Genomic DNA, 144,179 nt, shown 5'->3' with positions numbered 1-144,179 from the left:
AAATGTTTCACGTTTGTGCTTTTGGAATAAGCCAGACAACCAATCGTGCTGGAAACTGCTTACACACACTCAACACAATGTTTGTTTTAACATTCATTCAACATCCCGACAACTAACAGGATTAATTCAGGAAAAGGGCCAGCCACATTTCTTAACAGTCCTCTCAGACAGAATGACTGTCATTGAGCTACTGAGCCAGGCCCTCATCACAATCCGGTTTGAGCTCTAAAACACAGAGAAAAAAGGTAGAGGAACATCTGAAATCAAACCCAAAACACAGCCCAGAGGATAGAGAAACGAGCTTAAGGCACGGAAAGGTAACTAATGATAGCCATTAACCTCACACTGTTGTTTTTGTCTATGCTATTTTAATGGAAGTGACATCATGCTGCTGCAGTGCTCCAGATTCTTTTAAGTGAGCACTTCAAAGTAACCACTGACCTCAGCATAACCTCACCTATGCAGATGCTGGCTCCGTGGCCTGGACGTACATACCTGATGGAGTCCGCTTGCACTCTCCCACTGCAGTGGGCAGGAAGACAATGGAATGATAATGAGTCCAAACATTCCTCTCGAGAACAAAGCCGGCTTAATGGCATTCTTCTTTTACGGTGTTTGCATGTTTCATGTAACAGGAAGCTTCAAGTGAATTGATGACCTGGAACTGCTGGCCTTGCTGATGGCATTAGCTGTGGTGGTCTGTATAGTCTGCTCAAACACAAAGCTTGGATTGTGGCCTAAAAAATTGTGCACCAGACGTCCCGAGTGGCATAACAGTCCAACTGTTGGCTTTATTGCCAGGAGGTTGTGCATTTGATCCTTGCAATCCCATAATTATCCATAGAGGGAGTTCAAGAAAGGATGGTGTCTGTTAGCTGACATAACAGAATTGGCAGTTAGTGTTCTGCACTTGACATGCTGAGCTGTCCAATGACATTACATCAGAGAAAGAATGTGCTATCCTAAGGTTACAGTCACATGATTTTTCTGTTGTGGCCTCCATATTTGGGACCAAATTTCTGGCTTTGCTGCTCCGCACAAACATAACTAGAGGTGGCTAAAGTTACTCTATTTACTTCGAAAAACAACAAAACTTCAACAAAGTCGATAAAACAGGCTGTGATCCTTATAGAGTTTCCCCTGAACTCCTGGTCCCACTTAAACTAGTGGAAAGCTACCATATTTCTGTTTTTAATTTATATTGATTTCATACTCAGCCCCTCTCCTTACTCTGGCGAGTGTCTTACAGCATTTAACAGCACAGAAGCCCACCGGCTCTTCACGTCAGGGTGGGTAAAGGATCCCATGGTGCTGCACAAAGAGGAGAAAAACCTCTCTGTGATCATCGGAGGGAAACGACATCAGCTAATAAACACAGATGTGAACAAACTTGCCTTTAGAGAACTTTAGCTGATGTTAACAGCCGAGAGATAAACAGTCGTCCCCCTAACGGAGCTGCAAACAGCCGGTATGGCTTTACTCTCTGTTTCTGGAGATTTAAATGACGTCTGAATGGAGAATCATAAACAGTAAATATCAGACTGAATGTCGCAGGACGGAAAACAACGTTGTGATTCGACAGACGTGATTCTGTAAGTTTGCCGGTGCAGTTAGTTCAGAGTTCAGCTCCAGTCCTGAAACCCCTGCCCTGCTCAACTGTGGTTTCCTAGTTAAAATACCTGATACTATCAGCTGATTAATCCCTCATTGAGCTGAACGAGGTGTGAACAGCAGAGAAACACTAAACTACACAGTGCAGAGGCTCCAAACCTGGAGTGAAAACACAGAATTGTCTAATAATCTCGTCATTTTTGGCTTCTTTCACATCTTGTAGGTAAACCACGTCATGCAGCGCAGTCACTCCCTGATTCAGTCCTCAAAATGGCTGTGACTGTACAGTGTGACGTCATGTGAAGCACAAGAATAGTGCGATACCTAGTGGAAACCTAGCTAGCAGATTATAACAGGCCATGCCTAAACTTGAAAAACTTGAAAGGATTAACAGAACTACATATTTGCCAATAACCAGCATAGACGAAAACCTCGTATCTCCAAAACGGTGACTTTACAGGGAAAGGAAAAAACCTACTTTACTTTTAATGTACGTCAATGGAACCAGACTTTTTTGCAAGTCATTTTGGCTCGTTTATTTCAGTCCGTTCATCCTGAAATTTACGCACAGTGTAAAGGGCGACAGGAATTTTCAAATTCTGCCAAAAATTTAAAAACATCAAAAATGGAGATACAGGGTTTTTTTCCAACAGCAGCGATATGCTGTGTTTTGGATGCTGGTATACCGGTCAACCAGCATGGCCATGTTGGGTGACCAGAAAAAAATCCAAAGAAATCCAAGGAATTCCTGCTTATCCAAGCTGTTTTTTTCAGCAAGAAAGGCAATTTACTCAGTTTTCCTCTCTCTAATTTAGTCATGCCCAATTCCTTCATTCCCCAGTTGGGAGGGTGAAGGCCAGCATGAGCTCCTTCGAAATATATTGCATCACATCTTTTTAAGCTGCTGCTAATGCGACATCATTGGACAGCTCAACACGCTTGGAGGAGAGCGCTAACAAGTAATTCTGTTATGTTACCTTACAGACACCCATGTTGGCTAGTTTTGCCAAGTGTTGGAAGCCAATCTTACCCTCCCAGGCAGAGCAAGACCAATTTTGCTCTCTTAGACACCCTGGCCATGGGTGGTTGTGGCATCACCAGGAGTCAAGCTTGCAATGTCCTGAAGATGAGGCCAACACTCAGACAGCTGCACCTCTCTAGAGCCAGAATGCACTGTTAATTTAAAATAATGCAATAACAAATACAACATTTGCCTTACTGCAGTCGCTTGCCCAACAGTGTAAGAGATTTAAGAGTAATATAACTTGAAGTGCCTTTGCTATCAATAATAAAGTGGCCTATGGCGCCACACTTGCTGTCAGAGCTGTGATGAAGAAAAGAGCTGGAGCTGGGTAACACTGCAACCGTTTCCACTGCCACCCTTGGCTGGCGCTGTCTGAAGATTGCGGGCACTAAATCCAGCGAGCTTTCACTGGAAGATGAGAGCATCATTTGTTACCTTTTACTTTTTTCGCGAAACACGCAAGCTGACAAGAGCGTGCTCTTTGTCAAAACAGCTCCGGAGCCACTGTAAACATTCCTCTTTTTCATCCATCAGGTCAGCAGCCCTCGATGTGCGGTTGGCAGCATCTACTGCGTGCTTCGCTACCCGGGCTGACGAATTTACTGCAGCTCTCTGAAACAGCTGTGAAGCCGCAGCTATGAGCGAATGATTTAGCAGGACGCTGACAGGGCTGGAGAACTCGAGAAGGGTGGAGAGGACTTGGTGTATCCCATTAGCGACGCGTTTGCTCGCTTAGGCTGCTGCTTCCCATGGCATCGCAGGCCGAGCCCAACTGGAAGTCTTTTGAGGAGCTGCGAGTGCAGCCGTTCATCTTCGCTGACAATCCTTGAACGGCTGCCCTTCAGATGACACGACGGCCGCAGGAATTAGGGATTTTTCTCTCCTCTGGAGAGGATTAAATAGGTGAGCAGAAGTTCACTTAATGTGAAGAACGAGTCTCTGTTCGTACAGCTTTCAAGAACATGTCTGCCTGTTTGGAAAACGAATGGAAATGGAATACGCAGACGAGGCTAAAGCTCATTAACCCCCTACTAAGCTGGTGGCCTGCTGAGAGTACTGCCTGTGCTTGGCTCCTCCACTACTTTCTCTCCGTAGCTTTAGTATTTCTTTAGAACGGCAGCCGTTTCTGGGTACAGCATATGCAAAGTCAATACTGAACAGCATCCCGACTGCCCAACGCTGCGGAATTTCCAAACACTTCCAAAAGCGCCCCAGACGTTTGCCACATTTCTGGTAACAGGTGGAAAATGGTGAAAAGCCTGAAAAGGGGATAAAAAAATCAACAAAACCGTGATTCATTTAAACAACCCACACCATCTGAAGATGTCAGGCAGGACCACATGAAAGGCTGCTGCCGGCACACTACAATACACAAAAACTGATCCTCCTTTCACACATGGCAAATAACATTAACAGACAGCAGACTGGAATATCCCGTCTTCGTGTACTAACCAGCCGAGTCCGCACGGAGCATTTATCGTGTTATTGTAGGGTTTGCTCATTATCATGCATGGTCAATTAGTAATCCTAAGCCTGGAAAAAGAACTGGCTTCTGCACACCAGTTGACTCACTACCACAAGGTGTGCAGCGGCTTTAATCTGAAGACAGGCGAGAAAAAAACGTTTGACGCCATGGTTACCATTATGGTAGCAGACAAAAGAAGACTGAGTGCCTCAGAAGAGGGCAGGTTGTTGCATGGGAGGTCTGAGGATACCTTGAAACAAGACATTACAAGACAAATACACAGTGATGATGAATAAAAGAGGCTTGCGTAATAAAACTTGGATTGCACTGTGAAACACAATCGAGGTAGTTAGATGAAAAAGACTAATTTCTGTAGTGGGACTTCTGCAAAAATGAGGTAAACATCTCATTTTTCAAACTTTGAGGGAAACGGTATCAGACCTGTCCGCCCAAAACACTGAACCAACATTCCACGCGGTCCCATGGTGCACCTTTTGTTTATGAGTTTGAAATTGGGGAGCCTCTCTTATCTTCGCCCACGTTTTTCTCTAAATCTTCCACGCAGCAAAAAAGGGAATGAAAATGTCCCTGGGTTTCTATAAATCCATTTGGGGGTTTAACAAAGCCTGTCGTCTGTTGTTTTCCAAACCGCCCATGGTGAGGGGAGGCGACTGCTTATCATATTACCACAGCTCTTTACATCTATCTCTATTCTACTGGAAAGGCTTAGCCACAAGTCAATCCCATCTTTCCTCAACTGGCTTTAGTCACTCTTAATTGGGTATTACATAACCCCAGCCAGCACCCTAACAGAAGGACGGACGTCGAGTGACCACAGTTAAATTGCTTTCAGAAGGACAGAACTGCTGCCCGGAGTATGTGAAAATGACACCACCATCTTCATGTTATCAGCAAGTTTGGGAATGCATGATTGCAAACTTTGGGTTACGAGGTACCGATTCACACCTGAGGTTGAAAAAAATGCAATACAATCCTGGCATTTACACTTAATTTGAAGGAAATGTCCATGAACATGAACATATTTCCGAACTCTCCAGTCAGAGGATTGCTTAGGACACTTTATTTCCCAATGGAATCTGCTTTTAATTTCTCAAGAAACACCAGGCAGCATTCCCTGAAATGCTGCCTGGTGTGGGACCTGACCATGGTAGGACCAAACCATGAACATAACCTCCAAAAGTTTTCAGAAGTGAGCACACAGCAGCTAAACAACACAATCGGATTATATCGTTGCTTTCCTTTTTCTGACACAATTCTAGCTTATTTTCACCACTCTTCAATAAGATGCCCTACATTCTACCTGCTTCTCTGTCTCTTTTCCATTACAATACATGTTTCCCTCATATCTATGGACACTGATCTTCCTTTCCATTGGGTCATGCCGTTTGAAGTCCTTCATAAAGAGTGGAAAACACATCAGGGCTGCTGGGAATTAACAGTTGGTTCCCAAATGGAAGGCTAGATCATACGCCTGCGTTTATGTGGGACACTTGAGTTGGAGTTTCACTCTGACAGAACTGTTAGATCGTCCTTACAAGAATATGTTCCAACTCCTTGTTCCCACATCCATTCCTTGCACTCATCAGGTGGCAGTGCCAGGATTACAGAAGTCAGCCAGCTCGATGTCACAACAATAACAGTAACACCACGTTGAGAACGTCATCACTCAAATGTGTTCATTCAGTCTAAATATGGTCCTTACGTTCGGCAGCCTGGATCAAACTGCTTCACAAGCGTCGAGAGGCATTTTGTGTACCTTTTAGTCAAAAGTCTCTTCCTCCGGTTTAGATTTATGGCTACTCTATGGGCGGTAAATGGCTCTCCTCTTCAGGATGCTGTCTGTCTCAGTTACTTTGCATGCAGGAATCCATGAGCATTGGCATCAACCCACTGAGGCTTCTTGACAGCGCTATCCTGGAAACGCAAACTCAAGCACTCGGCTGCTGTGGTCACAGAGCAACAGATGTCTCCGTGGACCCTTTTGAAAACTGGACGCACCACACGTCACCAGGGTAGCATCTCTATTGAAAACAGTTCGGGTCTGTTCAAGGAATATTTCATCCAGTGCACTACTGCGCTCAACAATGGATGAAAGGGCAACATGGGCAACAGTTATCATGATCTCATACACTCCTACTAACTTCTATCCATTATGAACATCATTTGTTTTTCTTCCAGTGAAGTATTCCGTCAAGGAGACGAAATATGTGTGTTTGGACTGGGCGTTTCACATGAGTTAAAGCACATATGCTGTAAACAGTACTGCGCTTTAATTTATAGGCTTAAAATGGCACATAAGAGGACTATCTCACCTCAAGGAGAGCAGAGTAATACACAAGGGTGTCTGTGCTTTGCTTTTTTCCAGACATCACTGTCTACACAAGACCACCACGTGATGTCTGTTTGGAAAAGCATGGTACACTGAGACTTAACTTGCTTTACTATTTCATCCTAATGTATAGTAGGTGTTTAATTTGGTTGTAGTGCTGGCACTTGCAAGCAGAGGCACTTCATGCCACATGACTGATACGTCTTATAGTTATTGAGTGGTGCACTCCTGAGTTGTTATACATGACTGTTAGAGCCAGGCCTTCAAATTAGGCCATACATGTTAAAAGTATCACAAAAAACTGAAGGAAAAAACACAATAATGCTTTGCCCCTATGGGATTTCCAACACTATGTTAGCATTAAGCCAACAGTGGTCTGAGTACATTTTTTTTGGTCCTTTCAGATTAAACATGGGCAACTAAAGCATTTAAAAGAGATTCCATATGTTTTTGAAGCTTATAAGAGACATTAATATACAGGGTGATTCAAATTTCGTATTTGTTACAACCGTGAGGCGCCGAGGAACCAATCACAATCCAGGTGTAAGAGGGGAGTTTCTGACTGTCACTGGAAGACGGTTCTCTTCAGTAAGAGCGAATCCGTCAGAACTGTGCAGCGGGATTTTCATCAGCAGTGAAGCTCCAGCAGCTCAGAGCGTTCGTCGCTGGTTCCACAGCACTGGATGATCTCTGGAATCCCACTGAAAGAGCCGTGAGTGAAACAAATCATTTTGAAATTTGGTTGAACCTTTTTGAACCACACTGTATATTTTACTTTGTGCATTGCAGTTTTCAGTGACGAGTCCTGGCATAGAGCTGCCGCCGCGGTTCTACAGTGACAACTAAAATATGGTAACGCTGCTCATGCAGTCCATGATGTTTCTAGGCCTAGTGTGGCTGTAACTTCACAAAATTGTAAAGTAGCTGATTGGTTCATTTTACAGCTACTGAGAGCTGATTGGTTAGTGTTACTGCTACTGAGAGCTGATTGGTTAGTATTACTGCTACTGAGAGCTGATTGGTTAGAGTTACTGCTACTGAGAGCTGATTGGTTAGCGGTACTGCTACTGAGAGCTGATTGGTTAGTGTTACTGCTACTGAGAGCTGATTGGTTAGAGTTACTGCTACTGAGAGCTGATTGGTTACTGTTACTGCTACTGAGAGCTGATTGGTTAGTGTTACTGCTACTGAGAGCTGATTGGTTAGTGTTACTGCTACTGAGAGCTGATTGGTTAGTGTTACTGCTACTGAGAGCTGATTGGTTAGAGTTACTGCTACTGAGAGCTGATTGGTGAGAGTTACTGCTACTGAGAGCTGATTGGTTAGAGTTACTGCTACTGAGAGCTGATTGGTTAGTGTTACTGCTACTGAGAGCTGATTGGTTAGCGTTACTGCTACTGAGAGCTGATTGGTTACTGTTACTGCTACTGAGAGCTGATTGGTTAGTGTTACTGCTACTGAGAGCTGATTGGTGAGAGTTACTGCTACTGAGAGCTGATTGGTTAGAGTTACTGCTACTGAGAGCTGATTGGTTAGTGTTACTGCTACTGAGAGCTGATTGGTTAGCGTTACTGCTACTGAGAGCTGATTGGTTAGCGTTACTGCTACTGAGAGCTGATTGGTTAGAGTTACTGCTACTGAGAGCTGATTGGTTAGTGTTACTGCTACTGAGAGCTGATTGGTTAGCGTTACTGCTACTGAGAGCTGATTGGTTAGCGTTACTGCTACTGAGAGCTGATTGGTTAGCGTTCCTGATACTGAGAGCTGATTGGTTAGCGTTACTGCTACTGAGAGCTGATTGGTTAGCGTTACTGCTACTGAGAGCTGATTGGTTAGCGTTACTGCTACTGAGAGCTGATTGGTTAGCGTTACTGCTACTGAGAGCTGATTGGTTAGCGTTACTGCTACTGAGAGCTGATTGGTTAGTTACTGCTACTGAGAGCTGATTGGTTAGTGTTACTGCTACTGAGAGCTAATTGGTTAGAGTTACTGCTACTGAGAGCTGATTGGTTAGTGTTACTGCTACTGAGAGCTGATTGGTTAGCGTTACTGCTACTGAGAGCTGATTGGTTAGCGTTACTGCTACTGAGAGCTGATTGGTTAGCGTTACTGCTACTGAGAGCTGATTGGTTAGCGTTACTGCTACTGAGAGCTGATTGGTTAGTGTCACTGCTACTGAGAGCTGATTGGTTAGAGTTACTGCTACTGAGAGCTGATTGGTTAGCGTTACTGCTACTGAGAGCTGATTGGTTAGCGTTACTGCTACTGAGAGCTGATTGGTTAGAGTTACTGCTACTGAGAGCTGATTGGTTAGTGTTACTGCTACTGAGAGCTGATTGGTTACTGTTACTGCTACTGAGAGCTGATTGGTTAGAGTTACTGCTACTGAGAGCTGATTGGTTAGAGTTACTGGTACTGAGAGCTGATTGGTTATTGTTACTGCTCATTGGCTATTCGTGCTCACAGACGTCATGCATATACATGAGGCGCCGTTTTAAACCTATAACTCGAGTTTAAAAGCTCAAATATGTAACAACAGTGTTTTATTCTGTTCTCTGTTTATAAAATGATTGTATTGCTTTATGTTAAAATGTTTAGGCGTTTCTAAACTACGATTTTGCTCAAATTTATTTTGGACTCGCTCGGGAGCGCCCTCTAGTGTCTGAGAAAACCCTAAGCCACAACTTTTCTGCAACAGTATTTCCCATTTCTATTTTATAAAAACACACAGTGAGTTTGTATAGAATTTCTTTTTGTACTTACGTTACGTATGTTTCTGGTCTTAATCCAATGTGTAGTACATTTCCTAAAGTCCTAACCAATGGAAGAGCTGGCTCGGCTGTGTCTACCTAGATTCCATGGGGAAAAAATCTGATTGGACAATTATGTGTTAGGTGTATAAAGACTTTAGCCCTTTTAAATCCAACCTAAAACTCAACAATTAAGTAAGAGTTCTTCTACGGCCCTTTAAGGCCCTGAGGGTTCCACAGCACATATTGTTGGTTCAATACAAGTGGATGACAATCCAATCACAATGGTGTACAATCTTCATCACCATTACACTGCGTTTTGGATCAGGAACACTCAGTAAGTGTGCACAAAGCTCTGCACAGAAACTGCAGGGTTTTCTTAAAACTGGACGATGCTTCAATGCTGAGACAAGGCCTGTTTGTTGAGCACTAAACACAAACACGCACACAAATGACAGTTTTCCATTACACTGCATTAAAAGCAAATGGAGAAAACACGTCTGCCTTATTTCAAAACCATCTCCAAAACTGCACAGGCAGCCTCAAAGTCTAGTGCTTTGGTCATTAAATCAGAGTCTGTCTTATCAAGATTTGTTTCTGTTATTGAAGCAGAATTACAAAAAAAAAAAAGAAATGTTTTTTTCTTCTGAACAGGCCACTCAATTCAGCGCTCCTTCAAAATCAAACAACAGGTGCCTTTGTCAAACTTGAGGGCCGAGAGAGGGGCTCTGGAGGGGGTGTCGGGGGGCTTAGATTTCACTCTTTGAAAGTGATATGGGGTGGACTGCGTTTCTCAGGCCTCCCCCCCTCCAAATGTGGTGCTGAAGGATAGACCACCCAACTCTCAGCACTTTGAGAGAAAGCTCTTCCCCACTACCTCCATCACTCTACTCTGAGGAAGTCATTCATTTAAGAGCTACATGCTTCCCTCTGAAGCTAGGGATGAAAACCAAAACACATGTGGAAAATGGAAAAAAAAAAGAAAATATGACGAGTACCACGAGGGAGAATTGTGAGTTTATTTTAATGCTTGTTTCTTAAGTGAAAAAAGGTTGTTGCTTATACATACAGTAGCATATATGGGCAATGGTTAAAGCGCACTACCCGCAGACACTGATGAATGTGAAGCCCAGGATGGATTGAACTCACAGGAGAGAGGATCTAGCATGAGCAGGAAAGGCTTGGACCGAGCTGAAGGGCGTTGAGTCTATTGTCTCAGCCTGAGGCCGCTGCCGGCCAAGATGCTCTCAGTCGACCGGCCTGTAAAGCGGACCTTCGCTCGTGACAAATGGCTATGGCATTTTCAGCTCTGGCACAGGAGGCTCCTAAGGGAACCTTTTACGGTATGAACCGTGAACCATGCTTAGGGCAGAAACTCATTATAAAACCCCACCAAATGCACTTGAAGGCAAAAGCTTCCATTTATGTCCCACTTTTTCCCCCGTCTAATCACAAGACAGTGTGTGTGGGTGTTGCATGTTCATCTTCCTTGTAAGCCAGGATCAGAACGGGAATAAGTCATGATTCAAAGAAGCTTTCACTGTGTTTATGTAACAGTGGTGGACGAAGTACACAAACCATGTAGTTGAGTTAAAGTAGAGACCCCCAAGGTAAAATATTCCTCCAGTAACAGTAGAAGTTCCTCCCTTTAGACCTCCACTTGAGTAAAAGTACTAAAGTATTTACCTTCAAATGTACTTAAGTATAAAGTAAAAGTACTAAAAGAGTCATTCTGGCTCTGATGTCCTGTTATCATTTTTATAATGATATAATGAGGCCCTGATTGGTGCTCTGGCTTTGCGCTTCTTTCGTTTTGACATGTTACGTTTTTATACACACAGAAACCAAAAGGAACGACAGATTTCTCAAAATGTAGGAGGAAAAATTCGGAGATTAGACTCTGAAATGTAGTGGAGTGAAAGGAAAAAGATGCCCAATATTGGAAAAACTTCAGTACAGATACACCAAAAACTACTTTAGTACATTGACTTCATTACTGTGCACCACTGTTATGTAATAAGCTTCATCAGCTTCAGCTTCAGTGCTGACCAGTGCGAGCTGTGACCTAGTGCTTTGGTAACCCAGTGTTCTACAGGGTGGTTCGAAAGCTGATCAGTGTGTGTACGACTGCTCTTATTTAGTCTCAAAGACTAAAGGCTTTTTCTATGCATCAGCCAACGTTCACAGATGATCTAAGATGTGCTCTATTACTTATACATTACTCTTGCCTGTCTAGCCACGTTGCACGACAGCTCATGATGGATGATGTCTTCACTGAACGCTGCAAGCAAGGCATACAGTGTGTAGTTGCATGCTGAGATCAAGCACATTTACTTGGAGGGAGAATACGGGAAAGTTCTCATAGGACACGTCAAAAAGCAAAAACCCCTGTACGTGAAAGGTGATGCCAATAAGGAGATCCCGGCTTTGCCAGAAAGACCTGCCTACAGTGTATGTTGGCATGGCTTTGCGGGAGATACTCTACTGACTTTTTTTAGATTTGGACCGAGAGCCGTTCATTTATCAGGCATGAAAATCTCATCCTGTTGGAGAACCTGCCGTAACACAGTGCAGTCAGGAGAGTCTCCTTCGCCTGGTGAAAGGAGTACAATTCCAAAATGCTAAACATATGTCCCATGATCAGTGAGATCAGGAAAACTGATAAACACTTACATATTGTTTTCCAAAGGAATTTAAAGCCAGAACCCTTTGGAATTATGGTCAGAGGTGCTTAGGAACTCCACATAATTCAGTGGTTGAGATGTAAAGAAAGTCATTGTGATTGGTTGGGTTCTTTACCGTGGTGATAGGAATGTATAAAATACAAACATAGCCATTATCAAAAATGACCAGTGAACCTACACATTGCACCTGAGTTGTTATATGTTATGCAGATAATAGTAAAATATGTTTTATTTGGGTATTTTTTGCCTCACAACACCTACATGTACCGGTCTACCATGAATGTAGTTCAAAGATCATACTTTAGGCCAAATCTGTATCTCTTGTGTCATACAACATATTCGTTTATGTTACTGAGGCAGTTTTACAAGCTTTAATCGGTGTGAAAATCTGGTTCCGATCACAACAATGACAACGATTCTTGACTCTTATTGTTCTCTAGAACTGAGCATTTCACATCAAACCACTCTGAATGATTTTCTTTTTAATCCTAAGGATCTAATAATGCAGAAATTTTGAAATATCAATGTAAATGCTCTTTAGGTAACTTTTTAAATAAATTGTACTTGTACAAGTTGTTTTAATATAAGATACTCTGCACTGTTACTTCTATTTTTTAGGTTGAAAAAATACTTTTACTCAAAATCATAATGAGGTCACATTTCATATGACCAGTCAAATGGATCCATTCACGTACAGTGAACTTGCATAATGAAAATAAACTTGATACACAACAGGTCCAGTGCTGGCTCTACATAATAAGCGACATAAGCAGCTACAAAGGGGCCCCCAGCCATCTAGCCACATATAACCACAGCACCCCCAACATATTTCGGGTTATTACGTTGTTATTATGTTGTCTAAGATGTTTGAGTGAGGGGGATAAAGAACTGGTTAATCAACTGGTCTCATAATAAATGTTCACATCTGGGAAAAACAACTTGGTTTCACATGTTTCACATTTTGTTTCAACAGTGAAGATATGCTGAAGATTAAGCCTTTTACCTATTATATAAATTAATAAATACAACTCAGTAGTAAATAAATGCCAGGCTGCTGCCTGCTCACAACCATGTGGGCATGTAAGATTGTAAAGTCGGCGTTCGGAAGTCAGTGCGGTTCAGCCTTACGTGTTTGAACAAGAGCCTCCCAGCAGGAAACAGACTCCTTTGATCTTCTCAACCGGTTTCTAAATGGTGAGTAAGTAGGAAATGCGGTATAAGCTGTCTACTTCTCATTTTAGAGATCTAATTAAATTTGCAGCAAGGTTCATGTTGGAGGACATATCACGTCTGATATTTAAACACTCAGCACTAACTTTATATCTGTAACCTATGGCTAGTTAACTGCTGGGCCTTGCTTCTGAAGGTTTAATTAAAGGGGTCTTTAATTAAAATTCAATAAGGTCCAGTTAGAGAAAACTTCCTCAAGCAAAGATTCGGAATATCATAATGTCTAGCTTGCATCGTGATTCAGTGCCATATACTGTTTACTGAAGTAGCTGAGTAGGAATATCAGCATCTTATACAGTCGACAGCTGAACATCATCAAATAAAGTCCAGTTCGGTCAGATTTCACCAACATTTACTGAACATCAGATCAAATAAAGTCCAGTTCGGTCAGATTTCAACAACATTTATTGAACATCAGATCAAATAAAGTCCAGTTCGGTCAGATTTCAACAACATTTACTGAACATCAGATCAAATAAAGTCCAGTTCGGTCAGATTTCACCAACATTTACTGAACATCAGATCAAATAAAGTCCAGTTCGGTCAGATTTCACCAACATTTACTGAACATCAGATCAAATAAAGTCCAGTTCGGTCAGATTTCAACAACATTTATTGAACATCAGATCAAATAAAGTCCAGTTAGGTCAGATTTCAACAACATTTACTGAACATCAGATCAAATAAAGTCCAGTTCGGTCAGATTTCACCAACATTTACTGAACATCAGATCAAATAAAGTCCAGTTCGGTCAGATTTCAACAACATTTATTGAACATCAGATCAAATAAAGTCCAGTTAGGTCAGATTTCAACAACATTTACTGAACATCAGATCAAATAAAGTCCAGTTCGGTCAGATTTCAACAACATTTATTGAACATCAGATCAAATAAAGTCCAGTTTGGTCAGATTTCAACAACATTTACTGAACATCAGATCAAATAAAGTCCAGTTCGGTCAGATTTCACCAACATTTACTGAACATCAGATCAAATAAAGTCCAGTTCGGTCAGATTTCACCAACATTTACTGAACATCAGATCAAATAAAGTCCAGTTCGGACAGATTTCACCAACATTTACTGAACATCAGATCAAATAAAGTCCAGTTTGGTCAGATTTCAACAACATTTACTGAACATCAGATCAAATAAAGTCCAGTTTGGTCAGATTTCAACAACATTTACTGAACATCGGATCAAATAAAGTCCAGTTCGGTCAGATTTCAACAACATTTACTGAACATCGGATCAAATAAAGTCCAGTTCGGTCAGATTTCACCCACATTTACTGAACATCAGATCAAATAAAGTCCAGTTCGGTCAGATTTCACCCACATTTACTGAACATCAGATCAAATAAAGTCCAGTTCGGTCAGATTTCAACAACATTTACTGAACATCAGATCAAATAAAGTCCAGTTCGGTCAGATTTCAACAACATTTACTGAACATCAGATCAAATAAAGTCCAGTTTGGTCAGATTTCAACAACATTTACTGAACATCAGATCAAATAAAGTCCAGTTTGGTCAGATTTCAACAACATTTACTGAACATCAGATCAAATAAAGTCCAGTTCGGTCAGATTTCAACAACATTTACTGAACATCGGATCAAATAAAGTCCAGTTCGGTCAGATTTCACCCACATTTACTGAACATCAGATCAAATAAAGTCCAGTTCGGTCAGATTTCAACAACATTTACTGAACATCAGATCAAATAAAGTCCAGTTCGGTCAGATTTCACCAACATTTACTGTCAGTTTCCTCTTTTTAGGATCACAGCCTGTTTTATCGACTTTGTCAAGGTAACGTTCTTTCTCTTACAAAGGTGAGTAATATTAGCTATATTCCACATCTAGTTAAGATTGTGTGTAGCAGCAAAGCCAGAAATACAGTTGCAGAGATCATACAAGATCCTATGGCTCTACATGGTTTGTTGGTGTAGTGGGTAACACCTCTGCCTTCTACGCTGGAGACTGGGGTTCACGCACCCTACACTATACCAATAATATACCAGTCCTTGGACAAGACTTCTAACACCACCTTCGCCTACCTATGTGAAAAAAATGATCCAATTGTAAGTCGCTCTGGATAAGAGCATCTGCCAAATGCCCTACATGTGACTGAAACTGTAGCATGTTATACATAAGATTATGGCTCATTTTGAACGGTAACTTTTTAAACCCAAAAGAGCATCAAATCATCCACAATACACAAATAAGCCAGTTAGAAATAGACTTTGTTATCAGTCAGCACATAAATGTACAGTAGACCATGCAGCAAGACGGGGCCCCCAAAGGTCCTGAGCCGGCCCTGAACAGGACGACCACAGCGGGTGAAATGGCAGGCGATTCTGCAGAGGGAGAACACATTTGGCCTCATATTCAAGATGATTTTCCTTACAAGCTGCCAAAACCATCAGCAACATCAGTGCTTGAATCACAGAGACTTGAGCTCCCTTGAAATTTTATTCAAGGTTTGGGGGCTCAGCAAATATTCATGAGCCATAATCTTATTTATAACATTGTGCTACAGTTTCAGTCACATGATTTTTCTATTGTGACTGCCATATTTGCAACTGTATTTCTGCCTTTGCTGCTACACACGATAATAAATAGAGATAAAATATAACTAATATTACTCAGCTTTGTAAGTTTAAGTGACACTTTTCAATCCCACAAACGGGGAAAAATGTAACCAATCCGTGCAGTGAAACACCACATACACACTAGTGAGCACACACACACACACACAATTGCCCAGAGCGGTGGGCAGCCCTATCTGCAGCGCCCAGGGAGCAATTGGGGGTTAGGTGTCTTGCTCAAGGACACCTCAGTCATGGACTGTCGCCACTGTGAATCAAACGGGCAACCTTCCGCTTCACAGGGCCAGTTCCCTGACGTCCAGCCCACGACTGCCCCGTCGAGAGAGAAGAGAAAGAACGTTACCTTGACAAAGTCGATAAAACAGGCTGTGATCCTTATACAGTTTCCCCTGAGCTCCTGGACCCACTTCAACTGGTGGAAAGCTACCATATTAATGTTTTTCATCTATATTTATTCCATACTCAGCCCCTCTCCTTACTCTGGAGAGTGTCTTACAGCATTTAACAGCACAGAAGCCCACCGGCTCTTCACGTCAGGGTGGGTAAAGGATCCCATGGTGCTGCACAAAGAGGAGAAAAACCTCTCTGTGATCATCGGAGGGAAACAACATCAGCTAATAAACACAGATGTGAACAAACTTGCCTTTAGAGAACTTTAGCTGATGTTAAAAGCCGAGAGATAAACAGTCGTCCCCCTAACGGAGCTGCAAACAGCCGGTATGGCTTTACTCTCTGTTTCTGGAGATTTAAATGACGTCTGAATGGAGAATCATAAACAGTAAATATCAGACTGAATGTCGCGGGACGGAAAACAACGTTGTGATTCGACAGACGTGATTCTGTAAGTTTGCCGGTGCAGTTAGTTCAGAGTTCAGCTCCAGTCCTGAAACCCCTGCACTGCTCAACTGTGGTTTCCTAGTTAAAATACCTGCTACTATCAGCTGATTAGTCCCTCATTGAGCTGAACGAGGTGTGAACAGCAGAGAAACACTAAACTACACAGTGCAGAGGCTCCAAACCTGGAGTCTAAAAATATTGAATTAAAGGTGTGTGTGTCTTTCGTCTCTCGGCTCCTGTCAAGTCTTGGAGGTAAATCATTGACAAAGCACAGCAAATTGAAGACGCAGCGCCGCGCAGTCGCTCCCTGATTCGGTCCTCAAAATAGAGTAGACTATACAGTGTGATGTCACAAGATAAAAAAGGTTAACGTCTTAATTAAGTACGCCTCCTAGGCTCTGCGCTCATTGTCCACTTTATCAGCTCCACTTACTGTATAGCTGCACTCTGTAGTTCTACAGTTACAGACTGTAGTCCATCTGTTTCTCTGATACTCTGTTACCCTATTCTTCAGTGGTCAGGACCCCCATGGACCCTCACAGAGCAGGTACTATTTGGGTGGTTGGTCATTCTCAGCACTGCAGTAACACTGACGTGGTGGTGGTGTGTTAGTGTGTGTTGTGCTGGTCTGAGTGGATCAGACACAGCAGTGCTGCTGGAGTTTTTAAACACCTCAGTGTCGCTGCTGGACTGAGAATCGTCCACCAACCAAAAACATCCAGCCAGTAGCGTCCTGTGGGCAGCGTCCTGTGACCACTGATGAAGGACTAGAGGATGACCAACACAAACTGTGCAGCAGCAGATGAGCTGTCGTCTCTGACTTTACATCTACAAGGTGGACCGACAAGGTAGGAGTGTCTAATAGAGTGGACAGTGAGTGGACGCAGTGTTTAAAATTGTAGAACTTCAAAGTGCACCTATATCCGAAATCCCACTGAAAGAGCCGTGAGAGCAGCGACGCCCGACACGCTCAGTCCAGTCTGGGATGAGTCTGACTGTGGTGTTGATGTCGTCCGTCCAGCTGGAGGAGGTTCAGACTGAGACCTTGTAGAACTACATAATAAACTTTATGCTCATTTACACCGTTTACAGCTCACTGCACTGATCTGTGATGATTTACAGGAGAAATCAATCATTTAGAAATCAGAGGAAACTTTTTGAATCACCCTGTATTATTAGTTATCGCTCAGTGGTCAGATTTGGTGGTGGGCTTTGTGCATGAGCTGGACTGTGTGTATGTGTCTGTCCTGTGAAGTAACTCACTTCTTGAGTACTCTGGATACTCAACCCACTAGATACTTTCATGCTCGTACCCAAGTAATTATTAATTTTACTTCCACTCGAGTAATTATTATTTTAAAGTATCAATTCTTGTTCTAGAGAACAGTTTTAGCTTTTCTACCGCACCAATTTTTTTTCGTCCTCCTGCCAAACTTGCGTTGAAACTGTGTTAGACATTGATGTTAAAGCTGTGTTTATGCAGTGGGTTCCTCTCGATTTGTGTGCATGAACGTTTTCTAAGCGCAGCTGAGCATACGTCCTGATATGGAAACGAGACCTGACTCTGAATAAATATGAGCTGCTTAATTCAAGCCACAAATTAGTAGACATTAAGGAATTTCATTAATAGAGTACCATCTCAGCTGTACAGAATAGACGTCACGTAAATCAACTGAGACATAAATCATTTGGCATATAAAACAATGGCTTTGGTCATGGAAAGTCATGTCCACGATTAATTTCTCTCTGAGAATTTCTTCGTCAAAACGCTTACTTCACCCTACACTTTGTTCATTACAGCAAAAACATCTGGCGGACAGGTTTTTCTGTCTTTTAAAAGAAAAAAAAGACAGAAAAAAAAACATGTGGAGTAGTTTCATTCCCCTCAACAGGGAGAGGAAGGCTTGGGATTTGCCAGAACAGGCTGCAATCTACAATTACATCATGATTTTGAGCCCTAGTTAGTTACACGAAGGGCCAGGAAAGCAAGAGAGACACTAATCCAGCCCTGGTCATCAGTGACTTCTCAATACTCCAATTATGATATTTCAAAAAGTGGAATTTTCCAAAAACAACCCATTTTTCCTCTGCGTTGTCTTTTATCTTTAGAAATTGAACCATTTACACTCAAAGACTTTAGCCATAGATTTTTTTTCTGTTTGACAAAAAGCTCAGTTTTGTTTCAGAACACTTCTTGGTGCAGCCTGCCCAACCGATATCTGAAAAATTGAATCATCCTTATATTTAATATTTCTAATATTATTTACATTTGGAATTTTGGAAAAACAAGGGAAAATGAAAAAAGTTACAAAAATTTCTCTCATAGATTTTACATATGTCATCGCTGTCCAAAGAAAACCATCTTCATTTTTGTCGATTTTTATTTTTCTACATACTTTCAATGCGCCAGCTGTCCTTTCATGATGCATCGACCAAAAGAAACGCTCTAAAATCAAAATAAAACTAGGAATACAATCTCTTTACACTCACTTACATTGAAAGGTAGGAGTGTTTTTCCTTCTCCTGTAAAGTTACTATTTCTGAGGCACTTGTTTTACTTTGGACAGAAACTAAATCCACTAGTCACCCATGTATTATTGTAGTTTTGTAGTTTGACCTAATTAGGCCAATATCTCAGGAAATCACCATCAAATATCTAATTATGACCTCTCACACACACACAAAACACCCAGAGAGTGTGTGCTGTCTCTGAGAGTCCAGTACTTTTAAATGGGAAGCCACACATCTTCAAACACACACACACACACATACACACACATGCTACATACATGCCTGTATGCATGACCACACACACACACACACACACACACACACACACATGCTAATGACTGTATGCATGACCACACACACACACACACACACACACACACACACACATGCCTGCATGCATGACCACACACTAACAAGCCACACAATATCAAATTGTGATACACAGAACTTTTTTTTAACCAAAGGCTGAAAAATTACGATAAGGAAATTGGACGCTGTATCCAAACCACTTGATCAATGTACAGGGTGAGTCAAAAGTCACAGGACAGGTTTTATTTTATCTTATTTTTTATTTTATTATCGGCTTTTATCTCTGGGGTCATCTCAAACAAATTGTGTATGCTGAGAAAATCTGCAAAAACACCACCTTCAGCATCGCATCGTGGAGGCTTGTGACAGCATAAAAATAAAATAAAATAAAACTGTGACTTTTGATTCATTCTGTAGATTCTGTTTTCAGATCTGTGCTTAGTGAAACTCTAAGAACTTCTGTAGTGAATTTTAAGAAAATACAGTATGGATTTACATGGAAAATACTTGGCCTGCTGTTAGTGTGTGTGTGTGTGTGTGTGTGAGGGTGGACAACATGGACAGGCTGCTGACTGGCTACAGCTGCTAAAGTAGAACTCTACGCTGGACACTTGTGATATTTCAAACATCTGGTATTTTTACATAAATTGTTGTGGCTGTATTGATTAAATAAACAATAATGTGGTGGGTCTCCAGACCACTGAGTAACAAACACACCAACACCACACATCTTAATCTGGAAATGGAATCTAAATTGGTTGGTGTGGCTACAGTCTCTAATTATCTCATTGCATTTTTTTAGTCTATGGTGTGTGTGTTGTGTGTATAGGTGTGTGTGTGTGTGTGTGGTCATGCATAACGTCCATGCTGATAACAGCTAAGACTGTATGACCTTACAAAAGGCATTAGCATCACTTAGACGAGATAAAAAATGAACCTGATTGTCCCAATTCAAGAAAAATGAATCCCAACTGCAAATACTGGCGTAACATTTTAATCTGTGGTCTGTGAGGTTCTCCTGAGGACATCCTGAGGGTGGTTTTAGGATGGTTTAGTACTACCATAACACAGATCAGCATAAAACCACTAATACAGACATTAATGCTGTTGTTTTAATCCGCCCACTGAAGAGTAAGCCACACACAGAGCACACCTCAGGCCTAAGAAGTCCATGCATCCTCTGTGGATCCCGGGCTCATGCAAAATGAACTAACAGTTCCCACCTTCAGGTAAAAGTGAAGCAGAAGTGCACTAGCTTGGTTTTTCCATCATGTTTTTAATGTGGGTTTGTGAAATTCTGCCAGCACCGTGATTGTGACGTTCCTTAAAGCTCAGCGAAACAGCTCTTTAACAGAACCTTCCTCCATCTGTTTAGTGGAGCGATCGCTGTGTGCGGAACAACATGTTCTGCTCACGGCTTTTTTTCTCCCCTCGTTGGCCGACGTGCAACAGGACACCTGCCACAAGTGTTTGTGTCTCTGGTATAAGGAGCGCCCAAGTTTCCCCCAACTCGACAGGTTGTTATGGGTAATCATAAAAAGCACAAGTGATATATCAGCCCGTCTCCTCGACGGATCTCCATCTGCAGAACGTGGCACCAATCGTGCGAAGACTAGAACCAGAGACCTGTTAGCTGATTACAGCACCTTTAACACCTGAAGCATTGCAGAATACATTATGCCAAACTACAGGAGCCGCACTGTGGAAGAATCACTCACTTTGTAGTTCTACAGTTACAGACTGTAGTCCATCTGTTTCTCTGATACTCTGTTACCCTGTTCTTCAGTGGTCAGGACCCCCATGGACCCTCACAGAGCAGGTACTGTTTGGGTGGTGGGTCATTCTCAGCAATGCAGCAACACTGACGTGGTGGTGGTGTGTTAGTGTGTGTTGCACTGGTCTGAGTGGATCAGACACAGCAGTGCTGCTGGAGATTTTAAACACCTCAGTGTCGCTGCTGGACTGAGAATCGTCCACCAACCAAAAATACCCACCCAACAGCGTCCTGTGGGCAGCGCCCTGTGACCACTGATGAAGGACTAGAGGATGACCAACACAAACTGTGCAGCAGCAGATGAGCTGTCGTCTCTGACTTTACATCTACAAGGTGGACCGACAAGGTAGGAGAGTCTAATTTACATTTACATTTATGGCATTTAGCAGACGCTCTTATCCAGAGCGACTTACAAAAGTGCTTGTCATTACTTCAGAATATCTCATGTTAATAAAGGTCGACATAATTTTAAAGAGCTTTGCTCTAAATTGCTACCTGAAGTTATTTATGCATTGAGACCTAAACAAATACAACAAGTAGAAAAATACCTACAACTCAACACGAGTCTACACAACACTAAACCTGCTGAAAAAAAGTTTGTAATAAAATACAGTGAAGAATAAAAGAGGTGAAGATCTTTAGTAGACAGTGTTAGTGATTAGATAAGTGTAGTGTAAAGAGACGGGTCTTCAGACGTCGTTTAAAGACAGCAAGTGATTCTGCTGTTCGGACACTTAGGGGAAGTTCATTCCACCACCTTGGTGCCAGGACAGAGAACAGTCTGGAGGCATGTTTTCCTTGTGATCTGCAAGATGGTGGGTCAAGTCGAGCCGTACTTGAAGCACGAAGGTCTCTGGGTACGGATCTAGCTTTCACTAATAGAGTGGACAGTGAGTGGACACAGTGCTTAAAAACTCCAGCAGCACTGCTGTGTCTGATCCACTCAGACCAGCACAACACACACTACTGCAGTGCTGAGAATGACCCACCACCCAAACAGTACCTGCTCTGTGAGGGTCCATGGGGGTCCTGACCACTGAAGAACAGGGTAACAGAGTATCAGAGAAACAGATGGACTACAGTCTGTAACTGTAGAATTACTACATATGATTAACAATCATGGTAATTAAAACATAATGCCATGTTTGTATGTCAGCATGTAAAACAATACACCAAACTCTCTGAAACCGCTGTAAAACAGCGTCTCAGGCATCAAGGAAAACTTTCTGTGAGGTCACTTTTAGTGATATAAAACCCTTCGGCTCTCTGATTCCCATCACCGGTGTAGAGAAGTCTGACCCATGTGTGCTTCTCACATCAGTCCACTCTGGATTACTCTGCTTATATTTTATAGGGTCATTTAGGCCAAAATGAGCAATTCGGCCGTCGCTACATCTGTTGTAAACATGTTTACTCACTGCAGTTCTCACTGTCTAGAGTGGGATTTTCCGGTTTAAAGACTAGGAAAACCCCCTTCTGATGACACATGTTGAAAGCAGGAGGAACTTTTGAAGAACTTTTGGCGACAGATTGTTTTAATCTTTTTTGTTTTGTTTTTATTTTTGCTATTTTGCTGGTTAACACAGAAGGAAGACAGAGAGCTAATGTCGCTGCTAGGAAGCTGAATATCTTATTGCAATTACGCCGTTTTCAAATCTTCTTTGCAGTGGAGAGAATGAACTACTCAAACAACCCATCAGATGAGGAGGACGCGCTAAAAGCTACCTGCCTAACTAGGCTCCTTACCTCAGCTTGGCTTCTTTTCTTCGGCTGAATGATAAAAGGGTGTCTCTGACATCTGCTCTATCAGAATAATTGATTATTGATTTTGTACAATGACTGAGGTAAGAGATATACTTATATTAGCCTAAAGCTCAGAAGCTCAGCAGCTCGGCCAGGTCACGGCTGGTTGACCTCACAGGGAATTCAAAAAGCTGCATGATGTATTTGCATAATAATGCTGGATATTGTACTGACAGAACATTATTGACGAACAAAAACATCTAAATGATATAAAATCAAACGATCAATGAGCGACATGAAACCCTGAGGCTGAAGGATTTAATTCTGCACATCATGGCATTTAATATATTTATTAAGTTAGTTAAGTTTATTATATGAAGTTTTAGGCCTGATTGCTGATTTAACAGCTGAACTGAGCAGAAAATGTTGGGAAAATAATGTTTAGACCTTTTAAACACCACTGACCGGTGTGTTAAACACCACTGACGAGTCCAAAAGGATGAGTAACGTTGGATCAAAGAGAAAGAGAAAGGCTGTTTTGACATTGCTGCACTTCAGTACGCCTGGACAGATACAGTGCAGCTCTAAATGCTCAGATTCCTGAAACGGTGCCGTAATTCTTGCCTGAAAGTTTAAGAAAAGAATCTATATAGTCCATCTGTCATGGCCCAACACACACATTTTGGATGTTAATAAGTCCAACAGAGCGAAAGCCGTGATGTGCCATCCTGCAAGTTCAACAAACACATCCAAACACACCGCCACCACATTTGAGGTAAGCAGAAACCGAAAAAGCATTCCAGCCAATTTTTCATGTTTACTAAATAAACTTCGACTCTAATTATTCGTTTTTTCTGTGCTCGCGAGAGATGAGACCTATAAATCAGGAGGGTGCGTTGACGTCAGATAATGAGCCAGCCCTCAGGTGAGGCATTTGTATGTGTCAACAATGGGAGGAAAAAAGCCTTAGTCAGGCCGTGAAGCGAAAGATGATTAAAGATGCTGAGAGAAAAGTCATCCGAGCAGAGCCGGGAGGCTGCGTACTGGCCATGGTTCAGAGTCAGCACTGTGGTCCTGTGGAATGCCTAAAAATAACGGCGACGCAAAAAGATTACTTACATCACCCTCATCTGAACTTTCCGCCATAATTAACTAATGTGTCTCTATTTATCATTTTCTGACAGTTCATGGTTTTAGGGCAACCTGAGAGCTGGGATTTATTTATTTTAAAAAAAAAAGGAGAGCCGGTTTGCTCCCTCTAGTGGTCAAGATGGTTACACAGCTGTAGACACATTTCAGTGTGACCTGACATGAAGTTGAACATGAGCTAGGAGACGCATCAGCCTCCAAACAGTACCTAGAAGAAATTTAAATTAAGGCAATGCTTCGTTGCTGTCACAACAGAACCTCGTATCTCCACCCTCCATCTGTCAGCAGCACGTCGTCGTAGTTAGCACAGTACCTCGTATCTCTATTGATGTCGTCTTTTTATTTTTCACATAATTTGCAAACACCAGTTGCGTTTAACATTATGGAAACATTTTGTGATAAATTGACCAAAAGAAATGCTCCGAAATTACTTGAAATAAAGTCTTTTTTCCTTTAACTTCCAATGAAACCTAAGAAAGTTTTCTCCTTCCGCTGAATACTTACCATTTTGGAGATTTTGCGATGATTTACTGAAATATGTGAAGTGAAAAGACTTCATTTTGGAATTGTTTTCAATAAATGAACATGTTTCCTTTGTGGCTTTTTAAGATGAAACAAAAAGCTTTAAGATCTTGACACTGACAAAAGAAACGCAGTCGGAAAGATACGCCATGCGTTCTATCTCCTAGTTATGGTGTCAGCAACATTTGGCCCAAAACATCCTCGTTATGTGCTTTAAAGTCAACCTGTGACGTGAAGCGAGGAGGCGGACGCATATGCGGAGATAAGCGAGTTCTATTTAGGGCAAATCCAGGGTCATAGTCCAAACAGTCCAGGGTCATAGAGCCAACACGGATTGATCGGAGGGGCAGACATGAGACAAACCAGAATCCAACATACAAATAAGACCAGTACAACCAACACAGCAGATAACAATTCAGACAAAGACCAGTAACCAGACCGGGGAAACCAGTAACCAGACAGGGCTTAAATACATAATGGTAACGAGGGACAGGTGCAAACACAGGTGGAGACAATCAGGGGTAGAGTCATGAAACGAGGGGGCAGGACTGTAAAACCAAAACAAATACACATGGACTGGGAGGGGCCAATCGTGACACAACCTAAGATGGACCTCTTATTTTTATACCTTATCAGTTCATATCTCTGATCATATTACGCACAATTCATCATATCATTTAAAATACAACAATTTTGCTGTGTTTACAACATCGTCCAAGTTTTGATTACATCACCGTGCACCAGTAGGCAGGGAAAACAATATTAACCAATAATATTATGTTTCTCCTCCCCCCCCCCCCACCATCCCCACTCGTTTTGGGCAAAACGCATGGCCGAGCTCAGAGACCCTCCTTGGCACCATGCCTCACTCGTAAATGTGTCGCTGTGTGCTGTGACTTCCGATTTATGTCAGCAGATTGGAAAAGAAATCAAGACTTAAAATGTCAAATCAATCATTTTCTAGGCATAACCTACTTTGATCATCGGAGAGAAAAGCAACTAAAAGTCTGAAATAAATGCAAAGTGTCCCCAAACTTTTGATGCACAGTTAGTTTAGGACACTATAGTCCCTCATTTAATAAAACCAGTCAGTTGAGTTGAGGCACTACAGTTCAGATAAAGAGAAAACGACTGCAGCTAAAGAGCAAACAAACGTAGACATCCATGCGAACTCCGGCCAAACATCATATTCCCAGCAGCAGTATCCTCAGGAATGCGTGTACCATACGATCGCCATGAATTACAGCCGCAGGCAGGAATGTTGACGACACCTTGAGCCCATAAGTGATCACAGTAACTGGTCATTATGTCAAAAAAAAAATGTAGATTGAGCTGATCAGTGACCAAAAAGCAATGTTTACCCTTAAAGGTGGAAACGACCTGAGTTGGAGGAGGGCAATCAATGCAAATGAGCACAGCGAGTGGCTCGGTGAGCAGGAACGAGAGAAAGAGACAGACAGAAACAGAGAGAGAGAAAACGGTTGGGAGGGGGTGACCAGCTGGATTGCCATGTAAATAGTTGTGAAGATAGGTAGGGCCTGGACCGGAGCCAAGGGCTCTACAAAGGCCTTCTAACATCTGTTTGAGACTAGATTCCTGCTCTGTGTTGGAGAAAGAATAACACTCTCGCCTCAGATGGAGTCGTTTTCTCATGATCATGCAAGACACTTCTTTACACAAGCAGCGTCCAGGTTCGAAGTGACATGATTGAATATGTCAACACCCTGACCCGCTGATTACGGAGGATGAGTTAAAGACTTCTAAGCAGCGGTCTGGAAAGGAACCTTTGGAGATGATCCAACTGATTGTTTTCCACTCCTCAAAAAGTTCTCTCTTCCACCAGTCGTTCCATGAATGTTGCGCATTCCGTGGTGCGAGGAGTCTGCACACGAATGAGTAAGCAGACGTGTAAAAAGTTGCTGCTAAAAATGGATCCTAATCACAGTTTAAAAAAAAAAAAACGGAGAATTTAAGGGACTCGGTTCCTTGAGTGTTTACGGAGGCTTTCTCGGCCTCGGGTCAGGATGGTTGCACGTTATCCTACAAATCATAGAAGCGACAGTTCTAATGTCTGGTTAAGACTCAGAGCTTGACATTCCCCTAGATTTCTTCAGACACAGCAGGAAATGGGGCAAACCACAAGTTAGGAGTAGAAACATCAACTTGCAAACCAAACTCTCAAGCGGCCGAGAGCGAAACACACATAAAACGTTCAAGTGGGTTGGAGAAAAAAGTAGCTGCGGCGTTACTGGTGCAGAACTTTGGGGGTCGCATGACACAATCCGCTCTCTCTCCCTACGCATCGAGCATATGAAACTAATTTGTATAACAAATGTTGGTTTTAGACAGCGTTCTTCACCAACTGGTGGCTCCTCAAGAGCCGGAGCGCTCCATTCGTTAAGAGCTTAAAGCAAAGCAAACAAATTAATTAACGCTATCTACATGCGGGATGGCCAAGTCAAGCAGGCCCTTGAAACGCTATACCATTACCTAAATTCGCATGCATCTGTCCGTGTCTTCACTCAGCCCTGGGTGTGCATGCCGCCCGGCCTTGACTGAGGCCGGGAGGACCACCTGCGTGAAAGGGGAGACCCGGCATGTTATGTCTCTGCAACAGAATAAAATAACACAGAATCCAGCTCTGCAAATAACTCCGTGCGGCGGATCGTTTTTCCGGGCGCAGCCCCGATACAAAGGTAAAATAAGAACAGATGATATCATACTCTGGGATTCGGGGGTTGGGGTGGGTTGGATTTGCTTTCCAATACACAGAACACACCATGGTTAGTGCTAAGACCTTTATGCGAGGGGCCCCACAATGTGGCATCCCTTACCAAGGCCACCCTCACTGCAGACTAGTGGCAGGTAATAGCACTGAGACGGTCACGCTAAGGACAATCACAGCTTTTTAAACGGGATGGCAATGATACAACACTGCAAGAGATGAACATGCTGTCAATTTGCTTGTGATGAAAATCTGTGTTAATTAAAAGACAATTCCCAAAGCAGCCCTCACTGCAAACTACTGGTGGGTAATAGCATTGAAGTGGTCACACTGAGGGACAGCCTTGCTTTTTAAATGCAAGGCAAACGGGTAATGAAGGAATGTAAGAGTTGAGTACGCTGCCAATTTTGCTTGTGATAAAAATTTAAAAGACAATTCCCAAGACAACCCTCACTGCAGAGTAGTCGCAGGTAATGCCACTGAATGTAACCAAGGATGCAAAATGGATTACAGTGCTTTAGAATTCCTGTGCTTGCAATTCGGAATAATTTTTCCTGCTTCTGCCCACAACCTAAGCATTTTGTCCCGCTCCCGCCCGTGCAGTTTCATCAATACAAACAGGCACCCAATATTTGACATATTCTAATCACAATTACATTATCCTCTGCTGAAATAACACAGCAGTCATGGTCATCAGGCTCACTGTGAGCAACTTCACCAAACGCCATTTATTCCCAGAATTAATTAAACCATTGAGTTTTGCTGGGCGACTGTGGCTGTCGGACTGAAGGCTTTGCCATCCCTGTAAGCAATGAAAATTTGCGTGCTGTTCACGTGAACTTTTTAGAGTGTCTTCATTCACCTGTTTTATTGTTACCACTTTATATTGTTTATATATGATTTAGTCATCGTTCTACTTTATTTAGGCTGTTCATTCATTTGCAGGATTTCCATTCAGGATGTCTGAGCTTGCTCCCGCCTGTGGTGGGCTGGTTACCCGCCCACTCCTGCACGAAATACTTATTAGATATTGTGGTGGGTCCCGTGGATCCTGCAGGCCTCTACAGCACTTGTGATACAAACGTACAAAAAGACAATTCCCAAAACAACCGCGGACTAATTTAAGATAGAGGCATTGCAGTGGTCACACTAAGGACGTGAAAGTCTGTAACCTGTTAATGCTGACAAATTATTCTGGCCAACATTTTATGTCTGTAACGCTGCAAGAGATGAAAGCACTTCGATTTTTGCATGTGGTACAAGTGTGTGTCAATTCAAAGACAACTCATCAATTCTACGTACAGCTGTTTTGCAGGAGGCTTGACATGTGTTTCACATGAAAAGTAGACATTTCTTCATACCCTAGGCACCTCAGTTCAACCTGGTCAAAAAAGAGCTGAAATTCTTGAAAACCTAATAGGTGAATGAGATTTTAGCCCCAATTTCCACTAAAAAACATGCCGTGTCCTACTGCGAGTCTAGTAAGGAAAGAGGTGTCCAAGCACCAGCCATGCATTGTGACCATTATCGCTGTCCTTTAGAAACTTTCGGCATATGGGAACATTTTCTACTCCTGAATTTTTCCTTCTCAACACTCATAAATCCAACATGTCAACTATAAAATATAGCTGACCAGCAACAGATGTCGTTACATAGGTTTCAGAAAGAAAAGGCCGATGCCAAGAACACAGACTATGGATGTCTTCATGCGATTCTCAATATCAGTAAAATGTTTTTTGGTCTTCAGTGTTCCAGAGACCACAAAGCACGGGCAGCATAAACGTGGATCCATTCTAACTCCTTCACAGGCCTCAGCTTCATTGGGCTGATTGCCTGCTGGTGTCTCACACTGATGATAGTGGAAAAGGTTGTTGATTTATTTGGAAAAATCAAAATGTTCTATGACAACCTTCTTTTATAAGTTCTGGCATGAAACAAAGCTGCCACAGCAGCTCCTCCTGTTCAGGCTGAACTTGTGAACTTGCCAGCTGCCGAAGGAAAACAATATTTCAGGTAATGAGCACTGTCTATCAGAGACGCACGAGCTTTAATATCTAAACTGGAATCAGCTTGTCTATTTAATGAAAAGGATCGAGTTTCTGTCCGTCATTTTGGTGCATTTGGCCTAACCAATCAAACGATCACCGAGACATGAATAAGGTGAGACTCACTGGCTTCTTTGTTCACAGATCAGACTTCCTCCGCAGAGAAATTGTCACTAATCCCAGATTAATTCTACACTAGTGATCCAAGGCCCTGAACACACCCCATACTAACTACCAGGGGAGTCCTCAGGGTCTTCTAGACTTTCAGAGAAGGCCTAATGATTTCTGGGAACCCAAAAACACAACTTTTATTTCATGTAATCATCACACTCGTTGCATTTAAATTTTGCAAGTGCTGTAGTAAACAAAAAGCACTGTGGTTAAAGACAAAAGCAGTAAGATCTTTAAAAGTCTAATGGAAAACTGTCCAATCAGGATTGGATGTCCAAACAGTTTTGTTTCTTGTGGTATCTCCATAGATACAGCTTACCTTTCCCATTGGATCGGCCACAAGTTCCCAACCCTGCTCCTGGAGGACCCCAACCCTGCATATTTTTGGGTTTCTCTGCTTTGAAACACTCAGCTGAACTCAGGAAGGGTTTGCAGACTGACTGCTTAATCAGATCAGGTGTGTTGGGAGCAAGGACACTAAAATATGCAGGGCAGAGGTTCCCCCTGGACCACTGGCTGAGAACCACTGCATTAGGCCTTCAGGAGGACTGAAGGCCTTACTTATCTGGTGCTATTTTAAAAGAACTCATTCATGTGGCAATTAAACACACAGAGGACGGAAACTGTTGTTTTAGTTTATTAACCAGCAGATGTCTATCACATTTGATACACAGGCAATGAACAAGGTGATTAAAAAAGATTCGTCTGATTTCTAAATGATTGATTTCTCTTGTAAATCATCACAGTCTGAGTCTGAGTCTCAGTCTGAACCTCCTCCAGCTGGACGGACGACATCAACACCACAGTCAGACTCATCCCAGACTGGACTGAGCGTGTCGGGCGTCGCTGCTCTCACGGCTCTTTCAGTGGGATTTCGGAGATCATCCAGTGCTGTGGAACCAGCGCCGAACGCTCTGAGCTGCTGGAGCTTCACTGCTGATGAAAATCCCGCTGCTCAGTTCTGACGGATTCACTCTGATTGACGTGGAGAACGCAGAACGTTCTGCTCAGGGGTCTCAGCTCCTCTCAGACTGAAGGAGCCAGTCAGAAACTCTATGAGCCCCTCTTACAGTTGGATTGTGATTGGCTCCTCTTTGCCTCACGGCTGTAATATTATGGTGCTTTGAAATCGGATCAATCTTTTTGAATCACCGTGTAGTTTATTATCTATCTGGAATTTACCCTATTACTGCCGTCTTGAACAATAAAGCTGAAATTAAATTTGGATTAAGTGTACATGTGTAAATTTAACATTACCATTTATAAAATTCGTACAGTGATATTTAATTGGGCCTGCTTTACTCAGATGGGCTGTTTGCTTCTTTCTTCTGGAAGTAAACTCAGTCAAACCAATTCATGACGCATGTACCTGACTTTTACCATTCGACTATCAAGGGTGTTTGTTGTGTTTCATTGTGTTTCGTCAAATGAGAGCAGCGTGATTAAACACCAGCATTAATACGAAGTCACAGAGGAATCAACCAATCACAAAACATCACTCTGGGCTGTTTGAGACTTTAGTACATCACTGACTGTGAACATGAGCCAAAACCTAACCAGGTTCAGGTAGTTGTCATAAATGGAAGAGCTCTATGCCAAAACTCTGTAAAACTGCTGGATACTAACATATTAACAGGAACCCAGTGAGGGCACTAGCAGGAATTGACAATGTTCTAGCGGTGTATTTGTTGGAGTTTAGGCATTTATGGCTGAACTGAAGGCCCCAGTTCTACCTGTAGACACCGACAACATACACAGCATAAGCAGAATACACGTACAACTGCATCAAACTACGTGAACATAGCACAGTTTGTTTGAATAAGTAGTTCAAGGATGGTTAAACATTGCTCTTTTATCTTGCTGTGCTCTATAAATTTCTACCAAATGGCCAAACCAGGTGTGCAACTTGAAACTGAAGGACTGCAGGAACAAGACGAGTTGTTCTACCTCACCCAGGCATCACTGGGCAAATAACAAGACACATTAATTCCACTCTATGGGATGTTCTTTTTTTGCCAATCTCCCAGTGTACCTAGAGGCTGGGGATTTCCTGAAATGATAAACACCTGTAACTTTTAAAATGTGTTGCTGATTAAAGCCCTTATTTTGGATTCCCCAATCTGACACTGATGTTTCCGTAGCTGATGGCTAATTAAGTCTGCCTCTGCCTTTGTTTACATTGCATCCACAGAAAGACATGTAAGAACTCATGGCCTTCGACAGCGCACTCGCCTCGCACACAAGTCGGCGCCTGTTAAACACACTGCGTATCCAATTAAAAGCTCCAAATCAAATCATATCGTAAATCACAGCTATCGTTCCAGATGCCGTTATTATTTACACTTTCAAGTGTTCTGTTCATGGTACAGCGGACAAACAAGCGTTCCCAGGAACGTATCAAAAACGCTGGCAAAGCTGCATTTACACTCCGTACGTCCGCTCTTTGCCACTCTGAAGTCCAGCTCCCTCACGGGTCCACTGTAAGGGTGGACAGATCGCAGCCCTGTTGTCATGCACAGTGTGTCAGCCCCATTAATCACTGGTTAGTTTCTCAACAAAGGACTGATATTGACCAGATATTATTTGGGTGGTGAACCATTCCCAGCACAGTGAACAGTGGACACACTGCACTGATTTTTACCCCAGTGAGTGTTGCTGGGAGGTTGAGAGTGGTCCTTTCTCTAGAGTCTACAGGATGGCTGCCACAAACTGCGTATCAAAAGACTGGGCTAGAAAAACCAGCACAGACAAGCATAGCTGGTCACCAGCAAAGCCAGCACATGTTTTTGGACAATCACAATATTTTGTGTTTTGGATGTGGGTCAGCAGCAATGAATGACTAAAACCAGCACATCGTCACTGTTGGACGCAAAGCTTTTTGGACCATTTTTGGACCATTTTGGACCATTTTGGACCATTTTTGACTCCAATCATCATAAAACTTTTACACGATGTAAAGGGCAGCTGGTGTTTTCAAACTAGGCTGAAAAAGGAAAAATAATAGACTGATCACCTCCAGGCGGCGTGGGTTTGATTCCCGACCAGGCAACCAGGGTCCTTTCTCTGTGGAGTTTGCGTGTTATCTGTGTGGGTTTCCTCCCACAGTCCAAAGACATGCAGTCAGGCCAATTGGACACGCTAAATTATGTCTGTCTGTCCGCTCTGCAGTGGACTGGCGACCTGTCCAGGGTGTATCCTGTCTTGAACGTTAATGGTGCAGACCACCAATTGACCAACAGCAATCATCACAGACAGAGTCAGGTGAGCAGCGTTAAAAATAAACAACAGTACAAATTTAAAAAGTAAAAGACAAAACAAATGAAAACACAACTAGGTGGTCAGTCTGTGACTCTCACATGCAAATAGATCTAGAGAAAAAGGTAAAGCAGAAGCTGAAGCTGAAGCTGTTTACTGTTAATGCTACATTCACATGAGAAATCAGGTGATTTCATGGGTAAGTGTTTGTAATCACACTGTGCTGTACTGTTTATATACAGTTATGTGTGGAAAAACACACACCTGAACATCAACAAGAGAAAGGTTTCTAATAAAGTGGCCAGGGAGTGTGTATGGTCTTACAGATGAGGTGAATGAAGCCTTGTTGGATTGTTGTAGCTTGTTAGGATTCATATCATGGAAATACAGTTTTTCATCACAGAAGTGTCTGATCAAAGTTTCTGAAAGTATTTTTGACTACAGAAAAAATTTCGATTAATCAACCAACAGTTTAGCTTCACCCATTCACACTGAGCTTCCAAGGAAGATTGCAGCCCGGACTCCTTTTTGAATGTGGTACAATAAAAGACAGTCAATCAGAGCAGAGGTTATTTACATATATCAGTCTTAAAGGCACAGTAACAAAAACAGCCGTCATACAGGGATGAATACTGCCTGTTTTTTGATACATAACCCACACAAACGTCACAAGAACAAACAAAGTACGAGAAAAATGTCAAATGTTGGCCTTTTATAAGCTCTGGACTGTAAAATCCCCAGAGTAGTTCACTCTCTTATAGTGTTTCTGTGTGCAGCTCGACTTAAAGGGGAGGTTGAATGAGTTTTCAAAAATATCAGCAAACAGGTAAACAGTCATTCAGAGCGTTTTGGTGTCAAATGTTCTGTTCCAGAGAAACTTGCAGAGTCAGAATTTATCAGTGTTGGTGATGGGAACCAGACGTCTGAGGAGTTTAACTTGCACACCAAGTTATTCCATCCAGCGGTTATGAAAACTCTCTCTGATGCCTGAGACTTTGCTTTATAATAGTTTTCAGATCAGCTTGAGGCCTGAAACCTGTTCACAGTGGTACATGCATGGCATGGTATGGCAAGAAAAGTCCCAAAAGAAAGCAGATTTCTTCAGATTCCCACCGTGTTACCAATATCTTATATATAACAACTCCAAAGATTCACTGGTCATTCTCGAATGTAAATGAAGTGTCTATATTTGTATTGCAGACATCTCCCCTGGTTTCTTTCACCACCACTGTAATGAAATGAGTGCTAATGCTACAGCACACAAAGATATTTTAGACAATTATACGCTTCCAGCAGTTTGGGGAAGAGCCTTTCCTGTTCCAGCGTGACTGAGCCCCAGCGCACAAATCAGCTCCATAAAGACATGGTTTGATGGATTTGGTGTGGAGGAACTCCAGTGGCCTGCATAAGAGCCCTGATCTCAACCCTACTCAGCACCTTTGGGATGAACTAGGACAGAGATTGTGAGCCGGGCCTTCTCGTCCAACATCAGCATCTGACCTCACAAGTGCTCTTTGACTGAATGGGCACAAATTCCAGAGGTGGACAAAGTACACAAATCATGTACTGGAGTTAAAGTAGAGACACCCAAGGTAAAATATTCCTCCAGTAAAGTAGAAGTTCCTCCCTTTAGACCTCCACTGGAGTAAAAGTACTAAAGTATTTCCCTTCAAATGTACTTAAGTATAAAGTAAAAGTACTAAAAGAGTAATTCTGGCTCTGATGTCCTGTTATCATTTTTATAACCAGACTGGCTTCATGAACTCATTTCAGGTGAAAGTCCTCCAGCGTCTCTCTTGGTAAACCAGTCTTTTAATAGAACGTCATTAATTAGTGACGCTGACGTCTATTAAAATGATCAGAAGCACAAAACACTGAAGGTAAACAGTTTCCATCAGGGAGAACCGAGTGGCTCTGAAATCACTTTTTACACACAAGCAAAGTTTCAGTTTCAGATTTATTTACAACTTAGTTCCAAGTTTAAGTTGAATAAAAACTGGCTTTAAACTCAGGATCACAGATGAGCTCCTTTACTATGTTGATCTGTAGGCCTCTGTTCATAAACATAAACCAGCCCAAACTCATTTACTATAAAATGAAATGGTGTTTGTAGAAATTCAGAAAAAAGCCGCGTCAGTCTCGACTGCATATGTGGACATATTTCTATATTGAGCTCTATTTACACAAAGTTAGGTTAGTTCATCATTTATGTTGAACAGACTCTCCCAAAGTTTTACGCTGCTGCGCTGACGTTGAACCGCGTGCTGCACTGGGTCGGTATGACCAACAGGTCAAAACCAGCTCTAAACAAAGTGACCGCTGGGCCCTGATTGGTGCTCTGGCTTTGCGTTTCTTTCGTTTTGACATGTTACGTTTTTATACACACAGAAACCAAAAGGAACGACAGATTTCTCAAAATGTAGGAGGAAAAAGTCGGATATTAGACTCTGAAATGTAGTGGAGTGAAAGGAAAAAGTCCAGAATGGAGAAACTTCAGTACAGATACACCAAAAATACTAAAGTACAGAAACTAATTACATTTACTCAGTTACTCAGTTACTCAGGTACTCAGTTACTGTCCACCACTGACAAATTCCCACAGACACTTCCCAACATCTTGTGGAAAGCTCCTCAGAAAAGCGGAGGCTGTTATAGTTACAAAGTGGGATACTGTAGTAGATACTGATTACTTTTTAGTCTTCAGTTGAAAATTTTAAAAGGGTCAGTATCTTCGCTGACCAGAATTTTGGGTTCCAACAGCAACTACCTTAATCTCACCAAGCAAACCTCAGCAAGCTCAATAAACCCAAAGCTTTACAGGATTCACTACTTTATCAGCAGCCACTGGGGCAATTCTCCAGTTGCCTCTTTGATAAAAGCATCACGTTTTGAGGGACTGCAGTGCTGTGTAAAATGTGAATCTGCACTAGCAGCAAATTTGTAAATTTCTCTAAATGAACAAAAAATTTCACATCAAATAATTTTTAATGATGTTTACATTTCAACATCAAAATAACTTGGTGGTGTTCCCCTTTAACTGACGCTGGGCGTTAATTCAGCACTGCAGGCCCGCTGGAGACTCAGACACTTGCGCTTGTGGTAAGGCAATGCAGTCTCTTATTTCAGGTGAGGGTTTTTTTTTTCCACATTTTATGAAATTCCGTCTGCTCCCCTCCTCCAGACATTCCCTGTACCGGTCAACTTTAATCAAATACGCCATCAGCATTATTATTTTTCCTCTTCCCTGCTTTCTTCTAAGCCTGCAGTCTAGCAGCTGCTTTAAAGCTCCACTGCTACTGCAGACACGGAGCACCTGCTTCACTCTTCAGGCCGGAGGTGGAGATCTCAGGAGAAGTTCAAACGGAGCAGAGAGTGGAGCTGAAAGCAGACCCGGCTTCGGAGCTGCTCAGCTCTGCCGCACTTCGGCCAAAGGTCTGATCTGGAGGAGGAAGCGGGGAAACAGTGGAGCCACTTTCTAGCCTAGTTTTCCGTGTTTTTGGCCTTTGTGTTATTTCATGATTTCTTGTTTTTTCCTTTAGTAATCTACTTCGTTTTTGCGTTTTTATTTTCGTGGTAATTTTTGCTTCACATATCCAAACTTTTTTTTCCCCATCTCACTTCATTTCAGACATCACAGTATTTTTATTTATTTATTATTATTATTAAGTTTTTGTAGTTTTCAGATTTACCCAGTGTGATTTTTTTTGTCTTCAGATTTTTTTCCCATTTTCTGTTTTTTTTATCTTTCTTTCTCTTTTGTGTTTTTACATATCTAACCTGAATTACTGTCGTCCTCGAACCCAAATGTATCCGTTTTTCCCATTTTTGCACTTCAGACATCATGTTTTTTGGTAGTTTTCACCGTCTACGACCGTTTTTTCATTTTAATTTTTAATTACTTTGTTTCTCAAGTTTTGGGTTGTCTTCACTTCAGATCTCACGTTTGTTTGGTAGTTTTCATCCGTTTTATCCATTCGTTCATTGTTTATTTTGGTCTGCAGTTGTGCAGCTTTTTTTTGGCACTTTTCACATTTTTCCCCGACTTTGTTTTTCCTTATTTAGTTATTTGTGCAGTCGTTCCTTCAGATTCCCACCGATTTTCCCCTCTTGACCTCAGATATTTTCTGTTTGTGTTTGTTTTTTATTTTTTCACTTTAGAAGTCACTTTTTTCTGGCACTTTTTCACAAATCCACAACCTTTTTATTGGTTTATGTATTATTTATTTTGGTCTGCAGTTTGAGTTTATCTCCACTTAGAGTCATACTTTTCACATTTGTACCCCACAGTGACCCTGGAGTAATGTGGAGTTCACATATCCGCCCCGTGTTTTTCCCCCTTCTCATTATCGGCTCCCTCTCTACTACTCCCTCTCTACTACTCCTTATCGGCTCCCTCTCTACTACTCCTTATCGGCTCCCTCTCTACTACTCCCTCTCTACTACTCCTTATCGGCTCCCTCTCTACTACTCCTTATCGGCTCCCTCTCTACTACTCCCTCTCTACTACTCCTTATCGACTCCCTCTCTACTACTCCTTATCGGCTCCCTCTCTACTACTCCCTCTCTACTACTCCTTATCAGCTCCCTCTCTGCTCCCTGTCTACTACTCCCTCTCTACTACTCCTTATCAGCTCCCTCTCTGCTCCCTCTCTACTACTCCTTATCAGCTCCCTCTCTACTACTCCCTTTCTACTACTCCTTATCAGCTCCCTCTCTACTACTCCCTCTCTACTACTCCCACTCTACTACTCCCTCTCTACTACTCCTTATCGGCTCCCTCTCTACTACTCCCTTTCTACTACTCCTTATCAGCTCCCTCTCTACTACTCCCTCTCTACTACTCCCACTCTACTACTCCCTCTCTACTACTCCTTATCAGCTCCCTCTCTACTACTCCCTCTCTACTACTTCTTATCGGCTCCCTCTCTGCTACTCTCTCTCTACTACTCCCTCTCTACTACTCCCACTCTACTACTCCCTCTCTACTACTCCTTATCGGCTCCCTCTCTACTACTCCCTTTCTACTACTCCTTATCAGCTCCCTCTCTACTACTCCCTCTCTACTACTCCCTCTCTACTACTCCCTTTCTACTACTCCTTATCAGCTCCCTCTCTACTACTCCCTCTCTACTACTCCCACTCTACTACTCCCTCTCTACTACTCCTTATCAGCTCCCTCTCTACTACTCCCTCTCTACTACTCCTTATCGGCTCCCTCTCTACTACTCCCTTTCTACTACTCCTTATCAGCTCCCTCTCTACTACTCCCTCTCTACTACTCCCACTCTACTACTCCCTCTCTACTACTCCTTATCAGCTCCCTCTCTACTACTCCCTCTCTACTACTTCTTATCGGCTCCCTCTCTGCTACTCTCTCTCTACTACTTCCTATCTGCTCCCTCTCTACTGCTCCCTCTCTGCTCCATCCATCCCGTCGCTCTGCACCCACCCCACCCCCCCCCTTGCCCCCCCCCCCGCCCAACTCTCTCCCACCCCCCTTGGTCCTGAAGCCTGTGGTCAGCCCGTAGAGTCGCGGGACGGCAGAGCTGCAGCAGAGACGCGCTTCGGCTCCACTCACTCACACTGACGCGTGCAGCTGAGGGGGATGCCAGCCAGCCAGGCGGGGCCCATTAGATCATGCTGGACCGGCGGCTATATAAGCGGCGCGTTCAGCCTCCTCAGAGCCACATTAGCCAGTGATGAATAGCGCGGCGCGGCTGGGGTGACCTGAGTTTCCTGAGGCGCGGGGGGCGGGCGCTGACGCGAGCGCGTGTCCTCGCATGGGTCTGAAGAGTCGCGAGTCCTTCAGCGAGTGCGCACTTCTCTCGGTTCTGTGAGTGAGCGAGTCGCTCCGCGGCCATGGCGGAGGTCGGCGGCGTCCTGGGCTCCATCGATCTGGATTTACAGAGCTTCCCCGCCTTCGGGAATATCCCCCTGTCGGACTCTCCGGCCGGCCTGAACGAGCGCCTGGGGCTGATCGAGGGGCGCCTGCAGCGCGGCTCCCTGCCCGACTTCGACCACCTGAAGGGCATCCTGCGCCGCAGGCAGCTGTACTGCCGCACGGGCTTCCAGCTGGAGATCTTCCCCAACGGCACGGTGCACGGGACGCGGCAGGACCACAGCAGATTCGGTGAGGCGCGCCGCCGCCCGCGCACGCTCAGGCACCTTTGGAGCGCGCTCCGGTTCGGTCATGGGGGCTCACTTTCTTACTAACATCACTTCCCTTAAAGCCCACAGTCTTAAAGATTAGGTTCTATATGGAACCATGAGCACTCAGTGCTTGGAGGGTTCTGTGCATGGGGAAGAGGTTCTGCCAGTTGATGGAGAACGTGTCCTATATGGTTCTAAATAGCACCCAAAAAGGATTCTGATGTCATGGGGTCAAGCTTTTTGCTGCTAAGTAGAACCATTCCTAAAAAAAAAAAAAAAAGAAAAGGTTCCACGTGGAACCATAAACAACAAAAAACTCTCGAACTGTTCATCCATCTGAAGAACAAGTTCACCATGCAGGTTCTTCAGATTGATGGAGAACGTGTCATATGTGGTTCTATATAGCACCCAAAAAGGATTCTGGTGCTGCAATGTCAAGCTTCTAGGTGCTAAATAGAACCATTTCTAAGAAGGTTCCACATAGAACCATAAACAATAAACTCTCCATCAAGTTCACCATGCAAAGGATCTTTTAAGCATTTAAGCAAATGGCAACTTTAAGTGTGCATGGTTCTATGTTGAACCACTGTCTGTGCTAAAGAACCCTTGGAGAACCTTCTGTCATTAAGTGCTCATCAAATGTGGAGATCTTTTATAGGTTTATGGAATAGAAACGTCAGGTTTACACGGCAGGCTGGTGGATCAGATCACTGAGTCTTTGGGTTCGTACATGAAGATCTCCTGGTTTATTCAGCTTATAGATCAGAAGAGATTGAAGTGCCAGGTTTTTGTATGTAGGAGTCAAGTTTACACCTCAGGATCAACAGGTTTATAATCAGATTTGTGGATCAGAGTCTGATCAAGGCTGTATATTAGGTTCTCCTGGTTAATAGACCAGAACAGATTTATTTAATCAGGTATGCCAGAACATTCAGGGTAACTTTATACATCCATGTAAATGGAAATCAAGCATATATGCAGGTTTGTAGGTTTTAAAGTTTCTTGGATCAGAGTCTTGGGGTCAGTTTCCCAGACAGGGATTAAGCCTAGGCTTGGACTGCATGTCAACTCTTCATTTATAGGAAAGTGAAGTCCAGGACTTGGTGTTGTCCTGTCTGGAGAACAACCCATTTAGTTTATATCGCCATCTCATTTTGCTACACCAAAACTTTCAGGCTCATAAAACGTCATGATTCAAAGTTCTTCCCAACGTGGGTTCATCAGGAAAGTTGGGTTTATAATCAGATTTGTGGATCAGAGTCTGATCAAGGCCGTATATTAGGATCTCCTGGTTTATATCTGGTTTGTAGACCAGAATATTCAGGTTTACATGTTATACATTCATGTAAATGGAAAATCAAGTGTATATGTAGGTTTTCTTGATCAAAACTGTTGGGTTTGTAGGTTTTAAAGGTTTGGAGATCAGAGTCGCGGGGTCAGTTTCCCAGACAGGGATCGAGTCTAGGCTTGGACTCGCCCACCCCTGAAGTTTATATCAAGTTTATGTCTATTTTCACAATAGATCACCATCTCACTTCACTACAACAAAACCTTCAGGCTCATAAAACACATGTGATGATTCGAAGTTCTTCCCAACGTGGGTTCATCAGGAAATTTGGGTTTATAATCAGATTTGTGGATCAGAGTCTGATCAAGTCTGTATATTAGGTTCTCCTGGTTAATAGACCAGAACAGATCTATTTAATCAGGTATGCCAGAACATTCAGGGTAACTTTATACATCCATGTAAATGGAAATCAAGCATATATGCAGGTTTGTAGGTTTTAAAGTTTCGTAAATCAGAGTCTTGGGGTCAGTTTCCCAGACAGGGCTTGGACTGCATGTCAACTGTTCATTTATAGGAAAGTGTAGTCAGCCTAGGCTTGGACTGCATGTCAACTGTTCATTTATAGGAAAGTGTAGTCCAGGAGTTGGTGTTGTCCTGTCTGGAAAACCAACCAGTTTAGTTGGACTGTATTAGGTTTATATATCAGGTTTGTTAAGGATGCTTGGAAGACAAACAGAGCATCATAAATTCTCCATTTATGATGCCCCACTTCCATAATAGTGGTGATAAAGGTTGAGCGCGCATTGCAGGACTGAGCCCTACCCCACTGTAAACCAGGAATGAGGCTGTGAGGAGAAGCAGGTGTCTATCGCTGGTCCAAAAAAAAGCAAGCAACGTCAAGACTGTTTCTTCCGTTCAAACGTCTTCAAAGTACCCGAGCGCGCACACGCTATACTAATTATACCATTAATATAAATCATTCATAGGGTGGTTAGCATTAGGAGCGGTAAACACATGAGGTCAGGGCGCAGCCATGCGAGGCTGAGCGTTTCTGTTATCCATAGTCATCCTGCAGGTGCAGTCTTGCTTGGGAAAGGCTGGAATAGCTCTAAATTAAAGCATGACCACTGTGGAATCCAAAGAAGTTTAATGCTCGTTTTTTCAGCCAAAAACAAGCGGTTTTACTGGATTGGGTGGTCCAAGCATGTTTCTGGCACCTCCCCCCCCTCAACACGCGCAAATTCAAGGCAGACATTGGTCTGATGGCTTTCATTAAAACATGAAGCGCAGTTCTTGCTGCTGCGTCGAGAAGTGCTGTGATGTCTTCGCAAGTTGGCGCCACGACACCTGACACAGGTGCATCTACAAAGCTTCGGCAGTGGCGTTATGAAGTTCACGATCTGGCCAAAAAAGACAAAGAGTGCAACTTCTGTCCCTCTGAGGTGTGAAAACAGGTCAGACATAAGCCTAGCGAGGAGCTCAGAAGTGATCAGTGGTTCCTTGAAAGAAAGCAAGAAACCTCTCTTGAACTCCAGGCAAGCAGACTAGTGCCAAGGATTCAAGAGTTTTAGACAACGTACCACCCGAGAGAGAACTTGATGTGATTAGCAGGTCATTCAGATCTGTCAGATTTACAGTTTACCATTGACCACGTCCGTTTCACACAGATCGTAAATGGCAAAAAGTATCTGGTAAATATCTCATCAGTTTTTCTATGGCAGGTATCCTGGAGTTCATCAGTCTGGCTGTGGGGCTGGTCAGCATAAGAGGCGTGGATGCCGGCCTTTACCTGGGAATGAATGAAAAAGGAGAGCTCTATGGGTCGGTAAGTCAAACCCATGTTGTCAGATGTCCAGATGCACCTTGCACCCATAATCACTCCACATTAAAACCTGTACACCAGCCACTGCAGTGTTAAAAGAAGAGCAATCTTTGCTCCAGACAAAAACATCAGACCAATGTTTCCACTGCTGCATCTCTCAACCATCCGTTCGACCTCAGACCTGCTAAAACAGCAACAGTGGGGCCCCTGAGAGCCGCCTGGGTCACCTTGTTTTTGTCTTCTGAGTTTGAGGAAGACATGGGGGGGGCCTCAGAGAAAGCACCCTAAATCCTAAATTAGAAGGACTGCCTCTTCATTTTTGCTCCATAGTTACCAAAATATTTACATATTTCTTAGATACACATGAAGCGTGTAGAGTACACACACATATTGGGGGATATATGGCCTGTGAGTGCTCTTGGTTTCTTGTATACTCCTGCACAGTCACACGGCAGAGATGCTTTACTTTGGTAAAGTGCTCAAATAGTAACACAGACCAGGATGTGCGAGGCGTTAACTTACTTTTTGTGCGACTGTACACACACAGCACCGTTTATAGATAACGTTCTCAGCCACCCGCACCACCCCCCCACCACCACCACTGGGGGAGATGCGTGCGATCAGGTTTCTATGGACAATAACCCAGTGCCCTCGCCAAGCGTCTGCGGCTCTTAAGAGTCAGAATAAGCTTATTACAGGCAGGGAGGGGGAAAATGACTTCACATGTAACGTGATAACATCCTATTAAAATCACAGAGCACTGCAGGCTCGGGTCAACGTGCAATCACTCTGTAAAATCAGCTGACACGCTGGCTGGAGGTGTCTGGAGATTGATGCCGGTGTTCATCGACTAGGGGCCAGCGCAAGGCAAACTTTCAGCAACGGTGAAAGAACACAAAAATACTAAACGTGGCTACCAATGAAAAAAGGCTAGCCAGGCCATGACGGATCAAAACGAGGTGGGGCCAGACAGCATTGCTCAATTTGGATCTTCACCATGGTAGCATTTTTGGGTCCAACCTTGAAGGAACTCATCGGGACCCTTTTCTAGCAGTCAGAATTAACATCTATGCCAGGTCATGTGCCCTGAGCTGCATTTTACTGCAAAATAGTCCACAGTTGCACAGCAGGAGTCTAGATCCCTGCTACTTAATTGACAGAAGTGTTACTGAAATAAAATCCAAGCTTTTATGTGTTTGGGCAGGGACTTTTAGGCTGTTCGCTGATGGCCATTCCAAGTCAGAAAACAAATGATAACAGAATAATGTTATTGGACAGTGTATTTAAAAAGTCATATATTAATTATTTGCACCTCTACTGTGTTTATCCTGGCCTATCTTTGACCAAGTCGCTCAGCCAAGCATTCAGAACAGTTTTTCAAGGGACTTTTAAGGCAAGCTTTATCTTAAAACCTTCAGCCATCTTAGTGAGTCTAAACGAACTGCTTTGACACCAAGACTTGAGCCCGAGCCATCGCATGACTGCTCTTTGGCAGGAAATATGATGTAGCCCCAATGTCCTCTATTGTTCTTCGCAGCATAGTCAGCCAGCAGAGGTTCACCTGCTGAACCCGGAGTGATTGCTCATTGAGGCCTGTCAGTGGTGTGCTAGTAGCAGGCCACACAGGCGCTCACACTCTGGCTGCCGTGTGTGCGCGAACCGAGCCTGTTGCGTCACAGGGGAAACAGACTTCTCCACGCAGACAGAAAGGTTAACAGGTCCGAGGAGTGATTTTGGGTGTAAACTGAAAAGCCTGCTGTAATGGCTTTCCCCTTCTCCCTGGCGCAACAAGCACCTGTCGACTGGCCTGGAATAGTTTCCACTCATTCGCGGTAGCGATACAAGGGGCGAACTACGTGCTGTGAGAAAACGCTGCCTCCACCTTTTTTCGCCCTCATTCTTTCCCATGGAGTTTTAGGAAGGAAGGAAGAAACAAATTAGGTTGGCAACCTGTAATGATATACGCAGAGATGCTCATTACTCTCCGTAGCTTACGGTAAAGACGGTGATGTGCATCATGCGCAGAGTAAAGGTTCATTTCTGGCACAAACACGTAGGCGCACCTGTTATTCCAAAAGGCAAGTTTGAATAGATTCCAAGAATTCAGAGTGTCCTACTTATCTGAGCCCAGAAATGACTTATTTTCTCTCTACTCCTCTCTGGCTTTCTTGCAGAAGAAGCTGACAGCAGAGTGCGTTTTCCGCGAGCAGTTCGAGGAGAACTGGTACAACACGTACGCCTCGACGCTCTACAAGCACACGGACACCGGGAGGTACTACTACGTGGCCCTGAACAAGGACGGGTCGCCTCGAGAAGGCGGGAGGACTAAAAAGCATCAGAAGTTGACTCACTTCCTACCCAGGCCTGTGGAGATCGACAAGATCCCCCAGGCTTACAGGGACTTGTTCCAGCACAGGTGACCAGAGCTCCCGCCAGTGCTGCTGGAGGAGCGTCTGAGGGGGAAGGAAGTGGGGATTGGACGTAAGGGATGGACACCGGGAGGGCTTATGGAGACCCTCCGCTTCTTCCCTTCGCAACTGTTTAGATTTGCCTTCTGGTCCAAAGTGAGGAGTCCCTCTCCAGCAGTGACTGAGATAAACAGTACGTGTGTGTTCCTGGATGGCTTCGTTTCCTCTCCTTAATGGGTTTTAAAACCACAGAGCAGAGAGGACATTCCTCCCACCGTCGCCGGTGCCAAGAGGTGTCCGAGGGAGAGGTGTTGACTTCAGGGGCCCAGGACTCCTCGGTGTCACGCAACTGCTTCACCCTGAGACAGTCGTGAGCACGCACTTAGTACATCTGCTAAAATTCTCAAGGAACCACTCGTGATGGAAAGTGAACCACTTATGGGGCATGCACTTCTAGAAAAACTCTGGCTTCAGTTTTTGTCTCTGCAAGTTTAATAGCACTTAGAATGTCTTACACATGAAGGTGAAAGGAGTCTGCTCACGTCCACAGAGCAGGTTGAAACTCTGACACTGATGATTTCTATTCCTGTCACCTTGGACACAATCAACAATTAAGCGTAGCTGTAAACTTCTTAAGAAGTGTCTTTGCAAGCTTACACTCACCTTCTAAATATGCAGTCAGGACTGCAAAAGGACCAGAGTTCTGGCCTTATGGAGAAAAAGTTATACAGTACTTAAGAGAGCTTTGAGACCTGGTGGACAAGGAGGAACATACCGTAGCATCTCAATAAGAGAACCGTAGAAGCAAGAGCTTTTCAGACAAACGTACGTTTAAGGACACTTGAGGGGTGAGAGGTACTACTAAGTAATAAAACTGGCCAGCTTATACTGAAACAATAACAACCACTGATGAAAAAGCAAAACCATAGAGGACTGCAGGGTTTAAGGGAAAGGCCTAAAAGACCACCTAAGATGAACACACATGAGGGCAGAGTGGAAGAGACCATCTTCAGTGTGAAACACTGGGAGATAAATGAGCACTTAGCACCACTCTGTGAATCCACTCCTTGTCTTTTGAAGGTTCTGGAAATGTCCACTGGCTGAAAAGAAAAACAAAAAGCACTCTCTGAGAAAAACCCAGCGATGAATCTATTAAAACCAGGGAAAAGCTATGGTATATGCAGAAAGGCTGAGTAGGAGTGTTGGGTGGTTAAGGAAAGGGGTGACTTGTAATGTTCAGGCTGTCAGGAACATTATTAAAAACGCAAGTGACAGGTGTAAATATGGATGAACCTATTTATAAGATGTACAATATATTTATTTTCTACATATAAAGTATAATTCTAAATCTATATATAAATATAAATATATTTATTTATTGCAAAGTCTTTATTTTGTAATGAACTTGAAATTATAAGAACTGTAAATTCTACTGAAATTATACCAAAGGGCTAAATAATTCGACCTGAAAGAACGGCAATAAAATTGTCCTGCTATTTAGCGTTCATTGTGAGTGACCTTTTTTTTTTTTTTACTTGGGCAAAAAAATGATTCTCTGTAATAATTAAAAGTCTTATATGGAGAAACACTGAGTGGATTCATTGATTGCACCGCAAGCTTCCTCGAAAAATTTCCAGCGCTGCCAGAATTTGTGGTCGGGCTCACTCAGTATGTGGTCAGGCTCGCTTCAATCACTCTGCACTAATTTAGCCACACATCAGGACACAATAAGCTCAAGACCGAAAGGCTTGTGAGAAAGCCTTGACCACGAACCTAAAACAAACCAGATCCAAGCCGCACCGTTTCAGAAAATACCTTACCGTTAAGGTGTGGCGCCCTACCAGGGATGAAAGTTAATCTGACAAACGCCCGCTGCTCCAAGAGGACGCAGATTCCAGAGCAAACTACAACTCTGAGTAATCCATCTCTCCGGAGATGTGGCTGATGATGTAAAGAGACTGCTCTTGGCTTGGGGAGCCTATGAGAAAGTTCTCCCCAAACAGCCTGCAGAGACATAAATCAAACCTCTGCAGCAAGTGAAACAATAAAAAGGGACTAGGTGGGTCACTGGGTGACAAAGTTGTTGAAAAGTAGACTCCTAAGATGTTTTGCTCCACGAAAACAATAGGGAACAGTAACAAATGGGGAAAAGCCCCCCAAATGGACTCGGCGCATTGTTTGTCTGCACAACACAAGACTCCCATAGCGACTAGCTGGGGCCAGTCTGACGTTGTCCTAAACATAAGGTTTCAGTCCACTTACATCAGCAGCAATGGACAATCTGGATTCACAGCACAATCCAGATTTATAAACGTATTCACAGCCATACGCTAAGCCAATACTTGACAACATATTGGGCTTGGCTATAGACAGATGATTGGTTGTTCTCGTTGTTGCCAACAGGCTTGGATAGTTTCAGCACTAATGCATATTCATGAAGCTTGTGAACAGCGCTGGAGTTGAAGGGGAAAGCAGATGAGGGGAACAGCTGCCTGGTGGCCAGAAGGGATACAGCAAATGTAGACTAGTGACGGTCTGGACATAAAGATGGGAGCAACATTTCAACAACTGCAATGTGGTTGTAACGTTTCACTCCTGGCACAAGGTTTGAGCACAAGTTCTTCTGTGTGGGTGAGGGAGAGAGGCTATGGTGGTGGTGGGAATTCTGACAGGGAGTGCATCTGGATATTAATCCTCCTTTATGAGGCATGAGCTGCTTCTCTTCTGAATTGCTGGCATTCTATAATTAGGGAATAAAAAGAAGTGAAGATGGCGTACAAACAACTTCCTCCAACAGAGAAACTGCAGGGTGATTTAAAAAGATTGATCCGATTTCAAAGCGGCGTATTTTTACAGCCGTGAGGCGCCGAGGAACCAATCACACTACAACTGTAAGAGGGGGGTCATAGAGTTCCTGACTGGCTCCTTCAGTCTGAGAGGAGCTGAGACCCCTGAGCAGAACGTTCTGCGTTCTCCACGTCAATCAGAGTGAATCCGTCAGAACTGTGCAGCGGGATTTTCATCAGCAGTGAAGCTCCAGCAGCTCTGAGCGTTCGCCGCTGGTTCCACAGCACTGGATGATCTCCGAAATCCCACTGAAAGAGCCGTGAGAGCGGCGACGCCCGACACGCTCAGTCCAGTCTGGGATGAGTCTGACTGTGGTGTTGATGTCGTCCGTACAGCTGGAGGAGGTTCAGACTGAGACCTTGTAGAACTACATAATAAACTTTATGCTCATTTACACCGTTTACAGCTCACTGCACTGATCTGTGATGATTTACAGGAGAAATTAATCATTTAGAAATCAGACGAATCTTTTTGAAACCACCCCATAACCCATGGGTTTATCCGGCGACTTCTAGTGACATCCGCTTACTGTCATCTGGGCTGAAGCATCATGTATTAGGTGTGGCCACAATACGAGTCTCATCACCGAGACTCTGGTGGGCCAGATGTACAAACGGTTGAAAAACAAGTTCAAAGAAAAGAAAAGAAGAAGAAAAGCACACATCTAAAACACAATAATGCTACTAAATGCAAATCACCCTTTTGGTCACTTTATTTAAATGTAATATTAAATACTTATTCTAGTAAATAGCAGATCAGATTAATGGCAAAACAAGTCGGTGTATTTGCTCACATGAGAACATTCTTGGGAGGGAGAAAAGTTCCTCTACATTTCTGAAATACACCCTGTGCAAACGAGGGAGCTTAGTCTCCAATTAGAAACATCTATACCGTTTTAGCATCCGAAGCAGAAATGTGCCAAAGTAGAATACATGTAGCCTGAGGGCCAGCCTAATGTGGTTAGTTAGCATTACCAGGTACCTGCACCCTAACCATTCGCAAATGTCTTTAAATTACAGAAAACACACAATCTCAGTAAGGCGAGAGCCCGGGCTAAAACATGTGGAACGAAACAGATGAACAGTACTTACAACACTATGCTAAGCAACACTTTTACGACGAGAAATCGGAGGTTACAAAAGTCCAGGGGAGTCCAGCAAGCAGTTTTAACAACACAGGCATTCCATTATATGATAAGCAACAACAAGTGTAAAAGCCTAAAAGCATAATAGAAAAAGGGGGGAGGGGGTCTGCTCAGTGTGTTCGAAAACAAAATTTAGCTGATGTAAGGCCATCACTGCATCTTTTTTTTCTCCTTTAAGGTGTTAACAGTGCCTCTGGAGCACCGGGATTCACAGCACCACTGATCATCCACTAGTAGATAGAGATTAACGCTGTATCTATTAAGATAGATTCTTCTAGATCTTTTATAACATACAAATCTGTAATGAGCAACACTATGGTCCCACAGAGGTCGTTATTTTTTTTCTTGTCCTGTATAAAAGAAAAAAAAAATCTAAATAATGCACAGCCCTTATTTAAGGGGAAAAGAACAACGCAATGCTTAAAAGCATTTGGGGAAGAATATCTTAAATATGTGGAAAAAAGGAAGAAAACTTGAATAACATTAAGGCTATATATACACAATTACAAACTAAACCGCTGAGACCCTTTGTAACGTCCTCCAGATTTTTATTCCGACTTGTACATTAGTGCTGGACGAGGGGCAGGAGAGGGTCCAAGCAGGTTCTTATGATGTTGACCCATCCCACGCTGGACAAAGAAAAAAAAGAGGGGGGGCCGATGCGGAGCTGGTCATCTACAGGCCCTTCGAAGGCCCTGGGTTCTTGCCCAGCTGGGGGGTTGGCAGGCCCTGGAGGGCACCCAGTTGCTGGTACAACCCCAACAGCTCCATCTGACTCATGCCCCCGGCGATGCCGTTCTGCAAGGCCAGCTGGTTCATCAGCAGACCCTGTCTGGCCATGGCCAGCTGCTGCTCCTGGACCTTGCGGTTGGCAATCACCTTCTGCACATACATCATTAGCTGTGGACGAGAGCAGAGAAAGGTGTAGTTATTTTCTCTATCGCCATGAACTCCCCAGACAGCGATGCCAAGCCAGGGTCGCCACCACCGCCGGCCGGCAGGGATAAAAGCTTTTTAATTGTAGAAAGTGTCAGTTGTATTGACTTGAATAACCAGACCAGGTCCACATGCAAAAAACACAGGTCAATGGAACATTCCTGCAAAATAAGGGAGGAAACCCTCAAAACTGCTGCCTCCTAGACGACTTTCCACTATTTAGATGTTTTTTTTTTTAGGTGGTTTGTATATACTTAACTAATCTTCTAGCAGCATTCAAATAAACAATTAACCATTACTTTAATCTAAACTACTTTAATTCTAAAACTAAACTGCTAATTCTTCAGACACATGATTTGTTTGTAGAAAATGATCCATCATGTAATAAAAGTATTTCAAATAGCGCCAGCTGGTGTGTGAATCTGAGGTTAAAAGACTGACATCCTTCTAAATTAAGTGAAAGGTGTAAAAATAGTGACGTGCATTTACATAATGAAGCAGGTGAAGACACACACACACGAAAAAAGAGAGAAAAAGAACTAGAACAGGAGAAGGCGGTACCGTTTGCTGCTTGTTGAGAACGTCTCGGTACACAGACTCTCTGTGTTTAAGCTCGATCTCGAAGCTGGCCTGTCTGCCCAGAGCCATGCTCTGCACCTGGGACTCCGTCAGGTTGGGGTTCTCCTTCCACTGCCAAACAGAAATGCACCTGTTACTCTGGGCACACCTGCAGCATGCACAACTACACTAGTCATCGCACACTCTGCTTCTGGCGTATCTAAACATATAAACCATATGTACAAAACGGCAGCCACATTCCTTTTGCTAGACTTATCCTTAGAAACACAGCCACACAGATGGCAGAGACGCAACGCACCATTTTCCACTTCTTTTAACTGATCCAAAACATTCTGAGAACAGATGATGAAGCGTATCGTAAACTGGCTGTAAAACAAGAGCGCTTACTCTTCGATAAGGATGTGTTTTAAAAGGAACAACCATAGCTCTTACTATTGCTGATGTTGCATTTTCCCTGCTACATACTCCTAGGAACAACCAGCCAGGTTTACATGCAGCCTATTAATCTGTTAATAAAACAACTAACAGCTCAATCAGAACAGAGTACATCCATGTAAACACCTCAGTCGGAATAGACTAGTCAGATTGAAGCCTGTCAGAATACGGTTTCTGTCCGATTGAGCAAGGAGGGTAATGCTGTAAATAATCCATTAAATAGATGAAAACGTCTGTATCCGATTACATTCCCTATCGGAAAGTTTTAAGTCAACACGGCGGAGCAGAAACTGGTCTGCAGAGGAGACGAAGTTCACGCTCTGATCTTTAAAAGACGGCGGTGGGACGGACGTCCAGCTTATGCGTCTCAGAGCACGACGTCTTCCTCTCGGCCTTCTTTAATAAGGACGTGTGAGGGACGTTTTCCTGAGTCTGACGTCATTTTAAAGCAGTTAAAAACACAATCACTGCTCACTGCTGCTCATCTCACTCTGACTGGGCTCGTTATGCTGGTTGTCATGGTAACGTCTACACTAAGCAGTTCTCTACACATGCATGTAATTTTGGACCGGATTGCTTGTAGTGAGCGTGTAAACGAAGATTTTCCACCAGATTGTTGAATAGAGTGAGAATAAACACCTCAGTCTTCATCTATAATCGGAACGTATTCAATCGGATTGGCAAAAATCTTTGCATGTAAACACAGCCAGTGTAGCAATAAGTGTCCTTGGCCACTGTTACAAGGTTTGGCTCTCCTGGCCAACGTGCTCCCTGCAGGGATGCAGTGCGCCCCCCTGTAAACTCCCTCATCACTCACCACTTGCCCAATGACGTCCTCCAGGGACTCCCTGGGCAAAGACTTTAGAGCATTGGTGGCCTCTACCACCTTCTGTCGACCCTGGTTAATCAGCTCCTTCAACATAGAAGAAAACGAGAGGAAAACAAGAAATAATGAGAAAACGCAGCCAGTCACTAACTCTTGATTACACACAATACGTTCCTCTAATTAAAGGAATAGTTTGGCAAAAACTCAATTTCCCCTGACACCAAGTGTAGTTGATCAGAAAGGTAAAGATAAAGCAAACAAACCAAAATAAAATCTAATATCAAACATCTTGGCCACTGAAATATATTTAACTACTTGTCTTAACTTAAATGTCTGCACGAGCCACATTTTCAACCAGATAACAGCAAAGGCAGCCACACATCAACAGCAGTTGGCATATAAGCTGCGCCAACTGTCACATTCCTGAAAACACGTGTCACAATTAGCTGTGGAACCGTGGAATGAAAAAAGTTCATGTGGTGCTTGTTACTGACCTCCAGCTGTTGGTTGCTCATGGAGGCCAAGGCGGCCACGTTGAAGGGGAAGTAGGCGTTCTGTGCCCCTATGCCCATGTGCGAGTATGCCGGCTGGTTGAAGCGCATGGAGAGACCCTAGAACACATACAAACCCCAAACTATTAGAACGAAAAGAGTGGGGGGAGGGCGGTGGGCATTCAATTCACATGTATTTCAAATTAGACCTGTGGACATCTGTGAATCAGAATGTGTGAAAAACTTGTTGTGTTAGTTACATGCAGAGTTGATCACTGTAATGATCTTTTTACTGGACTTCCTAAGAAATCAGTACATCCCGTACAAAATGTGGCAGCACGAATCCCAAGAAAAACAATACTGTTTTAAAAAGAGCTGCATTGGCTGCCTGAATCATTCGGAACAGATTTTAAAAGTTCTGATACTAGTTTTTAAGGCTCTAAATGACAAAGCTCCGCTTACATTACAGAACATCTGTTTATGTTCCAGCAGGCTTGGGCTACGTTTACACAGCAGGTAAAAACGGCCCAAATCCGATCTTTTTCATGTGTGATAGATTATCTGTCACACTGACGCACAGACGAACACACTGAATCAGACGTTTTCAATTCGATTTGAGACGCTTTCATATGCGGTACTGAAATCCGATCCGCATCCGATCTGCGGCAACGCAACTCAGTCTGAACAGCCAAATCGGAATTCATGCGGCTTTTACGTCAGTCCAACTCCACATTCGTCATAATTTCACGCTGCTGAGACTCAAACATTCAGGCTGATGTTTCCGTACCAAAAAATTAGAAGAGAGGTATCGCAACCGCTCCGTGTTCGAAGAGGTTTCGAACTACACGGCCGAACGCAGCCAGAGGAGATCCAGGCTGCACTTCAAAGAATCCAAGGACACGAATCAAAGAAGTGGCCTTGGCTGAATAACGTCCTTTTTAGGGTGAACCCGAACGCATTGTGGGTGATGAGCTCAGCCATAAACCATTGGCACCACTGGATCAGAGCTCACTTATAAAGAAGCATCTAAAAACGAAGCTCTAACTCATTAAATTAAAACTCTTCGTCTCATCGTATTTAATCTGACCTGTCATTTTCTTACACGATTCTAAATACTTATAATTTCTAGTATAACTGTATTCATCACCTGTCTAAAGCACTTCCAGATGCCAACCAGCATGTCGAGTGCTATATATATATATATAAAAACAACTAATGAACACGAATTAATTGAAAGTGAGTCATTCTTCTCTTTGATTTGTAACATGCTCAACCCTCAAAGTGCCCCTCGTTCTGACCTCATGTTCCACTTGTCTGATGTGTCTGCCCTGGACTGCGAAGCAGTGGCTAACAATAGCTCTCATGCCTTCCGCTGTAGCCAGCAGACGGCAATCACCGGCTTAGAATGTGCGCTGGAAAACGCAGGCGTGCGAACCGCTCACCTGCCCAGCTCCTGCTCAAGCTGTGTTTGCGTGATCACTCTAAACAGCGCTCTCGCTCGCCAAAAGGTCAGCGGGACGGCTGTGTTTGTGCGTAAATGAGCTCCTGCAGCAGATGCGCGCCGCCGCTGCCCTGTAATCGGCCCTTTGGTGTGCGCCTCTCGTAAACACACTCCTCGGCTGAGTGTCCGGTATAGCAGACCTGGTCAGAGCAGGTGTGCAGCAGCAGCAACGGTGCTGGAGAGGTCAGTGTGGAACACAGCTGGCCCTCAGAACGAACCGTGGGACAACCTAAACCGCCTCCTTCAGTTTACCCCAGAATATATATACACACACAGCACTGAGGGCTTCCAGCAACCCCTTCATTTTTCTCTTGGTAGTGATGGCAAAATATGGCATTAACTCATTACTTGAAAATGTGATTGAACTAAAACACACAAAAGGCCTGAAGCTCATCGATCAAAAACAAAAAGATTCCCTTGCTCTTCCATGACTTCAGTCACAAAGACCAGCTCTGAATTTCAAGTAGCTGTAAATATTAAGAACAGTGACTTGTCAATTCACCGGATCCTCCCACAGGCGCGGTGAAAAACCACTTCTGAACCAACACTAACAAACACGAATGTTTGTGTGGTGTGACTGTAACGTAACTACATCTCTCTTCATGTTTGGAATCATTTAAACCGTTAAGCAAGCATATCGCTGCTGTCGGAACAAAAGCTCGTATCCTCAAAACGGTAACTTTACAGGAGAAGGAAAAAAAAACAAAAAAAAAAAAAAAAAAAAAAAAAAAAAAAAAACAACTTCACTTTTAATGTAAGTCAATGGAACCAAACAGTTTTCCCAAGTCATTCTGGGTCATTTCGTTTAGTCTGTTCGTCATGAAATTTGCATATAATGTAAAGGATGGCAGGTGTTTTTAAATTATATCAGAAACTGAGAAATAAAAATAGACATGGGAGGTTTTCTTCTGACAACAGTGATACAAACAAACACACACACAAACAAGTAAGCCATCCTTTATACTCCACTAGCCATATTTTTTCAAATGTCCATCACTATACACGACATAAAACGACTCAGTCCCACGTGGCCAAGTATTTATGAGCTTTAGTTCAGACAGAGGAACTGAGTTTTACAGACAAACCAATGAAGGTTTCCTGAAGGTGTAGTGCAACACCTAAACAAGTTACACCGATCAGGCATAACATTCTGACCACCTCCTTGTTTCTGCACTCACTGTCCACTTTATCAGCTCCACTTACTGTATAGCTGCACTCTGTAGTTCTACAGTTACAGACTGTAGTCCATCTGTTTCTCTGATACTCTGTTACCCTGTTCTTCAGTGGTCAGGACCCCCGTGGACCCTCACAGAGCAGGTACTGTTTGGGTGGTGGGTCACTCTCAGCACTGCAGTAACACTGACATGGTGGTGGTGTGTTAGTGTGTGTTGTGCTGGTACGAGTGGATCAGATACAGTAGTGCTGCTGGAGTGTGTCCACTCACTGTCCACTCCATTAGACACTCCTACCTTGTCGGTCCACCTTGTAGATGTAAAGTCGGAGACCACAGCTCATCTGCTGCTGCACAGTTTGTGTTGGTCATCCTCTAGACCATCGGTGGTCACAGGACGCTGCCCACAGGACTCTGTTGGCTGGGTATTTTTGGTTGGTGGACTATTCTCAGTCCAGCAGCGACACTGAGGTGTTTAAAAACTCCAGCAGCACTGCTGTGTCTGATCCACTCAGACCAGCGCAACACACACTAAAACACCACCACCACCACGTCAGTGTTACTGCAGTGCTGAGAATGACCCACCACCCAAACAGTACCTGCTCTGTGAGGGTCCATGGGGGTCCTGACCACTGAAGAACAGGGTAACAGAGTATCAGAGAAACAGATGGACTACAGTCTGTAACTGTAGAACTACAGAGTGCAGCTATACAGTAAGTGGAGCTGAATAGATGGACAATGAGCGTAGAAACTGGGATGCCTGATCGGTGTATGTCCGTGTATACAGATAGATATCTAATACCGTGTGCATGGGCTGAAATTAAACGCCTTATTACACTGACCAGGCTGACTAGGCTGTAACTACAGGATGAAAGGGACATGAGTGCGCAGGATCATGAGCGGGCTGGGACAGAGTGAGCGGAAAAACAGTCATTAACGTGAATGACAACAGCAAGCAGGTTCCAGGATTACAATACCACTGCAAAGCCGGAGTCCAACGCCGCAAGCAGCAACTCCTCCCAGAATAAACTCCATTAATTAGTCTCTGACATGTACCTTATGGGTGAGGGCATCATCGGCACCACCAGCCCCACCCCTCCTCAGTCTGGAGACAATGGTGAAGACAGACAGGACTGTACAACAGAGTAAGACTGGAATTCATTTCATATTAAATCTCACTTGATGCTAAGATTTGTGAGCTGAGGCCAGAAGATTCCATGAACGTCACCACGAGGAGAGCGTCCCAGAACTCCAGGGATTGCAGTTATTGTGTATAATAGCAACATGTGCACCTCACTGATTCCCACAAATCTAAGACTTACAATGCGGAAGATTCCTGCACACGTTTACAGCGATGTTTAATACTGTTCAACCAACGTTTGCAGCAGCGTGAACGGACAGAATTCCGCTCGACAAGACACTTTGCGCGCGCTCTCCCTCTATTTACGAGCCTACGAGTGCCCTCGGTTCTCGCCAACGTCTACAGTCAGGTTTCAATGATGTGAACGGGAAGGCCTGCAAACATGGACCACTGACAAAACCGTAAATCTACATCATCTGAAGTGGAACCTGCTCAGAAAAAACACCAAAACCCGAAAGGGCGCAAACAGCAGTGCTGGCATTGTCAGCGTTAACAATATTAATCCTTCGGATCCTCATTCACGTTACAGTAACGTTAGCGAGGTGAAGCAGCAGCACAAAGACAAGTTTCAGACCAGCTGGCTCAGAATATCTCCGCGGCTCGAAAATGAAACGAAGAGGTGAAATGAGCTGTTGGATTTGTAAAATGTGCTGCGCTTTTTACCAGCCAATTTTACAAAACGTCAACTTTAAGGCGCCAGTCAGACGGCGTTTCTCACACCGGAGCCTTGATAAGAAATCGTGAGGCAGATTCGGTAAGGAAGGTGAAGCTACTGCTATTAAAGCTGCACAGTTGGAGTGTGAGGAGGAAACAAAGGGGCTTCTGTGAGAGAAGTTAATAACTACAAAGGTACTGATGGCCATTCTGTCTCATACTCAGCCAATACTTCACCCATCAGTACATGACAGCAGTCGTTTTGCAAGATACTACACAGGATCAATGAGCTACTTTTGCTGCTTTTAAAACACGTTTAACAATTTTCTTCAGTAGAATTTTAAGCATTTATTAGATTTTTATAGCAGATCACTTCACAAATGTATTATTCAGTGTGGCAAAAGATTTTAATGAGAAAAGAATTTGCATTGATACTGTAGATCCGTGTAGATAAACGTTACTGAGATGTTCATGTTTAGCTCAAACTTTAACCTTTTTGGGATTTTGCATAGTATTACGAACAACTTTACTTATCCCTTGTGTGGTGTTGGTGTGCTTGTTAACTCAGTGGTCTGGTGACCCTCCATATTATTGTTTTTTTAAATCAATATAGACATAATAATTTATGTAAAAATACCAGATATTTAAAATATCAAGTGTGCAGCATAGGGTTCTACTTTAGCAGCTGTAGCCAGTCAGCAGCCTGTCCATATTGTCCACCCTCTCTCACACACACACAAACAGCAGGCCATGTAGGAGGAGAACAGAGTGAAGGACAGCACCTCCACACTTTCACTCCCCAAGGGTTCAGTCCAGCACCACATGTGTAATATAAATGTGTGGGGGGGGGGGGGAAGAGTGAAGGCCCTGAAAATGAGTTATTTTATATGTTCTTCACAGAAAATGAGCAAATTTTCTCTTTTCATAAACACTGAAAATGGGTCCCACAGACCTGAACACCACACAAGGGTTAAAGATGCATTAGTGAAAAGCATATACTTGCTAAACGGTGCTAAAGCTAAAGAAATACCTTTTTCTCTGCTTCATACTCGGCCCAGGCTGCCTTGCGTTCCTCCTCGCTCAAAGCCTCCTCCTCTTTGTGGTCCAGCAGAGAATCGTGCTCATGGTAACCCACAATCTGGTCTTTAAAGCTGTGAAGCAGCTCAGCCAGAACAGGGTCCTGTTGGAAAAGAGCAGATGGGTCAGCACTTGGATCGCACGCGTACATGTGCACACATACCTAAATCTAGATGAGCCAACATGCTCCTCAGACAAAAATCGCTTCCCGCTATTACTCTTGATTAGTTTAGGTTGAGGCCCAATCCCATTTCACCCCATCGCCCCAACCACTTTGCGCAAAACAAAGGGGTAGGGCTTTCTCGTCTAGGGGTAGGGTGTCTCGATTCTTGCTGAGAGGGGTGGGGCGAAGTGTTAGAGCTACATGACCCTCCAAACAGAGGTTTTTCAGACTCCAGTGTTATGAGAAAAAAAAAAAAAGAAAAAAGAAAAAAAAAAAGAGAAACTGACCAGATGGAGTGCAAAAGACCAAAGAAACACACAAACGTGAATATTTTTATCATTCATAATTACAATAACGATCGCATTCTCTTAGTTTAATGTTGTTTCAGTGCATTAAGGCCCTTTTCTTCAAAACAACCGTACCCAAACAGTAAATCTCAGTTCCACCTTGAATGGTGGTGCCACAACTTAACTGCTGCTCAATTTAAGGTGGAAACGGAGCAGCAGTTAAGTTGCCCCCTTTGAAGGCATATGATGCCCTAAATTTAACGAAAGCCCTGCAGTGATAGCCCTTAAACTTAGTGTCTAGGGGGGGAGGGTGACACTTAAAAACAAGCGGAAGGGGTAAAAATAAGAAAATGGGACTGGGCCTAAGTATACCGAGAATAATCACTAGTACACATTTAGGAATGAAAGAAGAGGCTCTTATACAATAATGGTTTATTTAAAAAGAATCAAAAAGTCCAATTGGGTGGAGGGGCAAGGGGCAAAGGAGGGGGGGGGGGGGGTGCAAACCCTTAATCCAATGAGAAATGACAAATAGCAATTTAGCAGCTGGTTTGCGGCACAGAGCTTGAACACTACACAGCCGACAGACGAACACTCAGAAGTGGACATGTTTAAAATGAATTCTTGCCTTTCACGAAACTCGGGTTTCCAAGACAACACTGTTATTGAAAACAATACCTGAGTAAAACTGAATTCTCAGCCAGGCCTTTCACACAAACATGGTTTAAATTACCCTCTGCTGCAAATGTTTGCTTTTCTTTGTCGTGCCTTTGCTTTGCATTAAATGGACCCTCGCTATCTGGAAACAACACCGCCGCACTGTCTTACCCTAAGTCTGCGCAGCAACTGCCCGATCACTCAGCCTCTTATCGAGTAGTGACAAAGACTTGACTGCTACCAAATTAATCACACACGCCATCAGAGGTAGAAAGGAAAACAGTGTTTGAAAATTACAGGTTGATTGCAAGATTTCTATGGAAAACGCTCAAATAAACAGAAAATCAACCGGTGAAACGAGATCCTCGGCCGAAAAGGGAACCGAGAATAAACCAGATCTTTGTCTATTTATAGAAATATAAAACATAAAAGATAACGTGGCACAGACAGGTAAGAATAACACTGCCATGCTTTCCGCATTACGCCAGAGGAGAGTAATGGACTGCAGGGCTACAGATCCCTCTGCATCAAGAAATTTGGCTAAGTGGGCTTGATGGCTGGAAAATAAAAACATGTGGCAAAAGCAAGTACAATCACGGCAGGCCCGGCCCATCTCCTCCACGGCCAAAAAGTCATGGCTGCGCATCCAGTCGAGCCCAAGCTGCTAATTAAAACATGGCCCAACACTGCCGTCTGAGGCAGCCCCATCCTCGTTCCACCACCAAGGCTGAGAGAGATATTGCTCAGATGTCCTGAAGAAACAGAGTCCATTATTTACATTATTCAGTGTTCACAGAAAAGGAAGATTTTCCCCTTTGAAAAAGTAAAAGGATGGGGTGGGGGTTTGGTTGGGGGTGTGTGGATGGGGGGGGTGTGAGAGAGTAAAGGCAATTTGATGATTAAGCTGTTGCTTACATCTCCACAGAACACATTTCAAACACTGCCTGCTATAATTTCTATCCCACAGGCGGAGCAGAAACCCTGGGCGCTGGCTTTGCTGAACACTGTCCAATGCAACGCTGAGCCGGTAAATGGGTCACAGAGCCAGGGGGTGGTCAAATGACAGCAGCGCTGTCCGGGGGAGCAGAGAATGCTGGGATTCCTGATTAATCTCTAGGTTGGAGCTCCCCGGGTGGTCCAGTCTGTCTTCGCAACCTGCCCAACATGTGCACCTCAGGCAGAGCCACTAATGATTCCAACCAGAACGTCTGTATTGTCATGCTGCTCGAACCGTGAGCTCTCGTATTGTATAACGATGGCTTAAGAGAAATGCAATCATTTTAGAAAAAAGTGGGGGGAGGCAGGGTGGGCAAAAACTTGAAAGAAAGTTTTTTTTCTTTCTTCTGGACAAGGGGGTCTGAGGGAAATGAAGGAGGTCCCACAGGAACTCCCAAAGGGGGGGGAGGGAGGGAAAATTTTTGGCTTTTGATCATGGTTTCGAGGTACTTAAGGCAGTGAAATCCAGGGCTGAGGATGGTCCCAGGTGAACGGTCTCCCTGATGATAATGCAGCACACTGAACTTAAACACTGAGCTCTTTGAGTCAGCCTAATATTCCTTGGCAAATTTCAGGCCGTCTTAAACGCTTCGGTGAAGGCAAAGCTTCCTGAAATATCTGATGGCTCCTTCCAGACATGGTCTTCCTACATGTTCCATGCCAAAAAGTGTAGACGGCAACCTTTTCAAGCCAGAGCACACTCAATCTTCCAAAGCTTACTCAAAAAAGAGAAACATAATTCTAGCTATTACGGAGTTGTACTGCCCTTTTCTTCACACTGCAATGAACCTGTATTCTGTTTCAATTAGACAGGTTTTTTTTAAGGAAAGCTGAACCACTCGTGGTTTAGAACCAGAGCTTACAAGGGCACAAACTGGGCAGTTTCCTTCATGCTTTTGCATTCATTCATGCCATGTCCTTTGCACAGCTATTGTGACGAGCCTCGTAGGTTTGTGCTAAAAGTCAGCAGCCCAGAACTGCATCTATTCGCGTCATATAACATTATAGACAATATAGATTCTAGACTTGGTGGAAGCAGCAATAACACTGTTTAAAAGAGCCACTGTTACTACAGAACCTTTTTCTTTATTTTTGACAGATTCTTCATATTAAACAGTGTTTAAAATGGGTTTAATAGAATAGACAGCATAGTATCAAGCAACAGAACACGAGAGGGAGTGTGTTATCGTGCATTCGGCTAGCGTCTGCGACCAAATCACAGCCGTGATGTTATTGGTGATAACTCCCTCCTCGAGTGCTCTACTGCTTTAATACAGCAGTTAAATAAATACAGTAAGAAATGAATAAACTGGCCGTGAACGCGGCTTTAATATGTTTTAATGTTCAGTTCCTTCCTCCTAATTAGAGCTCCTTAACGAGCAGCTCGGTGCTACGTCAGAGTAACGAGCTCCGCCCACTCGCCGCTCAGCCGACAGGTCGTTCTCCAGCTCCTTAGACTAAATTCCCAGACTGTGGTCACCACTGAGCAGCTTTTCAGTCGGCAGCTGTGACAGAAGAACAGCTGAACAACCTGGAATCAGCCAGAAATGAACCCAACACCATTCGCCAGACGTGTCTGATCTTCAGAGTCGGACCAAATCAGACTGAGCCGTAAAACTGAGCCAATATCAGGTTCAGCTCAGTTGGGTCAGTTTGTCCAGATCAGTATTAATGTTGTTTTGTTCCAGCCGGTCTGTAAAGCTTCTTACAGCCCGTTTAGTTTGGCGAATGGTGTTGGGTTCATTTCTGGCTGATTGCAGGTTGTTCAGCTGTTCTTCTGTCACAGCTGCCGACTGAAAAGCTGCTCAGTGGCGACGACAGTTTGGGAATTTAGTGTCGTCTCGTCTTCAGAGTCGGACCAAATCGGCTGTCGGTCAAACGTGGTCTTATCAGTGTCCGTTTTCTGTTTGTGGCAAAGTAAGAAGTAAAAACGTTCAAATGGCTTGAGCGTCTGCTACAGCTTTCAAAGTTGTTGCTTAGCAACGCTGTCTCAGCAGAGTGATAGTGTTTGTGAAAAAACGCTATCAGAACGCTTCTCAACCAATCAGCTTGCATGGCCAGAACTAACTGTTGTATAAAAGACAGCATAGGACAAACAGCAGAGCCAGGGCTCTTAAATTAAACAGAATGATGTGGCCCCCTCATCACTGCTGAAACAAAAACTCGAATAAATCCGCCAGAAAGACTTGTTCAGGCTGCATATATTTATGACTTGGCAGGCAAAGCAATCACACTTGAGATGAGATCACAAATGAACTCTGACGGTGCTTAAAATGCAACCTCAGCAAAGTACCAGCACTCTAGCAACACTTGGCTTTCAAGCATATCGTTTAATATTTACTTCAAATAAGTACATTTACAGGTATTTCTGCCCCATTTCCTGCCTCCTGAGGTTTCTGATCACACCACTCTGCATCAAAAAGCACAGCCATGTTCACTCACTCGGTTTCATTTCTTTCATTACAGGCACTATAAATCTCAGCAGTTTGCTCTTTAGCAGGGTGGAGTAATGAAATAAAGTAGAAGCATGAAGGAGCAAGAGGGGCCGTGAAACAGTAGGACTGAGGTGATTACGGCAAAGGCAGGTTTGCCTGTGCATATGAAACACCAGGGAGTCCCAGTTGTATTAATAATAATAATAATAATTAAAAAAAAAACAAACATGAAAAAGCCCACAATCTTTTTGGTACCTTATATAAACATCAGTCCTAATTAAGAGGTAATTGTTTTTGTCTAAGCAAAAAAAAAAAAAAAAAAAAAACACACACACACACACACCACACCTCACGACACTGGCGTCCAGGAAAAACTACTTGACACAAGAACAACTTAAAACGTTGTGATCGATATGTGAGACACCCCCACCCCCCACCCCACCCACCTAAAGAGGCAGATTTCACCAGGTTTGCTTTTGACATGCAGGTGCACAAACCATAGCAACCAATGGGTCTAGGGCAGGAGTACCGGTGGTGGAATGTGAGGGCTTGAGATATTTGTAATACCTAACCTTAGCCAGTCAAAACTGACTCTACAGCTGCATGCAGATTATACACATGACCTTACTGCCCCATTATAAACAACCTCCGTCAAACGGAGCACTTCACAACCGGCACAGCGCCAGATGTCAGCCTGCCATCAGAGCCCATGAAGCTGCTCTAGCCCAGGGAAGGACCATCAAACCAAGCATTTAAAGAAATAGCAAACAAAAACTAGGTGATGGAGGAATAAACAAGAAAAAAAAAAAAATCACTGGAAATTATGATAACTGTCGGATATCAGAACTCTGATCATTTTAGAGGCTCAACTCTCACAGTCTAAGACAAGTGCGAATCTGTTGTAAGGTTAAGAAAAAAGTTTTCGCTTAAGAATGATGTTAAAAAAAAAAAAAAGACATTCAAGACAATTTAACTTTCATAACTCTGGCCCCGGTCTTCTATGCCATCATCTGGAAAGCCTTTGAGGTGAGAAGCTCTAACAAGCACACTTTACATGCCTTTCATCCAGGTTGGAACTAAAATTAAAAATAAAAATAGGGGGTAGGGGGTGGACCATAGTTAGGAAACATCTGGGGAGGCTTATTAAGGTGGGTTTCTGCACCTAATTATCTTCAGCGAAGCCTGTTCCTGTGCTCAGTGAGCCCCAAGTCGCCCGGGAATTTAGAACAGTAGCAAATTACTACTTTCCCACCAATGAAGCACCGGGAGGACGGGCAAATCCCCGCCCCACCCTGTCACTCAGCTCAGCCCTGGAGCCCTTGTCCATAAAGGGCCTCCGCACGGCCTGAGGCCGGTCTGGACCCCAAGCTGGGTGGCTCTCGTCTGGGCCTCGGCGCTCTTCTTTGTCATTAAGGTGGAAGTTCGCTAGCTTCCTTTGTCTCCAATTAGTTTCTCTGAAGAGCACAAGGACATCCTAAAGGGGTTCTGAATAATGACCATTCATCAGGTTGAAAAAAGAGAAGAGGGAAAGAGAAGTTTTACAGCGCTCCTTTGAAAACTTCAGAGACAAAGCGGTGAATCAGCTTTAACAGATGGCCTTCATGATGGTAGGCTTGTTTGGGTGAGGGGAAGGGAGGCCAGAGCTGCTCCAGGCCACAAATTCAGAGGTAGAGGGCTGGCTGGGGAGGATGTGCGTACTAGAAGGAGGGGATGACAAGACTTCCCAGAAACACCAAGGGCAGTGAAGGTGGGGGAGTAAGGGCATCAACCTGTACCCCTGAATATACTCAATTCAATGTCCACCTTCACAAAACTCTCTCTATAGCTCATGAAGTTGTAGAACACAGACATCCACAAGCCCATATGACCCAGGGTAAGGAGAAGAAAGATGAGTCTGCCAAGTTTAAAAATATTTCCTCTGTTCCATAAACTTGGCTGGGGCACAGTGAGAAATAGAGATATGACTAAAGGCTTTGAGGGATGACTGACTCATCATACTACTGCAGACGGCAGATTCCATCCATAACAGCTGACTTGGTGCATTCTGGCACACATATGGCCAAATGTGGTAATCTCTGGAGAGGCTGGGCTCCAGTTTATTTTATGATTGTAATTTTTAATAAAAGGGTTGTACACAAATCACTGGTGGCAGAACAGAGAGGTCAAAGGTGACAGCAACCGAGAGCTCTAGAAACTTTCATAACTGCAACAACTAGGTAGTGGTTTCAGTGGGCAGCTGCATTAACTCTGTGGAACCACCGGTGGATCCAAAACGTACCCAGCCATAATTTTCACTCCATAACTTTTAAACTTCATAAGCTTCATTCAAAAGGTGGGTGTCATATGAGAGCTGTTACTGTCTTCTTTCCAGTCAAAAGGACGGGTAAATATAATGCTTAAAAACTTTACAATAAAACGCTTTTTCTACTGAAAGAAATCTGGACTAGAAATGGGATCTTAGGTGGCGTCTCTTCAGTGATCTGCTCTGTAAAAATTATTTTTAAAACAATTCCAAAAAGAGCGTCCAAGATTTTTGGCTTTCAGCAGTAAACTGCAAGCAGACAGCAGTTACTGAATAACCTGGGCATGTAAATTCAGATGGAAAAACTGAAATACACCTATGAGCATAAGAGGTTAAACATTTCTGTGAAGCTGGACACATTTTGGTGGATCTGCACTGGTTTCCTTTGCCTCCAATTAGAGCTTCCAGCACCGTCAGTTCTGCAATATAAACGCTTTTGGGTAAATAAGAGTAAACAGAGGCATCTCTGTGCAGCTGCTGGCTGTTGTCTGCGGCTGGACACCCCATCTGAGGCCAGTGGGTCCTTGTAAAAACTCCAGGAGCTCTCTCCTGTGACAGCGCACCTGTGCCAAGCACTAGCAGGGAAAAAAATAAAGATGGAGCTGCTTTGTGTCGCCCCTCCCTGTTACCCCCAGCCCTCAAAGCACAATAAATGCTTTGGAACCAAGCCACATGAGTAAACACAGTTTATCAGCCCCTGTAAAGTTCAAAGGAAGCATGTACCCACAACACAGGTTATGGAGCATTCAACTTATGTGACTTGATAATAAGAAAAAGATACATGTTCAAATGATTGCAGGTGCTAGATCTCCAGCATCCTGAGCACACAATGTTGTTGGCAGCGCGCATAGGAAATTCCTAAATATTGCAACTTACCTTGGGCAACATGGGTGTGGCCCTCTTGCTTTTCTTCTCCGAGGGGTCATCCAGCTGGTCTGGCTCAAAGGTGTAGAGTTCAGTCAGTTCGTTCATGGTGAAGTGACGCTCGATCTGCTGTTGGTCCACTACTCGGAAAGACAAGGACTGTTTGGTCACCTGCCGGTCATAAATCTTCTCCTCCATGGTTCCCTATGGAAAAAAAGAGACACCGTTAAGGTATGAAGATCCAGAAATCTGCAGCAAGGGTTCTCAAACGCAGCTGCACCTCAGAGAAAGTATCTGTGACTCAACTTCCGACCGAGTAATTACAAAGAACCAGCACAGAGAATGCCTTGCTGATTTATTTTAAAGCATACAGTAGTACAGTAGTACATTCCTCACCCGAGCCAAAAACCTATACACCAACACCTGTCACCTGGCCAAAGTGGTACACCCTGCAAATGCTATGAATGTTGCTCTGTGCCCAGCAGTCTAAGCGCCAATCCACAGGTTCAAAGAGTGAATCAGCAGCAGTTCTACATTAACTCCAGTGTTCAAGACCATTTATTCACCATACATTTTATTTTTACATACAAACCTAATTCTCCCATGGCGCTGCAACAGCGCAGCAATGCCTTGCTGAGATCTTTTAAAGCATGCCACTTTAAAGAGGTTAAGTACAAGGCATCCAAAAATGTGTCCATAGATGATTCACAGCTGAAGAACACCAAGGAAAATTGTTGTGCTGCATTCCTCACCTGAGCCAAAAATCTGTAGACAAACACCGTCTTCACCTGGCCAAAGCGGTACACCCTGAAAATGCTCTGAATGTCATAGGATGGGTTCCACGAGGCATCAAAGATAATGACCCTGTTTGCTGCCACCAGGTTGATTCCCAGAGATCCAGCTCTTGTGGAGATGAGGAACAGACGACCCCTGCAGGAAACAGGAAGGGTTGTGATTATGGTGCATGGGGCAAGTAAATGACTTTCACTGCGTCAGTATGACTCCTCTCTCAGAAGATCTACTGCACTGGTTATCAATCCAAATACAGAGAGTCACCTACAGGGTAGTTTAGCACCCTCACCACCCCCAAGTGATTAAAACATATTAGTTGATGGCGTCTCATGATTTCAGACGGCTATGGGAACTGATACACCACTGTAACAAAGCTCATTTCATTTAAAAAAAAGTTGATAATCATTCAAAAGATTCATGGGTCACATCCCAAATAAAAGAAGACCTATTTTGTCCTTTTAACAAATCAAAACTACAGCATTTTACGTCTACTTTACCATCTTGGCTGTAAATATGTCTTAGTAGGTGCTAATGTACTAGTGTAGGCTAATATAAATATAAACGCAGAATTTTCTCTGCTCTGCTTTTCTCGGATCTCTGGCAGGAAACTTTTCTGCAAAAGTAGAACAGTTTTTATGTAAATATCTTTCAACGTTTGCATTTTTTTTCTGAAGTCCCTTCCCATTCGCCAGCTTCTCATTCAAATGATTCCTTTCCACCTTAAATGGTGGTCACCATTTAAAGTGGAACGGGAAAATTCAAAAACAGCCAATGAGAAACTGACTCCAGCCAGGTGACTTTAGTGTTTGACAGTTTTTCGTGGCACATTAAACGCATCAGGAAACCATCTGAAGTGATTATAAAAGCAAATATGTAATTCCATCTCCAAATGATCAATGTTAAATCCATAGTCAAATCTCTTTTACCTCTTTGTTAGCTACTAGCTAGGCAAGACTGTTTTCTACGCTGCTGTGTGCCCAGCAGTCTAAGAGTCAATGAAAGAGCGAATTAGCAGATATAGGCCACATTAGCTCCAGTGTATAAGACCGTTCATTGGTAAAAATGTGTTAGAACTGCAAAGGACGATAATTTAATTTTTACCTACAAATCTAATTCTGCTGTGGAGCTGCAACAGGGCGGTAAAAGAGCTGCGTGTTGCAGACACCTAAGCTTGTGTAGTAGGACTGTTCCTGGAAAATACTTTATATGAATAAAACCTTCAAATAAAATTTCTATTTTGCCTCGTTTTTGGGCATAAAGAGCAGCGGACATGTTCAAATTACGTTACGTGGAAACTGCATGATGGATGTAACAATAGAAATGGCACAAAATTACCTGGAATTAAGTTCTCAGGTTAACTTATATGGAAAGCTAAGAACCCCCCCTCCACACACCCCCCTATAATAGGTACCATTGTGGAGATACGAAGTTTTGTTCCAACAGTGATGCTCATCTCTGTGCTTACATGCAAAAATTCTCCAATCTGACTGAATACATTCCGATTATAGACTAAGACTGAGGTGTTTGTCACTCTACTCAACAATCTGATGGAAAAATCAGTTTTACATGCTCGCTACAAGTAATCAGAACCAAAATGACGCGCATGCGTAGAGAACCGCTTAGCGTAGAGAACCGCTTAGTGTAGAGAACCGCTTAGCGTAGACATTACCACGACAACGAGCCTCACTTGAGTGAGCAGCGTTTGTGTTTTTAATCGGACAGTATTGGACAGAAATTGCATTCCGAATGATGTCAGACTATTCTGAGTTGACTTGTATACACACACACACGCACGCACGCACGCACGTATATATATAATATATACCGACCGGTTGAGCTATTAGTCTGATTATTAACAGATTATTACGCTGCATGTAAACGTGGCTAATATGTTGCTTTGGCAAGTGCATCATCTAAAATGTCTACAGGTGAATCAACAGCATTAAATCAGGTATGCAGTGGCTAAATGCATCAATCCTGAAATAAATCAATCATCGCACTCACGGCTTGGGACGATCACAATGACTGGCATCCCTATGATGCACTTGCAAACAGAAAACTAGCTAAAGATCAAATGAGATGTTTGTAGATGACGTGCAGATGAGACACTGTTTACCGAACGTTGCTGGTGTCATTGAACTCTTCAGCCCATTTCTTCCTGGTCATGGCATTAGTGGAGCCATCCAGGCGGTAGTAGTCGATGTTTCTGAACCATTTGCCCTCACCTTCAAGAAAAGAAGAACATCATTACTGCTGGTCAGAGTCACTGCTTTATATAAGCATCTCACATAAAACAACAACTCGGCCACTTGGGCTGTTTATTCGTAGAGTTTCTCACAGAAAGCACACGCCAGTCATAACACAACCAGTTGTGTTGGGAGGAGCGTGATAATCCCAGTTGGGCCAGCTGTGTTCATGTGCTTAGGGAAAGTATGCACACAGATAGGTGGCTGAGTGGAGGGTACTTGTGTTCAGCTTAATGCTGTTGCCTCCTTCCACCCTGTGTGTGTGTGTTCATAACTAACATTTCAGTATGTTTCCAATTACTCCTCTGTGATCTTTTCATTACAAATTGCAAAGCCTTAAGCAAACATTTTTCATGGAATAAAAAAAGCAAAAAAAAAAAAAAGTCAAGGTCTAATCATTTTCAAAATGAAAGCAAAAACAGCTGCTGAAGTTTAATTAGGAACATGACCTTATGCCAGAGGCTCTGTGTCTATGTGTGTAGGGGGGGTGTGTGAGAGAGCTTTTAACTTAGATCTGTGTCAGATGTGCACGTAAGTATAAGATGTGCTTCTAAATTTCGCCAGGCTCCTTTTAACTCGCGGCCATCAAACGCAAGAGGCTACGAGGTACGAGAGATGATGTGCATTTGACCAGCGTTCCGGGACATGACCAATAATTTTTTTTTCTACTGTGAATGTTTCATTTAGGGCACATTAAAGTACTAATCTAACCACATATTCCCCATAAACACACAATGGGATACACATAGCACACAGCTCACTGCCAAGCAGCTTGGCAAGGCAGCAGTGTGCCAACGAGAATGTCCCATTAAAGACATGGCAGGTTTAACCGGACACCTTTTGTGCGATGTAAGTTTAGGAAACTGCATAAGCAGCAGTTCTAACAGAGCGTCGACTGCATAAACAGTCATTCGTGCGAGGCGTTCATGGTTCTTGCTACTGAAAGACCCACAGAGAGGTTTACTGAGCATAAAAATACATGCTGCGCAATGATTCTTTGGTATCTCCCACGTCACATAAAGATGAATCATAGACACCCAGGAACTCTGCTATGTTTCTGTGGTGAAGAAACCAGCCAAGTTATAAATATCCAGCAAGATTTCAGCATGAAATTTATAGTTATCTGAGACAAAGGAGAAGTCATTGTATACACTGATCAGCCGTAGCATTATGATCCTCGTTTCTACGCTCACTGTCCATCTTATCAGCTCCACTTACTGTACAGCTGCACTCTGTAGTTCTACAGTTACAGACTGTAGTCCATCTGTTTCTCTGATACTCTGTTACCCTGTTCTTCAGTGGTCAGGACCCCCATGGACCCTGACATGGAGTTGTCCACTCACTGTCCGCTCTGTTAGACACTCCTACCTTGTAGATGTAAAGTCAGAGACAACAGCTCATCTGCTGCTGCACACCTTTATCAGTGGTCACAGGACGCTGTTGGCTGGATGTTTTTGGTTGGTGGACGATTCTCAGTCCAGCAGCGACACTGAGGTGTTTAAAACTCCAGCAGCACTGCTGTGTCTGATCCACTCAGACCAGCACAACACACACTAACGCACCACCACCACCACATCAGTCTTACTGCAGCGCTGAGAATGACCCACCACCCAAACAGTACCTGCTCTGTGAGGGTCCATGGGGGTCCTGACCACTGAAGAACAGGGTAACAGAGTATCAGAGAAACAGATGGACTACAGTCTGTAACTGTAGAACTACAGAGTGCAGCTATACAGTAAGTGGAGCTGATAAAGTGGACAATGCGAGTAGAAACAAGGAGGTGGTCAGAACGTTACGCCTGATCGGTGTAAAAACATTCACAAAACCAAGGGGAAGCTATGAACCCTACCTGAGCAGAATCAATGGCCTACCTTTGTATGGAGAGATTTTCCCCTCTTCTTTGGCTCTGCCTGCTAACTCTAGGAAATCCTCGATGAGGTCCAGTGAAATCAGAGACTGACTGAACACCAAACTGAACACAATGCACAACAGTAAAGTTTCATATAACGATCATAACTACGGAGAAGCCAAGCTGAAGAGCACAATTACTTTTCTTGGACTAGTTGGCTTAAAGTCCTAAATATCAAATCAAGGTGAACTCACACTTTATCTTCCACTTCTTCAGCCATGCGCAAGATTTCAAACAGGAGAACTATCTTTCCAGAGTGTTCCAGGACCTCAGAGTCTGCTTCACTCACAAACTCCTTGTACCAGTCAGGAGACGGGCTGCCTGGGCCCGAGTTGCTGGGACGAACTACCGGAAAGATACAAGAACACAGAACGTGAGGAAAAGAGAGACTGAACATAAGGGAACAGAATCTGTGAATGAACTCTAAGAACATTTACAGTGACACTTTGAGTGGTCCTTTCTAGATGATTAAATAAACCCTTACCTGATGAACAACAACAACAACAACAACAACAACAACAACAACAACAACATCAACAACATAATATCAGTGGAGTAGTGGTAGTGAAACATCTGAATAGACTGAAGTAAATATCTTGTAGATGTTCTGTTCATACCTTACTTACATGCATTAGATATGGTACTTCCATTACACAAAACCTACCTAATCCCAACCCTGGCCTTAATCCCAACCCAAAACCTAATCCTAATATTGTCACGGTCCTTAAGAAAACGATTTATCTCCATTTTTGTCTATTTTTTTTTATACATCACTTCAACACACCAGCTGCCCTTAACACTGTGTGAAAATTTCATGGTTAATGGACCTACAGAAATGCTATTAAATCACCTGGAATAAAATCTGTTCACATTTACTTCCACTGAAAGATTAGAGTGCTTTTGCTCTCTCCTGTAAAGCTATTATTTTGGAGATGCCTGTTTTCTTTGGACAGAAACTATACGTTTTTGATATGTTACAGAGTCCACTGAGCGCTTGTTTCATGTAAAAGGACCACTCAAAATAAAGTGTCACCACATTTTCCCACTGGATTGAATTTGGGCGCGTTTGAGGAAGAAGCTCATTTCAGCAGATTTGTTTTCACATTTACTTATGTTATTTATTTTTTTAAACGTTCCTTTGGCTCAAACACTAACGGTGAAGAACAGTGGTTACTGCCGACTGTGTGAAAGGCGCTCTGGCAGGAGAACTACGGATGTAACGACACACATTATTTTGATTTGGAGGTCCAGATTTGATTCATGAATACTTTTAACATGTTAATGTTTTAAGAACTTATAAGCAACGTTTGAGCACAGCTGTATGTGTACCATAAAGTACACAAATCCTCTGTCCACCAACGAAAATCACTTCACTCCACTCTGCTTTTTGGAGCGTACCTAAGCTGAGAAAAACGGCTTTCGTTTTTGCCCAAATGAACTGAAATTTCATGTATTAAAATGCTCTAAAACACTAGGGGGACATGCTGATACCGGAAACATTACAGTATCATCACATAACTGCTTAAAATAACCCAAGACCCCCAGACGCTGCAGGTAAAAATCAAACCCACCCTCCTCAACGGGCTCAGCCCTATTCCGGCCTTCTGGGTTTCCTCCCCTGGAGCTGGTGTTCCACTCCTTAATCACCTCCACGTCGTCACTGTCAGACTTGTCGGAACTCTGACTTTTACCTCGTCCCCTTTTCTTCTTCCTGCATGGGATTTGAGGAACATCACAATGTTAAGAACGCAGAGGACAAGGTGTTCATGCGAAGTGAGCTGAAAATATGAGACTTGCTGACTTTTTGGGCTTCTCATCCTCGGAAGTCAGACTCATAGAAGACTCCTCCGTTTCGGACGCAATGAATTCTTCCATACTATCTTCATCAAAGTAACCCTGTTGGCAACAAACAATACTTCAGAGTTTTAAAAATATTCATTCACCATAAAAAAAAAATAAATAAATAAATAATAATAATAAATAAATAATAAATAAATTAAATTAAAAGTAGGACTGCAAAAAAAAAAAAAAAAAATGATGTTACTGAAAATTATTTACTTAGAAAACACTAAGTAAGACTGGTGCATTTAATCATGACAGACTTTCAGTTCTTGGAAAAAACGTGAACATAATGTATTAAGTTTAATTTGTATAGAGCCTTTCTGAAACTCAAGGACGCTTTAAAAAAGACCAGAAAACAACAAAATACACAATCAACAATAAATAAATCACCACCACACACACACACACACACACACACACACAGCCCTACCCTTCTACATTTCCAACATTTAGCGAGGGGGTATTACAATGTTCAATGTAAAGGACTTTTATCTGCAGGCATTCATCTTCCATGAATACACTGTGGTATATTTACTTAATAGTGTCCAATACCGTCTATAGGCAACCTTTAAAGTCAACATTTAACTGCGACAACAAAAACATTTTCAGGACCAATACTACACAGACTGGTGTGGCTCGGGCGGCTGCCTGCTGCACCAACCGCAGCCCCTACAACTTAAGGGTGTTCAGGAACAAAAACCCAGTCATTTGAGGCGGTGTGCATGCCACCGCGCCAGCTTTAGTTTGACGGGACGCACACAGATGCCTAGTTTTGATCACTGACTGTGATCTTTCCATGAAAGAAACCAAATGAGACCCTCAGCAGAGATCAAGGAGCACACTGAAGACAGTTTTTAAATTTCAACACAAATGTTTTCCCTTTCCTTTTTTTTAAATGAAACAGTTGCGCCCTTAAATCAAAGATTCACGCATTTAAAGTAGGAATGGCATATTAATGGGTACCGTTATCAGGCCATCATCAGAAAAGGCTGGACTGGACATCCGAGTGGAAAAAAAAAAAAAGTTAATTTGATCCAATCCTGAAACCAATCTAGCCCGAAATAGAGTACATTTAGTCATGTTGGCTGCTGTTGGAGGTTATTTCTTCATGTGGGGAGGTAAAGTGTTGAGTAGCTTGAGCAGGAAAAAAAAAACTGCATAGGTATCGGCCAAAACTCATGTCATCAATACTGAAAAACGCCACACTGAACCCTTTCAAAATTAGGTCGCTCTCCATTTGGAGTGAGAATTCAGATGGATATATTTTTTTGGGGGAAAAGAAAATGTAATTCTTCCAACCCAAAGCTAAATAATCCTAACATCTCCTATCACATATGCAAAAAGGAGAGCTTCATTCCAAACACTGGTGTTGTATGAATACGGTCCAACAGCAGTGACGGGGACTGCAGTGACACTCTGGTTAAAACCGAGGATTCTGTAAACTGGCTGGCTGACTGTGACCCTGTGGAACTAAATCAGTAATAAAATGATATTTGGCTTTACTTTGGCAAACTTTTTAATTACGCAGCCATTAAAGCACCTACCTTTGTGTTATGTGCTGCCTAATAAACAAAATTATTAATAAATTAATGAAAGATTAGTCAGCAAGTGTGGACTCACGAGGAAGCAGTTTGATAGAGTTGATGATACTGTTAAAATGTAAAAGGTAGAAAATAAAAGGTAGAAATGAGTTTAATTAATCTAAATTAAAGATTTTAAATTAATCTTTAATTTAATTAATCAGTTTAATATAAAAATATAATATAAAGCTTTTTTAACGAGCTGTTTTACAGATGCAGAGTGACTATGAAACAAGATAAAAGAAAATAGAGAAATCATAAGGGAAAAGTTTAATTTAATCTTTAACTGTAAATGTTTATACTGAATTTTGGAGCGGTGCCTAATAATTTAAGCATCTTTTTAAGCCCTGCAATCTTGGTGACATAATTTTCCCAATTGAAGGAACAGAACGCTGTTGACGGAGGAAAACCATGTATCTCCATTTCTGTTGTTTTTCAGTTTTTGAACTAATTTGAAAATGCCTGTTGCCCTTTACTTTGTGTGTAAATTTCATGATGACTGGACCAGAATAAATGGCCCAAAATCACTTGGAAAGACCGTCTGGTTCCATTGACTTGCACTAAAAGTAAAGCAGGTTTTTCTTTCTCCTGTAAAATGACCATTTTGGAGATGTGAGGTTTTCTTCCGACAGCAGCGAATACGTTTACAACATGCAATAGGAGATAAAAGGCTGTTTCTATTGAATATTAATAATAAAATACAACAAAACACTTCTGTTCTTGAACTGAATGAAGACTTGTGATTTAATTACTGAGCTAAACGATCACGAGTCCATCATCGTGCAGCGGTAGCCCAGCAAAGCAAATATGTAAGGTAGCTCTGAATCAAACTTGCCTTACTGTTACATCAGTGCTTTGCTGTTACCAGCCTGTGTGCAGAATGACTGGATGTGCATAGAAAGTGATGACTGTGGGAGAAACTCTGGCCTTCCCCGGGATTTATCTTAAGCGCGGTTGAACAAAATCCCATAAGGAGAAGCGGCTTAGAAGATGTGTAAACGGAAAGAGGTCTGTAGCTCACCAGTTGCATGTCTTTATGCCTTTACCTTGTTTTCCTTACTGATATAGTCCAGCTGGAGACACCAAGGATGGGTCCAGATTCTGCTGAGCATCTGGAAATCCTGGAAGAGCTTCGTCCCCGCACGGCTTCTTCCCCCCTCCAATGCAGAGCCGACACCTGCTTGGAAAGAACCGGTTTAGTGCCTGTGTAGCCTCTCCCACACCATACCACAGTTATGACTGCACACAACAGGCCTGAGCAAACTAACAAGAGCCTCGAGAGCAACTTAACTGCGAATGGAGCAATTTTAATCAGACGAAGGTCGACTTCTAAAGATGACAGTGATTATGGGCTGCGAGACCATCAACCCGTATTAGGGATGGGCAGCCATTCGCTAAATTATGTCTCAGTGTACATTATGTACAATACAGACCCCGCAGACGCCAGTCATTACACATTTTACTAGAACTTGGGTTTTAATCATCATGCAGACAATTACAAAGCAAGCTTGACATTAGTTACGGTTTCTTCCCAGCACAGCAAAAAAAAAAAAAGCCTAAAAGTTTCATCCAAGTAACATTTTGCTAGATAACTCGGGCAAAAACTTTCTTCTCGTCAAAGAAATCCTCGACTGTTTTGATTTGAACAATATTTGAAGTGCTTAGCGTTTTCTGAACGGGCAGAGCATCTAAGAGACACTGGGCTAAACGATGGCTTTGACGGCTGTAGGAGACACTCGAGCCATTTGAACGTTTTTACTTCTTACTTTCCCACAAACAGAAAACGGACACTCTGAAGATCACATTTGACTGACGGCTGATCTGGTCAGACTCTGAAGATGAGACGACACTAAATTCCCAAACTGTCGTCACCACTGAGCAGCTTTTCAGTCGGCAGCTGTGACAGAACAGCAGCTGAACAACCTGGAATCAGCCAGAAATGAACCCAACACCATTCGCCAGACGTGTCTGATCTTCAAAGTCGGACCAAATCAGACTGAGCCGTAAAACTGACCCAATATCAGGTTCAGCTCAGTTTGGTCAGTTGGCCAGCCGGTCTGTAAAGCTTCTTCCAGCCCGTTTAGTTTGGCGAATGGTGTTGGGTTCATTTCTGGCTGATTCCAGGTTGTTCAGCTGTTCTTCTGTCACAGCTGCCGACTGAAAAGCTGCTCAGTGGAGACGACAGTTTGTGAATTTAGTGTAAGGAGCTGGAGAACGAACTGCCGGCTGAGCAGCGAGTGGGCGGAGCTCGTTACTGTGACATAGCAACGAGCTGCTCGTTAAGGAGCTATAATTAGGAGGAAGGAACTGAACATTAAAACATATTAAACGCCGCGTTCATGGCCAGTTTATTCATTTCTTACTGTATTTATTTACCTGCTGTATTAAAGCAGTAGAGCACTCGAGGAGGGAGTTATCACCAATAACACAGTCATGATGCAACTTCAAGATAACACACTCCCTCTCAGGTTCTATTGCTTAAAAACATGTATAGATATCGCTGTTGTCAGCAGAAAACCAGCATCTCCATTATTGTTTTTCAACTTTTGGCATGATTTGAAAATGCCTGTTGTCCTTCACACTGTGCGACTTGGAAAAACCGTCTGGTTCCATTGACTTGCATTAAAAGCAAAGCAGGTTTTTCTTTCTCCTGTAAAATGACCATTTTGGAGATGTGAGGTTTTCTTCCGACAGCAGCGAATACGTTTACAACATGCAATAGGAGATAAAAGGCTGTTTCTATTGAATATTAATAATAAAATACAACAAAACACTTCTGTTCTTGAACCGAATGAAGACTTGTGATTTAATTACTGAGCTAAACGATCACGAGTCCATCATCGTGCAGCGGTAGCCCAGCAAAGCAAATATGTAAGGTAGCTCTGAATCAAACTTGCCTTACTGTTACATCAGTGCTTTGCTGTCACCAGCCTGTGTGCAGAATGACTGGATGTGCATAGAAAGTGATGACTGTGGGAGAAACTCTGGCCTTCCCCGGGGTTTAACACTTTGGAGTTGTCATAAGGTTTTCTTACAATAGTGAGATATAACACACAAACACACACACACACACACACAAAATCTTTGCCTGCCTCTGTATTACATCATAAAATATATCAACTTCTGATAAACTGCATGATGAAAATGTTTATCCATTACTGCTTCTTCTGTGGGATTGTTTTTGGTCTTCTTATGTACCCTTGTCTGTCTGAGTGTACATCAAATTTCCAATTAAAAAGTTAGCCAAGCAAGTGATACGGCTTGTTTACTGTTCATGCAGTTAACGATTTCTTGTAGTGTGCTGGATAGCTAGCAGCAATTTCTGTGTAACCATCAACAGCTGCATTTATTATGAATTTAACATGAGATGATGAGAATCAGGCTCCATGAGGAGTTGGTAAAGAGCTCCCATCACATTCCTGTACTTCCTCAATAATGTTACAAGATTGGAAGCAATACGTTTCCGTTAGCGACAGACTACAATTTTCATTAAATCAAAATCACGACAAACATTACAGAAGTCAACAAAACAACAGCCTGATAATTCAAAAGGATATACAAGCTACTATCCTGGATCTTATTCCTTAAATCAGGCATGTCTAGAAAGCTCTCATACTTCTGATTACAAATGTAATCAGACAAATGTAATTTGTAATGTACAAATGTAATTGTCTAATACAACAGAACGTTATGTTAAATTACTTAAATCAGAAAAATGCAACCACTGCTGAATAAAATGACCAAAGGAATTAAATAAAAACAGTGGTTAAGATTATTCCCAGTTCCGTCGTGCAGACCTGCATTCACCCAGCCACACCAGCTAATAAATTCCATGGAATTAGCTTCTTAAACAACTGCTAAAAAGTCTGGATACATGAATTTTACATCTCCACAAAGCTAACACCTCCAGGCCATCTTCCATACATGGTAAACCACGTCCGTTAAATAACAGCCCTCATTCGTCGCAGGTTCACCTCAGAAGTGTTTTATGACCCTTCTGAGCACACAGGTCAGGTTAAGAGTCGAGGCTTTTATGGAAATGTGACTTTGTGGTTTTGGGCCTCACCTCATCATAAAAAAATGTTTTGACCAAGGTTTCTGTCTGTTCTACCACCGTTCCTTGACTATGCACGCAAATCCTCCCCCAGGGGTTGCATACCTACCTTTAACTGAGCAAGTAATAATTTGTTTGTGTACAAGCGTCTACCTCCCTCAAACTGAACATTTTCAGAATATTTATACAAATACCGAGATAATACCCTGAAGAGAGATAGTCTTGGCCAATGTTACAGAGCCATAAAAGACTCAAAATGACACATGCTTAATCCATACTGACACGAAGATATTTCCCGTTTTTCTCTCTACTGAAAAAGGAAATGTAGTCAAAGCATGGACCTCCAGTCAAAGCAAGCTTTTCCATAAAACCCCAGGTCAAACTTCCTGGGGGTAGGGACATCGAGCCTGACCAGTGGTCTTCTCCGAGCGTGCACAGCGACCTGTGGGCCGGCACCCAGCCTCAGTAGCGTAGCAGGCTCAGTGGAAAGCTGGCCTAATGAGACTCCAACTGGAAAAATCTCCCAAAGCTCTTCATTAGAAAAAGGACGTGGGAATTTGCTCAGATAGGCCTGTGGCTCTACGCCAGCTGCCACTCAATCTCCCAGCTGCAGATCCGCTTTAGAACAAGCGCCATCTAAGCCATAACATGACTAAACCACTTATTTCAACAGTGTGCCAGGGTGAAAGGGGGGGGTGCTTCTCTTTAGTGGCTGAAAACTTCAGGCTGTCATCTCCAAAATCCTAATTTGGGCTTTAAGCTTTGGGTATCAGTGTCTCTTAAAAAGCCCTTGGGCAAAGCTACTATACAACCTTATAAGCTGATGAGGTTTGCTTGCCAACATAACGTGAGCCAATATTTAGGGAATGACAACGGAAACGCATCCCACTGTAATCCAGTTTGAAAGAAAGACCTTCACCTGTAAAGTGCTCCAGATAGTATCTGTAGAGTTTGCACTGGACAGGAGTCATCCGTATCGCCAAGACGTACTCGTGTTTAGGGGGCAGGAATTTGGTCAAGGCAGTGTAGTCTCTCCTCTGTAAGGGAACACAAAAATAAGTTTTTAACATTGAAAACGAGGAAGGGGGGGGGGGGGGGTGCAGGGCATACACAAGGCCTCAAAGCAGAATAGAGTAACAGTATTCAATCTGAAGCAAATGTGGAATTTGGCTGCAATCATGCAAGCTCAAGACAAAATAACATTATTTGGAATAAACAACATGGAAAAGCACAGATGCACGTTTAGTAGGGTCAACAAATCAGAGAGACAAATAACCAGCTGTTGGTTCAGACACCATTACTCACACTCAATTACTGAAGAGTATGCACACATAAATTAATACTGTTGCTGCTATTACCATTAAAACCTCTGACTGACCAGGGTATATTCTGGATAAAATGTGAAGCTCTCCTATCGGCCAGAGCCATTAATAAACACCTCAAATCTTTTTAAAAGCTTTTTTGAAACTTTAAAAAAAAATTCTAATAATTTAATTGGAAAGACTACACATGGCTTGTTAGGTCTAGACCCACACAGCTCTGCATTAGTAATGAAGTAACCTAACAATTATTTTGAAGATTTAATTAAGTAATCGATCAAAAGAAGAGACGCCGACTTACTTGGACGCATCCAGCTAACATCTCATAGAGGATGTGCGCACGTTTCTTCATGATGCGCACGTCGACCAGCGTGGAGTCCGCGCACTGGCCGTTCTGGATGGGGTTGATGAAGCGATTCCTGAACTCCTTCACTGAGCCCAGCAAGTTCTCCTTGATGAAGTTTACCATGCAGTGGTCTGATTAAGGAAACAAGGTCAGAAGATATTTGAACGACATCAGTTAAACTCCAGCCCAAAAGGTCCAAAACACCAGAAGGTCTAGTGATTTTACTACTTCTGCAACACGTCTATACAGGGTTTGACCAATATGTCTTTCAGGGCCAATACCAATACTGATTATTAGCAATTATGGATAGTGATAACCAATATTTAGGGCCAATATTCATTTACTATCATTTTGATGTTTGTAGTGTGAAATTGACGAGAATGCAACTCTTACAATTTACAAACAAAAATCTGAATGTTACAAGAAATAAAGTGCTTTGAGCTCATACGAGGTCCCAGATCGGATACGTGTCCGTATCCGACTTTAATGTGATGCTCAGATCGGAATTCATGTGGAGAGGCGCATACATAACAAAAACAACCTTCCTGGCAAGAAGCAAGCCCAAGCATTAACTGAGATAAAAATGCTAAATACTGGCTCCGATAATTGGTCAACCCCATCTTCTATAAAAATTTTAAATTATTATATCCCACTTCATTAGATCTAAAGCTGTGAAAATAAATAAATGTGCATAAAGGTTCAAATGTATTGCTTTTGATAATGCCAAATAATTAAATTATGATATTACGCAAGCACTTATTGTATATTGTTGTTTGTTTACATCGGCTGCATAAACAGTCCTTCTAGTCACATTTATGTATTCAATGTTTTTTTTTTTTGCAAATCAAGGCCAAACACTCACATCTTGGTAAAATTTGACCTCATGAGGCACATCGTAATATAAACAAACTGTTATCAGAGCCCCGCAGACACATTAAGGCCATTATTCTACAAGACATCAGCTGTTCATTTCAACGAAAGCGAACATTTACAGACATTTAGGACAACAGCTGTGATAAATGGTCGCCACTCACACTCGATCAGGTTGTTCTGAAGCGGCGTTCCCGTCAGCACCACTCGTCGTCGAGTCTTAATGGAGTTCATGGCTTTAGACACGGCCGAAGCTTCGTTCTTCAATACGTGACCCTCGTCACAAATAACAAAGTCTGGACCTGCGAAAAGGGGGAAAGTCTGGATCATGTAACAAAACCCCTGAAACTCATTTTGGAACATCAACACAATCTTTGCAGTCGTGTTCCTGCACAGAATTAGTGACCAAAAAAAAATATATATATATATATATATATATATATATATATATATATATATATATATATATATATATTGTCTGGTTCGTCTCCAGGAAACACGGCTCCATCCTCAGAGGTCATACTTTACCTGGATCGACAAGCGTTTTCTGGAATGCTTCCTTCAGCTTTTTGCTCTTGATGTTGCGGCCCTGCGTGAGATTGCGGTACATTTCATAGCCGATGATCATGACGCCGCCGTCCTCCTGCCATCGCTGCAGCGCATAGGCTCGTTCCTGAGGCCTCTTCACCGTGGCTAGTTCGGTCACCTGACGGGCAAAACGCACTGTGAGCACAAAGCAACAGCTTCCTCATCCTGAGTCTGCCAGCATAATGAAGGAATGCCACGGTTACTTTAGCCAATTTGGGCTTTTCCTCAGGAAATAGGATTTGCTATTCACAAATGCTACAACACTGGCAAATGCAGAGATCAGTTAATATGGAAGACACACATGGGAAGTTTCCCATATTAAGCTCCTCAAGTATATACTTCATCTTGAGAAACAGAGGGAACCCATTGTGCAGGTAATAAGAAATAAAGGGAAGGTCGATGAATGATACAATACCAAATCTCTACCTCTAATGTCTCTTCATCCTTCAAGCCCTCCTGCCACTTCTCAAACTCATTGAGCCAGTTGAGGACCGTGTTGAGGGGGCACACCACCAGAGCTGTGGAGAAGTTGAGTTTCTCACACAGGAGCATGGTGTGGAGGAATGTCACCACCTGCAGGACAAGAGAAGAACGGCAGCATGGTGATCAAAAGGGCTCACCCACCGGTGCACAGAACAGCCCATCAGCACCACTGTTTAATGGGCTGACAACCGAGGCAGAGCTCAGCTATTATTTATAGGTAAACATAAAATAATCCCTTTACAGTAAAATAAAGCTCTGCTGATCGTTCAACACAGTTTAACAATAAATGGTCTTAAACACGGGAGTTAATGTAGAACTGCTGGTTGACGCTTTAACCCAGAAGATCAACGCAGACTGCTGGTCACCATAGCAATGCAGACAACAGACTTGTCCAGCTAGTAGACAACGAAACGGCAAAGAGAGAGATTTAAGATGAATATTGGGAAAATGATAAATTTTTATATACTTTATATAATCTTAATAAACAAGACTTTACACAGGCTCAGTGTTACTATTTTAACAGCTATCATTAAATAAAAAAAAAAAAAACCAGCGATACATAAAAGTCGGAATACCTCTGACAAACAAATGCATAATGACGCTGTGTGGGATTTACATTCAAATTCAACTAAGCTAATGCCTGATAATAGGATGGATAAATACAGGGAAAAAATAGGCTAAAGAAAGAAGCACCAAGATGCGTTAAGAATTAAGGGTACCAAGATGTAATTTTAAAACAAAGTCAAATGAACCCGTGACGTGCCCAAAGATTCCAACCCTCAGCTGGCACATCACTCAATAACAAGAAGAAACTTCATCACACCCTCCACTACAAAACCACTTAGTTCTAATGAAAACTAATAAGCTAATCTGAGAGGCAGCCTCTGGTACTTAAGCTGAATTGAGAAACCACTTAAATGTAGAGTCCTGTTTGTGGCAAATTTGCCTTCATGCCACTTTTTGGCCCCCTTTTTTGGCTCCTTTCCCCTGCAGCTGACAAAATATCCGTTCATTACACTTCATGGCTGCTCGAATATCAAAATTTACATCTATAAAGGAGAAAAAGACTGAATCACGGTTTATATCGTCGCTGTCCATTGAAAACCATGCATCTCCATTTTTGTTGACTTTGTTTTCTACATCATTTCAACACGCCAGCTTTCACCAATAGAAATGCTCTAAAACCACTTGGAACAAAATCTCTTTACATTCACTTACATTGAAAGGTAAGAGTGTTCCCGTAAAGATATTTTGGAGATGCTCGTTTTCCATTGGACAGCGACGATATATCGGTGAATGTCTACAGTATGAAATCATTAACAGTATAATAAAGAGAAACACCAGTTTATTTTGCAGGAGAAGCACCAGTTTGAACTGCTTCTCCTGCCAATATTAATATCCTGCACAACAGGACAACATGCAGCTTTACCTGAAGGGTTTTGCCAAGACCCATGCAGTGGGCAAGGATACAGCCAGAGCCAGTTGACTTCTGAACCTTTTTCACAGATTCACAGCAGCAATCCCAGATGAACTGTACACCTGTAGAACAACACAAACATCACATTGAGACATGAAAAGTATTTTCATACACACACGGATAAAGAAAGGCTCATGATGTCTTCCTTCCCTTCTCCACCCTCACCAAAATAAAACAATATAACTATTCCTTAACAAAATATTTTCTTGTTTGATCAAAACGGTACAAATAATTTGCCAGTTATCCAAACAGTTATTAGTTAGAAACAGACCCAATATTCATATTTTGGTATTATGCCCTTTCATTTTACATTTTACTCAAACAAATGAATAATTATGGAATAACGAGATTAACATAAGCCTATTACATAAAGGCATATTGGGGGGGGGGGGGGGGGGGGGATCTATGCCTTTTGATTTGATCATACTTCATTTTTTCCCCCCTTTGTTTTTAAACACATCAACTTTCCAGTTCCTGAATGTAATTTATAAATCCTGAACTGTGACACACACGCCTACAGAACCTGGTCAGAAGTTCATTAAAGGAAATCTACCCATTACCATTTGTTTTCCACGGACCATCCTAATGAAAAAACACAGGAATTCAATCCATTTATATATACACTGCTGCTGACAGCACCAAGACTGAAGTGTTATCACAGGTATAAAACAGTCAAAGACCTTAAAATCTATAATACATTAATAAAAACATTCAGTAACTAAGCCTGAAAATGTCTGGCAGGTGGGAAAAAGGATAAACACACAGAGGTTCTTCAACATCCCAACGGAGAAAGACTTGCTGGACTGTAAAGCTCTTTAACATGAGTGGCTGATATGCAGAAATGACACCAATACTCCATGGTCTGCCAATCCCTCCTAAAAAGAACCAATTACGTTGTAAACCAAGCACCCGCATCAGACCTGAACGCATGGTTCAACTCGTTTTTGAACAACTGAACTAACAATCGCATTAAATTGTAAAAATACTGCTGAACAGTGTAAAAGAGAGCCTGATGGCAGGAACTCAATGACGGACAAGAGGGTTTATCATCTGGTAGCATGTTACTCTTAAACAGAGCAAATGTATCCCCATCAAAACTGAATATAACCTGCTATTCGCACTTGCTGAGTGACATACGAGCCTCTTAGAGATCTGCACGGTCTCAAACTGATGCCAAACACTTAGCCGCACTGCCAGGCTCGACAGCAGGGCATCCAGCAGCTCAAAAAGAAACGCAAGCACAATTCATATCCTGCTGATTTTCAGGCAACAGGACAGAAAAGACTGCATTGCAATCTTGACTTACCATCCACTTGGTGAGGCTTCAGCTTGGTTACTAGGTTCCTGTGGACCTGGACAAGTGGCTCCTTGGTCTCCTCATCCTCATCAAGCACCAGCTTAGTAGTAATGGGGCAAGTGACCTGCGACGACTCCTCCACCACGATGGTCTAAAGCAGTGAGAACCCATCAGTCTGAAACAACGTCTACAACGCAATCCCAACAAACCTCTCCAGCTCATCGTGTGCCTACACACCTCCCGTAGCTTTTCTCTCAGTTGCTCCCTCTCAGCAATGCGCTTCCTCCTCTCCTCTTCCTCTTTCAAGGCGTTCTGGGTCTCCGAGCGCAGCTTGTCATCCTTGAGGATCTTGCGGATCTTCTTGCGCCCCTTGGGAGTGCCCTTATCATCTCCCTCACCGTCTTCTTCTTCCTCCCCTTCGCCTCCGCTCTGCAGAGAAATTCAAAGACAACACACTGAAGCATAAATCTACACAAACTCGAGACAGAACCACGTCTGAACCGATCAACTGTAGAGCCCTGCGTGCTGGGAGCCACTCCAACAGTACCTTGTCACTGGAGGAAGAGTCCTGAACCTTAATGCGTCGTCGCTTTTTCTTCTTTTCCTTCTGGTAACTCCTGTCTTTGTCAGCTTTTTTGGAAGACCTACAAGAAGGACCAGAGCGCATTCATAATTCTTTCATAACGTCAAATAAAATAAATAATCTGAGTGTGGAAACTTCTCATTAAAGAACTCTAACTCACCGCGTTCTCCGCTTGGTTTTGCTTTCATCTTCATCTTCACTCACTGCGGCACTCAGCGCCGATTCGCTATCAGAATTTGAGCCTGACTGTTTGAAGTCGGAATCAGAGTCATCGCTGCCCACTGCACAAAGCAAAGCACAGATTGGCCACTATGAACTAAGTTAAGCAGCATCAGCTCAAATTTTGGCACAAGTCAACTATAAATTAACCCTTGTGTGGAGTTCAGGTCTGACCCATTTTTAAATATCTACCAAAAGAAAAATGTGATTTATTATTATTTCAACCTCAGATTCTCAGCCTTTGCTCATTTTCAATGAAGAACATGAAATAAGCCATTTTCAGGGTCTTCACTCTGTTCACCCCGCACACATTTATATTACACTTGTGTTGGGCTGAACCCGCGGGGAGTAAAAGTGTGGAGGTCCTGTGTCCTTCATTCTGTTCTCCTCATACAGGGCCTGCTGTTTGTTTGTGTTTGTGTGTGTATGTGAGAGAGAAGGTGAACAACATGGACAGGCTGCTGACTGGCTACAGCTGCTAAAGGAGAACTCTGATGCTGAACACTGATATTTTAAACATCTGGTATTATCGCATAAATTGTTATGACTGTACTGATTCAAAAAACAATGTGGTGGGTCCACCAGACCACTGAGTAACAAACACAGCACCACCACACAAGGGTTAAATACACACACAAACTGCCATTACACAATGGTTGGCCTACCATATAGATAAGCAGGCAGCCTGTCCAGTAATTTATATAGTTGAAACCTTGCCCACTGATGACATCAACAATTCTTCGTATTTTCTCCAGCAAATGGTAATGGAGTGGCACAACCACAACACCTTTTATTTTCATCAAATCAATTCACATCTAGTTTTTCAAAAACATCAGTATGTAAAAACATACGTTACAACTTGTAAGTGATCACATTAAGTTTTTGCAGCATTTCAGCAAAGCTGCTTAGGCTACTTTCACACAGCCGGTAAAAGTGGCCCAAATCTGATTTTCTCACCTAATCAGATTTTTTGTTTAGCTGTGCACATTATCTTTGAAATGTGATCTGTATGTGACGTTAGTCTGAACAGATCAGCTCCTAAACTGAGCCACATGTGCAAAAGAATAGAGAGCACGCTGCATCACAACTCATCCAGAGGTAAACAATCACAACCGCCAACGAACGCCAGTCATTCCCAGAGGACCAGTTTCATCTTCACCAGCATCACAGGACCCATCATGAAGCTTCACTGACCGACAGCTGGGCTCATCACCCAGAATGTGTTCGAGCCTTAAAAAGGGTGGGGTCACTTCTTCGGTTCACGTCCTCGGATTCTTTACATTTCACTTTCAGACTTTTAACTGTTATTTAAACTGTTATTTCCAAACGACGCTGCAGCCTCGTTCGGAAATTTCTTTGGAAATCTCTTCAAACATGGAGCAGCTGCGATAAGTGCCTTCTAATTTTTTGGAACAGAAACATCAGCTAATTGTTTATGAGTCTCAGCAGCATGAAATGATGACAAACCTAGAGCTGGACTGACATAAAAGTCGAATGAATTCCGATCTGGCTGTTCAGACTGAGCTGCATTGCTGCAGAGACGTATTTGGTTTTCAGTACCACATATGAGAGGTTTCAAATCGGAACAGAAAAATTCCAGATTCAGTGTGTTTATCTGTTTACACAGACAGACAGACACACACACACACACACACATCTGTGTCACACATGAAGAAAAACACTGGATTTGGGCCACTTTTACCTGCTGTGTGAACAAAGCTTTAGCGTCTGAAAGAGGGACTTCATGCCAACTTGCCCAGATTCTACCACTAGTCAAGCCTACATAAGCCTCCTGCAGCTGCTGCTGTGGTAGAACAAGTTGAAATATAGCAAGCCTGAGGTATGTGGAGTACAATATAGTATGAATGTTATATTTTGCAGTGGTTACAGCTGGAATCCATCAGCTTGCTGCTCATGAATAGACTCAAAGGCTCAAAAACAGACTCAAAGTGTAAAATTGGTGCCTGGCTTCATGGAAAACCATCAATTTGAACCTTTTTTTTTTTAATAAACATAAACGCAAGTGCAGACCATCGTGGAGCACCTTTGGCTTCATAAATACTGACCTTTCCGTCTTCCTTTCCTTTTCACTTCTTTCTTACTCTTGGCTGGTTTTTCGTCATCCGACTCGCCCTCGCTGAGCGTCAGCTTCTTACGAAGCAAACTGTGCCTCCGTCCACCTTTCTTCACATCCACGTCTGAACCAGAGTCTGAGGTTTCCTCCTCTTCCTCTGTAAGGACAAAAGACAGAAAAACAGAAATACTATCAACACGCAAAAGCACACGTTCAACCAATATGCATTTACAAATTTACAATACGCATTTATAAATTTACAATGATCATTTTTACACAGACAGGCCAAGGCAGGGTTAGGAGTCTTGCCCAAGGACTCTTATTGGTATAGTGCAGGGTATTTGCCCTGGTGGGTGACTGAACCCCAGTTTATAGCATAGATGGCAGAGTTGTTACCCACTACACTATCCAACCACATATACAATATGCATAAGGTGTGGACACTGCCAACACAGATGTTCAATGGTAGTCTATGTAATTAATCTAGAAAAGCACTAAAGATAGAATGGGCTTCCTATTACTACTACTAAAAAATCCTAGAGGAGCAAGTGTCTAAAAACCTTTGTACATAGTGCATATAAAATATCATGACGGCAGAGACTGGGTTAAGCTACATTCACATTACCAGGTTGAAGTGGCACAAATCAGATTTTTGGCCCTAATGTGACTGTTGGTGTTTTCAGGGCTGTGGACACAAATCTGATCTTTTCAAATCTGACCTGAGCCACTTTCATAAGTGGTCCTAGATCCGATACGTATCCGATTCGTAGACGTGACCTTAACGTGGCGCTCAGACCGGAATTCATGTTCTTTTTCCCCCACTGCGCGTGCGCCGTCATTCAGCGTTACCATGGCAACAGCACCGAACAGAAGCTAAAGCCTGCAAAAGGTGGAAAAGCAGCTCCTCTCACCTTTTTCTCCTTCCTCTCGCTCTAATAATGAAGCTGAGAGCGGATCAGAGTTAATCATCTTCTCGTTCTGCTCGTTAGTTTGTGTTCATGATGCTCGTGAATCAGTCACGCGACATTACTGAGTAGGATGTGCGCATGCGGGTCATTTCAGGACGCCGGATCGTTTACATTAATGACCGAACTGAATCACCTAAACGAGTGTGAAACGTCGTGTCAGAGATCGGACTTGAGCAACGAGGCTTGTAATGTGAACGCAGCCTTAGAGGACCAGCCATTGAGATGATAGTTTGAAGGGCATGGAGATTTACAAATCGAGGTTCCTGACCTTTCTCTTCATCCTCCTCATCTTCATCATCATCCTTTACTTTCGATGAAGACTTTTCATCCTCTTTTTTGCCATCCTCATCTTCGGAGGAGGTGGCATCGCCAGATGAGTAATTTGCCTTGATCTGGGCCAACAGCATCTTCTTTGCAATTCTTTGGGGGCAGAGAGAGAAACAGAGAGAGGCAGAGAGAGAGGCAGAGAGAGGCGCAGAGAGAGAGAGAGAGAGAGAGAGAGAGAGAGAGAGAGAGAGAGAGAGAGAGAGAGAGAGAGAGAGAGAGAGAGAGAGAGAGAGAGAGAGAGAGAGAGAGAGAGAGAGAGAGAGAGAGAAGATCAGATCAGATCAGCACCCTGTGTTTCGGTGCACTAAACATTCAGATAGCAACTTGACTGCTGCTGTTAAAGATACTATGTGGTCCAATTGTTGTATAGAGTATGATGGGACGGGATAACAGAGGACAGGACAAATGGACGAATGAGAGAATATGCATGCATCAAGTCATAAGGTTGAAAAGAGCTGACTGAATATTGTACATTACAATTAATAGTGTGCCATTAACACTGGTAATATTCCATATTAATATCCATCCATCCATATATAACATGACTTTTAAAGTCTGAACAGATTATAACAGCTCTAGACTGTCACACTGGTTTTGCAGGCTATTTTTGGGCGACTAAAATATTGGGGCTCCACAGTAAATGATTAGGGATCACACACACTACTCATCTTTTCAGCTTTTTAAACTTTTTTTTTTTTTTTTATATGTACATAAACTCGAACGTGCCTTAAAATCAGCTCATTAAAAAGCTTTGCTGCACATGTGAGAGACTTTTCACCATTTTTCTTTGTTTAATGACCGAACTGAATCACCTAAACGAGTGTGAACCGTCGTGTCAGAGATCGGACTTGAGCAACGAGGCTTGTAACGTGAACGCAGCCTTAGAGGACCAGCCATTGAGATGATAGTTTGAAGGGAATGGAGATTTACAAATCGAGGTTCCTGACCTTTCTCTTCGTCCTCCTCCTCCTCATCATCATCATCATCCTTTAGTCGACTAACTTGCCAAATCACAGTGATCCAAATATTACGCTAAATGCTTCAAAGAAAAATGTGTTTACTTATGAAACCTCTGAAGTCTCAATAACACTGCGCTCCTTGAAAAAGTCTCAAGGACGATCCTCAACGCAGCAGCGTGAAAAACAAAAGCCTGCCTACAATCTGAAACCTAGAATAAAAGCTCATCACGTTCTGTCCTTCAGTTCTTCAAGGGCTCACTCATATTTATTTTCAACCCGTTACTCCCAGAGACGTTTGTGACACGGATCGGAATTGCAGTCAGCTCCATCCCGCTACACCAGCAGTCGCATCCAAATGTTAAGACGAGGCATTTTTCCCCCTTCAACAAAAATCAAACCACCTTGAGAGCCAAAACATGTCCATTTTACCACCTTGGCTGTAAATGTGTCCTAGTATGTGCTGATGAACCAGTACAGACTAAACATAATATAAATAAAAACAGACTTACTTGGCTCTGCTTTAAGCTTCAGCTCAGCTATACCTACTTTTCTCACATCTCCAGCAGGAAACTTTTCCACAAAAGTGGAACAGTTTCTTGTAAAATGTCTCTCAACGTTTGACTTTTTATGAGGCTGAAGTCGCACCAGCTTCTTGTTCAAATTATCCCGTTCCACCTTAAATGGTTCCAGAATGCACCCGCTGCACCACTTAAGGAGGAACGGGGGAATTCAAAAGAGAACCTGACTTCAGATTTTCCACGTTTTAGTGTTTGACAGTTTCTCGTTGCAGATTAAACGTAGAAGGAAACCAGCCGAGCGCTAATAAATGCTAATAAGTCAGTTTGGCTCCAAATTATTGATGTTCGTCTTAAATTTCTCTCTTTTCCTTTTCGTTAGCTAATAAGTCAGCCGGACGAGATTCATGTCTGCCTTGCTGTGGTGCTGTGGTCTGTGCACCAACCTTCAGGGTTAAAGGTTGAATTAGCAGATCTGAGCTACATTAACTCCAGTATTTAACACCATTTATTGTTACAACGATAAGCAGAGCTTTATTTTACTGTACAGGAGGATTGTTTTATTTTTACCTAATAATCCAAGACTGCCGTGGAGCCGCAACAGGGCATAAAGGACATCGGTGCCCCTCAGAGCAAGAATAAACTCGACCTTTCTGACCTATGGTCAGAATTTCTCCACTGTCCAACACGTACCCCAGACATTAGGCCAGAGTTTCTTTCTAGGCACAGATCCTTATTCTCGTTTGCTTTAATAGCCATTGGAATGTCGACAGCATCCCATGCAACATAAACAGCAGCTCACGGAAAGAGAACAGCGCAAACACAGGACGCACGTCTACGCTTTGAACTCTGGTACCAACAAAACTTCCAGTGCCCTCTACTTAAATCAAAAGATGTCCATGTGCCTTTGTCCATGGCTCACATCTTTCAGCAGTATATGGTTCCAATAAAACCAGCTGAGCCTTTAGTTCCTCTGCTAGTGGATGGAATATGGCTCAGGTCCAGTGTCATGCCTGATGGTACAAACTGCTTTTTCCTTGTTTTCCTTTGTGGACGTCCAAAAGAAAACATGGAAAAAGTAGTTTGTACCATCAGGCCTGACTGTGGACCTGAGTCATTACTCATGACTCACTTGCTCTGCCCTGGTTGATCTCTCATCTCATATCATTGATACAAAATGTATCGGGCAAGTCTTGGTGTCTCGGATTGCCTCAAATAGTGTCTTGGACAGCCTCAATGGAGCGATGTGTGGCTTTACCACTCTTAATAATGCTATCTATATTATTAATATTTCAAAATCGCTAGTAGATCTTTTGTAAATATGCTGATAACATTACCTAAAAGGTGTTACTTCGTAGTTTAATGTAGCACTGACAGTCAAAGGTGCTCAAAAGGACAACTACAGCCAACATGTACATATTTTATATGCTGTTTTCCGATTTTTGATTTAAAGATTAGGAAAATTCACTTCTGATGTATCCTAAAGGTGGGAGGAACCAATTTGAGGACAGCTTCTTTGAAATGTTCGCGTTATCAAGGGCAATTCGCAATCAAATCGCAAGAGGAACGTAACAAATATCTAGATTAATATCTGTACTCAGTGTCTATATGAGCAGCACATCTGTGCGAGTACTTGCTGGCTATTGTGGCGAGATTAGACCGTGTGTTTACATGCAAAGATTTTCTCTAATCCGATTAAATCCATTCCAATTATAGACCCAAGACTGAGGCGTTTCCCACTCTACTGAACAATCTGATGCAAATCTTTGTTTACATGCTCACTATAAGTAATCCGATCCAAAATGACACGCATGTGTAGAGAACAGCTCAGTGTAGACGTTACCATGACAACCAGCATCACGCGAGTCCAGTCAGAGTGAGATGAGCAGCAGTGAGCAGTGATTGTGTTTTTAACTGCTTTAAAATGACGTCAGACTCAGGAAAACGTCCTTCACACGTCCTTATTAAAGAAGGCCGAGAGGAAGACGTCGTGCTCTGAGACGCATAAGCTGGACGTCCGTCCCACCGCCGTCTTTTAAAGATCAGAGCATGAACTTCGTCTCCTCTGCAGACCAGTTTCTGCTCCGCCGTGTTGAACGGTATAAACTCTCACTGTGACGCGACGCACATGCAGAACGGACTTCAACTTTCTGATAGGGAAAGTAATCGGATACAGGCGTTTACACGGATATTATTCTTCTATTTATGTAATGTATTTAATGGAATGTAATATTTAATGGATTATTTACAGGACAAAAAAAAAGGACAAAAAAAGCAAATTCTGTAAAACCAATGTAGTGTAACACAACAATACATTAACAGCTAGGTTTTAGGTTGGAGTGCCCCTCTATTAGTGTCTTTGATAGAAACTCTCCAGTGTGCAAAACCAAACCTTCCTTTGCCGTGATGGCTTGAACCTATACATCTTGTAAATACTCGCAGGTGAAAAGGTACTAATGTAATGCAAACCTCACTACTTCTAGCGGTGAAACAATACATTTTATAATACGGTAAGTACTGTGATGCAAAAAACCACAACAATGTTTTCAGTACAGAATAATAAAAAAATGCTTATATAACTCCAACATGTTTTTATTTTTATGTAATCCCTGATGTTATTAATTTCCACTGTTTCTAAAAGACAACAGCTTGGCTAAATCAACCATCCTAGGTAGCCTCACCAAACCAGCTATTTTCGAGAGCAGCGCAGCGGATAACTTTTTACATTCATGATCATCACTTTTAGGAATATAATGAACTGTGTTAAACAGAACTATGGGTCATTCTATAGAAATGAATGCTTTTCTATCTCTCCATAGGAGTCACTGGTGCGATCCTCATTCTTGTTCCATATAATAAAGGAAACAGAGACATTTTTACTGAAAAACATATTTTTGCAAAACGGCTGCTACAGAGCATCAAACCACATGCTGTCAATCAATTAACATCCACTAAAATGCGTAATTTAATCCATTTGTATTTTATTTTGTCACAATAAAGCTGGTTACACCAGTGACGTCAGCTAAAAGCTTAATATGAAATCATGAGCTAAGTAAGAAAATCTGATAACTGAATGCTCAGAAAACAGGTAAAGGGAAGTCGAGTGACGTCAGTGTGACATTTCAAAATAAGAGACTTTTTGTTACGCAGTAAGACCAGTGACAACTACTGGGGAACGTTTATTATATATTTTTATTATATTTACTTGCCAGTTGTTTCCTGTATGCCATTTAGTTTATATAGTCCATAGTCATGTATAGATTATTGCAGTTAAAACTGCAGAAAAGCAAATTTTTTACCTCAAAATATGGCCTCAGCCTTTGGGACAAGCATGTCTGTGGTGCTTGAAATAATATATAATTTGTATAAAAACCATTATTACTTAATTGAAACTCAAGAAGGTGCAACTGTTAAAATTTTTAGTTTGAAATCTGCATGAAATCTGACTTCACTAGATCCAGAGTGCATCATCATGACATTAACACTGACGTATATTGTGACAGTACAACCCTAATAACTCTCCCTTATTCGTGGTGTATGTGAACCTCAGCAATTTGTTTCATCCCACCACGCTTTATAATACATAAAGTCTAAGCTGATTTAAGATCAGATACAGTAACATTTATTTACTCATAAAACAGAAATCAGAGGTGGTCTGTTGGTCTAATCCCAATATTTCACTCATCTCGTTCATGGCGTGGAGAGAAAACTGAGTCACAGTCATGTGTTTATAAACAATGCTATAAAATGAGAAATTTAATTACTTGCGGTGCAGCATGCTTTTACATCTAACCTCTTTCTTGTGACTGATTAAAGAAGAAGAAACACAAAAAAACAAAAGCAAGAACCCAAAAAAGGCAACAGCTCAGTTACAGTGCACACAAACAATAATACTCCAAGCAGCATCAGAGAAGATAAAACACAAACAAAGAGGTTTTCATCTGGACCAAGTTTAAGGAAACACGTAATGACAACAACATCTGTATTTGCACAGAGCAAACGTAATAGTTTTTATAATAAATGTTGCTTGTTCTGCATTTCATATTTCGAATACTGAGGATTTAAAACCATTTATGAATAATATTTTGGCGAAGAACGACCGGCCCTCAGGTATTCTGATCGGACCCATTCTGCCCCCCTTGAAAAAAGTTTGGACACTTATGCAACAGGATGACTAGAGAAGAAGACTTCATACCTATTCTCAGGGTCATCGTCGTCATCAATCATGGAAGAGGGCTCCTCTTTGGTTTCAGCTTCATCGCCTGGTCAAAGAATGATAAAGATCATTACTGTAATTTCCATAAGGCAGACTCTTAGAACGGCTCTTCAAATAACGTACAACTTGAAGCAAAGGCGCAACTGGCATCAGAAACCTGAGAGCCTGGTACAGACAGACCTACCCTTGAGTGATGGAAAGAAGGAAGGAAGGAACAACTTTACAAGCACTTAAATAACTCTGACGAATTTTATTCTCCTATTTGGTCAACAACAGTGGTTCTATAGACAACATGCTGGCCCATCAGAACTGCTTAACTCCTGAGCATAAACATAGAAGAAGGGAGAGTTCTACTAGAAGCGTTCAGATGGGGTCCCTCTGTCTCCCCCTCTGTCTCCCCCTCTGTCTTCCCCTCTGTCTCCCCCCAACCCCATTTCTAAAAAAGCTGGAAAACTGTGCAGAATGTAAATAAAAATAGGATGCAATGATATGTAAATCAAGGAAAATACTACAAGGAAAACATATCAAAATATTGAAATTGAGAAATTGTTTTTTTTTTTTAAACTATAGGCCCACTGTGAATTTGATGCCAACAACACGTTGGGACGGGTCGTGTTTACCGCTGTGTTTCATCACCTCTTCCTTAACAGCACACTAAGTGTTTGGGAACTGAGGAGACGCTGCTGTAGTTTAAGAAGTGAAACGTTTTCCTGCTCTTGTTCGATACAGGAATCCAGCTGCTTATCAACTCAGGGGCTCATTTGTTAGATTTTTCAGTGGTGATTGGTCTGGACTGCAGGCAGGTCAGTTTATCATCTGGAATCTTTTAATACGGAGCAGTGCTGCTGTAATACATGCAGTTATGTGGTTTGACATCGTCTTGCCGAAATAATCAAGGGCTTCAAAAAGAATTTCAAATGTGGATTTGTCGGACCACAGGACACTTTTCCATTTCCCTGCAGTCCATTTTAAATGGGCCCAGAGAAGGTGGCAGCGTTTCTGGATCCTGTTTATATTTGGGTTCTTCTTTGTGTTTTAGAGTTTAACAGCGTTTGTGGATGCAGTGATGAACTGTGTTCACAGTCAGTGGTTTTCAGAAGTGTTTCTGAGCCCATGCAGTGATTTCCACTACAGAATCATGTCTGTTTTTAATGCAGTGCTGCCTGAGGGCCCAAAGATCACGGCCAGCAGATACTGGTGTTCAGCCTCGTCCCTCACAGACAGAGATTTCTCCAGACTCTCTGAGTCTATTAATGCGATTATGTACTGTAAACAATAAAAAAAAAAAAGCATTTTACGTTGAGAAACGCTCTTCTTGAATTGTTGCACTATTAGATGGTTCAGTCTTTCACAGAGTGGTGGACCCCCTCCTCATCTTTACTTCTGAAAGACCCCACTTCTCTGATTTTTTATTTTTATTTTTATTTTAAATACCCAGTGATGTTACTGACCTGTTTCCAATTAACCACCAGGTGTTTATTTTTAAGATTTCACAAATTTACCAGTTTTTTGTTGCCCATCCCAACTTTCTTTGGAACAGGTTGTTGCTCTCGTCCTCTTGTTGCTGGCATCAAATTCAAAATGGGCATACAATTTTTTTTCCAAAATCAACAAAATCTCTCAGTTTCAACATGTAACATGTTGTCTCTGTACTATTTTCAATTAAATACAGAGTTTAAATTATTAGCACAACACTGCATTTTGTTTTGAATTACATTTTGCACAGAATCCCAACTTTTTTGGAAATGGTGTTGTGCATATATTACTATATTTTCCCCCCATACATAAGGTTTCATATATGCTGTCTAGTATGTCTACGTGCCGTTAACTTCTTAATATATTTATGTATGTTTTGCACGTCGGAGCTGGAGAAACGCAGTCTTGTTCATCTTTCATATATTGTGAATATATATATATATATATATATATATATATATATATATATATATATATATATATATATATATATATATATATATATATATATGAGTCATTTAGTGACTCATTTCAGTTCTCAGACCCTGTCGGACCACATCTTTTTGCTCAACTTCAACTCCCAACACAAAGGAATAGAGCAAAATATGGACCGTCTCGCGGTCCCACAGGACCAGTTTGAGGCTGATTGACTAAACAACTTAGGGATAGTAATCAGAGTTCCATCAACTTGCATTTACATTTGTGGCATTTGGCTGACGCTCTTATCCAGAGCGACTTACAATTTGATCATTTTACACAGGCAGGCCAAGGTGGTGTTAGGAGTCTTGCCCAAGGACCCTTATTGGTATAGTGTAGGGTGTTTGCCCAGGTGGGGATTGAACCCCAGTCTACAGCATAGAAGGCAGAGGTGTTACCCACTACACTATCCCAACCAACCAAACTTCGAAAACATAAATCCTAGTCTTTTTTTCTGCAGTTCGCAGGGTTTTCTCTTATTTCCTCTGCAAAGACAAAACAATACCTGTCCACAGAGAGACATTTACAGCACAAGGCAATCTAAATAAATCTCCATCTTTAAGATTTTTAGTCCACTCACCTGATGACTGGTGGAAAGTATCGATGCCAGTCACAACAGACTCAAGAATAGGTTTCATCTTCTGCTGATCTCCACTTTCCTCTCCAGAGTCTGCAGCCTGCCCCTCCTCTTCATCATTATCATCATCATCAGAGGATGAATCTTTTGCGGCATTCCCTTTAGCTCTCTGAGACCGCCTTACTCGCTCAAATGACCTCTTAGGGCCTTTCTTAGCCACCTTCTTGCTCTCGTCCTCCTGCTTTTTGCCTCCCTTGGACGGTTTTTTGTTAGTGTCAAGCTTGCTCAGACGCTTGATCTCCTTCTCAAGGTCCGAGTCATGATTTGAGGAGTCCGATTCTTTACCTTTCTTTTTTTTTGTGACTTTTTTCTTGGCTTTGGAGGACTTTGCACCTTGATCGGAATCAGATGAGCTTACATTGAGCTTGCGCTTTGCTGATGTCCTCGCAGAAAACCGGGAAGACGACCTTTTGTTTTCGTTAGCACCGTCAACCGAAGGCTTCCCGTTGTGCTCTGCCTCCTGTTCGTCTGAGCTGGCGCCCATGCCTTCTGTCCGGCGAAGGACCTCAGGGACTTCATCAGAGTCAGAGTCAACGGGACTGGAGGCTGGAAGCTCCAGACCGTTATCATTTTTCTCTTTTTTATCTTTTGACTCATCAGACTTACTCTTGTCCTTTCCCTCAGACGACTTGCGCAGCGGAGTGGTCTTCATCCTTGGCGATCGTCTGCTGTCTGCACCTTCGTCCGGTGACACAGCACCACCATCTCTCTCCTTGGACTTCGATGCGTCTTCACCTTTGTCTCTCTTGATGGTAATTTTAAGAGGAACAGGCGTCAGCTTTACAAACAGTTTCTTACCCAAACTTTCAGAACGTTTACTAGATTCTTCAGACTCCTCGTTGGACAGGGACGCATCATCTACCTTACCGTCGTCGGGATCAGCGGTATTGCTCGCATCCTCTTGTTTCACACAATCTGCCAGACTCTCGACCATCTCAAAGAGCTCTTCGGGTACAGACGGTGGAATAGACACAATATCTTTGTCAAGAGAGGTTTCACCAGCTGATGTAGAGCCATCATCACAGTCAGGTTCAACCTCACATTTGACAACAGATTCTTTGGCTTCTCTTTCTTTTGACTTATCCGCTGCATTCCCTGCCGAGGGATCTGGACTTTCCTTCATTTCTACATCTGCTGAGACAGCGTCTTCACCATCCACATGATCCCCCAGAACCACTGGACTGTAGTTCGCAGTGCTATCTAATACCTTTTCACTAACCTCGTCAGCATGTTGTGAGTCGGGGACTGCATTATCTACAGTCTGGCTGTCAGCAGACCCATGTGCCTCTCCATTCTGGACCTCCAGGTCTCGGAATTCTACCTCCAACGACTCTTCCAAAGTTCCATGGACCTTTTTCAGGTCAGCCAGAACAGATCTGAATGCTTTCAAGTGCCGGTACCTGACAACACTGTCCCCACGCTGGACTGACCCTTGCTGAATGAACTGTACAAACGTGGTGTTCAAGCCATTTGTTGTCTCAATCAGTTTTTTTGTCTTTTTGACAAGTTCCTTCGGAACCGCCAACGTTTTGTAGGAAAAAGTAAGAGTCCCTGCTCCATCAGAATTAACATCCTTTCCGTTTACAGCCGTAGTTTGACTTTTTCCGTGCTTGTGCTTTGAGTTATCGCGCTTTGCTTTGTCATGGTCTCCCTTGGGCTTTTTCTTGCTTTCTAGATTTTGCAGGACCTTCTCGCACGCTGCCACAATGTCCTGAAGAGGCTCTGGATGGCACACGTAGCAATACCACTTGTTATCTTCGTTCATGATTCCGGAGAGCTCCTTTCTCCCAAGGTTACGCTGAATGCATTTTTTGCAAAAGGCATTGCTGCAGTAGTCACAACAAATGAGGTTGCCTCCCTCTGCACACCACCTGAAGGATGAATTTACACACATGATGTTACACAAAATCCCCTGCAAATCACCAAGATCATTACAGTCACTCAGTAAAGTTGCTAAGACTATAATTACACTGAATTAAGAAGAAACACCTCTTATGCAAATTCCTTTTAGGCAAATATGCGTTTTAAAAATTTCAGAAGTATATCAGTACCACTACAGTTTTCTATATCAAACTTTCTGAACACAGTGCTGCAATTGATTTTTACGGTTATACATCCAGCAGAGGGCAGCATCAATCTGTACTGCCTTTCGGAGCAAGAAAAAAGTGGCCCAAATCTTTGTTTGGCTATTGACATTATCCCTTAAAACGTGACCCATATGCAGCATCATTCTGAACAGATGATGCTCCCAAGCTCCAGATGTGAACAATCACGACCATGACCAGAGGATCAGCTTCATCTTCACCAGCATCACAGGACCCACCAGGAAGCTTAACTGACCGACAACTGGGCTCATCACCCAGTTTACGTCCTCTGATTCTTTAAACTTCGCTTTCAGACTTTTAACCATTATTTGATGCTGCAGCCTCATTGGAAATCTCCTCAAACATGGAGCGTTTTGGATGATTGTACATATTTTTAGTACAGAAACATCAGCCTAAATGTTTGAGGCTCAGCAGCGCAAAATTATGAATAACGTTGGGCTGGATTGACGTAAAATTGTCAAATTGCTACAGATCGAATACGTATTGGGCTTCAGTCCCACATATGAAAGCATCCTGAATTCCAATCTGAGACGTCAGATTCAATGCGTTTTTGCTGTCACATGAAGAAAAGAAAAAAAATCGGATTTGGGCCACTTTTACCTGCTGAGTGAACGAATAGCAAACAATAAAACAACCCACAATAGGAGCCAGCAGTGAGTGAAGCATCTCCTGCTCCAACACATGAAAAAATAAAACAAATCGAAGTTTCTGGCTGTTTTTAAAGAACTTAAAAAGAACTGTGCATTTCGTGATGTAGTGGTAAGGGAGGGAACAGTGGCCCTGTGACACAAACAGAACATCTGCCTCAGAGCAGACCGTATCACTTCAGTTCAGCCTTTGCGGGTCTAAGCAGCCTTCGAAGGACATGCCTTCGTAAACAGTGTCCTATTGGAGTATGCAGCCCCTGAACTGGGACGCACTCGCAGTGTGTTGGAGCCCTCTTCAAAACAGCCCATTCCACTGTCATTCAACCAAATGGACTTATTTATAACTGAAAGCCATCGGTATTAACACAACATAGCATTTGCTTTTTAATAAAGCATATGTTTGGTTGGCTGAGGTGTATTATGGTATTAAAAAAATAAAGCTCAACAGTTTGCAAAAACCCTTAAAGTGGAATAAGCAAAAATAATTAATAAATACATAAATTAAAAAACCACTACCAACCTGCACTGTTCATCCATTCCATCTTCGTCCTTACTGATGTCATCACTCATGTAATATCTAAAACATGACTGGGAGGAAAAAAGGAAGACATGCGATGGTCATTTCACACTAAACGTAAAGACGACATATGTCTGCGTGAAACAAGCTCTCTGATAAACCTACCTTGCAGATCAGAACTTTGAGAGCAGGATGCTGAAAGACAGAATCCCTCTGAAAATGATTGACCTGCTTTCCACATGCAGTGCAGTTCACAATCTCCTGAAGGTGCTCATCTGGACAAAGGGGACAAATAAAAATCTCAATGCTATGTTGTGGGCCAGGAAAGCAAAAAGCATAAAAATGATCAAAAATCATCTTTTTAATATGAATAATGTTAATTTGAAATATATTACTCTTTTTCATTTAAGTATTAGGCATTAGAGCAGCTTTTACTTCGGCGCGCTGAGTGGGAACCTTTTCTTTGCCATAAGGTCAGGAAGGAGGAGTCTGCCATTCACAAGTAATTGCACACAAAATCAACATGACGGAAACCTAGCCGTCTATTTTCAGGGCTGAAATTACGGACAGGAAAAAAAAAAAAGGCCTTAAAAGTAGATCATGATTTAGATTTTTCTTTATGCATCCTTAATTTTTCCTCAGGTGATCCGTGTGTTTCAGGATCACAGCTGGAATATCTGGTTAGGAAAGTGTAATTAGTTTCTTCTTCTTTTTTTTTTCTTTTATTTTTTTTTATTAAGGAAAGTCAAAGAATGTGTTCTCATGTTTTTAAGTTACTGTTTTGACCAAACAAGACAAAAATCACAGCAAGAGCAGCAACTTTACAGGCATAAATAACACAGCGCTTCAGCAAACAGGCTTCATGACTCCTCGAAAAAGCCCAGTTGGTATAGTTAAAACCTGGGCCCATAAAATGCAGCCAGATGATTAACATCACCGTTTGCTCCCAACAGACTCGCTTTAACTGGTTTACACCAATCAGGCATAACATTCTGACCACCTCCTTGTTTCTGCGCTCATTGTCCACTTCATGAGCTCCACTTACTGTATAGCTGCTCTCTGTAGTTCTACAGTTACAGACTGTAGTCCATCTGTTTCTCTGATACTCTGTTACCCTGTTCTTCAGTGGTCAGGACCCCCATGGACCCTCACAGAGCAGGTACTATTTGGGTGGTGGGTCATTCTCAGCACTGCAGTAACACTGACATGGTGGTGGTGTGATGTGCTGGCCTGAGTTTTTGTCCACTCACTGTCCACTCTTACCTTGTCGGTCCACCTTGTAGATGTAAAGTCAGAGGCGACAGCTCATCTGCTGCTGCACAGTTTGTGTTGGTCATCCTCTAGTCCTTCATCGGTGGTCACAGGACGCTGCCCACAGGACTATTTAGTCCAGCAGCGACACTGAGGTGTTTATAAACGCCAGCAGCAATGCTGTGTCTGATCCACTCGTACCAGCACAACACACACCACGTCAGTGTAACTACAGTGCTGAGAATGACCCACCACCCAAATAGTACCTGCTCTGTGAGGGTCCATGGGGGTCCTGACCACTGAAGAACAGGGTAACAGAGTATCAGAGAAACAGATGGACTACAGTCTGTAACTGTAGAACTACAGAGTGCAGCTATACGGTCAGTGGAGCTGATAAAGTGGACAGTGAGCATAGAAACAAGGAGATACTCAATGTTATGCTTGTCTATAAAGCTAAAAATGTCAGAGCTGGCTTAAAATTGCACACAGCGCCGAGCTAACCCTGCTAGCTACCATGGTGAAAATGCAAGCAGCATTATCAAATCGCTATTTTAAAAATAAACTCCTATATTACTGTATTATTATATTACACAGTGTGGTGTACATCAGATCACTTATCGTGAATAATTAGCATGGACTTTAAATAGGATCAGACTGACAAATCAATTGCAAGCATCAAGTAGTCAAACAAGTAGTCAAGCATTGCAACATTAAAGATTAACAATTTATTTATTCCCACATTTCAATCATGGTCGGATGTAAGCAAAGTATTTTCTGTTTAATATTTTATTATTTTCTGTTCCATAAGTAACTCAAAGCAACATGGGGTGCAAGAACAAGGTACAGACCTTCTTATTTTAGTTTCTACTTGGATAAATAATTTTATACATTACAACAGATTAACCCTTACGTTTTCATGTTTGCCTATTCCTCAGCAAAAAAATGTTTTTTGTGCATTTCACCCAGCCCTGGGTTCTTTGTAGGACAATGAAAACAAAAAAATAAATAAATAAACATAACATATACACAACCTGTGATTTTCCTCCTTGCGGACTCACCAGGATGCCTCCTTGGGGTCTCATCTTTAACTTTACCCCCTCTGTTACGGAACTCTGGGCCTCTGAAGTCATCTTTCCCTTCATTATTGACCGGTTCTGGCTTCACTACCACTGTGTCTGCACAAATGAAGCAAAACAGCGAAGGCCACACGGGCCAGAACACACTGGATAAGTTTACATGCAGAGATTTTTGCCAATCTGACCGAACACGTTGCGATTATAGATGAAGACTGAGGTGTTTGTACTCAACACTCTGATGGAAAATCTGTTTTCATGCTCACTACAAGTACCCCGATCCAAAACGACGCACGAGAACCGTTTAGTGTAGATGTTATCATGAGTCCAGTCAGAGTGAGATGAGCAGCAGTGAGCAGTGATTGTGTTTTTAACTGCTTTAAAATGACGTCAGACTCAGGAAAACGTCCTTCACACGTCCTTATTAAAGAAGGCCGAGAGGAAGACGTCGTGCTCTGAGACGCATAAGCTGGACGTCCGTCCCACCGCCGTCTTTTAAAGACCAGAGCATGAACTTCGTCTCCTCTGCAGACCAGTTTCTGCTCCGCCGTGTCGAACAGTATAAACTCTCACTGTGACGCGATGCACATGCAGAACGGACTGAAACTTTCCGATAGGGAATGTAATCGGATACAGGAGTTTACACAGTTGATATTCTTCTATTTAACAGATTATTTACAGGATTACCCACCTCGATCAATCGGATAGAACCTGTATTCCAAACTGCCTCAATTGGACTACTTTCAATTCAGGTGTTTACATGGACGTAATGTTCCAATTGAGCCATTTAATGGATTATTAGGCTGCATGTACAAGTGGCTTATGTCAAAGCAACTAATCCAAGAGGACTTACCTTCTGGCAACCCATCCATGTCAAAGGTGCTGTCATTATTGTCATCTGCAGGGCAAGCTTGTTCACCCTCACTTGCAGATTCTGGCTCATGTACCTCCACATGCTTTGTCACAACAGCAGGCTTCCTAAAATTTCCAGTGAAAGGAGGAGGAGGAGGAGGAGCAGAGCATGTAAAGTGTAATAAGGAAAAATGTCTGGACAACAAACAAGCACCCACATGATCTCACATTTCATACGGACTGCAGACTGGCCATGCAAAATTAAATAGGCAAGGCTCAAAATAGCCGTTTTGTTACTTATGAATTAAACACACTTCATTTTCCAGGCCTAAATTGCGGTTCCTAAAGTGCAGCAAACACAATGAACCACCTTACTTTTGACGTGTCAAGTGAAATGACAAATAAATAAATGCCAGTATCTGAAAACAGAGGCTAAAAGAGACTTTGCGCTCATTGAAAACAATGTCTAGCAGACCTAAACAATTAAGCTTGATCCCATTTCTTATTTTCACCTCTAGCCCTTGTGGCATCCTGCCCCCTGGAACTAAGTTACAGGGTAGTGGAATGAAATGGGACCCCCAAATAAATAAATAAATAAATAGAAAACATTAGCGCCGCTCTGTAGGCGACCCTGCCCGTCTGCAGGGACAGCAGAGGAGGGGAAAGTTCAGCTCTTCACTGCTGGGCTTTAGTTACATTTAGGGATCATACGCCTTCAAAGAGGGGGGCAGTTATTTATTATCACCCCCCCCCCCCCCCCCCCCCCACCAATTCTTCAGTGATATGAAGCTGAAGTCAGAGATTCTCCAGATTCTCGTTCGAATTTTCCCGTTCCACCTTAAATGGAGCAGCAGTTTTGATGCTTGAGATGCCAGAATGCAACGGCTGCACCATTTAAGGTGGCTAGCTACCGAGACAATAGCATACCACTAGAAGATGTTTCGGTCTTTTCAAAGCGTTATGCTTCTTTTCTTCATAAATGACAAAACTAAGGTAATACAAGATTAGAATTTAATGCAGGAAACTCTCACATGTGGGTTTCTTTGGTCTCGTTCAGCCCCTCATCAGTGTTTTTCCCTTTCTTTTTTCCTATAACACTGAAAAACCTCCGTTTGGAGGGTCATGTAGCCCCAACACTTCGCCCTGTCCCTCTCTCTCCACAAGAATCGGGACGTGAACATGCAAAACAGGGGTAGGGCTAAGTGGTAGGGGCGAGGGGTGTAATGGGACCGTGCCTTACACCGTATTACAATAGTGTATAACACGTGTCATAAACAGATAACGTTAAAATGACTAACGTTGCTCTATTGTGTTTCCTTAAAACCTGCAAAATGACTACAAATCCTCTAATCCCATCTAGGCAGTGTAACTCAAATAGAGGCGCCGTATATCTGACGCAAATAAAACTCACCTCTTTGAGCGAGAAGTGGCCTTCATAACTTCAGTGGAGCAGCCCGGCTGCATACAAACACAAACATCCCGTAAGACTAGGGTTATATAATCAGTACGGTTAATTTAAAAAGCCTGCTATAGAGCTTCAAGTGTAGAGCAGGACAGTTTTTCATTAGAGAACAATGTAAATATGTGAGAACCGTCCTCCTCCACTGTTAGAAGTTTCTGCACAGGTCTGCTTTTTGTTCATCAAGGTATAAACAGTGTAAAATGTTCCCTCAAAGGTCTGATTGTGGAGCTTAAATCAGGTCCTCCAGGTGAAAAGTTGGTATTTGTTCCTTTTCATAACCGAATGTTTTAAAACAGAGCAGTAGAGTAAAAGCCTGGAGGCGAGGCGAGGCGAGGTGTGTGGAGTCAGTCCAGCTTAGAACACATAATTTCAGTGGATTATGGTTCAGTTATGTTCCCTGACTGAAGGTACTGAGATGGAGCCTTGAGGGAACCACCCCAGTGACGAGAGGGGCACCGACCCAGAGACGGTTTAGTACCTGTATTTCTGAGAGTGCAGCAACAATGCAAAACCAAAAAATGTGGGAAGTGGGAAACTGTAAGGGGGTCTAACTGTAAGGGGGTCTAACTGCAAGGGGGTCTAACTGCAAGGGGGTCTAACTGCAAGGGGGTCTAACTGCAAGGGGCTGCTGTAACGCGTTGGGTTCTCGGTTGCTGTCCTGGCGCCGGAGCTCCACTCACTCCCGTCTCTGTGGATCATTTTGATCTTCATCCTCACTGTCTGTGGAACTTCATGCCCTCTTTGAATGGGGGGAGATGAACCCCCACGATAGCCATGTAGACCACCCTGCCTGAGATTCTCCTTCAACAACACAGACAGGCGGTTTCCTCCGAGTCCGTCCGGCTCTTTATTCTAGATAAACAGTTTCCTGCTCAGCCGTTTCAGCCGGTTCTTACACTGATACCAGGCTGGTGCTGATGAGCAGGAGAGACGGGGAGGCTGAGTGTTTCTTTATGGGGGAATCGATATGAAACTATAACCCCACCAACTCAACACCCCTCACTTAACACCAGGAGGCGCTGCTTCACTTTGCAAAGCCTTTGGCCACAATACTGACCTCTCCTGGTATTAATGCCACTTTCATGTCATAATTCTGTAATTTTATTCTAATATCATAATATCTGACTTCTTATCTGGAAATATTTAGACTTCTCAAGTCTACTATTTCTATTTTCATTAACAGTGGCCCTAAAACGCCGTCGTATAAATTAATTTTATTCAAAACTAAATACTTTGAATGAAAATTCTTTTATTTAAAGTAATTTGAACTGAACAAAACTGGTCTAATTGCTTGTTTACCACATGAAGTAATCTTTTTAGGCAGAACTAACAGTGTGGCGCATCTTGAATATTTAACAGAAACTCTATTAATACTCGTTCAGTTCCGGTTGTCTGATTAAAAAGCAGCTACTTATACACTATTTTCCAAACTGTTGTGCCCCTTGCTCCCTGCTAAATGTGACCTAAAAATGACTCTACAGCCAATAATATATGATAAAATAAACTAAAACAAAAAGGACGAAGCTTCTTCAACTATAAATGAGGTGCAACCACAAATAAATGGCCTCTTTAAAAAAAGACAGGCTTATTATTTCGCCATATTTATTCTTACCCACATGTAAAATGATGGTTTACTTGGTCACAGTGCCACCATATGAGGCACCACTACTCAAAACTTAGCAGCTGAATTTCTTACCTTAAATCTGCTACCCTGCAAGGCGAAGTGGGCAAAACTACCAATAAACACCGTTTTCTTCACCTTGATAGTAATTTTGAATCACGGCTTTTACAAAAAGATTATTTAGGACTCATTCGCTTCCAGTAAGCAGCACAAAAGAAGGCCACCTATAATAAACCATATTATAATAGTGGTGTGATTTTGCCCCAATATTATTCCACGATCTACGGCTGGAGACGCTCGTTATGCCTCACACTGCAACAGAACAGCCTACAGAATAAAGCAGTCAGCTAAAAGTACCTTGTCCATTATTTGATCATTGGTGTTTGAGTCACTGGATGCCATTTTACCTGTAAGTGAAGACAGAATAAATCTAAAACTAACATCTACAGCAACGTCCAATTTCACAAAAACTAAGTGATACAATATGAACGGTGAAACTAAGAAGCTCTTACCACTGGAGATTTCATTAACTTGGGATGTAGCACTTTCTTCCTCTGGAGAATAATCCAGGAACTCATGAAGTTTAGTCACAAGTGTGTTCAACTTGCTGGATCTGGAAAGGTTTCAATTATAAAATATCAGAAATGCCCAAAAGACGCCAGAATTAATGCAAAAAGACTAAATAATATCTAAAATCAGCAAAACAGTCAAGGTGCACCAATCAGGCGTAACATCCTGACCACCTCCTCGTTTCTACGTTCACTGTTCATCTTATCAGCTCCACTTACTGTATAGCTGCACTCTGTAGTTCTACAGTTACAGACTGTAGTCCATCTGTTTCTCTGATACTCTGTTACCCTGTTCTTCAGTGGTCAGGACCCCCATGGACCCTCACAGAGCAGGTACTATTTGGGTGGTGGGTCATTCTCAGCACTGCAGTAACACTGACGTGGTGGTGGTGTGTCAGCGTGTGTTGCGCTGGTACAAGTGGATCAGACACAGCAGTGCTGCTGGAGTTTTTAAACACTGTGTCCACTCACTGTCCACTCTATTAGACACTCCTACCTTGTAGATGTAAAGTTAGAGACGACAGCTCATCTGCTGCTGCACAGCTTGTGTTGGTCATCCTCTAGTTCTTCATCAGTGGTCACAGGACGCTGCCCACAGGACGCTGCCCACAGGACGCTAATGGCTGGATATTTTTGGTTGGTGGACTATTCTCAGTCCAGCAGCGACATTGAGGTGCTTAAAAACTCCAGCAGCACTGCTGTGTCTGATCCACTCAGACCAGCACAACACACACTAACACACCACCACCACGTCAGTGCTGAGAATTACCCACCACCCAAATAGTACCTGCTCTGTGAGGGTCCATGGGGGTCCTGACCACTGAAGAACAGGGTAACAGAGTATCAGAGAAACAGATGGACTACAGTCTGTAACTGTAGAACTACAGAGAGCAGCTATACAGTAAGTGGAGCTGATAAAGTGGACAGTGAGGGTAGAAACGAGGAGGTGGGCAGAATGTTCTGCCTGATCGGTGTACATTCCCAGTTCTTTGCCAATTCTTCACATAAGATGACTTCATTGATATTCGTGAACATCAGCAGGTTTGCTTACTGAAGTTACATCCATGGCTGGTCACTGAGCAACAATGACTACATTCACACAGCAGGTAAAACCGGCCCAAATCTGATCCTCACCAAATCCACTAAACTTTACTAAAATAAATAAATAAAAATAATAATAATAATCATCGCAAAATTATAATCAATACCAACAGCCAGGACTCTGGATTAAATATGAGCTATTAGAACAGAATTATAAACAAATAAAATGTATCTAGAGATGCCAACATGCAACGTGTGTCATGTACAGAGTATCTGGTGATGCCGATTCACCTGAATACTTTTTGAAACTGGGACTACAACTACCTGGATCAGCAGGTAGAGAATCACCTGCAGATATACATGAGTCTGATATTGATATTGTTCAACTCCAAACCATTACTGAAAGCTATCTAATCAAAAGCAAAATTTAAGAGTGCTGCTTTACAGCACTGCTGGACTAAAAAAATAAATAAATAAATAATATATATTTAACACTTGCTCCACCTTAAGGGTGTGCAATATAGCATATATAACCTGCATCATGATATTTTGTTTTTATCAAAACAGAACCTGTGGGGCCACACATTCAAAATAACAATACATTTCTGTACTATGCTTATAGTATTTAATACATGACACTACAGGTTCTATTTTAATAACAATCAACATTGTTATTTTAAAAAATAAACCTACAGGTATAATTTTCTTCCCAAACCAAATCCAACTAAACAGGCCTGGTTTTGCTCGCTTTGGATTGACCCTCTTTAAACACGATACGCTGAGAAGCGAACAGCGCGATTATCACGATATCGATACAGCATCGATACAGAACGCCTCTCTTCACTCACCTGACTCCACACGACAGTTCGTTTCCAAGCCATTAATGAGACTAAGTCTGCTGTAAGCTGCTACAGCAGTGAGGCATTAATAGAGGCAGCGGGGACCGGAGCTGCGCTGATATGAGCGGCCGGGACGCTGCAGGTCGTCCTTGTTGTTTATTGACATTTTGCGTCATCACGAGGGAACTTAGCTCGCAAACTAATGACTGCGCGCGTTCTCCAATGACGGCTCAAACCATCAGCCAGCCGGCTCGCTCGCATGCGGGCCGAAACAAGCGCTTTAACCTGGCACTTCTGAGCCAGGGTGGCCTAAAACGCCGGGCTACACTGACCTTCTGGTGAAAGGCGCAAAAGCAGCGTCCTGCTCGGCCATGGCGCGCGGAGGAATGATGTGAGGAGAGCTAAGCTAACGCGGCTAACTCCTCACAGCTAACCGAACCGACTCCCGGCCCGGCAGAGTCAGAGCCAGTACCGCCACGAAGGCCCGTCCGGACAAAAACAGGGTCTTCTCGTCAGTTAAACAAACAAATCGGGCTGATAAAGGCGGCGCGTTTGGTCTGTAAACCCTGAGGTAACGTCAACGTAGTTAACGTTTCATCCTCAGGGCTGCGCAGAAAAGGCCTTTGTGGGGTTTTTTTTCCCGCGAAAACGTCGAGGTCGGATCAGTTCGTGGCTAATTAATTCCGCTCGTAGCTGAGAGCCGAGCCGCCGCGGGGGCGCCGGTAAACCCCGCCGCTCGTACCGGCAGTTTGCGTTAGCGCACTCGGCTAACACCGCGCGGGGTGATGAGGGGCTGTGGAGTCTCGAGCTCCGCGCGAGCGAGCGAGCGAGAGAGAGAGCGCGCGCGCGCGCACGCACACACACCTACCTGCTAACATCCACGGCTGCTCGTTACGCGAGAAAACGGCTCGATTCTCCGTCTGACCGGTGCAGAAAGGTCCCGGTCGGGTTTATAAGCCCGGTGCTCGGCTCGGCTGAAACGGGCTCATGCTGATTTATCTCGAGATGCGAAGACAAAGCAAGAGCGCCATCTTGCCGGACGGCTCGAGTCGGCGTTAAAATGGCGCATCCTGCCCAAATCCGAGCGACAGCCTCGCTGGGTGGTACTAGAGAACCCGGCGGCTATGAATGGGCACATTTCAGATTCGGGCAGAAAGAGGAGGAGGAGGAGATGGAACGCGTGGATGTGTTTAACCTGTGCGAGAATAACTCGCCTACTCGCTGTGGTAATGAAGCGAGGCGGCCCGGTCCGGTCCGGCTCGGCTCGGCCCGGCCCGGCGTTTAACGGTCATTCCAACGAGTTTTCACCATTTCCCTGCCTTGTTTACACACTGAAAACCTCAGACCAGCCACGTGAAACGCACCCCTCTAAATAAACCCAAGTCAGTGATAGTGAACGGAACCAAACGTCTGAAGAGTTTCTCTAAACAAAGAACGGTTATGAACAGGTTGCCTGGTGTCTGAGAACTCACATTTAGCCCATGTCCTTCTCCCAGAGCTGTAGAAGCATCATTCTGATCCATTCAGAACCACCAGCAGGCTCAGATACAACTTATCCCCCCACTATTTTACCATAGTTCAAACATAAACGCGCCTAAGTGGCCAGTCTATATCTGCTATATCTGTGCCGACCCCTGGTTCCCATCACCACCACTGTGGAGAAACTTGCCGACTCGCATTTACACGATTTACATTTCAGTGGATTCACGTTCACATTGAAATGTTAAAGTTGGCGGAATCCCCGCTCACATTGCAGATTTGCAGGTTTCTGGGGGCTGGGGGTGCCACGGTGGAGCCGTTCACGGCCTTGATACATTAAATGCGGTGCCACTTTACATGCGTGTCAGGAGCAACGTGCAGCCCAACGGGCAGCGACGCGCTTCACCTTATATTTCTCCAGACAGCTCACCTTCGCGTTTGTCTGCATAACAAAGCGACAGGGACGGGAATAAGGAGAGAAATCTGGAGAGAGGGAGAGAGAGAGAGAGACAGAGAGAGAGAGACAGACAGAGCTGGCGGTAATGATCCAATGCAGCTGCGTAGAGGCTTCATAAAGCGCTCATAACACCATTCTCGTGCCGTTTCGCCAGATTACAGGACAAATTGGGATGTAAATCGGTATAAAACGGATAACAGGCGCGTCGTGCCGGCCACTATGTCGTGTTAAGGGAGGTTAACGTGGGGCTTATAAACAAACAGTCCTGATGGACCACCTACCTGTAGTTCTTGCTGTTCATTTCTTTAACGTCTGGACCACGCAGGACGTCGGCATACTCGGCCTAAATTGCACACTTTGACGTTTTAATGCAGAAGGTAGCGGGAAAAAGTGAAATGCCCACTTAAATCAGACAAAGCGAGGCGCCATCTTTCCCCGCAGCAACAGAGGCGCTGATTGGCGTATCTTGTTCGACCCAGGAGCGCGATCTGATTGGCTGAGACGGGTCAGAGAAGAAAGGCATCCCTCACTTCTCCTCTCTGCCCCTTCCCTTCTTTTTGGGCCCAAATTTGTTGAAGATCAGGTGAAGCAAAGGGGGGGAAAAAAACACACACACCCCCATGATGGGTAGGTGTAAAAACTAAACCTCTTTATTGCAACAAAAACAACTCATTTACACGACATCAGCACTTTTCTGTGGGATCACTGGAAGTTCAGGCGGAAGCTCTTCTCTTGCTCTTTGCTTCGGCTCTCGCACAACTTGGACACCTCTTCCACACGCCTTTGGAGCAGAACTGCACATTGAACACGGTCATTAGGCCCAGAAGGCGTCATAACCCAACACTGCAAAAACATGGATGAAGGCCCAGTCCGATTATTTTCACCCCTACCCCTTGGACCCAAGTTACAGGGAGGAGTGGTTGAGATCTTCCCTCAAATAAAAGAGCATCACTTCATTAACGGCTACTGGCGCCGCTCTGTAGGCGAGCCTGCCCGTCTGCAGGGACAGCAGAGGAGGGGAAAGCTCAGCTCCTCACTGCTGGGCTTTAGTTACATTTAGGGATCATACGCCTTCAAAGAGGGGGGCAGTTATTTATTATCACCCCCCCTAATTCTTCAGTGATGTGAAGCTGAAGTCAGAGATTCTCCAGATTCTTGCTCAAACTTTCCCGTTCCACCTTAAATGGAGCAGCAGTTACATTCTGGCGCTTCAGGCGTGAACACGCAAAATGGGGGGATATGGCTAAGTGGTAGGGGCGAGGGGTGGAATGGGACCGGGCCGAAGTCATAAAGAGATACTAACCAGAGTTTTGCTCAACCCACTGGAGGGAGTCCATGTGCGCATTGAGGATCTTGCAGATCTGCTGGAGCTGAAATGGAAACATTTCAGAGTGAGATGTGTGTATTTAAGAGGGATGCATGATGTTCTCAGCACATATTTGCTCACAAATGACAGACATTCAGATGAAGTGACCCTTATTAGTCCCACAACGTGGAAATTTCACCTCCGCATTTAACCCATCCGTGCAGTGAAACGCCACACACACACACACACACACTAGGGGGCAGTGAGCACACTTGCCCAGAGGGGTGGGCAGCCCTATCCACGGCACCCAGGGAGCAGTTGGGGGTTAGGTGTCTTGCTCAAGGACACCTCAGTCATGGACTGTCGGCTCTGGGGATCGAACCGGCGACCTTCCGGTCGCAGGGCCAGTTCCCTAACCTCCAGCCCACGAACTGATCAGATGTTTAGACTGAGCAATATTTCAAAATCAATATTTGACGTATTTATTTCACTCCGGATATTAAAGCAATACATTTACATTTACGGCATTTGGCTGACGCTCTTATCCAGAGCGACTTACAATTTGATCAGTTTATACAGGGAGGCGAAGGTGGTGTTAGGAGTCTTGCCCAAGGACTCTTATTGGTATAGTGTAGGGTGTTTACCCAGGCGGGGGATTGAACCCCAGTCTACAGCGTAGAAGGCAGAGGTGTTACCCACTACACCAACCAACCACAAGGCTTTGGGGTCTTTGGCATGACATGAAACAGAGTGCCTAAAACTCCCTTCCCAATGATAACTCACCAAAAACCCAATGTTTTAGATAATTATTTAGGTTATTATTAATAATAACAACCCACATGAATATTCCTTTAGCGTACGGTATCGTTGCTAAGCATCCACTGACCGCTGAATGAGGAGAACGTTCAGCCGCCCATCGCTGTAAACTGCAGACGTTTCAAGAATTTTTTAAAAACTATTTTCAGATAATAATGAACACACGATAACACAGAACTGTTTGGGTCACCAAATGAACACCGCGAGGCTTCTGCCAGCCTGACGACACCACTTTTCTCCCACTGGGACCGAATCTCAAACGCAGGAATTTAAATACTGAAAAATATCGCTAAAACACGGGATTTGGGATTCATCCTCACTCATACTCGACAAACAGCGCAGTGTGTCAGCAGAAGCTAGAATTTCTAAACTTAATGTTACACAGCTCACTGTGGAGCCGTTTGGGACTCAGCCTGGGTTTGATGCTACTTCTGACTGAAACACGGACACTCGAAGCATTCCGTGTTCCGTGAAAGAAAGAACCATTAAACAGAACCGGGTTCCTATTTCATCGGTGCGCTCGGTGCTCTGAGATTAACCCGTTAACAGCAGAGGGGTTTTTGGTGCCGTGGCTCAGCGATACAGAACGCTGTGAGGCGGTCGTGGCCGTGGCTTTTACAACGGCTTTAAACGCAGCTCAGCCAATCAGATTTTAGGACCAGAACTATCAGTTTTATAATATACATTTTTACTGCACTTGTAACTCTATATAAATATAGTTCCAGGTGGATCTTGTCCTAAATTTATCCATTTTATAAATGCTTACGTATCGGCAAAGGCAGAGAAGAAAGTTATCGGTATGTTTGCGTCAGCCGACAAATTCCATATCGATGCATCACGGAGTCCTTGGTGCAAGGAATCTGGCTAGACCAGAGGAATTGAAGTAAAACGAATAACCCCCCCCTTTTTTTTTTTTTTTGCGCAAATAGCCTCATATTTCAGTCAGTTACTGTGCAACTATACGAACTGGATGCACCTTCCAAGATGATATTAAATCTCGCGTGTTTGAAATATAAAACTATAAACCTCCCAACAAGTGTAAACAAGTGTTTTCATGTGGTCTCACGTTTTATAACGTTTTATAAAATTATAACGTTTCAGACCAGCTTTAGTAGTTATTAGAACATCACAGTGTGAAAACTGTGGGGATATACAGGACATATGGTTAAAAACAGTGCTCTTGGCCCTCCTGCCTGCATAATAAAAGTTTTCTTCACCAAATGAAGGTAAGATGTGGGGGCTGGGTTACAAATTTGATTATTTTAATGCATATAAAAGTTATGATGACTCATTGGTTGGTTGGTGAAGTGGGTAACACCTCTGCCCTCTATGCTGTAGACTGGGGTTCAATCCCCTGCCTGGATAAACACCCTAGACTATACTAATAAGAGTCCTTGGGCAAGACTCCTAACACCACCTTCGCCCACCTGTGTAAAATGATCAAACTGTAAGTCGCTCTGGAGAAGAACAGCGCCTGATAATGCTGTAAATGTAAAGTAACTATAAAACTCCAGCAGACATAAAAATGCCTACATGTATATATTAAATGAAACGAAGTTTGTTGTACCGGGTCACTTGTGTCTGCCGGCCCATTGGATGTGTTAAGGTGCTCGATGATCTCCTTTAGATCCTGGGACATTCTCTTCAGCTGAGCATCAACATTTTCCGCCAACTTATACCTTTAGAGAGAAAATGATTTAAAAAGTTGCACAAACACCGTATAGAAAAGACAAAACCTTTTAAAATAGGGTGGTGGAAAGATACGTTACACATATGTACACAACATACACTATGTTGCCAAAAGTATTCACTCAACAAATCATCTAAATCATTAAATTCAGGTGTTCCAGTCACTTCCATGGCCACAGGTGTATAAAGCCGAGCCCCTCGGCCTGCAGACTGCTTCTACAGACATTAGTGAAAGAATGGGTCGCTCTCAGGAGCTCAGTGAATTCCAGCGTGGTGCCGTGATCGGACGCCACCTGTGCAGCAAGTCCAGTCGTGAAATTTCCTCACTACTAAATATTCCACAGTCCACTGTCAGTGGGATTATAACAAAGTGGAAGCGATTGGGAACGACAGCAGCTCAGCCACGAAGTGGTCGGCCACGTAAAATGACAGAGCGGTCAGCGGATGCTGAGGGGCATAGTGCGCAGAGGTCACCGACTTTCTGCAGAGTCAATCACTACAGACCTCCAAACTTCATGTGGCCTTCAGATCAGCTCAAGAACAGCGTAGAGAGCTTCATGGAATAAGTTTCCATGGCCGAGCAGCTGCATCCAAGCCTTACATCACCAAGCGCAATGCAAAGCGTGGAATGCAGTGGAGTAAAGCGCCGCCACTGGACTCTAGAGCAGTGGAGACGAGTTCTCTGGAGTGACCAATCACGCTTCTGGAAATCCGATGGACGAGTCTGGGTTTGGCGGTTGCCAGGAGACGGTACTTGTCTGCCTGCATTGTGCCGAGTGTAAAGTTTGGTGGAGGGGGGATCATGGTGTGGGGTTGTTTTTCAGGAGTTGGGCTCGGCCCCTTAGTTCCAGTGAAAGGAGCTTAAAGCTTCAGCACCAAGAGATTTTGGACAATTTCACGCTCCCAACTTTGTGGGAACAGTTTGGGGACGGCCCCTTCCTGTTCCAACATGACTGCGCACCAGTGCACAAAGCAGGTCCATAAAGACGTGGATGAGCCAGTTTGGTGTGGAAGAACTTGACTGGCCTGCACAGAGTCCTGACCTCAACCCCACAGAACACCTTTGGGATGAATTAGAGCGGAGACTGTGAGCCAGGCCTTCTCGTCCAACATCAGTGTCTGACCTCACAAATGAGCTTCTGGAAGAACGGTCAAAAATTCCCATAAACACTCCTAACCCTTGTGGAAAGCCTTCCCAGAAGAGCTGAAGCTGTTATAGCTGCAAAGGGTGAGCCGACATCATATTAAACCCTATGGATTAAGAATGGGATGTGACAAGTTCATATGTGTGTGAAGCCAGGCGACCAAAATCCTTTGTTGCATGTTGATCAAGCATCTGCGTGTGAACTAATCACTTACGTTCTCTCTCGCTCCTCATCAGCATTCTGCATATAAATGGTTCCACTCTGCTCCTTCACAGATTCCTCCAAAGGAGCAAGAAGATCCTCCAGCTCTTTCTGCTGGGACAGGATAAAGTCCAACTCCTGATCCAGCCTGAGGTAAAGACAGATTAAGTATAGAAGATAATCAGACATCTCTAATGAGTCATAAGTTATTTGCCTTAAAATTATCAAATTTGTAACCCGGCTCCACAATCTTACCTTCTTTGGTCCAGTTTAACTTTCTCCATGTCCTTGTGAAGGGCTGTAATCTTTTAAAAAAAAAAAAAAAAAAAAGGGGGTGAATTAATCTTAAACATATGCAGAAAAAAATAACATGATCCACGTACCTGTCATGGCTAAACCTCAAACATAACATTGTACAGATTCATTAAAGGGTGTGCTGCTAAAGGGGAATTCCACCCATATTTTCTGATTTTCTGCATAATTAAAATCGGTAAGATGTAAACAAAGCCGTTCAGAGTGGGTTGGTGTGAATTTAATTTAAATTTAATTTAATTTAATTTAATTGACCCTTATTAGTCCCACAACGGGGAAATTTCACCTCCGCATTTAACCCATCTGTGAAGTGAAACACCACATACACACTAGTGAGCACACACACACACTAGGGAGCAGTGAGCACACTTGCCCAGAGCGGTGGGCAGCCCAATCCACAGCGCCCGGGGAGCAGTTTGGGGGTTAGGTGTCTTGCTCAAGGACACCTCAGTCATGTGCTGTCGGCTCTGGGGATCGAACCGGCGACCTTCCGGTCACGAGGCTGGATCCCTAACCTCCAGCCCACGACTGCCATTCCAGAGAAACCCGAGGAGTAGGGATGTGTATTCCAACTCGGCGTTCGTCATAATTCCGCGCTGCTGACACTCAAACATTTGGGGTGATATTTCTATACAGCCGTGATTGTTGACGTCTGGATGAGCCACGTGAAGCAGCATGCGGCTCAGTGTAGGAGCTGATCTGTTCAGACTGAGGTCGCACACAGATCACATTTAAAAGATAATGTGAACAGCCAAACAAGAAAAAAATCTGATTTGGGCCACTTTTACCTGCTGTGTGAATGTAGCCTAAGCTTCCACGTTGCATTAATTGCCCATCCCTAATTTATACATATTTCATATTGCACTGTCACTTTGTTTATGCATCCATAAATGTCATGTGTCAATGTCAACTGTTTACATGTACATAGCAAGTTCACTGGAGGGACGTGCACTACTGCATTGTCAACTGCATAATATTATATATAAATAATTTAGTATTTTTGTACTGCATATTATTTTTATTATTCTTTTATTATTTATTGTTACTTTCTATTGATGCATCTGTAACTAGTGCATGGCAATACTTGCTCCTGTTCATTGTGGCCTTGTTTTGCTCTTTACTGTGCACCTACTGTGTTTTTTCCCTTTGGGAATAATAAAGTGATCTAATAATCTATGTAAACGAGCAAAACCGCAACACTGTACAGTTCTGTTAAAACATAAATGTTGCTGAACTATTAGTGGGTATATTTTCTCCATCTTCTTGTGCTGAAATGGAACAAGTACCCAAACAGTGACTTCATTTTTCAATTACTGTCCACTCACACTGCAAACTGAGTCACCTGTACAGACCCAGACGCTGTCCTATGCGGACCTGGACCTATAACGGGTAAACTATGGAGAATTATATCATTTTGATGGGGTGGTCCTACTTAATCGGCGTAGCTTTTCTAGTCATTACGGTTCTGCTTTAGCAGCCGGAGACTGACAGACCAATCACATGCATTGTAATTATCACACGTGACGCTGCTCAGCCAATCAGATCTGTGCATTACGATGAGCTCTGAGACTCGAGTGAGTGACGCCACACAGGGGAGGGACGAGGAGAGAAACAGCAGTCAGAGAAGAAAGTGAGTCAGAGGGAAGTTATTCCACACGACGTGATCTAAAAAGAGGAAACTGACAGTAAATGTTGGTGAAATCTGACCGAACTGGACTTTATTTGATCTGATGTTCAGTAAATGTTGTTGAAATCTGACCGAACTGGACTTTATTTGATCTGATGTTCAGTAAATGTTGTTGAAATCTGACCGAACTGGACTTTATTTGATCTGATGTTCAGTAAATGTTGTTGAAATCTGACCGAACTGGACTTTATTTGATCTGATGTTCAGTAAATGTTGTTGAAATCTGACCGAACTGGACTTTATTTGATCTGATGTTCAGTAAATGTTGGTGAAATCTGACCGAACTGGACTTTATTTGATCTGATGTTCAGTAAATGTTGGTGAAATCTGACCGAACTGGACTTTATTTGATCTGATGTTCAGTAAATGTTGGTGAAATCTGACCGAACTGGACTTTATTTGATCTGATGTTCAGTAAATGTTGGTGAAATCTGACCGAACTGGACTTTATTTGATCTGATGTTCAGTAAATGTTGGTGAAATCTGACCAAACTGGACTTTATTTGATCTGATGTTCAGTAAATGTTGGTGAAATCTGACCGAACTGGACTTTATTTGCTATTCCTACTCGGCTACTTCAGTAAACGGTATATGGCACCGAGTCATGACGCAGGTTAGACGTTATGATGTTCTGGACCTTTTCTTGAGGAAATTTTCTCTAACTGGATCTTACTGAGTTTTAATTAAATACCTCTGATCTAAAGCATATATTTTTTTGAAACAGACCAATGGCAGAGAGGGGCATGCAGGGTGTTACGGCAAAATAGTACTCAACCCCCCCCCCCCCCCCCCTGCCACTACTTTACCTTCAACAACACATAAAAACAAGGTTCACTGGTCATTTCGGACAGTAAAAAAAGGCTATATTTGGGTTCCAATCACCATCATTACAAAGTTTCTCTGCGATGCATCATGAATGACCGTTTTCATACTACCAACTGAATTATGCAGAAATTCAGAAAAATCTGGTTTCCAGGTGTATGACAAATGTTTCAGCTACCTTTTCTCCGTTCTCCACCAACATCCGGTCCCAGGCATTGACCTGGGTGGCCTGCTGAAGGAAGTGTCTCTCCTGGTCCTCCAACTCAGAGCTCCACTTATTGATCAGGGCCTCTAGCTGGGCATATGACATCACTGGTGCAGCACTGAATAGAACATTGAATTGCAATTATTATAGGAGTAAATAGCAAATGCAATTATCCAGTTGTTGGCTGTGCAAAATTAAACTCTGTACAAATTAAACTGTTGAAATGACGGTTGCACCACTGATCACATATTTCATGATGTTCCTCAAGCACTATCCTTACACAATACCTAGCTGTGACCACAGCAGTGGAGGTGGCTGTAGAGGTGGCTGGTACAGCAGAGGCAGCAGGCTTCAGACCCAGTGAAAAGCCTGGAGTAGCTGCTGTGGTGGCGGCAGCAACTATGGAGAAAAGTAAATAAATAAATTTCACTAGTTTTAGGGGATTTACACCCACCAGGCATCACATTCTGGGCACCTCCTCGTTTCTATGCTCATTGTCCATTTTATCAGTTCGACTCTGTAGTTCTACAGTTACAGACTGTAGTCCATCTGTTTCTCTGATACTCTGTTACCCTGTTCTTCAGTGGTCAGGACCCCCATGGACCCTCACAGAGCAGGTACTGTTTGGGTGGTGGGTCATTCTCAGCACTGCAGTAACACTGACGTGGTGGTGGTGTGTTAGTGTGTGTTGTGCTGGTCTGAGTGGAGTTTTTAAACACTGTGTCCACTCACTGTCCACTCTATTAGACACTCCTACCTCGTCGGTCCACCTTGTAGATGTAAAGTCAGAGACGACAGCTCATCTGCTGCTGCACAGTTTGTGCTGGTCATCCTCTAGTCCTTCATCAGTGGTCACAGGACGCTGCCCCCAGGACGCTGTTGGCTGGATATTTTTGGTCCAGCAGCGACACTGAGGTGTTTAAAAACTCCAGCAGAACTGCTGTGTCTGATCCACTCAGACCAGCACAACACACACTAACACACCACCACCACGTCAGTGTTACTACTGAGAATGACCCACCACCCAAATAGTACCTGCTCTGTGAGGGTCCATGGAGGTCCTGACCACTGAAGTACAGGGTAACAGAGTATCAGAGAATCAGATGGACTTTCTACGGCCTTGCAGACTAAATATGCTGCACTGGTCAAAGAGGTGTCACCATTGCACCAAAGATATTACCTGTTGCTGCAACACTGGTGGGGGCTGTTCCTAATGGTTTGAGGGTCAAGCCTGCGGGAGCACTAGCTGCAGAAGTTGCTGCTGGGGCTGCTGATGCTGTTGGTGCACCCACTGGTGGAGGAGAACACAACAAATTGTAATGCATCTTCACTCCATTCTTCGAGAAATGCTCAAAATGTGTTCAGTTGTGTTATACTGGTGCTACGATTATTCGACGCTGGCGACGTCACTACGCGTCTTTCTCGTGCTCGTTAGGAATGTTTTGACATTACCGCTCACTGGAGAGTTAACAAAAGTCCAACATCAGTTTCAAGAACAAGATCCTTAAAAGTGAGGGAGCATCTGAAGGGGAAACTATTCGGCTCACTGGGTAAGAAGATTCAGCTCGGTAAGACACGCCGCATTCCCAACCCTCGTACCAGCTCACTAAACAGTGCATAAAAATGGCACATATGCAATTAGAACTGCACTCAGTAGTGAAGAATGTGAAGTACAGAAGTGTGGGGTTTGGGAAGCGGCGACAGCTGAGCCAGTGAGCGAGTTAGTTGACGTTATAGTCAAAAGCCGTCCCAACTTAACGTTATGAGCTGTAATAATCTCGGTTTCGAAATGCTGTTCTCTGGTATCGTTAATGATGCTGGAACAGAGAGGCAAAGTGTTATTCACAGCGACTCTGTTCACTTTTCTGACAACGTTCACGGTTTAAAACCCTGAACCGTCGTCTTAACGTCGAGGCCACCGGCGCGTTCAGATTCGGCGAACATAGGGTACACAGTGGTTGGGATAGTGTAGTGGGTAACACCTCTGCCTTCTACGCTGTAGACTGGGGTTCAATCCCCACCTGGGCAAACACCCTACACTATACCAATAAGAGTCCTTGGGCAAGACACCCAACACCGCCTTGGCCTCCCTGTGTAAAATGATCAAACTGTAAGTCGCTCTGGATAAGAGCGTCAGCCAAATGCCACAAATGTAAATAAATGTAAATGTACACAGGGTAGCTGGACAAAGGGTTACCGTCAAAATGAAACTCTACACACAATCTTTAATTTAACTGCTCATAGAGAAGTTTGCCGCAAACATTCGTCATTTTCCATCCGCTCCATCAGAGCACATCTTCCCTGCAGTGGGAAAAATCTGCTGCGAGACTCTCACAAGAGCACAGGGGGGGGCTGACTTTCCTGTTTCCATACAAACCTAGAATTTAGTTGCAACAGAGTGTAGACACACAGCAGAATACACAAAACACATTTTAAATTTAGAATTTAAATTCAAATTAATGTTTTTATTTACTTGGCGGTAAAAAAAGCTCAATTTACAAGCTGCAAATAATCGAATAATCGATTATTCGCTTCAGCTTCAGCAACTGATAGTTTGTTGCAGCCCTATTGTATTATGAAAACACAAATCATGGGCTTAGAAGTAATTTTGCTCTAAACTGGGGCAAATGAATGTCATCCAGAATTTGAGCTTAGTTCTTACAGGTGAAGCCCATGGCTGGTGCTGAGGCAATGGGGGTGGCAAACAATGAGGATCCTGCAGGGGCCAGGCTAGCAGCCACGGTAGTAGCAGGAGCCGGGGTGGCTGGAGAAACAAGAAAGCAAGCAAGAAAATTAACACAACCCATCTTAGTGCTACTATAAGAGTGAATAGAGCTTAAAATGTAGTTGTTGTTTTTTTGTTTTTTTTTCCACACATACCTGCAGGTTTGATCCCAAAGCTGATCACCGCAGCAGTGCCAGTGGAGGCGGGTGCAGCACTTCCCAGTGTGAGACCTTTCCAGCATGAGACCAACAATTCAAATAACTGGCATCAACATAAATGTATATAATTTGTCTGGTCCACAGCCGCAACAGGACATACTCACTTGTAGTTTGCCCACCCAGTGACAAGGCAGGAGTGATCTGCGCTGTGGTAGCTGGAGTGGCCTGAATCTTGGTCATCCCAAAGCTGAAGCCACCCGTAGACTGCTGGGTTGAAGCCGGGGTCTGGGTCGGGAGGCTTCCGAGCGCGAAGCCACCTGTGGCACTAGAAGAGGGCTGCATTAGACTCCCCAGGGCCACTCCAGCATTGGCAGGCTGCGAGGCCGCAGGCAGGCTGAAGCCTAGTTTTGGTGCAGACGCTCTGGAACAAAAACAGATTGAAAACTCCTTTTAAACCACAAGAACACACCGATCAGGTGATACACCGATAACATTACGACCACCTCCTCGTTTCTGCGCTCATGTTCCACTTTATCAGCTCCACTGACCGTATAGCTGCACTCTGTAGTTCTACAGTTACAGACTGTAGTCCATCTGTTTCTCTGATACTCTGTTACCCTGTTCTTCAGTGGTCAGGACCCCCATAGACCCTCACAGAGCAGGTACTGTTTGGGTGGTGGATCATTCTCAGCACTGACGTGGTGGTGGTGTGTTAGTGTGTGTTGTCCTGGTCTGAGTGGATCAGACACAGCAGTGCTGCTGGAGTTTTTAACCACCTCATTGTCGCTGCTGGACTGAGAATCGTCCACCAACCAAAAACATCCAGCCATTAGCCTCCTGTGGCAGCGTCCTGTGACCACTGGTGAAGGACGAGAGGATGACCAACACAAACTGTGCAGCAGCAGATGAGCTGTCGTCTCTGACTTTACATCTACAAGGTGGACTTTCAAGGTAGGAGCGTCTAATAGAGTGGACAGTGAGTGGACACAGTCTTTAAAAACTCCAGCAGCACTGCTGTGTCTGATCCACTCAGACCAGCACAACACACACCAACACACCACCACCATGTCAGTTTTACTGAGAATGCCCCACCATCCGAATAGTACCTGCTCTGTGAGGGTCAATGGGGGTCCTGACCACTGAAGAACAGGGTAACAGAGTATCAGAGAAACAGATGGACTACAGTCTGTAACTGTAGAACTACAGAGTGCAGCTATACGGTCAGTGAAGCTGATCAGATGGATGAACTGTCATATGTTATCTGTTCACTAATATCTCTTAGAAAAGAATTACCCAAAAGAAAATCCTCCACCACCAGTGCTGCTTTGTGATGTGGCGCCAAAGGAAAATCCACCTTGTGAGCCTCCATTATTTGTAGTGGGCTGTGCGAGCAGTCCTGCTATTTGGGACGTGCCAGCTGGGCCCTGAGGCTGAGGCTGAGGCTGAAGCTGAGGCTGAAGCTGAGGCTGAGGCTGAGGCTGACTAGGGGCTCCAAAGGTGAAGCCCCCTCCAGCAGGCGTACTGGTCTGCAGTCCAAAACCCGCGGCAGCAGGAGCTGAGGTGGTAGTTTTAGGGGCTCCAAAAGTGAAACCCCCACTGCTTTGCTGTCCAAAGTTGAATGACATCTTCCTCAGTTAGGACACTGAAACATGAGGTAAAAACATGTCAGTTTATCAGACACAGATTAAATGGGGATTTTTTTCTCAATAACATCAAATGGTTAATTTATACACTATGTTTCCAAAAGTATTCGCTCGTCTGGCTTCACACACATATGAACTTGAGTGACATCCCATTCTTAACCCATAGGGTTTAATATGATGTCGGCCCACCCTTTGCAGCTATAACAGCTTCAGCTCTTCTGGGAAGGCTTTCCACAAGGGTTAGGAGTGTTTATGGGAATTTCTGACCGTTCTTCCAGAAGCACATTTGTGAGGTCAGACACTGATGTTGGACGAGAAGGCCTGGCTCACAGTCTCCACTCTAATTCATCCCAAAGGTGTTCTATGGGGTTGAGGTCAGGACTCTGTGCAGGCCAGTCAAGTTCTTCCACACCAAACTGGCTCATCCACGTCTTTATGGACCTGCTTTGTGAACTGGTGTGCAGTCATGTTGGAACAGGAAGGGGCCGTCCCCAAACTGTTCCCACAAAGTTGTGGGAGGCTTGGATGCAGCTGCTTGGCCATGGAAACCCATTCCATGAAGCTCTCTACGCTGTTCTTGAGCTGATCTGAAGGCCACATGAAGTTTGGAGCGCTGTCCGTTCCCAATCGCTTCCACTTTGTTATAATCCCACTGACAGCTGACCGTGGAATATTTAGTAGTGAGGAAATTTCACGACTGGACTTGCTGCACAGGTGGCGTCCGATCACGGCACCACGCTGGAATTCACTGAGCTCCTGAGAGCGACCCATTCTTTCACTAATGTCTGTAGAAGCAGTCTGCAGGCCTGGGGCTCGGCTTTATACACCTGGAAGTGATTGGAACACCTAAATACCTTTGGAAATGCAGTGTACATGAAGTTATTCAGGATTTGAATTGAAATGCTCCACTGCAGAGAAATTCCTGAATCAGAATTGGTAATTGGAACCAGACATTTGAGTGTTTAATGCCTGTAAAGGTTCCCTCAGAGAAAACTATTACATTAAGTCGTTATGAACATGCTGCTTGACGTCAAAGAAATCGTTTTCCGTGGGTTCTGTGGTGCGGATTTGTTCCAAAAATGGGCCTTAAAGTAAACTTTTCCAGGTTTACCGCTGTTGCCGTCATCAGTAACACACACGATTATCAGAACGCAGTGTTGATTTTGCATAGTAAATAAAACAGCACCTTTTGCATTTAGTACATTGTGACCCTTGATTAAAAATAATAACTAATAATTAATAAAGTTGGCAAGTTTCTCTACATCGAATCATTTTGCATCAAACCACTATGAACGATAACCTAAGTTATAAAATCACTACAGAAAACGGGCCTGACCCTAAGCCTAACCCACTGGACCTTATTTCACCGTAACAGCGCATTTGATCACAGATGAGCGGCAGCAGCGCCTCTCGTGCTCCAAACAAGAGCAGCGAATGAGCGTCTTCCAGTTCACTCACCACATCACTTCCATTTGATTTATTAATAAAAGGTACTGAAAGTAAATCTATTATGGATCATTACAGACACTTTGCTTTAAAAGTACCAAGTCCTGAGACAGTGAGAAAATAGAAATCCCGTAGATACTAAAAGATGCATCGATAATCGTTGCATAATCGCATCGCAGCCTCTGAATCGGAATCGAATCGAATCGAATCGTGAGGTGCCTAGAGATTCCCACCCCTAGCGTGTGGGTTAAACTATCGACCTGCACCACCAACGTACGTAAACGCACTGAATGCAGACAAACCATTAACTTCATTTAAATTTGGACTTATTATGACTTATAACACCAGAACTTAGATACAATATTCAGGGCGCTCTAACCATCCGTCCTACTGAGCATGCGCACATCAGCACCTTAACGTTTTAAACGTTTTATTGTATTTTACAATGTTAATGCAGTACAGACTGTCTAATATTAATATTTACACCCTGATAAGGTGGCTCAGGCGATCAAAATGTCCATATTATTAGTTTAATGCTGGTAAAGTTTCCCGATAAGGAGATTTAGGCCATCAAATGATGCTACCTATAGCTGCATTTCAGTGCTATTAGCTTAGCATTTTCCGATGAGGTATTTCACGCCATCAAAATATCCCACCTGTTTTATGTGGAGCATAAAAATATGTGGTACGGTAGGACATTTCGGCAAGGTAGGTAAGCACGATCAAAGCACCGGCTTCCCAGGTAAGATAGCTCACCTTACTCATGCGCGCTAACGTTGTTATGTTAGCTACCGAGGCTAACGTTAACGTTCCCGCTAACGCGAAGCGCTCCGCCCGATCGTAAACAAGCCTGTACGTGATGCTGGTAAAGTCCACTATCCTGGGAGAAACCACAGCAAAATAATTTACCTCAAAATAAACAGAGAAAACGTGTTTCCATTCCTTGGCGCGGAAAAACAAGCCCGTCACCCCGGCTTCGGCTTCGGCAAAGGACCTAGATGACGTTTGCCGAGGCCGGATCTCAAATGCGCACTCGCTCCCTACAGAGTGCACTGGCTACATTGAGCGCGCAATGGTGGCTCGTCACTGAAGTAGTCCACTTAGTATCCAAAACAGCGTCGTTTGGGACACAGCCGGAGTTTACCGCTATTAGGCCTGTTTAAAAGTAAAGCATGGTCCTGGGCGAAAGCGACCTTGTGATGCAGTGAGCTCTGTGAGTTATACAGGGTCTCCCAGAACTGCATGTCCTGGCAAACGGAGTTAAACAGACTTCGTGTTGATTTATTTGTTTAAAAACACTCGAACAGGAAATTCAGAGGGATGTAGATTTTATAACCGATTTCACGGCCTCACAAATGTTATATCTTCTACACTGGTGGTCGTCCAGATCCCTTTGCCCCCCACAGACAGCCTTGCTCTGAGTTTTCTGTGCCATGTCCAAATCTGCTGTGATGTTACTGAGTTTTACTCTGTTTGGCTGTGTTTGGGCATATTCTAACACACAAAAAGCCCTTTCGTTTCACGGTTCAACCTGAAAGACATAAAAAATAAATAAATAATTATATATTATATATAATTATAATAAAACTTGGTTAGAGTTCTTTAACTTTACATGTATTGAGATCTTTTGAGGGAGGATGGGCTGTTATTAGACCACGATGTCAGTTTTTTTGGGACACCCTGTATTACTCCTTGGTTGGACAGAGGTGTTCATCTTGACTGCGAGCAGTTTAATCGTGTACATCGCCCTCAGAGCAGCACTTGACTCTTAAATAAGAGACAACATAGAAGAAAGTGTGAGCTAAACTCTCAGGCGTTAGCAGACATTAACTTGCAAAAATAGGCAAAAACAAGAATAGAAGGTAAAGATGATATAGGCTAGATTATGAATTGGATTTATCTATACACTTAAAGGGGAAGTCCACATATGTTTATATAACACTTGCTGAGATGTAAAGGTGAAAACAACATCACTCAGGAGGCAGGAGTGCCGGAAATATCAGTTTTATTAACTGTCCAAAAGGACAACTGACCCTAGAAGCCTTTCTCCTATATTTTCCAGTGACTTGCACCAGGAGGAGGTAATAAGTCAGTGTTTGGGGACTTTTAGTTCTGAGATTTATGCCTTTTAAACGATATAAGGCGGGGTATTTAAGATAGTAACGTAGATGTAAAGTAAAGAGAATTGTTAGATTACTTCGTCCTTGCATTGGTGGTTCAGTGGGGGAATTCCTGGCCAGCGCAACCGGGCCATGAGTTTGGGGCAGTCGTGGGCTGTAGGTTGTGACCGGAAGGTTGTGACCGGAAGGTCGCCGGTTCGATCCCCAGAGCTCACGGTCCATGACTGAGGTGTCCTTGAGCAAGACACCTAACCCCCAACTGCTCCCCGGGCGCTGTGGATTGGGCTGCCCACCACTCCGGGCAAGTGTGTGTGTGTGTGTTTCGCTGCATGGATGGGTGAAATTTCCTTGTTGTGGGATTAATTAGGGTGACATAATCTAATATTTTCCCTATAAGTAATAAATGATCCCATTGAAGTTTGAGAGAAGTAGTAAATTGGAAGAGGGTATGTTTTGAGTAACTACCCCCCCACCCAGGGTAGTATTGTGATGTACTGACAACTGTGTCCCTCTCACCTTTAAAGTGGCTGCTTCTCCTCAGATGTTATTTACCGAAGGTTGCAGAAGAGACAGCGTGCGGCTTGGCTTATTTGTTTTTATCAGATTGTTATTGTTTGTTTAACTTCTCTGGACTACATTTTTTCCCACCTGCATTCTGTGAAGACCCCAATATTCAGTGTTGCCAGATCCTGCAATATAAACAAGCAACTAGGTCCACGGAAACAAGCCCAACAGAAGCAACTTGGCTCTAAAAAGGGCCCAAAGACTCATACGCTTCTGTACGCTTCTTTCAGGATTTTTTTATTGGATTTTCATATGCAAACATTTCAAAAATACCAAATAATTACAAGTTATAGATTCTCTATAACGTCCATTTTTGCGTCCCTAGCCTTTACAGATAAGCTACACTTATGGGCCTGGGGCTGCGGCTGGGCCTGGGGCTGGGGCTGGGCCTGTGGCTGGGCCTGGGGCTGGGGCTGGGCCTGTGGCTGGGCCTGTGGCTGGGCCTGGGGCTGGGGCTGGGGCTGGGGTTGGGGCTGGGCCTGGGGCTGGGGCTGGGGCTGGGGCTGGGCTTGGGCTGGGCCTGGGTCTGGGCCTGGGTCTGGGACTGGGACTGGGCCTGTGGCTGGCCCTGTGGCTGGGCCTGTGGCTGGGCCTGGGCCTGGGACGGGCCAGTGAGCTTGTTCTTTTAAAGAGCCTACTGATTTTGCGTTGCGTGTGACCAAACCAAGCTCTCGGTCTCCACAGTCCTCACAGAGAATGTTACACACACCTCTCATTAAATAATAACCATTAAGTATTCAGCCAAGCCATAACATAAATATCATTTTCTATTTGAAAATGTATAAATGAAATCTGTTGAACCCTGTTTGAACAGGCCTGAGTCAGTATTGTGTACAGTTGTACCTCATTCAGGCGGTGACGCAGTGGGTGGCGCTGTTGCCTCACAGCAAGAAGGGCCTGGGTTCAATTGCCCAGCCAGGCAACCAGGGTCCTCTCTTGTGTGCCTCTTCTCCCCGTGTCGCCAGATAAAGCAAACTGCTTTAGGAGGGGGCATTGTAGTGCGAGCAGTGGGGCGTCAGGGGTGACAATTGCGACTGGTTTACAAAGCCCAGGTCAGGTAGGAGGGCCCCTTTGGTGAATTTTCGGTCAGTGCTCGTTTTCAGTTATTTCTATATTCATACAATGTTCTCACTTTATTACCCCTTTATTATCCCTACTTTATATTTCTCCTCAGAAACAGCCGCCAGTATTGGCCATAAGTTAAGTGAAAAGGCTGTGCAGTGTGATCATAATACAATCTTAAATCCCTCCATTCTTCAACCTGTAGTCGGAAATTAAGAGGATCTATTGAAGATTGAGGGTGTCAATCTTCAAATCAGTCATATGAGAAGATTTTTACCGCTTAAAACAAATGGATTAATCTCTCATTTACTTGAGGCCTTAAATCTGAGTTAATTTAAAAAGTGATATATGACTAAAAATCGAGAGAAGCTGCAGGAGACAGACGCGGCTGAAGGAGCAGATCTGATAGAGGTCAGTGAATCAGAAGAGAGGAGATTTGTTTCAGCTTTCAGTTAAAATAATGCTGGATTTATTTGAACTTGAATCACAATCCAACTGTAACAGGGGGGGTCATAGAGTTTCTGACTGGCTCCAGCAGCTCAGAGCGTTCGGCGCTGGTTCCACAGCACTGGATGATCTCCGAAATCCCACTGAAAGAGCCGTGAGAGCAGCGACGCCCGACACGCTCAGTCCAGTCTGGGATGAGTCTGACTGTGGTGTTGATGTCGTCCGTCCAGCTGGAGGAGGTTCAGACTGAGACCTTGTAGAACTACATAATAAACTTTATGCTCATTTACACCGTTTACAGCTCACTGCACTGATCTGGGATGATTTACAAGAGAAATCAATCATTTAGAAATCAGACGAATCTTTTTGAATCACTCTTTATATTTAGGACCTTATCTAAGAGCGAGCAGACAGCACTGCTTGACTTCAGAGCCTTTACTTGATCTGTGTCTGTGTTCGTGGGTGCATATAGAGTTTAGGTCAGTACAAACCGTGAAGAGGGAGGTCTGCTGTGTGCCTGTTTGACCAAATAGCCATTTTTTATACTTTTTTTTGGCTGTTTCTACTCAAAACGTTCATGATGAACAGATATTTTGGGTCCATTAAAAAAAGGCCAGGCCCTCAGAACCCCCAGTACAGACTTAACTCCCCCAACCATAAACCTTTTTAGAGATACGAATGCTTCAGATTCCTGGATCTTATCAGAACCACTGTGAACAATGCCAGCAAGTTTCTCTAAGATGGTATTTCCCATCAAATCACCCTTTATATAACCTTTAAATTATACAGAAATTTGGAAAATTCTTCCTTCCGAGATTGTGTAATAGCCGGCGCTTAGTCAGTCGACAATGACAGCGTCATTAACGTGCCAGTCCAGCAGGTGGTGCTGCCGTTGAAATGATGATATGATGATGATGATGATAAATAAATAAGTCCTTGTGATATTTGCCCTGTTTAATATATGACACTGGCTAGGATTGCTGGGATTTCTCATAGTGAAAATCACAAAAATACAGTTTTAGAGTTTTGTCCAACCTTTTGTCGTTCCTAAAAAAAGGAATAAAGCTTTGCAGGAAACCCTGACAGCAAGAGGATAGTGGACCACCGTCGGCCCGCTGATGGCAAAGCTGGTGGTCCACAGGCATTTTTCTCAGTGTTTTCCAGGCGCCCCACCAGATCACAGTCCAATTTACTGATTTTTCCTTCTTTTTTTTTGTACTTTGTAAATTAGTATAGTAAACAATTCAGTCTGACAGTGTCAGCAACAACAACATTTACAAAAAGTTTTATATTAGTACTTATTTTTTTAGGAGATTAAAAACTAGCTAGAGCTTGTATGCAGGACAATAATCTGGGTGGTCCGAGGGTGAACCAGCAATGGCGTGTAGTCAGCTGGGTGTCGACCTTATCAAGCCAGTGGACTTATGCTCACTATCTGGGAATGCACTGTAGTGTTAATATGAAATAAATTGACAGTTCATATTATGTCCTGCATCTCGCCCACAGTAAAGTCTATAGAAATACGATCTCATGACGGCTACTCAAACAATTCAATGTACACTATATTTCCAAAAGTATTCACTCGTCTGGCTTCACACGCATATGAACTTGAGTGACGTCCCATTCTTAATCCATAGGGTTTAATATGATGTCGGCTCACCCTTTGCAGCTATAACAGCTTCAACTCTTCTGGGAAGGCTTTCCACAAGGGTTAGGAGTGTTTATGGGAATTTTTGACCGTTCTTCCAGAAGTTCATTTGTGAGGTCAGACACTGATGTTGGACGAGAAGGCCTGGCTCACAGTCTCTGCTCTAATTCATCCCAAAGGTGTTCTATGGGGTTGAGGTCAGGACTCTGTGCAGGCCAGTCAAGTTCTTCCACACCAAACTGGCTCATCCGTGTCTTTATGGACCTGCTTTCTGCACTGGTGGGCAGTCATGTTGGAACAGGAAGGGGCCGTCCCCAAACTGTTCCCACAAAGTTGTGGGAGGCTTGGATGCAGCTGCTTGGCCATGGAAACCCATTCCATGAAGCTCTCTACGCTGTTCTTGAGCTGATCTGAAGGCCACATGAAGTTTGGAGGTCTGTAGTGATGGACTCTGCAGAAAGTCGGTGACCCCTGCGCACTATGCCCCTCAGCATCCGCTGACCGCTCTGTCATTTTACGTGGCCGACCACTTCGTGGCTGAGCTGCTGTCGTTCCCAATCGCTTCCACTTTGTTATAATCCCACTGACAGTGGACTGTGGAATATTTAGTAGTGAGGAAATTTCACGACTGGACTTGCTGCACAGGTGGCGTCCGATCACGGTACCACGCTGGAATTCACTGAGCTCCTGAGAGCGACCCATTCTTTCACTAATGTCTGTAGAAGCAGTCTGCAGGCCTAGGGGCTCGGCTTTATACACCTGTGGCCATGGAAGTGACTGGAACACCTGAATACTTTTGGCAATATAATGTACATTCAAGTGCTATTACGTTCAACCACAAAAACAAACTAGTATGTTAGAGATTGTAGTCAGGGTCAAATTTATACCGTTTTAAAACTACAAACCTTACATGCTAATATATACAGTCTTTAAAGGGCCCATATTCTACAATTTTCTTGTAATTTATTGTGTCCTATGATGACATTTATCTGTTTTTATGTTCCAAACACTTTACATGACTATTTACCCATCTCTGTTTATCCCGCGGAATTAACCTGTTCATGTTTACTGTACCATTAAGACTGTTTTATGTAAATGATCTCTGCTTTGATAGGCGGCCCTGCACAGGTGCCTCAGAAAGGTAGCAGACACTGAAACACTCCTTATAACTTCAGTGTGAACGGGTGGAGCTAGGCTGAATAAGAAGATATTTGTGAGCCTGCTGGTTTCTGTGATCTTACAAATACAATTCAGAATGGCTGTTTTTACAGCCTACTGTCCATGTATGGACTATATAGACTGGAGAGTGAAAGACATATTTAGAAACTAAATACATACTATAAATAAACTCTATATATAAACTATTTAAAAAAAAAAAAAAAGCAAGGAAATTTTTTTTTTCTCCAAGATATGGGCCCTTGTGGACAATCAGTGCGTATACATGCACTCAATAATCCAACCATAATCGGATTTCTGTAGTTATCCGATTATTCTAATGGTCATGTAAACACCAAACTCTGATCTAGAAATCTAATTAAGAAATCCAAGAGGCTGGATTTTAGCTCAGTAATCAGATTTCTTAGTACATGTAAACTCTTATTCGGCTTTCTATCAGATTTCTCAGTTTGTGCATGTGCGAGATCAGACGGTGGATGTCATTAGATGCAGCAAAACTCTGTTGGAGCGGCGCTGAAACCAAACATGAAGTAAAGGATTTAAATATTCTTCATCTTCTACATGATGTTCATAAAGGATTTAAATATTCTTCATCTTCTACATGATGTTCATATTTTCAGGTAAAGTCGCACGAAGTTTAACAGTACATTATGTTTACATCACATCATCTTCTGTCAGTTTATTGGCTGGTTGCAAAGCAGAAATCCGATTACTGCCTGACTCATGTGCACCTGTAGTTTCCCCATTATCTGATTACTCAAGTGCATGTAAACGCATTGATTGGATTGCTGACAAATTCTGATGTTCTGCAGTTAACGGATCACTGAGTGCATGTAAAGTCCAGGATCAAAAGAATCAGTTCTGTTCATAGCTGAATGTTGACCTCACTGTGAGTGCCATCACCATCGATAGTGCTCTCATTGCCATCGGACAGAAATCCGCTTCCAGAGTGCTGCATCCTGCTCTCCAGTGCAGTCAGCCTCTGCTTGAGCCTCTGTTGTGTGGCCGTGTATTCCCCCATCAGCCGGGCGAAGCGGGTCTGCAGTGTATCCAGGGACGCCTCCAGCCGTTCCACTTTCTCCTCCATCTGTTCCCCCGTAAGCCCTCCTGCCCTCAGATCTTCGAGCAGGCCCTCCTTCCGGAGGATCTCCCGGCCCCTCTCCTCCAGCACCTTCTTGGCATCAGGGTATTCCATCACAGCTTCCATCAAGTCGTCCTTGGACAGGCAGAAGAGGTCTGAGTAGCCGATGCTTCGGATGTTGGCTGTGCGGCGGTTGCCCATTTTGCTGCCTTTGATGTTGAGGATGCTGATCTCACCGAAGCAGCTGCCAGAAGTCAAGAGGGCAAATTGTGTCACCCCATCATCGGCCACCACGGCCAGCCGACCCTCCTTGATGATGTACATCTCCTTACCGATATCACCTTTCCGGCAAATGTAGTCGCCAGGGCTGAAGACCTGAGGCCGCAGCTTGAGAACGAGCTCCACCAAGAGGCCGGCTTCGCAGTCCTGGAAGATCCGCACCTTCTTCAGAGTCTCCAGGTGCACGTTGATAGCGATTTCTGCCCGCAGCTTGTTGGGAAGGTTCTTGAGCACCTCTTGCTCGTCAATGGCTTTCTTGTTGGTCCACAGGTAGTCAAACCATTTAATGACCCGAGCCTCCAGCTCTTTGCTGACCTTGCGGAACTGCATGTAGTGCTTGATGGCGTCGATACGGGCCTGGAACTCGGCACGGGTGGCATTCATGTTGGATATCATGGATCCCACGTTGCCAACAATGGTGGCAAAGATAAGCACGCCAACTAGGAAGTCAAAGATCACAAAGAGGTACTCCTCATCACGCACTGGCGCGGGCATTTCCCCTATTGTGGTGAGTGTGAGGGTGGACCAGTAGAGACAGTAGACGTATTCTCTTGTCAGGGTGCCAAACTCCGGGTCAGACATGTTAGGGTAGACCCACTGGTCTGAGCCGAAGCCAAGAGACTTTGAGATGGCGAAGTAGATGCAGGCATTCCAGTGGATGATGACCAGGATGTAGAGCACCAGGTTGCTGATGCGAAAAGTGTTCGGGTAGCTTGTGCGAGTTTCTGTGCGGTCGAAGAATTCAAACATTCGGGAGAAGCGCATCAGGCGATTGAAGCGCAGCTCCGGCACGTGGATGCCAGTAGCAATGTAGGCCAAGTCTGTGGGAACGATGGACAGGAGGTCTAACTTAAACTGGAGGGTACGGATGTAAGTATCTCTTAACTTTTTGAGGTCCTTCACCAGTAGACCCTGCTCCAGGAAACCTGCATTGTGGAAACCAGACATGTAATTCGGTAAGCAAAGGAATTGAAACCTTTCCAAACGCAGAGGTGTACTGTACAACATGTTATTTCAACCAGCACAATATTTCCCAGATGTATGATTGTTGACCAAGGCTTCTGACCTGTTCTTAGTCTCACACAGGTGTCCAGTATGTAGACAAGATCAGAGAGGTAATCCAGAACCAGCCACACAATGTAGTTGTTGGTTTGAAGCTCATCAAAGCAGGCCCTGTTTTTGAAATATGAATGGCTAGATTGTGAGCCTGCAGCAGGAAATGCCCCCTTGCACTTGGCACAGTCGCAGGTATTTACATAAATCATTTAAATTAGTGCCCAAATTAGACCTGCTTGCTTTATTAGGTTTGAAGCTCCTAAATTGGTTGTTTTTAATGAAGCAAACAGCTCATCCAGACCAGGGCCACCTGCCTCATCAGCTAGTTTTGGTCTGGATAAGAAGCCCGAATGGTTTTGAGTGGTTGAATGCTTCGTATAACTTTACCAATATCAATGTAATCAGTTTTCTACAAGGAAAGATGTCTGTCTTTTTTTAAAGCAGTAGGATGTACTTCTGCCAGTAATGTAATAAAAGAGGATGGGGCTCTTTACCTGGCCACCAGGAGGCACCAGTTGTACAGTACAGCTGTGGCAATGACAAGCAGCCAGTGGTAGTAGAAGTCATCTGCTGGCGCAAGGATGAACGTATCCGACTTCTTCCTATTGATGAATTTCCAAAGATCTTTAAATGTTTTGCATAGCACAAGTTCTTCACAGCAAGTCTCGACTCTTAGCTACCGGGTTTGATGTGAATTCGTGCGCTGTATAAAAACAAAGTGTGAAAACAGCCAACTCTGATTTATTAATGAGGGAGTCAAGTGTTGTTAAATGAAATGTTGATAATGGTAAAACAGCATTTGGCTACAACACCCTGCACACCTTTCTGCTATTAATGGATTTTAAAAAATTCACTTACAGTCAAAACCTTAGCAGAAAACTCATAGCAGAAAACTATGAAACAGACATTATAGACAGACAGACAGACAGACAGACAGATAGACAGACAGATACACAGATAGATAGACAGACAGACATACAGATAGACAGACAGACAGATAGACAGACAGACAGATAGATAGATAGACAGACAGATACACAGACAGACAGACAGATAGATAGATAGACAGACAGATACACAGATAGATAGATAGATAGATAGATAGATAGATAGATAGATAGATAGATAGATAGATAGACAGACAGACATACAGATAGACAGATAGGTAGATAGACAGACACAGACAGACATACAGATAGATAGATAGATAGATAGACAGACAGACATACAGATAGACAGATAGGTAGATAGACAGACACAGACAGACAGACAGACAGATAGATAGATAGATAGATAGATAGATAGATAGATAGATAGATAGATAGATAGATAGATACATAGATAGATAGACAGACAGACATACAGATAGACAGATAGGTAGATAGACAGACACAGACAGACAGACAGATAGACAGACACAGACAGACAGATAGATAGATAGATAGATAGATAGATAGATAGATAGATAGATAGATAGATAGATAGACAGACAGACAGGCAGGCAGACAGATAGACAGACAGATAGATAGATAAACTCTGCAGGGCAGAAGATCTCCAGGAGCAAGGTTGGTGACCTGTTGGTGATGTAGAGTGAGTGCAGTCCAGTTCAAAATGTTCTGAGTGCTGCTCCCTCTTTATTCCATAGGTGATGGAAAAGGGCAGAGGGCCTTACTTGGTTTTGATGCCGCTGTCCGAGTTGTGCTGGTCCGGTCTGTTGCTGCTGATGCGGCTAGGAGCCATGCGGAGCTCGGGCCCACGGAAACGCTCCAGGAAAGAGTCTGGTCTCTCCTCCTCTTCCTGGAGACTCTTATGGGCCCATTCCCGGAGTGTCACCACCATACTCACCAACCTGGAGTACACGAGAGCTTCACTCTAAACACATTTTATTATGCATTAAAAACCGACAGTATATGGCTGTGTTTACAGGTAGGTTTGTTCCCACATCAGTTTTCAGGGGAATTCCACAAAATTCAACTTGCTGCATGGTTAACTGGTTAAAATATAAATTCAGAGTGGTTGGACATGAAATCCTGTGTTCTAGAGAAATTGTCAGATTTGTTCAGAGTGGTGGTGATAGGAACCAAACGTCTGAAGCGCTTAATATCTTTAAAAGCTACACAATTACATCATACACCCTACAGCCATAACATTCTGACCACCTCCTTGTTTCTACACTCACTGTCCACTTTATCAGCTCCACTGACCGTATAGCTGCACTCTGTAGTTCTACAGTTACAGACTGTAGTCCATCTGTTTCTCTGATACTCTGTTACCCTGTTCTTCAGTGGTCAGGACCCCCATGGACCCTCACAGAGCAGGTACTATTTGGGTGGTGGGTCATTCTCAGCATTGCAGTAACACTGACACTGGTGGTGTATTGTGCTGGTCAGAGTGGATCAGACACAGCAGTGCTGCTGGAGTTTTTAAACACTGTGTCCACTCCGCATTGTGGGTCCACCTTGTAGATTTAAAGCCATAAACGAGCAAGCTCATCTCTTGCTGTACAGTATAAGCTAATCATCCTCTAGTCCTTCATCAGTGCCTACAGGACGCTGCCCACAGGAGGATAATGGCTGGACATTTTTGGTTGGTGGACTATTCTCAGTCCAGCAGCGACACTGAGGTGTTTAAAAACTCCAGCAGCACTGCTGTGTCTGATCCACTCATACCAGCGCAACACACACTAACACACCACCACCACGTCAGTGTTACTGCAGTGCTGAGAATGACCCACCACCCAAATAGTACCTGCTCTGTGAGGGTCCATGGGGGTCCTGACCACTGAAGAACAGGGTAACAGAGTATCAGAGAAGCAGATGGACTACAGTCTGTAACTGTAGAACTACAGAGTGCAGCTATACAGAAACAAGGAGGCGCTCATAATGTTATGGCTGATCGGGGTATGGTTACAGATGTGTTGCCAGATGCCTGAGACATTGTTTTACAATAGCTCTGAGATAAAGGTTTGATCTAAAACTCGACAAATGTCCAAATATCTAATAATGACAAAGAAATACATGTGCTGTAAGGCAAAATATTACCCCAAAAACAGGAGTACCACTATTATCATTATCAACATTACATACAAAACCTCAGAGGATACATGTAGCTTCACTGTAATTAGAACGGATATGCTGGTGTTGTAGACAGTTGACCCTCTGGTTCCTATCACCACCAGTGTAAAGATGCCAGTCGGTTTCTCTACGATTAACCATTTCATATCAGACCACTCGGATGTGATTTTATCTCAACGATTGAAGTTTAAATACAGATTCTGATAAATCAGCAGAATTTCCCTTTAAATGGGTTCCACTCAGACACTGAAGGTAACTGAATGAATAGCCACCCCTTTGACATCGGCACTCACCGTGATAGGGCTCCTCTTCCACGGAAGGAGTTCCGCGAGTTCAGGCCACGAGGCTCAAGCGTGGCCACCCGCTGCAGTTCCGAGGATGTGTCGTCACATATAGACGGCCCACTTCAGCACACACAACCCACGGTTAGTACACAACAGCACAGTGTTCAATAGTTTAAGAACATGCAGCGTGCAGGGAGCTTAAATTATACTCCGGAACGGAGAACTATTTGGTCTAATCTTAGCAGAACATCTAAATATCTAGCACTTCAAGTTATTCATAGAGCATAAATCACACAGCATAGAACATTTAAAATGAAGCTCCAAACTGCTCATTATTGTCATTTATACAACAGTTAGTTTTGGACAAGCAAGCTGATTGGCTGAGAGGCGTTCTAATCGTGCTTTTCCACAAACGCTATCACTCCGCTGAGATGCTGTTGCTAAGCAACGGCTTTGACAGCTGTAGGAGACGCTCAAGCCGTTTGAATGTTTTCACTTCTGACTTTGCCACAAACAGAAAACGGACACTGATAAGATCACGTCTGACCGACAGCCGATTTGGTCCGACTCTGAAGACGAGACGACACTAAATTCCCAAACTGTCGTCGCCACTGAGCAGCTTTTCAGTCGGCAGCTGTGACAGAAGAACAGATGAACAACCTGGAATCAGCCAGAAATGAACCCGACACCATTCGCCAAACTAAACGGGCTGTAAGAAGCTTCACAGACCGGCTGGAACAAAACAACATTAATACTGATCTGGACAAACTGACCAAACTGAGCTGAACCTGATATTGGGTCAGTTTTACGGCTCAATCTGCACTTCAAAAGGTGAAGCTCACAGAAGACCAAGCAGCGAGTGGGCGGAGCTCGTTACTCTGACGTAGCAACGAGCTGCTCGTTAAGGAGCTCTAATTAGGAGGAAGGAACTAAACATTAAAACATATTAAAGCCGCGTTCACGGCCAGTTTATTCATTTCTTACTGTATTTATTTAACTGCTGTATTAAAGCAGTAGAGCACTCGAGGAGGGAGTTATCACCAGTAACATCACGGCTGAGATGATCTACGGCCACCAGATCACAGCCGGGATGTTATTTCACGACAACACACAACCTCTCGGGTTCTACTGCTTAAATTTGTACATTTGTTACATAAGCTCTGGGAACGTCCCTTGCTTGAATAATTCTGATTTACTGGAAATTTAGTGTTATTGTGACCCAATGTTTGTGTCTCCTGAATGGCAGCTGCAATATGGGGTCACACCTGGAATCATTTTGGGCTGTTAATTTACTTAAATGTACTGCTGCGCGATTTAACCACGCCAAGCCCTTGACGGCTGAAACGTTACGTATTTTGGATTTCCTGCATTGCATTCAACTCGGACACTTTCTCCTTATTTAATTTGGCCTGTGGGGGTGATTGTACCTACAGTGTGATCACTCTTGCTGTTCATGCCTCTTTATTTATTTTTTATTGCTGCTTCCCTTGTTGTTTATTATCTTGTGAAACAGGAGAACTTCTCGCAGCGGGGGTGATAATCTTACCGGCTCAGCGTGCTGTCTGCTCTCTCAGAATCCTCCTCCATTGAGGTCTTCACTGAGAGCCTGTGGGCTGTGAGGTCTGTGCTCTCCTCCAGCACTTGGCCCGTCATGCTGTAACACAGTTTGCAGCTCAACGCTCTCAAAAATCAAGGCGATAAAAAGGATTCTTTTCACGATACCATAGAAGAACCACTTTTATTTGAAGATTCTTTAGAGACAAACCACACCTTTGTGGGCATGAAGAACCTTTTAAAAAAGTCCCTCCAACGGGACAGGAACCCTCAAATCGGTATAGAACCTTTACATCAGTAGGCACCAACCTTCCTCCTGGAGATCTACTGCCTTCAAGACGTTTTTACCATTTCATGAAAAACATTAACTCATTTAGAACTTGATGGCAGCGACATATCTCAGAAAAGCTGGGACGGGGACAACAAAAGGTGGAAAAAAGTAAGTGGTACTAATAAAAAAACAGCTGGAGGACCAATGTGTAAGTAACTCACATGGCTGGGTATAAGTAGAGCATTTTAAAGAGGCAGAGGCTCTCAGAAGCAAAGATGAGCAGAGGTTCAATAATCTGCCAAAAAACTGGGTCTAAAAATTCTGGAGTAATTTCAGAAAAATGTTCCTCAACACAAAATTGCAAATACTTTGGACTTTCCACCATTTACAGTACATAATATCATCCAAAGATTCAGAGAATCTGGAGAAATTCCGGTATGCAAGGCACAAGGCCGATGGCCAGTACCAGATGCTCATCATCTTTGGGCCCGCATTAAAAACCGGCATGATTCTGCAGTGGAAATCATTGTATTGTATGGGCTCAGAAACACTTCCAGAAATCACTGTCTGTGAACACAAATGCAAGTGCAATTTGTAAATGTAAACACTTATTTACATTTTACACAGCATCACAACTCTTTTGGAATTGGGGTTGTAATATGTTGCCTAACGCTACTGCATCTGATCCATCCAATCAAGGATTTCTGAAGAAGGGATATAGCTGGACAGTGGTTGGAAAGAAGATGTCCTGCCCTGAAGGGCAAGACTAGAAATGGCGATTTACATGAATAAAAAGTAAAAAGTTCTTTACACTCACAAAAGTGTGGTTCTTTGTGTCTGAAATACTCACCTGTCTTTGCTCCACCAGACCAAATCACAACTTCTACCGTCTCAAAACTATTCGTCTGTCACAGAGATGAAGCGTTGCATTCACTGTTGTACATTTATATGACGAAACTCACTGTAAATTCAGCAAACAAACAATAATTATGCCTTAAAATGTGCAGAATTGTGGTCTCTGTACAGCATGTGTGCTTATTTTTACTTCAACAGAACAACAACTGAACATTTCATGTTATAATCTTCTCCTCAGCCCAATGCAGGGGGGGCTTATACCCCTCTAGCCGACACTTGGCATTGGGCATAGTGACGTTAAGCTCATGTGCAGTTGCTCCAGACTGTGCTATTCTGTTGGCAATGCTTCAATGAAGATTGTACAAGCTGTGGCAGCATTAGGTGCAGCTTAAAGTAGCTGAATATAGTATAGATTATGATTTGCACATTGCGCTGTTAACATAAATGAGCTTGTCCCAAACGCTGCAGTTGTGACTGCAGCACATCATGTGTATGAGGTCAAGAAGGGCAACCAGTCGGGAGCAAATCCTTCAGAGAAGTTGCCGTCACCGTGGAGATATCCTTGGCACCCATAGCAACAACATGTAACATAGTAGTGATTAATTCCCCACTATTTGAGTCAATAAGTGCTGCAGGCAGTGAAGTAGCGCATGACAGCTTCTCCTGCAAGCTCTTATGCAACCATAGAACATGAGATGAGACACAGGCTGACCACAGGACACCCACCAAACCCAAAGGACTGGGTTTTTACTTCATTTGAAGCTGTTTAACCTGCTCGCCAGCAGCTCTGAGCTGATTAGTGTATTTGTCGGACTAATCCAGTTAGTTTTACACTGAGCTTCACACGAGGTTCGCACCAAATACATTCAGATTAAAGGATTGAAATGAAAGTAATCATTGGTCTGATTTTAAAGACGATTACAGGGACCAATCCAGCTTAAAACATCACATTTTACATGAAATGTGCAAGAGAGAAGGAACATCGACTGATATTGTTGCTGCTGGAATAAACCCTCGTGTCCATTTTTGCCTTGTTGGACATAATCTGCCGGCTGCCCTTTACATTGCATGAAAATATGATGAATGGACCAACAGAAATGGTCCAGAATGACTAAGAATAATTTCATTATGCATTAACTTTCCTCTCTGCCCTGTAAAGTGACCACTTCAGTCCCGTCAGTGAAGTTAGACTGTCAAATGCAAAAGTTCACCTCAAATGACATTGTGTCGATTTTCTGGATACAAAAAGCATCGTTTTATTTTATTTTATGTCTGTTTTTCCCCCAATATGTTCAATTCATTACCTGAATTTGTACAGGGAAGCTCATTTTAAATTCAGCCAGCAAACAGTCATTGTGTATTTGGATGTGTGGTCAACAAAACAGGTAATTTAACCAGGTGTGCTCTAATGTTTGCAGACATATGTACATAATCTTCAAGGAAAACATCTGTATTCCTTGTAATCCCATATAAAATGTGCAAACTTCATAGTGTATATTCAACAGGGGCAGTCATGGTCAAAGCGTTGTGTCTGAAATACTCACCTGTCTTTGCTCCACCAGACCAAATCACAACTTCTACCGTCTCAAAACTGTTCGTCTGTCACAGAGATGAAGCGTTGCATTCACTGTTGTACATTTATAGGATGAAACTCACTGTAAATTCAGCAAATAAACAGTAATTGTGCATTAAAATGTGCAGAATTGTGGTCTCTGTACAGCATGTGTGCTTATTTTTACTTCCACAGAACAACAACTGAACATTTCATGTTATAATCTTCATCTACGTGAAGAAAACATTTGTATTCCTTATAATAACAAAACATAAAATGGGCAAACATTGCAGTCTACATTCTGCAGTAGAGGCAGTCATGGTTAAAAGTTTGTACCGAGTTACTCACTTGTCTTTGCTCCACTGGAGGTTTGATTTCTTCCCAAAACTATTCTTCTATCACGGAAATGAAGCGTTCCATTTTTATAGCATCCAAATATCTTCTCTGCTAAGGAAACTCTCCCTGAAACCTTTCGAAGTGTCCGCTGTGCTCTTTCACCTCTGAGTGCATCACACTTCTACGAGGCAGAGGCAGAGGCAGAGGCAGAGGCACGCCAGTCACGACCGGAATGAATACGCATCAGATCAGGACACCGGAGAGCGAGTGAGGCACTCAGAGTGGCTGAGTAGGGAGGGGAGGTGGAGAATGGAGGGATGAGAGGAGAGATGGTACCATATGGCACTTCAGACATCACACAGTCCTCTCCATCCTCTCCGCACATCACACTGCGGGAACCAGAGCGAAGCTAAAAGACATTTTGTCCACCTTCTGTTGGTATCAGTTCACAGAGTAGAGCATGGAGGGAAAGGGGGTGACGCTGGATAGACGGCTGTCCTTTTGTTTGGTGAAGCTCATTGTAATTCAGACAGGCCCCTCGTCTCTTTGAAGTGTGCTGATTGCCCGGAGTGTCGCGCTTTTCCATGTGGATGATGCTCGATTGCGTGAGGATTATAGGGCCTCCACTTGCAGCAGGATCTCGAAATCATAACGTTTTTGGACTGAAAAACTGCAAATCGTAACATTCAAAACAAATTATATTTAAGTAAGACAGTTCATGGTTAAATTGAAAATTATTCATCAAAAAGATTTTCTTGTGGAGTCCCTCAAAGTTCAGTTTTAGGGCCTTTGCGTTTCTCTTTGTACATGCTACCTCTGGGTGATGTCATTAGCAAACACAGTATAAATTTTCACAGCTGTGCTGACGACACCCAGCTGTACATTTCCATTCCTTCCGATGATCAAGACTCTGCAGATAGACTGACCAGCTGTGTATCAGATGTTTCTCAGTGGATGTCGCAAAATTTTCTACAATTGAGTCATGAAAAAAACTGAGTTACTGATCGTTGGTACAGAAACTCAGAGAAAGATGATTTAAGAGAAACTTGGTGCTTTAGCTTCATAAAACAAATCTGAAGTATGAAATCTGGGCGTGGTCTTAGACTCTGAGCTCTGTTTAATATGCATGTAAACAGTCACTATAGTAGCTTTTTATCATTTAAGAAATATCGCTAAAGTTTGGCCTTCTCTCTCTCAGAGCGATGCAGAGAAACCCGTTCACGTATTTGTTACAGCAGAGTTGATCACTGTAATGGTCTTCTTACTGGACTTCCTAAGAAACCTACACGTCCCTTACGACTCGGACGAAATGTAGCAGCATCCTAACAAAAGCACCACAGAGAGATCAGATCAATCCCGTTTTGAAGGAACTGCACCGGCTGCCTGTATCACTCAGGACAGAGTTTATAGCTCTGCTACTGGTCTTTAAAGCTGTAAATGACCTTAAAACACTGCTTACATCACAGAGTGTCTGTCTGCTTATGATCTTAGATCTGCAGATTCTGACCTTCTATAAACACAGAAAACGTGGAGAGGCTCCTTCAGCTCTTCTGCTTCTAAACTGTGGAGCTCAGTTCAGCTTTTATTCGACAGTCGAGCTCAGAGCTCACTTTTAATAAACATCTGAAAACGCAGCTCTTTAACTCAGAGCTTCAGTAAAACTCTACATCTCATGATGTTTATCTTCTAATCTGACCGGTGTCATTTTCTTATGATTCTAAATGAATACTTATAACTTCTATTATTACTGTTTTTTAATCACCTGTTTGTTTTATTATTTCACAATAATCATATTTTTACTAATAATATAACAAACTATTATTTTAATAATAAAACAAACTATCAAATTAAGAGCCGGTGGTCCACACAGTATCTTCCAAGGGTCTCTGTTATGTTGAAACCAACGTGATTAACTCTAAAAATCTGCTTTTTTGTTGTTTGTAGCTCAGGTGCGCTTTCATAACGTCACCATTTCAGGTAGGACTTTACTGAAGGGCACTCGCAAGCACCGAAAGACAGCTCAGAGTTGATTTTATGATCGTCATCCTTCACATAATTGAAATAAAACAAAGATGTGTCTTGTTAAATTACATCACCTTTATCTACTAACACTGTTTAAATGAAGACCGGACATCTAAACTTTTAATAGGGTGTTATTATTTCTTCACACGACTGAATAAACACACATTACCTGTGATAACACTGGCTGAGCTCTGTATCAGGCATTTTTGACACATAAAATATCGAAACTAAGATGCTGAATCATACTGAATCTGAAAATCGTTACACCTCGAGTAGATCATGCTTTCACTGCAGCCCCAATCATTAACTCAGGCCCTGGTGTGATTATGGAGGATTATACACCATCATCCCCTTTGGGTAGAGCTGCAATGCAAACCCTCTTGTTCTCTACTCATCAAGCTCTTTGTTAAGGCCTGGCATGACAGAGTGATGAGAGCGCTTTCTCAAGTGGGTAGAAGAAGAAGATGATGATGACGATCAATATCAGCACAACAGCGGCAGGCTTGCTCCTCTGAATCCTCCTCAGATCCTGCATA

At 43.2% G+C, this 144,179-nt stretch overlaps 4 protein-coding genes across 13 annotated transcripts; 1 reads left to right on the top strand and 3 right to left on the bottom strand.

Moving 5' to 3' along the window:
- The first annotated feature begins 38,330 nt into the window (after positions 1-38,330).
- On the top strand, positions 38,331-45,732 carry fgf16 (fibroblast growth factor 16). The gene is made up of 3 exons (XM_017718824.2): positions 38,331-38,896; positions 41,926-42,029; positions 44,201-45,732. The coding sequence occupies exons 1-3, from the start codon at positions 38,626-38,628 to the stop codon at positions 44,444-44,446; spliced, it is 621 nt and encodes a 206-aa protein (XP_017574313.1). The 5' UTR covers positions 38,331-38,625; the 3' UTR covers positions 44,447-45,732.
- Positions 45,733-47,975: 2,243 nt separating this feature from the next.
- Positions 47,976-110,564, bottom strand: atrx (ATRX chromatin remodeler). 7 transcript variants are annotated; one of them, XM_017718801.2, is made up of 35 exons: positions 110,389-110,564; positions 106,235-106,335; positions 106,080-106,129; positions 104,051-104,097; positions 102,641-102,765; positions 101,746-101,889; positions 99,629-99,738; positions 99,467-99,534; positions 96,138-98,065; positions 93,584-93,650; positions 87,856-88,007; positions 86,612-86,776; positions 84,487-84,607; positions 84,291-84,387; positions 83,981-84,172; positions 83,753-83,894; positions 82,399-82,508; positions 80,913-81,059; positions 80,427-80,604; positions 80,063-80,200; positions 78,984-79,159; positions 78,283-78,400; positions 74,356-74,486; positions 71,689-71,783; positions 71,459-71,598; positions 70,082-70,232; positions 69,850-69,950; positions 67,849-67,957; positions 65,693-65,870; positions 64,953-65,144; positions 57,190-57,339; positions 51,696-51,812; positions 51,193-51,288; positions 49,923-50,051; positions 47,976-49,325 (listed from the first exon to the last, which is right to left on the bottom strand). In XM_017718801.2, the coding sequence occupies exons 1-35, from the start codon at positions 110,406-110,408 to the stop codon at positions 49,101-49,103; spliced, it is 6,210 nt and encodes a 2,069-aa protein (XP_017574290.1). In that variant the 5' UTR covers positions 110,409-110,564; the 3' UTR covers positions 47,976-49,100. The 7 variants fall into 7 exon arrangements, with proteins under 7 accessions (XP_017574290.1, XP_017574291.1, XP_017574294.1 ...); XM_017718802.2 differs by having other exon boundaries at positions 101,773-101,889; XM_017718805.2 differs by lacking the exon at positions 110,389-110,564 and adding an exon at positions 109,040-109,244 and having other exon boundaries at positions 106,080-106,152.
- Positions 110,565-110,734: 170 nt separating this feature from the next.
- On the bottom strand, positions 110,735-125,299 carry nup62l (nucleoporin 62 like). Of its 2 annotated transcripts, none has more exons than XM_017718799.2 (13): positions 125,172-125,299; positions 122,467-122,815; positions 121,338-121,594; positions 121,171-121,245; positions 120,953-121,054; positions 119,471-119,581; positions 118,578-118,689; positions 118,264-118,408; positions 115,520-115,569; positions 115,278-115,412; positions 113,797-113,908; positions 111,411-111,477; positions 110,735-110,901 (listed from the first exon to the last, which is right to left on the bottom strand). In XM_017718799.2, the coding sequence occupies exons 2-13, from the start codon at positions 122,796-122,798 to the stop codon at positions 110,810-110,812; spliced, it is 1,590 nt and encodes a 529-aa protein (XP_017574288.1). In that variant the 5' UTR covers positions 122,799-122,815; positions 125,172-125,299; the 3' UTR covers positions 110,735-110,809. The 2 variants fall into 2 exon arrangements, with proteins under 2 accessions (XP_017574288.1, XP_017574289.1); XM_017718800.2 differs by lacking the exon at positions 125,172-125,299 and adding an exon at positions 125,019-125,151.
- Positions 125,300-131,946: 6,647 nt separating this feature from the next.
- Positions 131,947-141,973, bottom strand: cnga2a (cyclic nucleotide gated channel subunit alpha 2a). 3 transcript variants are annotated; one of them, XM_017718821.2, is made up of 9 exons: positions 141,634-141,973; positions 141,278-141,388; positions 139,729-139,839; positions 138,600-138,707; positions 137,063-137,173; positions 135,368-135,544; positions 134,190-134,297; positions 133,706-133,812; positions 131,947-133,565 (listed from the first exon to the last, which is right to left on the bottom strand). In XM_017718821.2, exons 4-9 carry the CDS (start codon positions 138,704-138,706, stop codon positions 132,145-132,147), a joined length of 2,031 nt encoding a protein of 676 aa, XP_017574310.2. In that variant the 5' UTR covers position 138,707; positions 139,729-139,839; positions 141,278-141,388; positions 141,634-141,973; the 3' UTR covers positions 131,947-132,144. The 3 variants fall into 3 exon arrangements, with proteins under 3 accessions (XP_017574310.2, XP_017574311.2, XP_017574312.2); XM_017718822.2 differs by having other exon boundaries at positions 141,278-141,360; XM_017718823.2 differs by having other exon boundaries at positions 141,278-141,332.
- Between the last annotated feature and the right edge of the window lie 2,206 nt (positions 141,974-144,179).

This window comes from Pygocentrus nattereri, chromosome 8 (genome assembly GCF_015220715.1).
Source record: "Pygocentrus nattereri isolate fPygNat1 chromosome 8, fPygNat1.pri, whole genome shotgun sequence".
NCBI lineage: Eukaryota > Metazoa > Chordata > Actinopteri > Characiformes > Serrasalmidae > Pygocentrus > Pygocentrus nattereri.
The sequence above is the reverse complement of the archived record's forward strand: the minus strand, read 5'-3'. Positions and strand labels throughout refer to the sequence as shown.

Excerpts from the sequence above, each read along its gene's own strand:
- fgf16 (XM_017718824.2), top strand. The coding sequence starts at position 38,626 with ATGGCGGAGGTCGGCGGCGTCCTGGGCTCCATCGATCTGGATTTACAG. Across the intron at positions 38,897-41,925 it reads GCAGGACCACAGCAGATTCG|GTATCCTGGAGTTCATCAGT; the intron begins GTGAGGCGCGCC and ends TTTCTATGGCAG. Across the intron at positions 42,030-44,200 it reads AAGGAGAGCTCTATGGGTCG|AAGAAGCTGACAGCAGAGTG; the intron begins GTAAGTCAAACC and ends GCTTTCTTGCAG.
- atrx (XM_017718801.2), bottom strand. The coding sequence starts at position 110,408 with ATGAACAGCAAGAACTACAG. Across the intron at positions 80,201-80,426 it reads GAAAACGCTTGTCGATCCAG|GTCCAGACTTTGTTATTTGT; the intron begins GTAAAGTATGAC and ends CCCTTTTCGCAG. Across the intron at positions 74,487-78,282 it reads CTATCTGGAGCACTTTACAG|GTGTCGGCTCTGCATTGGAG; the intron begins GTGAAGGTCTTT and ends CTTTCCAAGCAG.
- nup62l (XM_017718799.2), bottom strand. The coding sequence starts at position 122,798 with ATGTCATTCAACTTTGGACAGCAAAGCAGTGGGGGTTTCACTTTTGGA. Across the intron at positions 119,582-120,952 it reads ACCAGCCATGGGCTTCACCT|TGGGTGCACCAACAGCATCA; the intron begins GTAAGAACTAAG and ends CTCCTCCACCAG. Across the intron at positions 118,690-119,470 it reads CACCAGTGTTGCAGCAACAG|TTGCTGCCGCCACCACAGCA; the intron begins GTAATATCTTTG and ends TTTTCTCCATAG.
- cnga2a (XM_017718821.2), bottom strand. The coding sequence starts at position 138,706 with ATGACGGGCCAAGTGCTGGAGGAGAGCACAGACCTCACAGCCCACAGG. Across the intron at positions 137,174-138,599 it reads GCAGACAGCACGCTGAGCCG|TGGGCCGTCTATATGTGACG; the intron begins GTAAGATTATCA and ends TGTGTGCTGAAG. Across the intron at positions 135,545-137,062 it reads GGAAGAGGAGCCCTATCACG|GTTGGTGAGTATGGTGGTGA; the intron begins GTGAGTGCCGAT and ends CGTGTACTCCAG.